Source organism: Pungitius pungitius, chromosome 14, assembly GCF_949316345.1.
Source record: "Pungitius pungitius chromosome 14, fPunPun2.1, whole genome shotgun sequence".
Classification (NCBI taxonomy): Eukaryota; Metazoa; Chordata; class Actinopteri; order Perciformes; family Gasterosteidae; genus Pungitius; species Pungitius pungitius.
The window spans coordinates 14,978,912-15,123,090 of record NC_084913.1 but is presented as its reverse complement, the minus strand read 5'-3'; the positions used below and the strand labels follow the sequence as shown (position 1 = coordinate 15,123,090).

At 41.2% G+C, this 144,179-nt stretch overlaps 1 protein-coding gene across 1 annotated transcript; it reads left to right on the top strand.

Annotated features, from left to right (window-relative positions):
- Window positions 1-25,558: 25,558 nt before the first annotated feature.
- Window positions 25,559-109,818, top strand: LOC119227825 (leucine-rich repeat and fibronectin type-III domain-containing protein 2). Its single transcript, XM_037486942.2, has 5 exons — window positions 25,559-26,524; window positions 75,208-75,341; window positions 85,416-85,503; window positions 102,382-103,778; window positions 105,863-109,818. The coding sequence occupies exons 4-5, from the start codon at window positions 102,403-102,405 to the stop codon at window positions 106,848-106,850; spliced, it is 2,364 nt and encodes a 787-aa protein (XP_037342839.2). The 5' UTR covers window positions 25,559-26,524; window positions 75,208-75,341; window positions 85,416-85,503; window positions 102,382-102,402; the 3' UTR covers window positions 106,851-109,818.
- Window positions 109,819-144,179: the final 34,361 nt, after the last annotated feature.

Genomic DNA, 144,179 nt, shown 5'->3' with positions numbered 1-144,179 from the left:
TATTATATTATTTAGTTGGTTTATGTTCTTTGCTCTTCTTACACAAAAAAATTCACAGTGAAAGGCCCAATTTGAAGAAAATGGCTAGACTTCCTTGTACACATAAAGCTAATCTATGCCAAATAATAATGTAATGCAAAGAGCTGCTGACCCCAGTATATTTATCTGTCACAATGTTCAATGTTCTGAACACAATGTTCAACATATTTGATATTACTTTTTACTTCCTGCTCCTAAACGGGATCTTATGTGACAGTCAACAAACAGGGCTATGCTGACACAGTACCTTCATCACATTAATATAAGTTATCTATTTTGCCAGTGGAGATCATGAAAATTGAATTATTTGCTGTCCACTATGTTATTGCAGAAATAAACTCCACTGCACAAATAATATATTTGTCTACAATATTTTCCTTAATTAAATTTAAATATACCATTTAACCAAAAATGAATTACTATACAGATTATGTAGTTCTCATGCACTATGTTCAGCAGTTTTACATAACACTAAAAGCCATCTGGCACTGTAGCAGAATAAAAAAAAACATTTTTCTTTCCAATTTACTCATACCATTCACTCTTGACGGACAATAAAAAATTGTATTTGTCGTCTAATTCTGCATTCTCCAGGCGATCACAATGTTCTTGTTTTTCCCCTGACGTCAGAAACATAATGGAACATCCATCAGCACTTTACCTGGTCATTCAGGCTCATATCATGCTGCTGCAGCTTTATCTTCTGCAAAATTCCTATTTCTCTTAAAATGTCTTGTCATAGATGGACGCAGTAGGGCTTTTTTAAAATTTGAAATGCTCCATACTCCATTAAAGAATTTAACAAGGCCTTGCTTTTACGCCCTTCATCCTTGCCTGTGTTCTGCATAGTAGCTCAAAAGATCTGGGAATATTGAAATAACTTCTGCTCTAATACTTAGATACCGCACATGAAATTTGAAGAAGCCAGGCTGTTCTCTCAAATAGATGGTGACATTTATCTACAATGGTAAAATGAAAGAAAGTTGTAAATTAGGATATAAGGATTTCCCCCCCCCTTGGTTATTTATCTTACTACAGGAAATTCTTAATTTCTGTGGCACAATTTGTGCTATGTTTACTCCCTTTTAACAGCCAGTGTGCAGTCGAAAAAAATGAAATAAACACAGCTTATTTTTTAAAGTACACATGACTGCTTGTGGTGGCGGGCGTGGTTTGGCTCGGCTGTAGAAGGGACAGAGGGGGAGGGGCTCAGGGAATGGTGCCAGGTGGAGGCGTAATTGGCCTCAGCTGCAGGGAATGAAGGTTTTGTTTGTCTCCCTGTATTTAAAACACAGTAGTGGCGATCTGGCAGGAGGAGAGAGGCAGCCAGATGAGGGACCTGGATGATGGGAGCCCACAGACTACAAAAAAAGTGTGTAAAATTAAAAGTTCAAACCGACCTGCTTTGTAGATCCTCATTCCGGGACCCCCCCCAAGGATCAACCCTGTTACACTGCTATCGTCTACATTGTTTAGCTACTTTGCTAACGTTTTCCAGTGGCAAAAGAGGGTTCTGAGTGCCATTAATTCCAAAACCCAACAATCTAAAAAGCTGTCCAACAACCTGATGTCGCAATAGAAACTGTCCATGTGAGGGTCAATTTTTCTACCATGGCTGAGGTATTACCCTTGCTCCCCTGCCTCATGTTGTCTTACCCTCACACCCACAACATGTACTACTAACTCAATACACAAAATCAAAGCCCTCTAATATCTTTATATGTATATAATTCCTTCACTTATCTACTTTATTGACTTTTGTCATGTTGTCCAACTGTCTGCTGTTATGCTCTCTCCGCCATGTTAAATTCCTTGTATGTCTAACATGTTTTGGTAATAAATGTTTCCTGATAAAATATCTGCGGGAAAGTGTTGTAGGAATGCAAAGCTCTATACATAAACACCGACCAACTGCTTTTAGGGAAAAGCATATTCTTTTCGCAGATATCCTATTTTACAAATATTACTGGGGACTATTCCATGTTTTAAGCACACAAATGCCCAGTAAAATGCATTAATATAAAATATATTTACATATTTTTTGTGGTGTACTGGAAGTATTGGTCAACACACGTCACACGTGTTGTTATTCTAAATAATTCCTTATCCGTGATCTTTCTTGCAACACTTTTGTGTCAGTCATGTGGAATGGGATACAGGTACCTAATCAGGGTGGTACTTACACCTGGGGCGACCCGTGTAAAAGCAATTACATTGGTGGTAGGAGAGAAAATCAAAAGCAGTCTAGATCCAAAGGATTAAGAATCCCTGCCTTGAGGACCTTTATGCTTGATGTCTTTAAAACACGACATTTTGACATGTTGCAGTTACACAGAGGATTAAATGAATGATGACATTGTTGAAACATATTGTTATATTTAAATCTGAAACTTAACAAAACTTTTGCTCTTATTTTTTTCTCTCATTTATCTCATGAACGTCAAACACTGCTTATCCTAGAATGTAAATTTGGTAGATTGAAGCATTGCTCTTGCTGGCCTTAATTTGACATTTCATTCTAGACATAGGTTTCTTTCAAAATGTCAAACTTGTATGTGAATGAATGCCACATTTAGCTTTTCTTCATTTAAGCTAACCTTTTTAACCGTTTTTTAATTATCTATGTAGATCATTGAGTTTTAAATACATTTTTTAAAATTCATCAAAACAGGAGGACATGAATGCACTAATCATATTGTTGCTCTGACTGTGCTTCTTGAAGTTGTACCTTTCATTAAATGTGTATTTCCAGCTGATTAATTTTCTTGAATTGTCAAACACAAGAACAAACACGAGCCACACCTCAATCTGAGATGAAATAAAAAACGGACCGTGTTAGAGCTGCTAGTGCATCCCCTTGAATTTTCACTGGGGGGGTTGCCTTGACAACCACTTACTGTGCCAAGGAATTGTAACATCCCCTCCACCGCCCATCAATGTTTTTCTGCATTCTCACCTCCTGGCTCATCAGAGATCTTAGGTAGTCCTGGAATAGTTTCATCTTCATGCGTGACACTTGGCACCGGAGCCAAGCACTCTCGAAGAGGAGTGGACCCTTTTTTACGACTGGGATGCTGGTTTGTGATTCAAGTTCCCTCTCCATCTCTAGTGCCTCGGTTATTTCACTTCTGGGTCTCTATAAAAGCAGCAAATCACCCCTGCATGCATTTTTGGCTTCATCTGACAAGTTAAACTTGCGTAATGACTCAAGTTAAAGAGCTCATCTTTAAAATATAGGGATACGGGTGAGTGCTCTAAATATACCCTTCAGGGGCACCGTTCCCTGCACTACATCTGGAACACAGCATTTCATATTATCTTTCTGTTGAAGAGTGGTGAAACATGTTTACCCTGGAGCTTGTTTTGTATCCCCGGTTCAATTGGGGGAAGGAGGCTTCTATGAGACCAAACATTGTGATAGGGTTGAATTTTAGGGTGGAAAATTTGACTGGGCTGAGTTCGGAAATAACTCATCAGGTCTCAGCTGGGTTGTAGCATTAATTCTGGCCGATGTTCTCCGGACTTGACAGTTAATGAGTGCTGTCATGATTGGATGACAAAAGTCAGTGTAACCACCACCTGTCTTAGAATCCACAATGAGCTTATTGGGTTTTCCCTGTGTGCATGAGATGTACAGGGATAATCGTGAACCTAACAATGCAGGCTGTCTTTTGTGCATGAAAGTGTGAGTGTTTCTGGAGTCCAGGAACATTATGGAGAAAAAAATCTTGCAAGACACCTCAGTATCTCTGCTTTCAGTGATCAGGTTAGGCTACACCCAAACATTGTTTGGTAATGTTGCTGCCGGCTGGATTAGGTGGGGGGGGGGGGGAATAAAGGTAGAATATAACTGGATAAAACCATGCTATTATTCCTGCGGATTTTTTTCAAAATCCACAAGAAGGCCTCATATCAACATATTGTCAGTCCACTATTCACATCTTACGTTAAACTGACAGTATTTCCTTAGTAAACAGGAAACAAATCAGTTGGGTTAAGGCAGTAGTTCCCAAACTAGGGCTCACAGGTAAAAAATGAAATGCTAAATCAGGTTAGGGCAATAAAACTATATAGTTTTAGATTTTTATTTAGGTTAAAATGTGGGTTTTGTCTACCAACCTCAGACATAAAACGTAAGTCATATTTTATTTCACATTAGAAATGCACGCTAGCTGAAAATTGTTTTAGACCTAAATACCAGCCCTACTTATGTGAAGAAATGACTTCTGAACGCATTCCAAAGAGTCAAACTGCTTTTCAGTGTCAGCTGGCTACTGGGGGGGACGGGCACTACTCTATTTAATTAAATTTAGTTGGGAATGAACATGCTTTGATTTTAATTAAACAACGGTTTTGTTGACAGACCTTGTTCCAGCGTAGGGCCTTCCAATACGCAACACAAATCTTGTGTGATTTTTCGGTTCGTAATTATGTCGATAATATAAGTAAATTGTGAACAGTGTTGTTGTCACGTGGTAGCAAACAGTGCATATGGTCAAAGCATTCCGGCCATGAATAGATCTTAACTACCATTGCATTTGCAATCACTTTACATCATTGGTTCTGACAGCCAATATTTTGTGAAATTCTACGCTTATTACATCCAGATTCATTATCACTTTCCATGCCTCTTCTATTTGGTTGACAGGTATGGCATACTACACAGGCAGGAGAAAACAGTTATTTTTGGCACATCAGCAGCTCGCAGGTAACCTTTAAATCTGCGGAGCAGCTGAGAGTGATTGTCAACACAGCTGATTTATATTATCTCGCTCTGCTTTGTTTTCCTCTGTTCCTGTCAGTGGCATACATCAATGTCATCCAGGTTGTACCCCGATGTTGGCTGGTATCGACTCCAGCTGTCCCGTGACCCTGTAAAATGGGTACGCAGCGTAGTAGATAATTGACGGACATCCATGTAATTATTTGTGAAAATATAGCTTCATGTCACATTAGTCCATTCATGGATAATCCCTTTAACTTAGTAAATACATTAGAAATGGGAAAGGGAAAGTATTTAAAACATGCAAATTTCCAAGGTATTTATGTAGTGTGATTATCTAAAAGAAAAATATACTTTCAGGTGGAAGACACCATCACCAGAGCAGTGGGTGAATCCTGAACAATAGCTACTTTGTAAGATATAAAAAAAAAAAAAGTTCTAATCTTTTGTTTTTAAATACCCATGATTGTAAAGGAGGAGTGTTTTTTTGTATACATGCTCAACTAATGTCCCTTTAATGAACACACTTCCAGCTTTAAGGTGGTACTGAATGCAGCCATTTACAAACAGTTGGACAGATATTTCCTTTGTGAACATTATTCAGTAAACATGAAGATGTTGAGTCTTCTGTGGTCGTCGGTAAAATCAGACCTGACCGCGCTTCCCTCATTACGGCTCTATCTGGTCTTACCAGAACAAATCCTCAGGTGCATCTAATCCCCTTATCGACACACCATCTCAGAGCTTTTTAATCCTGCCAATTAATCAAAGTTGTCTTGTGGTTTCTGGTCACTGCTCTCAGGACTCTGAAGTCTTCTGCTAGTTCCCAGTTAAGTCTGCAATCTTTGTTTTTAACCTTTTTTTGTTCAGGGAAGTTTCACTGAGTTGCTGGACAGTTACCTTCTTTTAGTTTTTCATCAAAGGATTTTTTTTTTAGGTGCTAATTAAATAAATGATTAATAAATGATTAATATTCTCTCCTTCAAGCTGCCCAGTACAACCACTGTCTGATCCGCTGGTTACAGAGCTGCTCCACTGGAGCAGTTGGTGTTAATGCCTTGCTCCAGGGGCAGCTCTGTTTATTTCCTTTCCCCAACCTACCGACTTCCTCTTGGTCAGTCTCCAGTGAATTTCCTCATTAAACCACTGAATGTGGCTCCTTCCCCTGTTGCCACTGTAACTTACTGCGGTATAAAAACCACAGGCTTGATGCCAGTGGCATAAGGTGTTCTGTACCATTGTACAAAGGATGACACAGTATAAACCATGCAGCAAACACTGATCTGGTTGACGCTGTTGCCCGTATACCAATTTTGCTCTCCACATTTAGCTGCATGATATGATATCCTCATTCATCCACGACTCTGACCCTCTGCATAAGTTACCTACCCTTTTTATTCAACGGTGTGACACATTAGTCCACTGTATAAATATGCATAACCCCTGAACGTTTTGAAATTGGATGCAATGATTGCCTGTTGTTGAGCTCTCACTCATTACAGGTTCTCGTGGTGCTTTAACGCTCGAGGTAATTCATCGTTCAAACTAGACTGGGGGAGCACTTGACAAAGTCGTGTTCCGGGACAATCAGTGTCTAATTTGACTGCGACATGCTGACTCACACCTACAGTGATAACAAATAGCAGAGCGCATTTGCAGAATGTTGAATAACACAGATTCTATTTCAATCGCATCCAACACCTGCAACTTACCTTCATTTTACTGAGTGAGACTTCCCCTTGTGTGTTTACTCACCACGGGAAAGTTACTGGAGCTCTCCCGCGTACTCGCTCTCTTTGTCTCACATCTCTGTTGCGCCTTTCAGCCTCATCCATCGCCCCCTGTCTCCCGCGTGCAAGAATAGCCCCCCTCCCCCAACCCAACGCGCCACAACACGCAGCTTCCAAGTTTAACTGTGCCAGGCTCATTTAAAAGTCAAATGTGCGCCTTCACTTTTCCCAACACACTTCTACCGCGTCACGTCGGCTGAAAAACACTTCATCAAGTCACTGGCACAGAGCTGCAATCAGAGATAACAGGCAGGAATATGGGTCACCCTGTCCTCCGTACTGAGCTCACTGAGTGCCGCCAGACACACAATAATGAGATGGACCCCACCAGCACTGTTGTTGTCATGGCTATGTGGTATGTTGCCCAACTGATGGTTGGCCGCCATGATATCACATGGAATCCATGGTGAAATGTATGATTTGTTCAGGCTCAATCTAAAAAGCCAACTGTTTGAATCACATGCATATCCTGCTGTAACTGTGTCTCGAATTTCTTAATCACATGAAAATTGATGGATGAACGCTCCCAGTCTTGTGTGGGGGCACCGCTCACGTCTCCATTACGGCTCACGGATCTTCCACTGTTGTGGTTAAGTGAGGATATATTACTTTTAGTTTGTGTATGAATTTCTATGCAAACAGGACACTAATGCCTGGTAAAAAGAATGTATCCGTGTTTGTATTGTTCAAATTATAAATAAACAATATCAATGCTCATCCCGCTAAAATATAAATTGAACAATTAATGAGTCTTTGATTAATCCCAAAACAAGAACGCATTTTTATACAATGTTGCCACGGTGCCACTGTGTCGATTCTGTGTCAAATCAGACCAAATACATTAGCTGAGACTCCAGCGGGGCCTTGGGCACTGTTGCAAAAGCAGGAAATAGAAAGGTTAAATGTATTTTCAAACAGAGTTGGAGCAAGTCTTCTACGTTCAGTAAGTATCGGATGTACTTTCCGGTAAGAACGGCTGTACAAATGACGAGGACAATGGCGCTATGCCTCGAACATGTCAACGAGTCCCTGAGATTTCTCTTTCCGCGGTGGTTCAGGGAGGAACGGTTCTCGGCTAGCCCTTCCCCCCCATACTTCATTCTGTGCTTAAAACACTGTGTCCCATCCGTTCAGGTGTGCAAGCCTGCAGCGACACTTTGGATCTGAATACCAGGTCCGCGCCAGCAAAAATATCTGCTCAGTGAGGAGCAGCAATGTCCCCTGCTTTGCCTTGCAGGACGTGTCCCGGGGGAACAAAGGAGACAAGAATAATCACAAAGCATTACACAAACAGTGTCATCTTTGACATTTTTTCTTTTTCATTTGAATTAGTTTAGATTTTTCCCTATCCAAAAATTCTCCACATCTCTAAATGAATTTAATTCAACACTGGATGGATTCCTCTATTTTTATTTCATATGTAAATACCCTACACACGAAACAATTGCAGGTGTGGGACTGCAGAAAGTGAATAAAAACAGAATTTCTCCTCTGCTTTACTCGTTTTGATAAGGAGACATTCATTCCATAATTGTGCACTTTCGATTCCAATTCTAAACCTGGGGGCAAAGGATAACAAAGAAATACTCCTGTATTCACTACAACTTACATAGATTTAAAAAAATGAATGCACGGTTTCTGTAATAGATGACAAAAATACACACACACTGTTGAGCTCATGTCTGCGTTACATAGCGTCTAGCTTGCTAAGTGACTCACTGCACAATAAACACAGATGGCCATGAAAGCCTGTTGGTGAGAGCGTAAAAGTGGGAGAAGGTAACCAGGTTAATTTCAGTTTGCAAATAAGCCCCTGTAGGGATAAAACATAAATTAGGGGAAACAGGCAAGCCTAAAAAGCAAGTTTACCTTTTTTAGGTGTTTACTTTATAAAATCATATACATTAAAAAGACACAAGGCATGTTAAGACATTGGAGGGAAACCATGGTTACAATTTGAAACAGGGCCACTGAGCAGTCTTTGATGTTTCGCTGGAAGTGAGAACATGTTGACGCAGTTGATCCAGCTTCCCCCTTGTCGTTTTTGGAAGACTTTGTCATAGCCACAATAGAAATTGGTCTATTTCTTTTGCTATTGGAAAACGTCAATTGTTTGTAGAATTTGCCACTACTTGTCTCAGCAGGGGGTAGTGAAGCTGTGGTGCCAGGGTGACGGCTGGAATGGCCTGGGTCACACAGCTCTCGAGATAACTTGGAGGGAGTTATAAGCCGTATCTTGTCAGCTTGACCTTTCAATTTGCCCACTCATCGTAGCGTCTAGAAAGTCCATTGTACTCAGCAATTGCTGCTGTTCACAAGTGAGCAGGCCGCCGAAACGTGGCTCCCGCCAGCACGACGCGATTGAGATAGTCGTGGAGGAAAAGAAATGGTCCAGCGATACAGCCAGGGCGAAAGGAACCTGCTGTGGGTTGGTTTGCTGGTTTGTGTTGCACCTGATTCGGCTCAATGGGTATCACCAGCATAGTGTTCTCACCAGTAAACGGACCAAAGCTTTTGTCCTCGTTACAGAAAGGCAATTAAAATGTTGGACATTTTCAATCTCTGCCAGCTTTTTGTGTGTGACTGTATTTCTCGTCCACGTATAAAGTTGCCGTCTACACAGACCTATCAGTTCTGTTGCTCATTCATGATTATATTCTTACCTTCACAAGATTCACACTTTTTTAGTGTCCTGACTTTTCTTAACCGTTTTTTTGTATTATTAAATAGAAATAAGAGCAATGGTCTTCTCTCTTCCATAAGGGGGGGGGGGTAGCATGGTAGCATCCAACAAAACTGACCCTACATTTCATTCACCCGTGAACACACATCTTTGGTTTTGTTGCACTACACTTTCATTATGTCACTTTGTACTACCATACAAAGAATATTCCAAACAGAGAGAGAAATTATCTCATTGTTATTTAGTGAATTTTGAATCAGCACAAAGTTGAAAATGGAAAAGGTTCACATTATTTAAATGGCCTAATGAAAAGACAAAAAAACAAGAAGGCAAGCAAATCATCACATGCGATACAGAAATTTATTATACTTTTTTCGTGCTTCTCGTCTGTAAAAGGTTGAGATTTGCATATATTTTGACTATTTCAGTTCTCCCACTGCTTTTTGCAGCCTTTACATTAGTATGTTAGATTAATAATAAAAATACATTTTATTACCGTATTTTCGCGACTATAAGGCACACTTAAAATCCTTTTTTTTCTAAAAAAATGACGCGTGCGCCTTGTAATCCGGAGCGCCATATATATGGATCAATTGGTTGATCCATACTGGTTAACAAGGATCCATTGGAGGGAAAGTCTGGTGCCAGCAGCCGCGGTAATTCCAGCTCCAACAGCGTATTGTAACGGACTGTGTTTTCATGTTCTGGAGCGGCGTTGCACTTTACAGAGTTTTGGGATGTTCAGTGAAGGGCGCACAATGTTACTTCACTCATCTTAGTGCCACCTATGGGGACGCGGGAATTGTTGTTGTTTTGGAGAGCGATGCTGTGTTTTTGTTCGGCGTAGGCTACGGCCGACAGTAGCCTGTTTCTCGACAATAAAACCAGAAGTTAAGCTCATTGTCCAGAGATTCATTAGCGAGAGTCGCTACAGTATATTAAAGCTGGTAGTTGGATGTCGGGATCGCGCTGACGGTCCGCCGTCTGTTCCAGCGCTGCCTCTCGGTGCAAGATGCACCAAAGCATTTGCCAAGAATGTTTTCATTAATCAAGAACGAAAGTTGGAGGTTCAGAGATATTGTTAATATCCACATTAACGTTTGAACAACGTTACCATGGGAGTGAAGAGTTTTCAGAACGCTTAATAACGTTTGAATTAGCACAGCCCGATCTAGTGGATGCATAACGCAGCCCCAGTCAAACCTTTTACTGCAGTATCTTCTATGCGCCTTATAATCCGGTGCGCCGTATAGTCGCGAAAATACGGTACTTTTAATCATTTATGTTGTTTAATTACTGTACACATAAGATCCTGTCATAATGTAAAGCTAAAGTAGGAAGAACGCTAGAGCCTTCATGTTGAATTTTGCCCAATTATCTCCCTAATAGGGTTTTTTAGTAGTTTTTTTCTCCTGTCAAATCGTTTATGAGCAAAAAGATGTAGGATATTTTAGATTTCATAAACTAAATTTAATGGTTGAACTGTGATCGTTATAGGTCATAGGTGTGATCATTGAATGTATTTTAATATTAAGTAAATAGGGATTGGTCCGGGTAAGTGAGGGATTTCAGATTCGACCAGGAGAGAGTCAGGGCTTGAATGTGCAGCTAATCGCGTACAACAGGAGCATAAGGTACACCCCCCCCCCCCCCACACACACACGTGCAAATGAAAAAGCAGAGCAGGCCGAAGCCTCATATGAGACTGGATGAGGGGACTCTATTTTGTGCAATATTATATTGTTCATATTGTTTTTCACTTAATTGTATTGCTTCTGCTTTTTTTCATCATTTTTAAACTCGATCAAGTTGATTTTATTGACTCTTCACCTCCAGCCGGGGCAAAGGATAAAAGGAGCTGAGCCATAATACCTCCTTCCAAACATAGCAGGTAAACATAGATATGAAGTGTACCATTTACACTGTTACTTTGAAGCAGATTAACTGAAGACCGTTAGGACGCGGATTTCCACAGTAACATGAATCCCTTGCTAAACAATCAACAAAGTGGCAAGGATTTGGGATGTGAAGATTTCATTGATTAATGAATGACAAAATGAACTGCTCAGAAATAAAACAGTTAATTAAAATAGAGGCACTCAAAAACAGCTTAAACAACAGACTGATCTATTCCACAAAAACAAAAGGAAAGGTTGTTGTTTTTTTGTCAGTGACTAATGGAATGAAAGCCAGTAAACCTTTGATCCATGTCCAAAAAACTACAATCAAAGGAAAGAACACAGTGGACACAAAATCAGCTGAAAAAAATAGAAATAGAAATCCGATCCAAAAATATCTGCCCATGGTTTTTCTATGGACACACCAAGAGCAGCAACGTACAGAATGCTGCTCTCCGCACTATAATGTTTGTATAACAAGCAATAGGTAGTTTACTCTCAGTGTAAACACTCCCAACCCTGAGTGAAAGTGAAGGCTTCTGGGACACCGAATGGAACAAAATGAGCCGGTGCATTAAGAGTGGTTGGCAAAGAAATGCTGTTGGGCCTGTGCAATTATTGTCTTCGGTGGCTGTCACGGTCCTCCTCAGTTCAGCGAAAAGCACCAGCCCCTCTTTGATAAAGTATAATTACGTTGCATTCATTCACGCTGTTAACATTAATCATGAAGCGCTCGGGATCGGCGGTCAAACACAAAGGCGGGTTTAGATGGTGGAGAAAAGCCAAAGCTCTTAAGTACACATCATGACTTGTGATGACCGAGGGGCACCAGTTGGTTTACAGAGTGCTTTATTAAAAAAATTGTTCATTCGAATCACCGGCACAACATGATTATACTCACAAATGTGTTTGTGAGGAAAGACAATACAAGACCCATCCTTTGTAACGGAATGAATCAGCGCATCACAGTGCCTGCGTGTTACATGCATCATTTTTAAAATCAAATTTACAGGCTTCATAGTCTCCTCTCATTGCACATTTTTCAAACTAAACTTAACTATGATCAAAGGAAACACATTTTGTTTAATAGTTTATGATTGGATAAATGTACAACATGCTAGACGTTGTAGGCTTAGATAGTAATGCAACAAATAGATCCCCCCTCACCCTCCTACTGGCTTTGGGCCATGGTAACAGGGGTTCAGAACAAAACATTTGAAAGTAAAGAGAAATAATATGTATGAACCTCTTTGTGTTGTCAAAGGGAAACATGATCTGCTGCCACCACAAAAAACAATATGACATTGGATTTAGGGAACATGGCCTCTTTGGGTTTGTTTTTGTTCGACTTATCTGCCTTTAAGCAACGCTCAACCCAAGAGGTTGTGGTCGCTTCACATATTTCTATGAGAGCAGGCTGGTTACCAGCCCATGCTAAATAGACCTCTCAATACTAGAATACTACTACACTACTACTATATATGTACATATTTTATTTGTTCAACGTACATTCAACTATGTGTGTGAATGGATTTAGAAATACATACGTTTATGCAGTAATTGTCTTTTTTGCTTTAGGCCATCTCAATGTGTTACACTGAGAAAGTGAGATTTACGAGCAATTTCTATATTTTCCATTCTATACTTATGGTCAGGAGTAAGTGGTGCTCCATTGATGATTATCCCTGAAAAGAAGAGTTATCTTTCCAAATGCAGCTAATAAAAAAAACATTACTCAACAATGCATCTGTTAAATTTGTTTATTTTTGGTGTTAATTTAACTCCGAAAGGAATCTAGAGGATCCTTGAAACTTTGTGGAGACAAACAAAGTGTTGAAGTGACGGTTTATCCTTCTTTAATCAAGCTACAGCTCCCAAGGTTCTGTGTTTGCCTCGACTCAAATCCTTTACCGTAGTATCAGCACATCCTAAAAAAAGCTTGTTATCAATACGGAGTTTCATTGCAAAGGGTTTTATGAGGTTTTGACGTCCTTGGTTATTTCATTTCAACAAAACATCTTACCACAAGTCAGAGCAATTTAAATGCTAACGTGATTTATAATCTTATATTAATAATTTTTACATCATCAGTTGGCCGTTATTTTGTCATTGAATGTCTTCATTGTTGATTTCCATACAAACTTACAGAGTCAGAGTTAGATATGCATGATCCATTAGAACAACAAAACGTCAAAGAAAAAGGGAACTTAAACTTAAATCACAATAAAATGTGTCAGTAAGATAATTGGATTGTGAAAGATCCTTAACACAAAGTATATGGACAGCTTAAATAACAAAATATACATGAAAATGTGATTATTCTAACTGCTTTATTTAAAATGACAGACAACCACAACCAAACAGATGCAAATGAATTGTATGATTACTTTGTGATTGTTGGCTATAATTAAACAAATTATAGTGTAATTTATGACATTTTTTATATATATTTCAAAACCATCTTTCTGATGAGAATTCAAAAGAAATAATCAAATCTAACCCGTATGGTGGTAAAGAAGGTAAAGAAATATACACAGCTTAAAAATAAATAATACACCGAAAGAAGCATAATAATAAGTTTGAAAAGGGCTCTGAATTGATCAAATTCATCCTAGATTGCGGTCATTTGAAAAATACTGTAACAGATGATCAGCATTCTTCAAAACAAAAAATCCTTGCGGTGGGTCACATGTGTGATTACACAGGATTCAAAATTGGTTTGTTCTGTACATTAAAGATCTGTGATGTCAAATATTTTCCAAAGAAAATAGCCAGCATCACTTATTACAAACGTCACTAAAAGGGAAAAGCCGTTCGGCATCACTTTCTATGGCCCATTTACACACTTGCAGGGTATCATTGTTATTAATGCATAATGACCGTAATCTGCATTTACAATTACATTATTAAGATTCATTTTTTAACACCACCAAGATGTAAATAGGTACGGTGGATTGGCTGTGTTGCTTTGTTGGTAGGCAGCAACCTGTGAACATCACACGGCAGTGGCTTTATGGCATGATGCTGTTGGCAGGGTATTCCAGTGATTAGAAGATTCAGCCCTGATTGCTCATTAAGTGACAACTGTTCTGTTGTGAGTGTGGTTTGACGAGACACAAATCTCAAAGCATCGAACACAACGGCTGTGAGAAATCAATTCCAGGAATGACTTAATTATGGGACTAATTGTACTAATAAAGAAAAACTACCTTATTCGATTGACTCAGCCAATATGCTTCCAGTACTCAGGGGGCCAATCAATGATGTTTGCAGCTAATGAAAATGAACCGAATGCATTATAAAAAGGCCTCTTTTTCTTCTTTGTGGGTTTCTTATTTAACACAAGCAGTAGTTGCAATTCCAGCATAATTGTGATTGCATGTAATTGAAACCCGACAGCTGTTATGTGTTTCTGTGTAAAAACCAACAGGAGTTTGTTCTTGACTCATAACTTTTTCAGTTAAGCCTCTGCTAGATAAAGGAAACCCTCAGTCTTTAACTTTAACATTTTTTTTTCATTTTTTAATGTAACAAGACATGGTATATTTTCAATAATGCTATAAAGCTGTGGCAATGTGCACAGTTGCGCTCTCCAAGGTTCTGATGGTGCTGCAGCGAGGAAATCATCCAGATTAATCTGCAGCTTTCAGCCAAATATCTTGAGACCTGTGTTGTGCTTTTCATCTGTACTTGTGTCCTGGCTTCAGTCCGACTTAAACATCTCCTTTCAAACTATTAGTATTGCTGATTAATTGGGTGTGGACGAGGGGGTTGGAACAAATGCAACAGTTATGGGACATGTCTTTTGAATGCTCACAGCCACCACCAATTTTGAGCGTGCCCTTGTCACAATGAAACCTTTTTTTGCATGTTAGGAAGAGGGAGGCGGATGCTTTAAGGTAAACAAATAAACACTTTTCAAGCTTAGAAAAGGTAGTGCACGAGGGATGAGATGTAAGCGACGTGCTGTTTCTATCACTGGAGGGTGTTCACACCTTGGACACAGTCAGAATGACCCGGATCCACTTTACACAACAAAACAACCAGACACAGCGAACTGCTTCTTGTATTGTGTATTAAGATACACACGTCTTAATAATAGTTTTGGAATCCTTTGTAACCAATGGATTACAAACCGCTTATCTTTAAATCCTGCAGACAGTGCGTCATTTCATAGTCAACAAAGTCTGGGCCGACAATGGCTTCGAACTAGAACACAGTATTCTGCTGAACACAATTTGAATATAATTCGTAAGTATTATATTCTTCTCCTGTCTATGGTTAGAGGGTTAATACGTGAATTGAAAAAGGCTAGTACTAAAAACTAGTGATGCGTTTATAAGCCTCAATATCCTTCCTCCCCACAGACCATTCTCATCATCACACCATCATAAAGCAATTTCTCGGCCCAGGCAAAGTTATTCTCAAGAGCATCTCAAGGTTGGAGGGAAACCAATAGAAGATGTTGCTGACAGGTGAGACTTGTTTGAGTATTATGTAGGTATGAGTTGAGTGAAATAAAAGAAACAGATGACTGTGACATTAGGACCCTACTTGTGGGAGTGTAGTGCCTGTAAAGTATCCTGAAAAACAACACATGTTCAAAAAAATTTGAAATCAAACGATTGTTTGCTGTAAGTAAAGTGCAGCAGGAGCGAGACATACCGAAATGGGTACTGTGCAGTACCCGCTGGCTGTCATCATGCCCCCACCTGCACCACTCGGCTAATGCCATCAAAATTGCCTCTGAATGCTCTTTCCCAGCCACAATAGACATAAAGCATGCTTAATGCTTGTTGCCTTTTCTTGTAAGAACAGCCCATCCACAGTGTGGATAGGTAATTAGATTGCTGGTGATTACGTATTGATCTTGAGCTTAAATGCTGTCGACGTTTGGGCGTTTAATCAGCTGGGGCTGTCAGTCACTCAAGCTGTTTATGAGGGGAAATAGAAGAGGCTATGGGGAGAAAATCACAGTACTGTCCTTGTTACGCATGTACAGCACCCCGTTCCGCTGGGGGACTTCTGTTTGTGTCCAGTAAGGAACATAAAGTAATCCTTCAATGGATACTTTTTCACATAAAAAAACTGCCAATAGCAATTTTTGTTAATTTAGGACACTTACATTTTTGCAGTTACATTATTATTTTAAACTGGGACCGTGATCTTTTTTAAAACCTTCAACAAGTAGTTTTAATTTCTAATAATTATCTACATTAGGTACCAGACAGAGAAGGACCTGGGCTAATGTTGCATAGTAGTACCTATCAGCGTAATCTGTGTTTTTTAAATTCAAAGACCTCCAGTATCACATTTTGGGAAATAAAAATATTGTATTGATTAAATATGCCATTATCTAAATGGGATAATGCTTAATGTGTGGGTCTAGCGACTGTGTGAGAAGGAATGTGATAGTGGCCACACTCAGGCCAGACCAGTGTTGTCAATTAGAGCACTGGGAAAGATTAGTAGTGCCAATTGTCTCATTACAGTAACTGCACAAGTTCTGGAATGTTCTTCATCGGCGGTAATGATTCCCTGTCTCTTGATTCCCAGTATTTGGAGAAAAGTGAAGGCATTTGTCAGTGGAGACTCACAAGGCTTTAATACACAAGGGAGGTGCAGGTGATTGGGCAGAGCTGGAAACAATCAGGCACAGCAGACAATCACAGGGGAAGACAGGACAAGGCAGGAAGTGAAGTTACCCAGGAACACAATCAAACTATGAAACTACAAAATAAAACAAGACAAACCGTGACACCTTCTGATCGGGCAGGAACCTTGCATTCTAGTTTATTTTACTGTGGCTCCAGATGTCATGGTATTATATCCTTATATTTTTATTCATCTGGTTCATGGATTTGGGGATAAGCTAATGAATGTTAATAAATAATGGTCACCATGTGTATGACTATGCAATAATAGGAGAATGTCTTCCTTAGAGGTGTTTCTATTTAAGGGACCTCTTGTGGGCCCTATGATTGTGGCTGTTGTCTGTCAAAGCCATTGATGCTGCAAAATCTTTTGAAGATGAGTTCAGCATGGATGGGTCAAAGAAGCAATAAAGAAAGGAGACCACAATTCATTTGTTCCCTGCCAACGATCAAGCTTTATTTCTTTCCCCTATTTTGAAGAGATGCATTTATGAATATTGTTAATGACCGAATTTTAGTTTTAGGTGCTAGCTGAAAAAAGTATATGAAATTGAAAATACAATGCACAGCATTTTTACAGTAGGTCTGTAACAATGTCCGGACAAGCCCATATACCCATGTGTAAGTTTTGTAAATGACACACAACCAGGATGACGGAGGGAAAATCCAAACAAGAAGTTGGTGTGATGGGTGTAAAACTTATTTGCCTTTAGCACAGAGGGCAATGACCGGTGTATATAATAGCATGTGGAGATCTGGTCCCTGGATTTAATGAAGTGGTGGATAGAATTTTATGTGTAGTAGATAGTGCTTATGAATGTTTAAAGATTGGCTAAATACAACCAATGCTTTGATGTGTCAATTTCCACTTACATGGTCTTTTGAAATACGCGGTTTTGACAACACATCTACTTAATCAGGGTATAAGAAGATATTGTAGTTTGGGCTAAAATACCTATAATTTGTGACATCATTATTCTAGCAGATTTCCAATAACTCAACTGAATCTGGAATCTATCGTCATGGAGAATGTTCTGAGAGTATTTTTCATTTCATGAAGCTCAGTGAAGAGGTGAATCCGGGTAAAAGCTACCATCTTGTATTGATTTCCCTTATTAAATCCGAAGCAATTACAAAGGAGAGCCACGGATAATACACGTCAGCTCTTCACTGGCATGCCATACTGGATCTCTGTCACCACAAAGAACATTTTGCAAACAAATTTTCCTTGGATTGTGAACAGTAAATAAATCAAACATCATGGGAAGATGACGGATACCTATATGAGTGGCATATCCACTGATTTTGCCACTGACTGTCATTTGGTCCAATAATTCATCATTTTGTGTCAATGACACTGGCTGCTTTGCTTCAATAATTGCTCTTACAGATGAAAGAGCATGTCTGAGGCATTAATCATAACAGGATAAAACTGCTAAGGTGACTTCCCCATGACCTGTAAAAGGGATTAATGGTGAAATATTAAAAAAAAACATATGCTGAGAACCCTGTGATATTCTATTTCTTCATCAAGCACCATCAGTAGTTACATTTTATCATTTTACCACTTGCCATCGAAACTCACAAAATTCCTTTTAGTTCATACTAATTAGCAGCTATTATCACAATAAATTGCTATTGCAAGGATGACAATTAATGACATTATAAATGCCAAATCTTGGCATGTTGGTGATGTCATTGACGGTCAGGGTAGTGACAATGTAAGAAGATCCCCTGTTATGTGTGTCATGTGTGCTGCTGAGGTCACTCCTGCAGCTGATCAGCTGATCGGGAAGGGGGTTAAATGGCTATGCCAAGCCATAGTGAGGAGGTTGCTTCAGTGGAAGCCAGAGAGTGACAGAGACGTGATGGATGCTGCTGTGAGGAGTTGTGAGACCAGAACTGAGCCAGTGAGAAAGGAGCCAGAATCGTCTTCCTTTGCTTTATGTTGAGTTTTATTTACCGTGTGTCCAGATCTCCCAGGTTAATTATTTTACCTTCTTTGCGTCCTCCACCCCTAGACAATTTAGGGACAAAACACCCGCCAAAAAAGCAATAAGCACATTAGATGGATGGGACAGACGAGCACAGTCCACAGTTTGGTTCTTTTGCAGAAAACAAAAGTTACAATTTTCTAATTGTAATTTACATCCCCAACTTAGCTGTGAAAATCTGCTTCTTACATGTTAATTCCATTTTTTTAATGTAATCATGTTGAAAATATGTTTCCATTGAATTATATAGAAGAATGTAGTTCAATTGTAAAGAACTTCCTTTTTAGCAAACAGGGTTCATAAATGTGGTTGATGCCTTGTAGCAGGTTTGTAATTAGAAAATGTGAAAATTAGCTAGTTTTTTTGACAAATGTAATCATTTAACTTGTACAGCATTTGGTTGGGATGTTTGTTAGTATTTCCATGGACTCAAGTGTCTTTCATCCATACTGTTCTGGATGAACAGAACAGGTCTTCCGAGATGTGGGTCCCCGGGAACTTGAATCTGGAGACACGCTCAACATCTCTTCTCCTTCCTGAAGTCCACGATGAGCGCCTTGGTATTGGTGGTGTTTAGGAGCAGGTTATTTTCAGCGCACCATGTGGCCAGCTGCTGTACATCTTCCCTGTAGGCAATCTCATCGTTGTTAGATGATGAGGCCAATCACCGTGGTGTCGTCCGCAAACTTGATGATGGAGTTGGAACCATGCACAGGTTTGCAGTCACACAGCCCTGTGGCACACCAGTGCTGAGTGAGACAGTGGTGGAGCAGGTGGGGCCTGACTGACATGTTATGGTCTGTTAGTCAGATAGTCCAAAATCCAGTTGCAGAGGGAGGTGTTGGTGCCCAAGTCTCCAAGTTTAGTGATTAGCTTGGAGGGAATGACCGTGTTGAAAGCTGAGCTGAAGTCAGCAAACAGCAGTCGCGCGTTGATGTTGTCCAGGTGTGTGAGCACTGAGTGCAGTGCTGTGGAGACTGTATTGTCTATGCTCCTATTGCTGCGGTAGGCAAACTGGTAGGGGTCTAGTGTGGGTGGGAGGGAGTCCATCAGGTGTACCAGGACCAGCCGCTCAAAGCACTTCATGATGATGGGTGTGAGTGCTACAGGGCGATAGTCATTGAGGCACGTCGGCTTGGAATGTTTCGGCACTGACACGATGGATGTAGCTTTAAAGCATGTTGGCACAGCTGCTTGGGCAAGGGACAGGTTGAAAATGTCCGTGAAGATCGCAGTGAGCTGCTCCGCACATGCCCTGAGCCCAGGAATGCCGTCAGGTCCGGCGGCCTTGCGTGCATTGATTGGGCTCAGTGCAGTGTGGACAACCGTGGAGGAGAGTGTGGTGGGCTGGTGGTCCCATGGGAGTGAAGTCTTGGTGGCGGTGTCTCTGTTTTCCCTCTCAAAACGAGCATAGAAGTTGTTAAGCTCGTTCAGGAAGGAGATATCTGTGGCTGTGGGGGGGGGGGGATTGCTGGGTTTGTAGTCGCTGATGGCATGGATGCCCTGCCACATGCGTCTGGGGTCGGAGTTGGAAAAGTATATAATCGTAATTGCTGCATAGGATATGGGATGCATTTTGAAAATGTTCAGCAATATGTTTGCAAATGTGACAAGACAACATCTGTCGCTGTTCGAAAACAAACGCACGCGGAGGCAAACCAGTGTTGTGCCAGATCCTCAATAAAGTTTACCCATGGTCATGAAGACTCATTTAACGTTACGTGGACTTTGCATGCCGCTTAATACCCAACTGAGATCGGCTTGTGCCGCTCAGAAAAAGGATCCTTTCACCGGCCAATTTCCGCACTTGGTGCTAACTCAGCGTTATTCCTGCTTGTCCTGTCGGGGTTATGAGTCTCCACACTCCGCTAAAGCCGCTGCCCCCCTCCCCACTACGCTACGGCGGCTCATGTGCTTCATCAAGTGCGTTCCTGTTTTCAAAACTCCGCCAATCACTCCTAACAGCTTGTCGAAGGATCTCAGCATCATTAAATTAATTAAAAACTAGAAGAAGTGGCGTATTCTGCCCGGCTGTACGCTCTCGTTTAACTTTTACGTATTGGACATGAACGTTTAGTTCATGTCCAATACAGTCTATTAATGTACAAATGTCAGCTGTCTATTACGGAATCTTAATGACACAAACCACACTGATGGCATAAAGAACAGTTAAAGCCCCGTTATTGATATGATCTTGAATCTAGAATCGATTGCTCTTCCTTGAGGTCCCGGATGTTGTGGTTTAATATGTTGAATTTCGCTGTCTCTCTGCTCCTCTGAGCTCGTTAGCGACTGCAGGGGCTCCGTTGTCACGGTTACTCACAGACGCGCACTGCTCAGTTTGTGACTCACAGCTGATCTGTATTAGCTGATTAGTGCAGTCTGACAGAACCTGAAGGTATTCAGGTCTTACAGAGGACATTTCAGAACCTCATTTCTTCTCCACTCCCCAATTCTTACTGTAATGTCTTCCAGTGTCTCAGCAGGTCACTGACACTGATTCCCCGACAGCCAATCAACTCTGTCCCGAAGACGACAGCTCGATAAAAACGGAATGACAAACTGAACTCGATCCCCGTCGCCTATGATGGATTGCAACGGAGTCCGAGAGGATCAGCGCCATGTATCTTCACCATAACATTGACAGGTCGCCGTAAAAGACAACAACTGTTGTTGTCACAATAGTGAAACTAGGAAATCTTTCTTCCATCTTCCGCTAACAAGCTGTGGTAACCAAAATGCAAATCATCCAATGTTGTAACTGACAAAAAAAAGGTTATCTTGTATTTTTTCCCTGAGAGAGAAGCTGATGGTTTTGTGAGCTTCCACCATTTTTATATTGACCTTTTTTCCATCAATGACTAAATAATAATTGCATGTTGTACAGGGAAGTCTATAAAAGTTTAAAAAGGTTACAATTGAGAGACTTAGTTATTCTTCTCTTGCACCAAATTCAAAAAGTTCAAGAGTGTGGGAAAGGTCGCCGTCCTGTAATTCCTGCACACATTGTATCTGAAAAATACATACGTACAAGGAACAGGAGGCACAAAATAAACACGATCATGTTCCGGTGTTGAATCAATGTAGACATTGAATGCATTTCAACAAATTATGCATTCTAACCTCATTAAAAAATAATCCAGTCTTATTTGCATCTTCCTAAATGTCCTTAAAACCAGCAACATTTATGTACCTTTATATGTATATATGTTTATACACATACACACAGTTTTTTGCAGATTATGCAATGTTCAGGCATTTGTGGTTTGTGTTCAAATAATAACATCACAACTGAAACAGTCATGTGACTAGTCACTTTTGATTCATTCAAAAAGATGCAGGTAATACATTTTAGGGAACATTTTCAGTTGAAAATGAATGATCATTTGATGTTCCTAATAACAGGGTTAAGACGCCTCCGAGAGATAACTTCGTCTGTTAAGCTGTTGAATAATGACCACTCTTCTTCCAATTGTCTTCCACTCATCCAACTGAAACCTGATCATGGCTGTCTCAGTGACCCTCCTACTGCTTCTGCATTAGTCTCTCTTTTATTTCTGTTGTGTTTGTTGTTGAATTGCTATTGTGTACATACAAGGTCATTATTTGTGTGTTTACTTCCTGGTTTTATCAGAACTTGTTTTTGTGCCCCATAACATTTTTTTCCATGACACTTTTATGCTTGTTTTAATCCCCTATCTCTCTGGGAAAATTGCACTTTGACGCTTTGAGTAAATGAAAACAGCCCTTGTCGCCAGTTCTATCTAAACAGGGACACTAACTGCCTACTTGTTTTACTGTAATTTAATCATGGCTGAAAGCCTTGTTTGGAGGCTGTTCATAAGAGACACAACTTTGAAATCTTGCCAATAAGCGGCAAAAAACTGGGTCCATATTTTCTGTGGTCTAAGCTTTAGGTTTAACCCTGAATAGTTGGGTTATTTGAGCTGCGTAGCAAATTCATCAGAGGTCACTTGATTCCCACCTTTGGCTTAGTTCGAAGTTCACTTTATATGTCACTGCGTCCAATATTAAGCTTAAACTTGATTCAGTGAGGTTTAAATTAAAGCTGCTGTAGCCCTGTTTAAATGAATCCTGCTACAGAGTTTAAAGGGTTAATTTTATTGTATGTTTGTATGAGCTAATTTGCAGCATCAATAGTTTAACTGACAGGTGTATACAAGTCAGAACAGATACCTGACTTTTAAAAGATCTCACCTTTTACCATGTTTGTCTCTTTGAAAAGAACACTACAATCTCTCTGAACATGTGATAACTTTTCCAGCAAAGTTGTCTGTTGGTGTCAGTAGTATTAAAAGAGGATCCAAATACAGATCAATGGCACAGTGGGAGCTGCCCTGCCTCCCGTGTCTGCATCGATAACAAACCACCAGCGAAAGGAAGGAGAAGTTGGGAGGTGGGCAAAAAAAGCTTCACCTGCAGAGTTCAAACACTACAAGACAGCTGCAAGGAATCCTTTTTTGCTCCAAAACACTACAGTATAAATAAAACACTGCGTGTCGCTGTTAAGCAACGAAAGACACGCCGTTGGATTCACTTGTGACCTGAAGTATTGCACTCAGTAGAAAATAGTTTGATTTCAGGAGCTTTCAAAAAATAGCCAAGCCAATGCCAAGACTAAACTACTTTTTACCAGAAGAAGGAGAAAAAAAAGCTGAAAGCAAAACTGCTGATTTTTTTTGCAGGAAACAACTCGTGAAAGAACACTGGCAGTAAATTGTCAGAAGACACTTCAAACTTTCCTTAAAAGTTATTGTTTACATCTGTACTAAATGATCACCTCCATAACAAACAAACTGGCTAAATGAGGCCTTACTTCATTTCAAGAGGTCATATGGTAATGTGAGATTAAAGCCATACAAACCCATCTTCTCAAATTGTTTATTATAGGCAATGGGACACTGCAATAAGAATTGTTTGACGGTAGGGATTCATGTTGGGCTCCATTGGATGGAATCAATCAAAGGGCTTAATTTTCAATTGACAACTCAAAAATTAGAGTGAAAAAATGCTGTGGCAGCCTACTCCATTCTGCCAAAATTCTATTTCTGCATTTGTATGCTTCTCAATATCTTGTGTGGCCCAGTCACATGCTTGACAACATTGCAGCAAGGGCATCAGTGAGTTCCTGTAAAAGCTGAGGAACAACCTGGCTTGACGGCGATTCAATTGTATCAATTCCTTCATCCTCCAGGTACTGCACTCATACTCTTGCCACATGAGTAAGGGCATTGTCATACATCAGGAGGGTTATTTTGATCACCATAGTATCCAAAATGTCACAAGGCTCTTTAAAACAACAAAGGTGAGGATTCATCTATTGTGTGAAGTGATTGCACAACAGCTTGGAATGGGAAGGTTCCCTCTTTCATTTATTCATTATTTATCCAATGCACCCACGTCCATTCCTTTGGTCTTGTACTGCAAATCCAACTCATCAAAGTGAATATGCAAGTTTTCTGTGCGTAAAAATTTATTTCATAAAAAAATACGAATTATATAAATACTAAAACACCCAGGGGTGCCATCTTCAGAGGGTATGTAGGAGCTTAGTCAGTGTTTCTGCAGAGGTCAAGAATCCTTCAATACAGCAATTTTTACGTTGGTCTAAATGTTTTTAACGCACTTTTGACCAGAACATGGTATAACTGTGCATCAGCAGTACTGAATCCATTTAAACCTTAATCCCTTATTGTGTTTGGGGTTCTGAAAACCCTGAGCTTCAAAAAAGCAAATAATTAACAGTTCATCCGCTTGGTATTGTGTTTGTTTTTTGGATTCTCAGAATGCTTGTAAACACAATTTGAGAACCTGACACGCTACTTTACTGCGGGTCATTTAGCCACAACAATTTCTGTTGTTGGAACTTGTACATAAGAGATTTAACAGCAAAACACAACATACTACACATTCATCGATCCATGATTTGACAAATAAATATACAGTACCAGTCAAGTTTGTCCAAACCTTTGACTAGTACTTAAGCAGAAATTAAACTGATGTTCTGTTAAATAAACAAAGTGAGAATTAGATTTTCTTAAGTGTCACTACTGGCATTACAGTAAATGATAAGCATGTAATGTCGCGTCCGGACGATGGCCCTGAACCCAAATGACGAGCTGACCAACACAGTTTCTTGGATTTGACACCTAACAGGCGCATGTTTCTCTGTTCAAAAGCTGAATGCACACATCCAAGGGTTTCATCTTCTTTAAGTGGGACCAATAAGATTTCTTTGACCCCTAGAAAACAAGAGCATACAATATTTTTGAATTACTCTGAAATATATGTCTTATGACATTATATTCATTAATCTTTTTGTCCTCAAAATTAAAAATAGTATTTTCTTTGCATTGGGGAATTTGAAAACAAAATGTTTCTCTTACCCTGCGAATGTTATAATCATTCAAAACATTTTAGGTGAATCCCAGGAATGAAATTTAAACAAAGTTTGCATATGAAAAAACAGCAAGGGAATTTTCCTTCCTCAGCTGTAAACAATTAGACTGAAGAATAATCGGATAAATATTTGTCCACATTTCCATTGTGTAGACCGTTGGTGTCATTTATCAGTGTATTATTTAGGGATTATTAATCAGATTACCATAAATATCTGGAAATGAAATTGCTTCAACTTCAGTACCATATGGAGTAAATCTCCTTGAACTACTGCTTAACAGTTGATCATGCAAACGCCCACGTGTTCCTGCTTTCTGAAGGTCAAAACATGACGCAAATCCGCGGTTATCCGGACAGAACCAGAGCGCACACCTCATGTCCACTTGCCGCATGCATAACTTCATTCCCCCTCCCCGCCCCGACAGGCTATATTTTGTTTACCGCTAACGCTGAACGCGGCTAAACCTGACGCACTAATCCGCGCCTGGTCCGTAATACCCTGCAGACGCTGCACCCGCTGCGGAAAGTGCCCAAAGTGGCTCTCAGCCGCGTAAACACCGGCGCGAGACCGCTTGCGTGAGGGCGATGCAGTTGTAGCTGAACCGCACGCCTCTCTCTCTCTCCTCCCCCGAGGAGCTTTGTGGCACCCATAGGGTTATCCGCCGCTTTGTGGTCTTTCCCTGCGCGCCCACTTCGCACCTCTCCTTCACCGGCTCCCAGTCGGACAAACACATAACTCACGAATTTAAAACAAGCAGAAAAAATACTTTTGGATGCACTGGTTATTATTTGTAACTTTCGGCTCGGACGAGTGTTCTAGGAGCCCATAGGAATTACGCCACAAGGACATACGGCACCGCGCGGAGAAACCGGGAAACCAAAACGCCTGCACCATGTAGCAAATCTCCTTATGAATTAGAAAAGTTGCCTGGAAATACATAGTCGATCACACGCACACACCGGCGAGCTAGTTATTTTTACTTGAAGAAGGGGCGGGTTGGGGTGGGAGGTTGGGGGCTGTGGACTGCTGAATGTGATGTGAAGCTCTTCGTCGCAGCGTGGCTCCCGGCAAAAAAAAGCGCTGGTTTCTACAGCATCTGCTGGTGGGTGAAGGAAACAAAAATACCAAGAAAACGTCAAGGAGAGAAGTGCCAGAGAAGAAGCGATATGCGGGCGGCTCGGTAGGCAGCTGGTTTTGCGGGTTGTCTCCTGGAATTAGTGGATGAATGGGAAGGGAGCGGCTGTAGCCTCGAACCGGGGGAAACAGAAGACGCCGTGCAGAGTCTACGGTGGCGCACAATGGATACATATCCGTCTCTCAAGGTAAGCATTAACCCATTTTAACTGTGTGATACATGGATGAGTTCCGGCTGCTCTGACATCAAATGTTGTGGTTTATTTTGATTATTTTTCATATTTTTCTCTGGGAGATATTCTGCATAGTTCACCTTCAAATCGGTTCGAACGGACTCCCGTTCCCGGCGGGCGGTGTGTGCCTGTTCGGCTTCGTTACTCTCCTGGTCAATTACAGGTATCCACAGAAAGTAACCCGAGCCGGTGGGATTCGATTCTGCGCAGTGCAGCTGGGTGCAAATGCTGTTTAAATATAGTTTAATCATATATATATATATATATATATATATATATATATATATATATATCTTTATATCTATCTTTCATGCGCTCAGCATTGCACGGGGGATCAAAAAAGGGACGCTGGGTGCTTGGATAGGTGTGCCTGACGCATACTAATTCCGGGAGTGCGCCCTTTTTTTGGGGTGTTGTGGGCTGACAATGTGTGCGTGTTGTCTTGTGTGTGCATGTGTGTGACAGAGAGAGAGAGAGAGAGAGAGAGGGGGAGAGAGAAAGCCGGAGAGGGGCGGGTTCGATTAGCCTTGCCTTCAATAAATGACCCCTTGTGATTAGAGAAACTACGACATTTAATAAACTCCCTTAAGTTGCACAAATGGAATGCTGTGCGAGTGCACGTGAGTGCGATTATAATATCACCCCCCGTGTGCTTATTATTTATATCAAAACCTGCAGTCCCTTAAAGTCTTAAGAAAATAATAATTTGTGTGCATGAGCTTGGCGCGTGCGTGTCTGTTTGAGGGATTGGTGGAAGCCACGAGGCACGGCGGGGAAGCAGTGTAACGCCATCATCCACTGTAATCAGCAGCCTCTCGGTGGATTACAAGTGGTGGCGTGGCACCTGCACGGATCACAATATAAGAGAATCCGCGCGTGGGGGAGGAGGGAGCGCCACCGAAGCTTGTTTCAGGACCACGGACAGCGCAAAGAAGAAGGGGCAACTCTGACTCCCACACTGGGGCATTTATCGACATTTGTACGGCTGGTGTTCTCAAAAAAAATCCCCACTGTGAAATGATTTATCTGAAGAGTACGGAATGTGGAGTTTAAATTTATTTTTTTAACCAAGCGAAGCCTTTTAGTTTGATGTGGAGATATGACTGTCCATAAAAGAAGAGTGAGGCTAAATGACTCACTGACAAGTGCACCCTCTATCGCTATTTATTTGAGTCAGTGGAATTGATGTCAATGGAATTCACTGTCCAGGTGAACAGAAATCTGTGGATGAACCAAAAATAGCTGATCTGAAAAAAGAGCCTCTTTGTCTTTTTTTACTGTTTGCTGAATCAACCTCAATGCAAAATTCCTTTCAAGCTAAATTCGTCAAGTGTAGTTTAAAGTATTAGTAGTAGTAGGACTGCAGAGCCCAACACTGACATTATCTTCAGTTGATCCAGAAAACACTATAGCTTATTTACACATTCAGCAGTTCTAGAGCAACACAATTCTTCATATGGAGTGTCTGTCTGATGTAAGTCCAACATTACGTCTTCTTTAAGCTTTGAAACTTGACTTGTTTTAAGCCAACAATTAAGTTCAGCAAAATTCTGCTGTTATTTATGTAGGTTCTGTATAAAATACTGGGGAAAACCAGCCTAACAAGGCATTTTTAACCCAAACCACAATCTCATCCAAAACCTAACCATGAAGGTTTGTTGCCCTCACCTAACTAAGTTGTTCCTAGTGGGATGTTTATTTCATAAAAGTGGTTTACATAAAAAGCAGAAATTAACACATGCGAAATTGGAGTTTGGAGTGAGAAGGTGATGGATGCTCTTGCTAACAGCAGAAGCAGAGACTGTTTAAATGATTTCCATCCACTTTGTATTCATCATTATTCAGGTCTTTAGTTTCTCATCGCCATCGGTCACAGCAGAGCTATCAACAGTGCTCATCTGATATGTTGAAATCACCAGCAGTTATTGTCAACGCTTGATGCCAGAATGACGCCGCGGGGTTAATGCCTTCTGTTCCCAGACTGCTCGCTGAAATCGATAGGCCCGCCTTGACGGACGAGCTTAACCTGCGTTTGCAGGCAAGTCTAATTTACGGGTGCAGCAGATGGATGCTGAGGATGCACTCCAAAGTAGGCCGCTCTTACCTTGGGGAGAAGCCTCAACACATGCATAGGGCGCAGAACTTTATCATTATTTTTGCAGGGAGAAAACCAGGAGAGAGGTGTTGAATGGGACCTCTGAGAACTGCATTAAGAACCTTGAGCTGGGAAATAATGAATAGCAGGAGAGGGGATTTCTGCTAAAACAGAAAAGCTTAGACAGGAGGAAATCAAAGTTAAAAAATAATAAGTTGATGATTGGCCTTAAATCCTCTGCGAGTTTCTCACCATGGCGCCATCTCCAAATCGCCTCTGAGGAGAAAAAAAAAAGAGCCCGGTTGATTTTTCAGGAAACTCTGTTCGACACCGTTCACTTCCACCTTCTCAACGGCTACGAAGGAGCCACAGGCGGGGACAGGTCAGCACACACATCCGTTTTTAAAAAGAAAAAGCTCCTGGAACACTTGAAACTCGCTAGCTAACTGAATTTTTTCTTAAGCCTAAATGGGATTATTATTGCATGGCAATGCTTTTGGGAAAATAAGTAATTTGATGCCTTCATTTGCTGTTGCTGATTTATTAATTAAAATCTGTATTTGGTCTGAAATGGGTTTAGTAAATCAAACTGTACCAGATGATGTGAAAAGTGATAGTTAGTTTTCAGCGTAAAGAAAAGGCTGCTGTTCTTTGCCAACTACCTCTTTGGTCTCATGTGTGAGACCCGAGCTTCCCACCAACTGAGCCTAGATGGAGTTCCCCTGAAGCATTTTGACAGCACTGTTGGCGCTAACTGCATAAGCATTACACAAAACAATACTACCTGCCTACCTACCTACGCAGCAGCTATTTATCTACAGACCTACCTACCTTTACCTACTATCCACTACTTATGTCCAAAGTTTAAATCTATTTACAGTGAAATATTCTTAAAGTTTATGTAGTCTTTCATTATACTAACAGTTTGGATGTGACCTTTTGGCCGATTAGTCAACTAATTGGTTGTCTCAGTCAACTTTCCTAAGTCGATTAGTTGAGGTTTATGTAGTTTTCATGCTCAATTAATTTTTTCATTTTTGTGCTTTTGTGTAATTCTTTTGACATTATTGTTGAGATTTGTTTGAGCATTATTATTTATGACTGAAGAATTAATGAACAATTCTCTTAATGTGTCATCATTTAAAGGTAGACTGGAATAACTATTCATTGTCAACCCAGTGGCCCTCTTTTCCACTCTCTGCCCTTCAGATAGCTCACAGTCTGAATGAGGTCTGTGGCTGCTGCTCCAAAGCAATGCAGGACATAACATTTATGACAATGGGGAACGTACAGGTTCTCTGGTCCTCGGCCTTTGGGGTAGAAGCGTAACTTGCTCACAAAAGGCCCTTTTTTGGGACATAAGATCATGCGCCTGCGCCATGTCCTCTCGTTCACAGTGATGTGATGTGGATTCTCCCAATTTGAGTCAGCGGAAAGTGTTTTTGGAGCTTGGCTAAGCCTCCCTGCCTGTTGTCAAACCCAATTCTGACATTTTTTCAGGACCAGTTTATAAAGGCTAAACTTGTCTTGTTTCCCAACCTTCATATTCTATTTTTCCGGAATCAAAAGGTCTGTGACGTCCGATAGTTTAGCCATTCTAATTTTGTCGTCGACCCGCTCTTCACTCCCACATGAATTCTCTCTTGTGGTTGTTGTTTTTGTTGCACTTTAGAAATACAGTGCCCGCCTTTGTTTAATGGCAGGTTCATTCACCAGAGTCAGCAGTTCCAGCCCACTCAAGCTACTGTGTTTTATACTAACTTTTTAAAAGCCTGGGCTCGTGGAACTCTCGCAGCATTCAGCGCATCTAATGTGCAATCATGAGATGCTCCATGTCTCTCACAGGACTCAAGTATTTGGTTGATGGTAAAACTTTACTTTACAAAATACTTTTAATTGATATAAATAATGTTTTTTTCATGGTTCAGAGCCTTTGATGGGAAAGGTAGCAAGGTAGAAAAGAAAGACGTCAGACGTCGATTGGGCATCGCTACTTTTTGAAAGGTTTTGGTTCCAAATGAGTCGCTTGAGAGTACAGCAGTTTTGATATTGCTGTATCGATCCACGCGTCCCAACCTCCCAACTATCCTCTCCACCTTCTGCCGAGGGAGCACAGAGAGAGAGACGTTTCATCCATGTCTGGTACGGCCACTGCAACAACTTGGACACAAAATCTCTGATGATAGTGAAGTCCATGTTGGGGACCCTCCTCCTTTCCGTCCATGACACTAAAGGCCTCGGGGATCCTAACAGTTCTTACCACAGCAATCCGAAGGACAAGGTACAAATGCATTTGGGCAAGATCCCACATCATCTTCATCCTGCAAGCTGTCAAACTCGCCAGCACCTCCGCTGCCCTCGAGCTCATCATAACAAGCAAAAGACCTAACCCCCAGTACAGTCCCGTCTTCAGGCCTTCGGCGCTGGTGGCTTGATGTACTTTATGCTTTTACTTCTGCCTGTTCATTCTTGTGCAGGTGGTATCTCAACACTTTGAGGGAATTCTGTCAAATATAAGGATGAGCTCATCAGGGGTCACTTTAACTTAATTGTTTTTGCCCAAACTAAAAAACGTATACGTTAATTTGGACATTTTCACACTGATGTCTAACAGGATGAAAATATAACTGCACTACACGTTTGTTTTGCACCATGTGTAGTATAAATGTTGGTTTAACTTCCACTCGATGTGGGGTGAAACAAAATCCCGCCCCACTGTGTCCTGCACTGTCACTGTGTGGGTTTGTTTCCCGTTTCATTTTCCTGCCTCTTGTGTCCCAGGGTTGACTCCACTTCCTGCCCTGGTGTGTATTTTCCGCCCTCTGTGATTAATTGTTTCCTGCTGTCTCCAATCACCTGCACCTACCCACTGAAATTAAACCATGTGTGTCCCTTGTCTCCTGGTGGGTTTGTTAATCATTGATGGTTAGTCTGTGTGAACTGTGTATCCCTCTCCGCCTGTGCTAAATAAAGTGCTTATGACTGCTTGGATCTGCATTTGAGTCCTGAAGCCGGGCTGATGCACCTGACGTGCGCTGATTGTGGACAATAAAGTCTCTTACCAATATAGAATTGGCCCAACAGTGAGGCAAAAATATACAAATACACAGTGATCTGTTAATTATGTAATGTTTCATATTTAATTTTAGTATGACATACAATGTACATTGTTATACCTTGAGTAAAGTGAAGATGCTGCAAAAGTGCCAAAACATCTCAATCTCTATTTGGTAGGTTATAATTCTCTATATAATAAAAGAGTAACACTGACGATAAACTAGAGTATAGTTTTGTCAGACCCTTACTAAAATGAGCCCTTAAATCCATCGACGTATGTGCCTTTGGGTTTTAATATACTGCGAAGGCCATGAAAACCATAGGCCAGTCTGAGGAAAAAATACTAGAATGTGTTGCAGTGGATCCCAAACTTTTTCTGTCGAGGCCCCCTGATGATACAGGAACATTGAAGCACTTGTGTTCACCTTGTCCATTAGTGCGCTTCGCGCTGCTGCCAGTATAGCACTCGCATACTGGGTGGTCTCTTCTTGGCCGACCGTTGTGCTTGTAAATCCCAGGGATGGATATGCCTCGTTATATTTTCATACCTTTTTTGTGCCGTGGTTGTGGTGGTCACGTCGCCTGTTACAGCCGGGACGGACGAGCATTCGCACATCTGTCCATCTTGGCACAATCCCTAAACTTTTTATCTCTCTTAACGTGTCACTCTGTGTCTTTCTGGCTCTCCTTGTGTGGGTTTCTCTCTCTTCTCCTCGGTAACATGAGCTGCTCTGGGCGTGCGGCTCCAACACAAATCCTGTCACATTGGTTGCGCTTGATTTATTTTTCTTTCATTTGTATTTCTTCTATGGTTTAGTGCCCTATCTTTACAGCTTTATTTCAGATTGTTTTACCAAGGTGTGGGTTCTTGAAGAATATGTGCCCTGCCCCCAAGTTTTTGCAACCACTGACAGTATAACACAGCTTGAGGGTCAACGCGTTTCTTGTATTCGGAGGTTTTCACACATAACCGCCCCTTGCTTTATGTTCCACTATGTTGTCAAAATTATCACCGAGAGCAGGGCGACAGCTCCGTTACGCCGGTTCAGCTCGCTTGCCGATGTGTGGCGAGCACCGAGGTTGGCGACAAGAAGACAAACTGAAGCTGCAGAGAGGTAAATGGAGGGCTCCTCGTGCCGCTGTGCAGAGATAACATTCAGGCTCTGTTGGGGATGACGACAGTGTGATGAAGCTGTTCAGAGAGGAGTTGGTAAAAGCTTATCCTCCTAAGCCCCAGAGCAAAATGAAGAAATACTGAAGGAAGAAGAAAGAAAAAAAAAAGACACAAGCAAGCATCCACTGTTAATAGCGAACGGTAGTAACACAAGACAACAAATAACACTGTTTGGGTGGAGATGCCCCACTTGTTATTCATGGGACTGCTGTTAAGACTGGAAGCCACCTACACTGGGTCCAAAAGGTCCACAATAAATGAGATCGGCTTGCATTGCTGTGACAAAGCTTTTGGGCTAACCGGATGCTTAGACAACCCGACGTTGTTGGAATAATAAGCAATGTTATTCCCTTTGCACTCTGGTTGGATTTGATGTTTCTTCAAATCCACTTGAATCCCCATTGTGAAATGAACTCACGCAGGTATTAACTTTTTCTGGTTTACAATTGCCGTCCCTGTAACCAAGTGCAAAAATCACAAGGGCACAACTTGAAGTGCTCATTACATTTGGCACTAAAGATGAAAGTTTCTGAGTTCTCCATGCTCTCTTATAAATTTCAGTCATTAAAGAAGGAAGCGTCCCCAATTCTTTAAAAGTCGAAGTTCCCCCTCTGCAACGTCTTTGATAAATTGATGGCGGGTCTTTTAATCTTGCAGTGCTCCTTCGGGGTCCTCCCCTATGATTGCTCTGTTGTTGTGTTCTTTGCAAAGAGCCGTCCTTGTCTCACAGCAGTGAGTTTACATCACTTAGTCAGCACACAGTGTTCCCTCGCCGCTGCCTTTTTGAACACAGTCATTCTTTCCTCGATTTATTAGGGATTCATTTAAAAAAATTAGGATTAGACATAAGTTTTTTTTTACCCTGTATGTTTTATTCATTCATAACATTATTAAAGCTGCTTCTTCAATTTGACCAGGTCAGCCAGGTCTTTCCTATCTATACACTTAAAATATATCCTTTGTTTCCAAACTTGGACCTGACACAGGAAAAAAGATCTCCCCAAAAAACAAGGAATAAACAGAAATCCTCCATCAGGGTAAACATTACATAATGGATGCCATGTGTACTGTACTAAATGTGTTTATTTCATAATACAGAAATGAATATACTATGTAATAACCCACAAACTGTAATTCTACCACTAATCAGGATCACACAGATCATTTCTACCGCTGCTTGAATTCCTAACAACTGCAGGGGGGATATGCCTCATCTGATTTCAGCATCCTTGCCCCTGGGCTGTCCTACAGCGGGATGGAGTTCAAGCTCCAAAGACTTGCAAATTCAAAGAATTCTCTTCAGATTGAAATGGAATTGGCTTAAAACTCTACAGCATTGGCATACATATATACCGTATCATTATCTCTAAATCCAATGTTCACACTAAATATTGGGAAATTTGATAATACAATGTAATGCTTACAATTGACGATTTCTTTGATGTTGTTGTTTGATACACGTTTGGATTCCACGTGTAATGTTTGATTTCCGTCCCGTACGAGGCACTTCATATTGCTCATAAGAGTAAGTAAATTGCTATTTTTGTAAACTGTAATAAGCAGCATATGGGTATGATTAATTTGTAGTCAATATTGTATTGTTTACATTTATTTCTAGTTTGAAATCTCAAAGGTTAGTTGTTTTCGGAACGAAGTCTGTTTCTATCTCATAATGCAATCAATTATGAATGGATAAGGCCATGTATGATGTTAAATAGACTAGAATTTACGCTAAAATTGTGTTTGTTGACGCTGTCGTTTGGATCACTTCAAGAGTGTCATTGTGTTTAATTATTTGTTTCTAATGTCAATAATTAAGTGAATAACACCATCTGCCTTTGGCTGGAGACTGTAGAATTTCCTGGAAAAGCTTGCAATGTCTTTGCTGAGCGATGCAATGCGTCTCTGGGATTGGCTCAGCTGATTCAGAGGGGTAGAAAGAGCTGCCTGATTGGCCGACTCTGCATTCAATCTATTTCCCACCCCACAAAGCCATTTTGCACTGAGATATGCTGCCCATACATGAACCGAAAAGAGCACGGGCCAAATTTAGAAATGCAATTTGTAAGCACTATTTTCGCTAATGATGCCTGTCTCCCATTTCACAAATGACTGCCAAAGCCTCAAATTGCAGATACATTTGAGAGTCGTGTGCTCATGCATGGCGTTTCTATTGATTGGTCAAAATGTTTGCGAGAGGAAATGATATGCTTCATATTTTGTGAAACAAGCATCCAATCTACCCCTAAACACTGGTTGCAACACTTGCCCCTTTAAATTGTAGCCCATAGTCCTGCGTTAGGTATGTTGGACGAGATTGTGGGCAGCTGTGACAGTTTAGTTTGTTTGTATCAAATGCTGAACAACAGCTTGATTTTAGAAATATTAAACGTTACAAAAGAACCAATACCAAGCAATGCCAACTCAACTGCAGAACATCATGTACTGACAATCAAGTCACGTCAAATCAAAAATCTGTTTGTCCCATTTGAAAATGCACTGGATAATGTTGAACAATGTGAACAACACATCTGTGTTGAATTTAGCTGAAAGAGAGCTAGTTAGTTATCAGCAAGTGAAAAGCAAGCAACAGAGCTAACAGGCAACGGACGACGTGTTCAAGCACTATCCATTAGAGATTATTATTATATTCATTTTTTATTGATACAAATACCAGCAAGTGGCTACTTAAGGTCTGTATACATGAATTAGAAGGTTACAATTACAAAGAAAGTTATCCTTGCTGTGCTGCGCCTTAGGTTTGTGAAATGTGTGACTTATTGTTGTGCCTTGATTGTTAGTTATGTTCCATTTCAAATGTGTATCAGCAATTATAAACAGAGATGTGTCGACCAAAGTGTACGATTATACAGATTCCAGTGAGATATTATTCTTTATTGTTCCTATGGCGTACACACAGTTGGCATTCTTCCCTTGAATTGTAACAAAGATGTGTTACACTGCATGACCCATGTGCCAAGTCATTACATAATGTGGTGTAATGTTGTATAATTAGCTCTAATATGCTGCTGGCAAGCACATCATTGGATGCAAGAAAAACTGCCAAAAAGAGAAAACATAAATAGAATTAGACAAGCTAAAAGATGGAGCACCATGGTGCCTCTGATGATCACTGTGTGCAACCTTAAAGAAACCAAATCAAACCCAGAAGCCAACACTCGTGAGGTGCCACGCTGATCCCATCTGATCAATCGACACTTACAGTGTGTAAGGAAGGCTGTGGATTGTTATTGTCAATTGAGACGTTGAGTTTTTGCTCCCCAATAGGCAATGTGTGACGGGAAAAACACGACAGCAAAAGCCCAACAATATCTTAGTTCGCTTCACCAGCAAAAAGAAAAAACTAAGAAAAAGAAAAAAAGCCACAGAGCCTAAAGCGTTGAGCCCGTATAATCCCACAGCAGGCTCTCCTTTAGACGTCAACAGTGGCAACAAAGCCTCAATTTGTTGCTTGGATGAAGTGGCTGCTGAATGGAAGCAAGTAGACGCAGACGCTGCCTCTCACACACTTGTGGGAAAAATAATGTGAAGCAATTTTTGTGATGAACAGTCGCCATGATAATACTAAATAATGCTATTAAAAATACTTCTCCACAATGTATCTTTGTTTTTATTGCTGCTAGTGGTCAGGATCCCAGTCGTATCAGAATTGTATCTCTTTAGTAACAGTTTGGTTCTTTGTAGTCCTAAAACTGTGGTCTAAACCGAGGCCGTACCACTGGGAGGCCATTCGTTTTATCACGTGTAAAAAAGTCATCGTTGCATTTTACTTTTGTTTTGTACCTTCCTCACTTTACCAGCGCCAGCTACGCAACAAGCATACGTTTTTTTAAAAAACATACTTACTTTGACCCAACTTTGATACCTCCACAAATTAGCAATGCGGACCCGTTCCTTGTGATTCACTGAGGCGTCCAGTATGTCCTCAGCCCAAAGACGGGGGCCCGCCTTGACTCCCAGCAGTCAGTTATTTAGCTGCTGGTTAAGAAATGAGGACAAAGCTTCTTCGGAAAAAAATCCTGGAAGCATTGTCGAACCGTGTCTGACGTCACACACACCTATGTTGTAAGAAAGTGGCCTGCATGTGTCCTTGGCATCCGTCATGCTGCACCTTTGTAATAACTGTCATCTCGCTGCCTCTGATCCATTCTGTATGTTTTTCAAGCACAGTAAAGTATCGAGCTGTAACCCTGTGAACAATGTCCTGCCTGGCTTAGTTTAGCTCCCCTTTGTCCGCATCATTCAGCCTTGCTGAAAGGGAAATTATCCCAGAAACCTTTGCTTGATTATTCAGCTCGAGTAAATTGCCTCCCCCTCCCTGCAGCAATAGCTGTCTCATTGACTTGGCTTGCTTGACCAAAAGAACCCTTCTCTCTCAATGTTTCATTGGAGTCTATCGTGAAGCTTTTTTACTAAATGGCCGAATAGTAATGATGCCTCATTACAGAGAGAACCGCCTTTACTTATGTTGATGTTATAGCAATCAACCTATTAAAACGTCAGCGGTGTAAAGTGTCTCATTGTCCTCTTGAGTAGAGTTTTTAAGTCAAAGTACCTCCAATACTGTCCTTGGGAATATTATCACAATATCTATAGAAAATGGAGAAACATTAATGATAAATAATGCCATACGTTAAATTCACTTTGATTATTGTGCATTCTTTCTTGCAAATGGGTAACACATTTGAAATACAAGACTTAAAAGTTGTTGCAATATTCCTCAAAATGATGTCTTTAGTCTTAACATAATATTATATAAATAAATGTTTTTTTTTTTCATATGATTTTGTTATCAATTCCAGTCTATAGCGACACTACCAGAGATGAGGGCTTTGTAATGACACAGTCTACTGAAACTCCCCCCCAGGTAAACTTTTACATAAGTAAAACTGTGATGCAAAACATTACTTCCAGCTGCTGTTAAGTTACAGCTCATTATTTTGTCTGTCGCGGGAGTTTGAAAAATGTTTGTTCACCGTGGCAAGGTGGGATTTAACCAAACCTAAAATCTAGTTGAAAATGGGACGTAAAATATCCAGTATTTTTGGAGATAGATACCATTTGTCTTTCAAAGTTTTGGTTATTCCACTGAAGACATTTCTGTCACAATTTCTTTATTTTTCACACAGTGTTTAAAAGCGCGGCCTCGGATGGAAAGACACTGCTGATATTTGCATGCATCTAACACATGGGGCAGAATGTGATGTCAGGGGCTGGTGATTCAAATTGAATATTCGGTATGTCTTCGAGTTTAAAACCTAATAATCGGATCCGCGTTCAGTTTCTGTAGTGGAGACACTTTCAACTAGGAATGTAGTGGATCCTTTGATGGCCAAAGCATGTCACTTTTAACTGTTAAACACAAGTCGCTCCAGCAAATGTTTCAGCGGTGGGATAAATTCACGAGTAGTGTTTTTTCTGACACTCCGGACTGAAGACAACCTCTGCGAAGACGGCTACGGCCCCAAAGCTTGCTGGCGATAGAGCTGTGCACGTCTCTCAAGCCCCCGACGGAATTGCAAAGAGAGCGCTGGGTCGGACTCATAAACACCCCCGAGTGCCAGGTCCGGCGTGGACTGGACCACTGAAACACACGGCGTCTTTGTGCCGACGCCTGAATCAATAGCTGTGGTAGTTTGGCTTCCGACAAGTCTGCTGTCTGTCTTTCTGAATGGTGCCCTTCACTCGCTCACTCCCCCCCCCAGCGGCTGCTCCAACACCCTTAAACGTGCTTCATGCCACTGCGATTTATCTATGGCTACAATGGCCTTATAGACTGGGATGCAAATGTTTCATGTTCTTCATTTATTCGTATTTGCTAGTTATTAGCCTGCTAACTTAGAGCAGACTTCAAACTGATCTTAACTACCATTCACGCTCTTTTGGTTTTGTTTCTCAGCATTCCAAGCGGCGAGACACACTCGAAACCATTTGTCGCGACCCGGACCTGCTGCATGGCCTTGTCAACAAAGAGGGGATACCACAAGCATGTAGTCAGCGGAAATGTTTTTATTTAACTTTGGTAGTCGGTTGCGTGCTTGCCTAATGGCAGGACAACAAGCCAACCAGGTGTCTCAGGGCGGATAGAGGCCTCTTAACAGAGTCCACTGGCACACAAAGCCCATGTGTTATGTGTTGATGGTGTTTCCACTCTCCTGATGACCCTCTGCCAGGGACACCAGCCAGAGGGGAGGGGGGGGGGGTGTGTTGTCACACATCACATAAATATCAACCACTTGTCTCAACTGTCATCATTACAGCTTTTACAGCTTCACATAACTGTGAACGCCAAAGAAGCAGCCAACAGATGTTATATCAACGGGCCAGATGTGTCTCAGTAAGTCCAAAGTGCTCGTGTAAACATCGCCCCTGGATGATATTTGTAAGACAAACAGGCCCAGTGTGTACTTTACAATGGCTGTGATAGCTTGTGATAAAAAGCGGTTAGTTTTGTATATGTAAAGTGCTCTTCTCACATTCAAGTGAACACATCCAGTGAAACAAATAGAGGCAGTGCGATTTTAATAAGAAGTCAAATGATTTTTCACAAAGGCAGAATGAGCTCAACTTATCTGCAATGATGGAACTTCCTGCTGACAATACAAATGGAAAGGAGATGGATTAAACATGGCCTTTGGCAGGTGCACGGCTAAGGATTTATCACTTTTGAAGTCGACATTATCATTCAGTCGAAGTCTGTTGTGACTTCAGCTTTGAGCTGAAACCCTCTACAAAAGGGATCTGCAGACTCAGGTTTTACCACTGAAAGCCAGATTGTTACATTGTTGCATTGGTTTCCTGTGGTCATTTGTTCATATGAAAACATCAATAAGAAATTTTAAGCTTAACAAGTATTCCCAGAGTTTTAATGCCTCTTCAACACAGGCTGTAGGTAAACACACAGGACATTTCTATTCACACCGTTGTTAAGTGAGCTACCAACCAGCGTGTAAAATGCCATAGAATAGCACGTGGCAAAGTATTCCATGTGAACATAGATTTGAAATGAACACATATTAGCAATTTGGTAAGCCATGTAGAGTAATGACCAGCTGTATGGACTCAGCGAATGATGGAATCAGTGGGGGACAGTAAACTTGTTCCCTACTGATTTCACCCTTCTACAAAGTAGTGTAGTGTAAGAATTCCGTAGTGGTTTTGCATAGAAACAGACGCTTTGTGCACTAGCACGCTTTTTTAAATTATTTTATTTGAAGACATCCAAACTTTACTTCAGCTGCTGATATATTCATCAACTGTCGATATAATTTATCTTGCAATATTAATATCTACCAAACTAACGTTTGATTGGCTTTCGTATCTTCAGGGAGTACATTTGATTGCTAGTTTATATTTTTAATGTATGAGTCCCAATTGCCTCCGAAGAGGAGGGATTAACGTGACGCGGACTAAAGCAGCACTAATCCGGGATATCCTCATACACCAGGTGACAGTGTATGTATTTGGGTCCGTTTTCACGCTCCATCAATATGGATGAATGCCAATGGTTTTTTTTACCCAAAATAATTTTTCTTATTGAATTTCCTTGATTAAATCTTAGTGAAGTAGAAGCATGCTTAAGCAATCATCCTTAAGTACATCATCAAGAAAGCAAAACTGCTTCACCAGCATAATTGGGTCCTTAAAAGACAAATCCCATTCACATTTCCTGGTCCAGGAATCTTTGATAAAACAGGTTTTCCTGTTTTATTGTTGAGTGTATTTTTCCACACTGTCTGAATATAACTGTATTCACCCCCCGTTTTAGCACCTGTCTCTATGAGACAACCTCACAAAAAAGCCCAGTCTGCTCGGATTCTTCACAGCGTTACTGCAGCCTTGAACTACACACACACTTCTGCAGCATTTCTTCTGGTTACTGTGTCGTCGTGACAGCACAACCACACCAAAATCGATTTAAAGGCACTGTTTCTAAATTTGGTCCATCTCCATTTCATGGTGGATTAAGCATTTAAAAACTTACCTTGTGTATATACAGTACTAAGACCTGCTTTACAATCCTCAAAGGCAAAGAAAAACCTTTGTATGTATATTAACTAAATGTACAGTCATCAATCTGACTGTATATACCTTTTAAACTTCGGTCTTAATACTATGATGGCATGGTAATGTGTCATGCAATAGTGATATGAACTTGATATGAACTTATGAACAATGTACAGTAGAATTAACTGTTAAAGTAAACAATGCCAGCCAGCCTTCTTCTGAGGCTGCTGCAGTGTGAGTATTTGCAGAGCAGCATGCTCACTCAGGAGGGAGATCATTGATTTTTCTTTTCTTTTCTTGGATAACGAGGCTTGACCGACTTGGGTGCTTGCCGGAGTTCGATTGCTTCCCTTTTCTACTGGTTGTCAATACAAATCTCAGACGAATGCGTCACGACTACAAATATCTTCACGCAGCTGTGGATGTCTTTGTAGACTCTTCATACAGGTTGAGAAGTAAAGCGTCTGATGTCCAATCAGTGGGGCTGGAAGTGAGAGTAACAATAGGGAGATATTTCAGCTGAAGCAATCAACAGGAGCTTTGAATCATTAAATGCAGCCCTTTTGCACCAAAACTGAATTTTTGGAAGTTCATGACACACATCAGTGCTTGAGTGTTCACTTCATCATTGATGGTTTTAATTTCTGCATGGAAAAAACAAAGAAACAAAAAACAGGGCCTTTTGCTGACAAAATTCATCATTCATCATATAAATGAGTCGGAATATTACCATGATGATGGCATCTTGTTTTCCCAGCATTATAGAACAACTGTTATCAGCTAGGGTGTGGACTGTATGTTAAGGATATTCACTCAAGCAAGGTCCTTTTTTGTGCAAATATTTAAGAAGCCGCTGTTGATCCATCAGGGCGCCCAATAAAATGCAATATAGTTGATCGTCATGAAAGAAAAATGGGAGAAGAAATGAATTAAATTGTGGGTAATTGTGTTGATAAGATTCTAATCAATATCTTCAAAGAGTGAAGTGGAGGAATGCAATAGTTATGTTTCATTGGTAGGAGAAGACAAATACGTTTCTCTCTCGAGGGCCAGTTTTTGAAGGAAAGATGGTGGGAACAGAAGGAGAAAAAACATGCATGTTGATATTCAGGCACACAGAGCTAAAACTCTGATGGCTGTCACATGAAGATGCAGCAGCTGGTTGGGCTACACTTTCGTGTTGTCTTATTTGTGTTTAGAGCCATAGTGAACCACCCTTTTTAAAAGACTGGATACAAGGCACAGAAATGTACACATTGTTGATGTTTTTTTTTGAAAAACGCATAAAAAAGGGTCAACTTTTTTTTATCAGAAATCATTCTAATAACCATTTCATGAGGATGAGTTCAATGTGGAAAAAAGCAAAACGTCTTTACAGAGAAGACTGAAAACAGAGCTATAATAAGTGTTTGTGAGTACAGTGGTGGTCAGTCCAACACACATTAAACCTAAACATAGTGTTTGGACCAGACTGATGGCTCTCAGCACTCACGCTCCCCAAGTACAATGACCAAGCATGTTAACCCTATACTGAACAGAAGATGGCTTGACACCAACAACAACAGCAGCAGCAGTAGAGTGCTGTCATCTGTCCTTTTTCCCAGCATGCCTAGCACTCAAACTCCACTGCCAGTTGCTGCACGTAGGCTGTTATGAATAATAGAGAGCTCTGTGGATTGGGAATACGTGTACCAAAAACAATTCAGGCGCCTCATTGTTTTGGTCTTGCCAAGTTTACATCAAGCCCCATTACACATTAATGAGGTGCACGGCTCATAACCTGCTTTTATTCTTTGAAAGCGATTTGGATTTGTTTTCATGGTAGAGTTTTTGACATCCACTGTGATAAGATTTTATTATTTTATTGACTGAAAGCCGCCTGGTATCACAAAGCAAAGGTTCAGCTTACAGCTGTGCAACTTTAATGGCCTGGGTCTGTATAGAAAAGATATACTTTACAGTCACAACGAGGCCTCCTGCCCGGATCATGTGGTTAAGGGCGTTGCTCCAAACTGAGCTCACCCAGACTCCCTGATTACACCCTACCTCACCTGCTCAGGCAACCAAGCTGCTTTCAGTCAACAAATCACCTTGCAGTATATATATCAGAGGTGTCAAATAACAAAGTACAAGTACTTTGTTACCTTACTTAAGTAGAAAGTTGGTGTATCTATATAATATTCATTTTCAGATGACTTTTTACTTTTCATGCAAATATCTGTACTTTCTACTTTTAAAAACAGCCTTGTTACTATTTTTTCATTTTGGCTTGTTTTCAAGTTTCCGTTTAAAAACACACACAAAAAACAAAAAAAATCCAGATAATTTGCGCCATCCGGATAGAGTGAATTTGATTGTGGTTGGATGAGAAGTATAAACATATTCCATTCTGACACCCTATTGGTTTTCTCCGTGATCAGACCTGTAGATGACGCAAATCACAGTGACGCCGAAGAGTGGACGATGGAAAGTTTCTTTTCAGAACGGCACAAGCCGATCTCAGTTGTGTATTTAACTACATGAACCCCCCCTTCCTCCTTCTCATGCAAATTCCATGTAACGTTAGATGAGTATCTTCATGTTTTTTTGTTAATTGCCATGAAGTAGTGAACCATGGGGAGACACTGCAGTCTACCTAATCAACGTGTGTGTACGTGTCATTTAGCTGGAAAATGGGTTTGGGTAATATTTGTTTAAGTCATATAGCATGTGGGTCTATACATGTGATCCTCTGTTGTTTTATTGTTGCCTCTGAATTTCGCCATGTTTCCATCATCTGAACGGCAGGTCACATGATCTGAAGGCACCTTCCAATCATATTGTACCTCGCTCACAGAACACTCTCATTATCTGTGAGCAAGGACAGAGTTTGTCCTTAATAGATTTTTTTTTCTCCCTTAGATTACTTTTACTGTTATACTTTAAGTAATTTTGAAACCATTACTTTTATACTTTCACTTAAGTAAAAAGTTTGAGTTGTTACTTTTCCAAAAGTATTTTTAAACCCTAGTACCTACGGTGGCCGAGAAGGTTCAGACAATTACAAAAGTCACAACACAACCGCATATGCCACAACACAACACAACACGAACGCCACAACACAACACGAACGCCACAACACGAAAGCGAAAACGGAAGTAGCTAAGTAACTGCCCACGGGAGCGAGCGTATTTTGGAGGAACGCCCACGGCCGTCCGTGAGCGCCGGTCAGCGGGGAAGCTGGAGCGGTTGTCAGCGGTGTCCTTGACGCTACACTGATACGCTCGTTCCCGTGGGCGTTCCTCCAAAATACTGTAACATTCTGTGCCAATAAAGAGCCAGTTTATCATTACCCGGGTTTATTGTTGACTGTTATCGGCCACAGCTACGCCACCCAAAAACTTTCTTTCACACACCAGTAAGAACTACAACTTCCCACAACTCCCCGCAATTCCCACTTCCTCTGTTCCCCCAAAACTACATACATTACCCCGGAAGTGGAGGTACCCCAACCCTGGCCCAAGTAACAGAGTAAGTAATCAGAACCATATACACATTTAGGAACTAAATGTAGATACTATAATACGCTACAATACGCTCGCTCCTGTGGGCAGTTACTTAGCTACTACCGTTTTCGCTTTCGTGTTGTGTTGCGGCGTTCGGTTGTGTTGCGGCATTTGCGGTTGTGTTGCGGCTTTTGTATTTAGTGTTGTGGCGTTCGCGTTGTGTTGTGGCTATTGTATTTGTCTGAACCTTCTCGGCCACCGTAAGTATCTGTACTTCTACTTGAGTAATAAATGTGAATACTTATGACACCTCTGCAGTATATCTACTCCGGATCTTCATCCACTCGTCGTTTCAACTAACCTGGTAGTGATGGCACTTGGCTGCTCTGTATAAGTTATTTCAGAGATATTGGTTTATTGCTTTTCCCCTGTCTGCTGCCATTGCCTGCCATTCCCCGACTGTCTCCATAGTTGTTTCCTGGCCATAAATGAGTTCCCCTGGACGGTCGGTGTGCTCAATATGTTAGTAGATGTAGGCCTCTTCACAAACCTTCTGTGCTTATACAAGAGGCGCTTAACACTTTTAAGTGCTCCTTGCATTACATTGAGTTTTGCTTCTTTGTACAAGGAGGCACACAACAATTGAATGAACACCAGCATAGAAATAACCACCTCTGCTTTTTTCCCCTTCACTTCTTTCTCATTAAAAGCCCAACTGTCCAGCATTGACCGTCTCAGCTCTGACTGGTTTTTGCAAACGTTGGAAGAGCCGGGAATCAAAATAGTGGCTGCAATATATTCAGGAGATATTTTTTATATAGTAATTCCATGTATTTTTTTTGCTCTTGAAACTTCATTATTGACCTTCATAATGTGTACAGCAAGGTTCACTTCCCTGCAATCACCCCAGGTCTCCCAGCCCAGCTATTAACTGCACATCATAATCTTTGCTTACTTTGATTAGGGGATTTGTTCATGTTTTGTCTCCATTTTTAAGTTTACATATTATAAACAGTCATAGTTGGGGGCATAGTTTTTCACACTGACCTGAGTCATGTGTGATAATATGCTTCCACTAGCTCATATATATGACTATGGAAAGAAACAAAGAATTCTATCATAATTTAGACGGCTTACAAATCTACATAATTATATCGCTAGGGGACTAGAAACCCATAAAAGAGTTGGGTAAAAATATCAAACAAATCCCAAACTGGTTAAACTACGATTTGGAAAAACATGTCCATGTATTCATCTTAAGCAGACTAGACTATTGTAAAGATGTGTTCACAGGTAACTGCAGGTCGTGACCTCACTAAGACCAAGAAAGTGGATCACACCTCCTCAGTTCTGAGGTCTTTGCACTGGCTTACGGCCCAACAAAGAATTGACTTAAAAGTCCTGCTGTTGGTTTATTAAGCACTTAAGGGTTTACGGCCAAAATACACCTCTGACCCGCTGCGACCCCTCAGGGCGTCTGGGACCGGTCTCCTTTCTGTTCCTCGAGTCAGAACCAAACAAGGAGAACGTTCAGCTTTTCAGTGTAGCAGCTAGGACTCTTATGCAACCTCGATTCACTAAAATCAACCTTTTTCTGCTCCCCTGGTTTTATTTTAATTCTGTTATTTAAAACACTCCATGCTGGAAACCGGAGTGCTGATCTGGTAAACAAATGTGTTTAAATTATTTTCTTTTTTGAGCCATACGGATATTATGGAATCCATTAAGGACAAAGGACATTTTCTCTCAATAGAACAAAATGTAAAATAAAACAAGGTATTTGCCGGATTGAATGATCTCTCAGGCATATCTGCATTACCTCTTGATGGCCCATGATAATGCACTGTCACTGCCCAAATAGAACTTCTGGCCCCAAACGGGAGAGTTGATGAAGCATGGAGACAAGGCAGTTATATGAAAGCATTGCAGCATGCCGTATTTCCCATGAATAAAGCACAAATTTAATCAACCTGATGAGAGAGCATACCAATGTGTGGCAGTAGATGAGCACTATGCATCTACCAGTGATGGGATTTAATCCAAGTCAAAATATATCAACTAGATCAGTTCCAATTAGCTACATATAGATCTCTCAAATGAGAAGGCTTGCTGCTGCCTTGTGGATTTTTTGGTTTTGTATTAGTGTTTTTTAATATTTTCTTGTGGGGTGGTTCCACAAAGTAATTTAGCATAACTGCTCTTCTTATCATACCTTTTTGTCTAGATTTTTTTTGGTACATATTGGTTTAAATGTTTTCAACCTCTACTCCATCAAAATAAGCATTGAACCTGCAAGTAGCGCAGCGATCTTGAATTAAGTGATGTGTGTCTCCACGGATTACCACCCCCCGCCCCCCCATGAAGTAGTGAACCATGGGGAGACACTGCAGTCTACCTAATCAACGTGTGTGTACGGGTTTCCATCATCAGAACGGCAGGTCACATGATCTGAAGGCACCTTCCGATCATATTGTATCTCGCCTCACAGAACATGGGAGTGTTTTCTCCCTTAGATTACTTTTACTTTTATACTTAGTAAGTAATTTTGAAACCAGTACTTTTATACCAGTACTTTTATACTTTTACTTAAGTCAAAAGCTTGAGTTGATACTTCAACTTTTACAAAAGTATTGGGCCAGAACACTACGATGTAGTTGTAGTTTTGGGCTATAAACTGACACAAGCTATGAGTAGCTTTTTTACTACTGAATTCCACATACCGTACAAATACGCTAGCCCAAAAGAATACATCACTGTGGTAGTAAAACTAACATATGAAAGGAGGTTTACAGTGTCTTATGGTCCACAGAGCACAGAAAGCAACCAACTTTCCGCCATCTTTTTTTCCCTACGCATCAACCATGGAAGACATACCGACTGTGTACCTGTTGTGGACGTCCAATCGGTAACCAGACTTCACATCATACTTCTCTGCCAAAGCAAAAGGGAGACCTCAGAGACAGATGTGTGGCATTCCTTAAACTATTTCAGACAATCTGGCTCATTTACAGCCGTTTATGTGCTTCTCTTACAGTCAGCAGATGTCTAATTGAGGTTAAAGGAATTATGGATGAATATGCTAAGCCTTGAGGGAAAACACACATCTCTTGACTGGGATTTGTCTGCTAGGCGCAGCCAGTTAGATCTCTGCAAGAGCTCGCTCCGTGTATGTTTTATTCAAGAGCGATCACATGTGTTTGCGAACTGCAAGTGAGGGAGCAAACTGAAAGAAAGGCTTTCAACTTTTCATCTGCCAGTTTATTTCACTGTGAAGGTCAAGTCTAGGATAGGTAGTAGTAGGCTGTGCAGGAATAAAGAGGTGTTGCTTTTGCAACTAAGGAACGTGTTACTGAGTGATTGTGTACCAGACTCAGGAGCAATAGTTATGAACCAAGTTGACAGTTTTCCCAGTTTGCATTCAGGGTCCTTGTTGTCCTAGTTTGCACGTTTTCGGGTGAAACAGTGAAAAGTCCCAGGGGAACCTGCCATCAGAACATTGCTTTACAGAGCCGCCTGTTGTTCAACTGAAATTTCCTTCTGGTGTCTTTGTGTATAGAAAATCTACAGAATGATTTACACGGGGGCTAATCATGTGGAGGAGGACTTTCTAGAAGCATTTGACACACAACCCGTCAAACACTGCAGCTTTGTCAGTAGCCCTTGGGTTCTGGTATAGAAGAACCAAAGCAGTGTTCAGCGTCTTTATGAGATCAATGTAGACCCATCTCCACCAGTATGAAACCCAGACCAAATGTATAGATAGAGGGGTATAGATGGGAGGAGAAACTGGACGGATCAAATAAGCATAACTATCTTCGCTCAGTTGATTGCTGTTGACTATGTTAAGTGACCTTTAACTTCGTCGACCTTACTTGTTGTAAAAATGCCATTTACATAACGAGTATACATATGGTTACACAAGTCTTTTCAGTCCCAACCATAACGAAGTACTTTGTTGCGAAAGTCAACCTAAAAAGAGTTACTGTCTGAAAAGTGATGTACTGCCTACCAATATTTAGGCCCTTTCTGATGTGACCAAATTCTACAAAAATGTGTGGAAGAACCATAGCACAGACTGGTTCCATTAGGATAACTGGGATTACTTCCTCTGCCAGACTGGAAGCTAGTTGCCGAGTCACTGTGCAGGCAAAGGCAGGGTTCTGGTTAGCCTGAGCCAGGATAGCAGACGAATGACCAGACTTTCACAGCAGGCAGCTGAAGACAGAACTGCAACATCGGGGATGCTGTCAATTAAAATATGAACTCTAAATGATTGAAAAGAGTTGGATGTATGGTGTTAAGTTCTTTTTTTATTTTATGTTAAAGGTAGATAACTAATTGGCAAATAACACTAGAAAGAGGAACTGAGAATCTAATGTTTTAATAGCCACGTTGTGACACTAAGCTTGCCTTTCCTTTAATTTGGTCCGACAGCTAACAAGGAGCCGCCGTGTCACTGAGACTCAGCTAATGAGATCAAGCCTGACATTTGACAGTCGTATCCGGAATGCTCCGGAAGAGCTACCAAAGTCAAATCTTCAAAGGTTTTTATTTTAACACTTTGACTATTCAAATGCGTGAATATGGACGCATCTACATTCTGCAGCAGTATGTCCTCTCTTATGTCCTATTGCACATTGCAATTACTTATCCAGATATAATAGCAGGTCTGAACATCTCTGGTAAAAGTGCACATTTCTGCTGAGAGGATAGGAGTACATATGTAGGTATGTACAGGCAATGAGAGGTTGAAGCTAAGTGAGCTGACAGATGAAATGGCTGGACACTAATGACCTCTGCAGCTCCACTCTGCTGTAAAGGTCGCTCTCCCTGCTGCTGAAACCCCATTCCACACAGACAACACTGTTAGCTGAAACAAAGAAAGTACATCTATTGGGTTGTCTGTATTAGAAGTATTAGAAGAATTTGAAGTATTCATTATTTTATTATTGCTGATTGTTTGCAATGTGTAAAAGTTTTTTTTTCCCATTTTAGGAAAATGTCTGACAAAGATGCTGGTAAAATTGTTTTCAGCCCTTGTGCCCATATGAGAGTCCCCTTGTGATTATACTACAACAACATGATCTAAAACATTGACATTATATCATGTTCAACATTCATCACATTGCTTTATGTCACATTAAGTTTCTGTCCACTTGATGTGTCAATATGTCAACAAGAGAGAGAGAGCTGTAGCTTGAGCCCGCTAGAGCTGGAAACTAAGTTGCTCTACATTGTCAAAATCTGCTAAATATTCTAGCCTTGACTTTTTTTCAACCAGGCAAAATCAATTGAGAACCAATTCTCATTTGCAATGATGACCTGGCCAAGAGGCAGGAGGACGGTCCACACAAGTGACACAAACATGGGAAAATGACATAAAACAGCAATGCTATAATCTACAAAAAAGGCAGATTACTGGACTTTACCTTTTGGAGAACATGAAGCAAACGTTTGCTGTACTCCAACACAACACTCTGCAAACATTGATCTTCCTCTTTGCGACAATTGCATTTCCAACAATGTCTTCCGGCAACAACAAGACTCCTTGAGGGGGTCTTGGTTATGCATGAAGACTTGTTTTGTCTGCAGGCTCAACTACAAAAACAATCAGCCTGGTAGTGGCACAAACAAGAACTTTCATTGGATGTACATTCACGGTGGGAATTGCTTGATGGAAATACATTGCATACAGCGCCCTCACCATCATCTCATCAGACACAAGAACACAGTAAAATAGATTCCATGTGAAACATACTGAAATTACCCTTTAGGCAATTGAGGAGCAAAATAAGCCTGTGCCTATTTTTCCGTGAATGTCTTTGCATCTTTCCCCTAAAAGAATTTGAAGATATAATAAGATGCATGAAAATATTCATTTAAAGTTATGGAGAGTGTGGATAATGGATTTTACATCTTCAACAGCTCGTTAAGAGGTTCTTAAGTGCAACTGCAAAGGGTTACCAGGCAAGTTTAAGGCCATTAAAGCAAACTATTCATATGTTTACTATGGAAATTGCCAGGCTCAAAAATAAAGCTTTCTCTATAGATTTTGAAATAACAATATTCAGAGGGAGATCCATTTCTTCAACCGTAAGACTCTTTTTATTCAGAGCAAAGCTACCATTAAAGTATCGAGTCTGCCGAGCAAATGCATACGCAATGGCTTCACTACTGACAAAAGGTCAGAAGATACAAGAAGCATTCTGATTTGAAGGGCACTCACTGCTGCACTGCCCACTGGACTTTGGCTGCTGGGAAAAACAAATTGTCAAAGTAAAATGCCAGACAATACAGCAGAAGGCAACTGAGCTAAAGGGGTAAAGTCATTACTTGTTCATAAATATGTATGTAGTCAGGTATTCTTTTGTATTATGGGGGCCACATTTATCTCTCAATATGTGTTAAGAAATGAGTAAACTGCAATACAATTTTTTTAAAAGCAACATGAATGAATGCCCGCAAGGCCTTCTGTCACGAGGATGTAAAAGCACACCATTCATCTGACGAAGCCTGACTCACATCAACTCATACTCCTCAGCCAGCCAGTATTTTCCTTAAATTATGTTGTTTGATTGGGAAACTTGTTGAGGGAGAATTTGTTGAACTGCAAATTGTGAGTCTCTCAATAATTCAATGTGTGACCTTTCTCGTGACCTAGCTTAGTTCCTGAGGACGCCCTGACACCCACAGATGTCTTGACTGATCCGTATCTTGTTTGTCATCTGTTTTGGGTTAGTGATTGATTGGGCGCTATTAAAAAGGGTCAGGGGTGTTGCCTTACAACCTCTGGGGCTTTTCCTGTTGCTCTGCCCTGGGAGTTTGGGGCGGAAGCAATAGTAATAAATACGTAATCTTAAAGCGAGTTTAAGACACTTTTGATTTCTCACAAGGCTTAAATCCACAAATTTCTACCACAAAACTCATAGAAGCCATTTATTGCCACAAATCTCACAGTTATATAGGAATTTGACTTAAAGAATTGGTGCAATATCAGAATAAAATGAGATGAGATAGGATGAAATCTTTCTTGCCCGCCTCAGAGTCCTGGAAGCAAACAAGTTTTGGAGGGACGACCAGCCGATCACCTTCTCTGCAGAGCGGATGACAGCCTGGTTGAGAGGGGCTGCGTTCATCCGGAAATCCACAACCATCTCCACTGTCTTCAGAGCACTGACTCTTGTCTTGTCACCAGTTGGTAATGTCCTACCTGTAGGTGGACTGAGGGTGGTGTCACCCACAAACTTCAAAAGCTTGACGGGCTGTTGGTGTACAGGGAGAACAGCAGAGGGGAACCGGTGCTGATGGCCTGAGAGGCTGGGACATGTTTCCCCGGCTTCATATGCTCCTTCCTGTCAGACAGGAAGTCTCTGATCCACTTGCAGGTGGAGTCGGGCACCTGCAGTTAGACAAGTTTGTCCTGCAGCAGAGTGGGTTGATGGTGTTGAATGCAGGAGGCCTAGTAAGGGATCGGTAAAGGTTTTGAGTTGGGACAGGACAAGGCACCCAAAGGACTTTCATGACCACTACACTGCTTTATTGATAACGATGGATCAGCTCCCCACTGGTCACTTCCACATCAAAGAAAGAAATTGTATTGTCATCCATGATTGTAGAAGAGATGAGAGTGTAAATACCTACAACTAGATAATACAATTTACAACATACATTCCTGGAATATGTGTCTCAGTTTGAGAGGTCACAAACTGTTCGGTCCACTAACTACATTATTGACAGGATCTCTGTTGATCGTATCAGAGGAATTCTTGGTAGAGCCTTTTACAAATCACAATACAAAACAATTTAAGGTACTAGGTCTAATCTTTATCAGAAATAACTACATTTTTTTTTTTTAAGGGAACAAGCCTGAGGACCCAACATGGTTTTAACCAACATTTAACTTTGAAGGTGTAAGATTAAACATGCAGTGCATTACTTCCGAATGAGAGAACCCTTTATTAGTCATCCCAAATACCTTGAATGAGTTTAACTGTGTTGCATACACTAAACAAGTGCTGTTTGAATGATTTATGTGAAAATAATATGTTGTCCTACCAAAAAATGTATTATGCAGAAAAGTGTTTCTCCTCAATATCTTAGAGTTACATGATGTAACATGACTGAACATGAAACTGCATGCGAGCGGTTGGCAACGAATAAACTGTGGATCTGATATCTATCTGCTCCTTTGGGATACTAGTTTGCCTCAGGCCTTATTGTAGCTTTTTATGTATCTATTTCTTTCCATTTTTGCTGAAGAAAACTAGGAAACACCACTACCCCTTGACTTCACGTGTTATGAGGGCAAAACCAGCTTCCACTGTCTTCCTATGCTTATGGCTCTGCCTTAAAGGGAGAAGCCAAGCAGTGCAAGGAAGACGGCAGGCGGCCAATTCCAACCTTTAACTTAATTGGCACATGTAGTGTGGCACGCTGTTGAAAAACATGAATGCATACTTGCTTGCTAGGGGTGAAGCGCAGCCTGGTGATTTCCGTTAGCCCCATCAAAGATGGTGTCATTCTAATGGAAACATGAAGTTATTCACATCGACAAATATTTGGAGCCCCTCTCTCTGTTTGTGTGTGTGTGACAGAAGGTGAGAGCATAGTGGTGTACGCACGTGGAAATAAATGAGCTTCTTCGCACAAGGAGCCTTATAACAACCGTGAAAATAATTGCTTGCAGCAGAACATTGATGTGTGAAACAACAAAGACGAGCATGCTGTGTATCTGGTGTCAGCTATCAGCTCCTCTAATTATCCGCGTTAGCCCCTACTGGACAACCGGAAAGACCGCAGTGTCACAGTGCTCAACAGGCTCAGTAATACATTCTCAATCTCAGATTACAAACGGACATCAAGTCCCCGCCTCTCAAAAATCCCAGTGCCGCCCGTAAGAGGCTTTACCACCAACTCGAAGTAGGGATAATTGAATGAAACATCAGGAGAGAGCACTCCATAGTCCTTAAACAAATGGTTTTCTCAATGACAGGATTGGCTCCATTCGGGTAGCCTGAAAGGAGAGGGAAGAAAAAGCTTATGCACAGACGCGAATGGTTGCAGAAAACGTGAAGTTTCAATGGGCAACGCGGAGGACGTGAAAGACACGTTGTGAAAGACGCAAAAAAAGCAAAGTGAACGCTGTCTTGCGAAAGCCAATCAGTGTTGAGATACTCCACTCGCCAATATCTCCGTCCTGCTTCCCAAGCATGAACATACTTTATCAAGCTTCCACTCAGGGGAGACAGACAGGTGCTCCACAGCAGAGATTTTACGCCTGTAAGTTAGTTGGTCTAAACACGACATCCTGGCAACGATTCGACACAACTGTGTACAGAGAAGAAAGTGCGGAAATTCATATGGCCGATGCAATTGATAACTGTCTTTATAGAGACAAGCCACGCCCCCTTTTCAGGCGCCAATGAAGGAAGAGGAGAGTGAACTTGCGGTAGTGCAACAACACTCGCTTTTGTTGTGAACGCAGCATAAATGATTAAAGATCAAGATACCGGCAGGGGCCAGGGGGGATGTTTTTGTGAAATTGCAAAGGAGATCCACCGCTCATTACCTCTTTGTGCTATAAAGTGTTCTTAAGCTTGGGATTTGAAGTAGGCCCCTGAATAAAGCCTCAAATTAGCTTAATGAGAGGAGCCGGGGACACGACTTAAACCTTCCGTGGAGAGAGTCGCTGGCAGGCACCCGGGGCCGATATGACTATCGTGGATTGTCCGCTGGTCGAAGAGCGACAACATGCCAGTGACCGCCGACGGTGTCCGTGTCTGTTTCTGCTGGATGTACATTTGTGTGCTAACGAGACTATAATTGGGACTCAGGAATATGGATTCTTCAAGGTGCCTCGATAATGAGGCAAGGCAGCGGCAAACAACCGTAAGTCGTCCGTCTTTATTGCACTCTGTTGGCTTTACCTGGACCCATTTGGCGTATGACAGAAATGTGGCATGTAGCAAAATACCATCCCACGTTCATCAATCTATGGAACGATTAGCAATGGTAACCTCTCACCAAAAAATAAAGAAATAGCCTGTTCATTAAAATTGATACATTTGTTATTAGCCTATTTGAATGACAAACAAAACAGAAGGTAGCTATTTAGCTAATTGTATTGCTGAGTGTTCAGTGTTTTTCTGCACGTAGTTTCGAAAGCTTCATAACCACAGATGTTTTGTTTCAGTGTTTTTGACCCTTGGGGTATGCTCCTCTGTTGTGCACTGCACATTATTGGTTGGACTGACGGCAGAGGAGATATTTTGCCCTGTCACATAGAAATACGAGCCCTCACTGCTCATTACCAGTTGGGAGCAGCGGGGCATGTGTATGTTTGTGTGCGCACGTATGCAAGAGTGTCTGTATCACAGCGAAGCAATTTTAAATAATTATTTGACCTCAGCTCTTGATCAAACAGACCAAAAAAAAAGTGTTTTCTCTCCTCATTATTTTCCTACCATTCCCTCCGTGCATTGCCACCAGGGCGCTAAGAAAAAGATGTCAGAGTATCCTGTGGCCTGACACTCCATTGCAGGTTTTTCAGACTGCTGAAGGAAATGAGGAATTGAGCTGAGGCTCATTGAAGCGGTCAAATGTATTGCTTCATGACAGTAGAATAAGCATTTCTTGAGACAGTTATTTATTGAATTCATTAAGATGATCTGAAAATGACTTTCAGAGTTGTATTATTTATGAATGTTATTATCAACTATCAACTTCATTTGGTGTGCATTAGTTTGCTTTCATTTTTAGAGCAACTGCATTGTTTGTAAGGTGCATTATGAATACAATTTGGTTTAATGATTGAACTAGAAGTTCTACTTCACACCTCCTCTGGGCTGATACACATCTCGTGTATCAAGAGGAGCAAATCTTGCACTTTTTAAGCAATGTGACATAACCTCTCAGTTTAAGAATACGTCTATATTAACATAGCTGCAAATGCTGGTGCAGGCTGGTGATCCATCTGCTCACACATGCACACCCTTCACAGATCTGCTATGTGCATGATCTAAATGAGTCCACAGGCTTTTTTTGTCAGGTAACACTGACAAGCAGAACATGGAAATCATATTAAACCTTGCATGTGTCATTTTCGATCTGCATTTCTGGCTGTGTAGACAATCTAAAGCCTAAATGGCAGCAGTCATGAGGAGGCATACCTTTGATCAAGAAATGCACACAGTAAATCCATGAGTGCAGCCAAAAAACAGATTGCGGTAGTATTTTTGGATAGCCTTTCAGGGGCAAGACACAGGTAATTAATGTTGGATAATCTGAAAGGCCAGTGGAACTGCAACGCCAATGGGTGTCTATTTTGTATTCACTTTCGTTCGCAAATTATTGTATGCAGTCGTTGGGTTGGCATCTCCACAACACATGCTGGATTGCTTTAGTTCATTCACAGATGTTTTTATTGATACTGGATTAAGAGGGAGTGAAAAGTGTGGCTGAGATGACTGTGTCTACGCCTGAGGGCCGACCGAGACAATATGGCATCTGAAAACGGCTGTGAATAACTCACAGTGTAATATATCATTTGAATAGCTGCCGCTGCCACTGAGTCCATACATCAGTCTTCACCAACCTTTTTAAGCCCACGATCCCGGTGACCAGTAAGAGCTAATTGAGGTGGTGAAAGAAAAAGACTGTCAACACTCTATTTTTAACTTTTTATCTGGCCTAATTCTAATTCAATGAAATGAAACATCTGGTCCAGCTTTCAAATTAATGTGTGAGCTGTGATCTGTCAGTAAGCCAGCTCATGTAGTTGTTTTGATGATTTTTTTCAGAGAGGTACATTGATCCAAAGTAGGCACTCACTTTTAGTGCATGCGCTGAGGAGAGGAAAAATATTTTTCCCCCAAAAGTCTCTCCATCTGGCAAAGAAAATGGTTTCTGGAAGTTGTCTGCAACCTCCTCTGTATCAATAGGACGGAATGGGTTTGAAACGTTGGTGATTATGTTCACATCGACTCTAAAGACATTAATTATTTATGAAAGACACGTGAATTTGCATCATCAAAAATTACGTTTCACAATTATAGTGCTGATTCCTCTAGGCATTGAGATATTATACAATAAAAACACAAACACTAAATGAACAGCGCAAATGCGTGGATATGGACAAATCTACATTCTGCAGGAGTATGTCCCCTGAGGGTAGGTCTCAGTTTACTCGACCGGTCCTCGCTTCCCAGTTTGACATGATTTGAATCAGTCTGAAGTCACTTTCACATCCCCTGTGGAGTCTGTCGATTGTGCACATGTCTCTTTAGACGCATGCCCTTAAAAGGAGCTGGCGGGACACTTCTGTATGCAAACCCAGTTGCACGAGAAGGCACATTGAAGTTGAGAACACTTTGGCTTCATAAGGACGCATTTTCAGCCGTTCATGATTCAGATCTTTCTTATTTTGGTCTTCGAAAGTCTGTAAGAAAACATTGCAGAAGACACTTTAGAGAATGTTAGAGAGTGAGTCCCAATCATCAGGGAAAGTCTCCAAGATCAAGATGGTTGGAAACCACTGCAATACATAAATGTTTCCCACATTTTTGCAACTTAGAAAACTATTTTATTCCATATTATTGCCTAAAAAGTAAAATGGCATGTTGAAATCTTAACGGCAAGGGCTTGCCTGACTGTATTTGTAGGTACTGTTGGACATTAGTGTCAATATGGACGCTGCTTCATTGGGCTATTAACAAATATACAGACTGGATTACTGGTTTTTAAATTCATATATTAGCACAGAATACACCAAGCCATTTCTCCTGGAAGGACATGCTTCAGGGTGTTAGTACACTTTCTTTCTTAAACCTACTGAACCTTCTCCTACCTGATTGCACACAGTCTTGAAACGGTCAGTAATTCAGAACAATAGTTAGTGTTCTCCAAGAGACAAGTCTTCCGAAAATGATTGTATACGACAGCAAAGCTTTCTTCTAAATATAGTACCTCAATGGGTTGGAGGCAAAGGGTGTATGGCAACCCCATGAGAGTGACTAGTAGGTCGCAAGTCCCTGAGAGAAGGCGCAGTACAGCAGACATCTCAGCCAGCCATGTTCATAGTAGAACTGCAGTTGAACCATTTCCTGCCATGGATAATTTTGGTGGACAGATTATACATGTTCTGTACACAAAATGGAGAAGAGGGAGAGTGGACCTCAGCCGCGGTTTCCGTCTTGAGAGGATACTCAGTGTTGATCTGCATCACTGTCCTGCTGGATGACGCCACACCACAGTAACTACACAGGGCCACTTGAATAGATTACTTCAAAAGAAGCAACTGAGATAGCAGCTGCCAAATCAGATCTCACTTTAGTGGGATAATAGCAGTTAGGTCCCTGGAGGCAGGGAACGAGGAGAAAGGAGGTGTTATAAATTATGAATTTCCATGAGAACAGATATGGATGGCGGTGTCATGCAATAATTGGCACAGCACTTATCTCCAAGTGAAACCGGCCAGAGGCTGAGTGACGCTTGCTGCAGGCGGCCAAACCCCGTCGTAGTGATTTGCAAAGTCAGCATGACACAAAGAGGCGCCCCCAATTATCACGTCGACACGATGATGTATGATGTGGGGACCTCATTTCACAAACTGCAGGGAGGCCCGATAGTTCTGAGGTGAGAGGAACTTCCTGAGACGATGGAAGGGACGCTCAAAAAAATTTGAATGCCAAAAGATGTCAAGCTCCAGACTGGTGGTGAAAATGTTCTCATCCAAAGGCATATTACGTGCATAATATAGTAGAAAATAAAACGTTCAGAAATGAGCAATGTTTTGCTGCAAAAAACATCTTTTGTACCAAAAAGGATGAACAAATACTTTCTTCAGCTTTTCAGATTATTGGGCTTTCATTATGTAATTCTCAAATGCATTTTTTAAAGACAGTTTCCAGTTAATTACGAAATGAAGCAAACGCCTTGCAGTGACTTTAAGGGATATCTAAAAAAGTCAGATAATAAGATCTGCTAGCTTCTTTTGATCCAATCAATGACAAACAAAACACATCAGCTCATTAAATAACTCTACCCACTCAAATTTAACTTATTGGTAATCTGTACACAAATAAAAACTTTACATCGTGTAACCTAATTGAAAAAAACGCCACCACTTTTTGCATTATAATGCAAGAACCGGCCCTCTCTGTGATATAGTAACTCAATTCATTAAAGCGCTTCCCAGCCCAGCTGAATTAAAATCCAGGAAACTGAGAATGGGTCCCCTGGGCTTTGAACACACCCCGTTTTCCTACTTCTCTGAAATGGAAATGGATCAGATGCCACACATCGCCGGCATTCCTCATCTCCCTGGCCCTGTTTTCCTGTTTTGTCACCCACCATAGGTGAAAGAGTGAACGGAAGAGATGGAGGACCTCTTCCTCGGCGCACACACACACACACACACACAGAGACGCCTCCTTGAGGTTGCTTGTTTCCCGTAGGAGGAATTCAAGGTCAGAACACACAGTACGCACAAACACACGAGTCGAAGGAGGGAGCGTCTTCTTCTCCACTGCCTGTGTTTGTATTAAGAGGAGTTGATGAGATTGCACGCATGAGTTGCTTTGCTTTCAAGAACAAATAATTGGAGAATACATGAAGAATCTGTTTAATATCTAACAGAATCCTAGACTAACTAAATCATATGCAGAGGAAAGAAAAGCGTCACTGACCAAGACGTCCTTTTGCTCCCCAAGCCAATCCTTTGCTTATATCTAGTTCAATTTTTTTCAAAGAAAATCACCAATCAACAAATTGAAAACAAATATTGCGCTGTCCAAAGTCCCCCCCTCCCGCTCTGAAGTCCTCACACTGGGTAGAATATAGATTTTAATTGCTTCCCCACAGATTGCCGCCTCACTGAGAAACTGGGTTAATTGCATAAGCACAGAGAGCCAGTCGCGACCTTCGCTGAAAGCAACTAGAGTGACTGCAGCGCGCCGAGCCATGAGGAGAGGGGGGGAAAAAGCAATGTCTGCTGGTTTTATATGAATGTTGACATCTGTATTAAGACGTCTTTTTTTCAATTGTCAGGCCCTCAAACTCGTCTTGACAGGACGCTGTGTTTCCATGTGATTCCTTGACGTATGCGTGTCGGCGTCGGGGCTGTTTGGAGTTTCTCAGTGCTGCAATCTCACCACATTGATTTGATTGGTCAAAGCGGCTCGAAGGCAGAGCTTGAATGGAAAGTTTACTTAGAATGTCAAAAATAATGAATCAGCCAGTTCATTGCTTACTTCTTCTAGCTGTCCTCTTTAACTCTGTGTGTTCGTGCAGTGGAAGGATGTAAGGATTAACTCCCTGGTTAGTTTTTACAATCCCCTTTAATTGCAATGTTTTCAGACATGCGTGCATCCACAATAGCTCGCTTGAGTGTCCTTTGGGAAAACAACACAAGCACATATCGGGTATTCTTTGACTAGAGAAGCTTTTAATTACTACTACGATTGTCCAGTCATCCTGAATTTACGCCTAAGCTTCAGTTAGAAAAAAAAGGAAACACAGGTTTGGTGAGAGACTTAATAAATACAACACAGGTTTTCTTTTTTCAGAATATTTTCTACCTTTTAGTAAAAGGAAAACATTTAGATTTTAAGTCAATTTATTTTGGACAAATGTTATCGGGAGCGTTGCCTTTGTGCCCTTTTTTAAAACGGGAATCAATAGACAATTGGAGGAATCAATAATGGAGTCATCTCTATGAAATTGGGTCAGGTCCATCTCTCTATCTGACTGATGAGGCCCCTTCATTTCTGCTTCAGCTCTCACCGAGCCAATGATAGCCAGAGATGAGGTCAGGGCCTCGACGTTCCCAGAAAGCCATGCCTGGCCCACAGTGATTGTAGAATTTTGCCCCATTGCATCACTAGCTGAGGATAATAACACCAGTTTGGAGAATCCCAAGGCACTGGGAAGGACAAGCAGGGGTCAGGCTGTTCCTCTCGTTTCACTGGCAGGGAAGTTGTTTGAATATGGGAGAAAGGATACTGCTCTCGTGGAGGATTTGATGTCATCACACTTGATGATTTCCTGCGAATAATCAAAACAGATTATTGCTCTTGGAACTGAAGTCGATTCAAAATGTGAGCAAATCTGGATAGAAAAGACAAAGAATAAGCAAACTTCGCAGAATATATAAAGTGTGAATGTCCTCATCAGTAGATTTTAGTTGCATCAAACTGCGGCTTCGAGTTTGTCAACAAACTATTTGTCAACAAATGCTTGGTTGAGTTTAGGGAAAGGTCTTGGTTTGAGTATGTGTGTATGGGCGCACCGCCACACATACTCCATCTTCCATAACATGAATATTAATAGTAGACAATGGAGTATTGATGTGATCTCAATATGTCACTCAGCATATCAAGAGTGAAGTCTAACTCTGATTGTATTACATTGTAATAAGATGGAGCGAAATAATCACCGGGGGGTTTGGACTTTTTCATGAGCAATCTTTAAGTAAAGCTTTCTCCATAACTGAACACATAAATTGTCCATTACAGCATTTTGGTATTCCAATACTTTTAAATTGAAGTCTCCCATTTAACAGCCAGCCATTTTGTTGATTCCCAGTTAAATTAAAGAGATGTCTTTTCAGCTAATTCAAGGAGCATCAATGATTTGATTGCTACTGCGAGGCTGATGTGTTGTTTTTTAAAGTGGGTTTGAGGATGAGTGAGGGATGGGGAATGATAGGCGCCCTGACATCCAATCCGGTGTGATCATTATTTGCACGGCTGTTCTTCATTCTGTTTCTCTTTGAAATGAGCCTGAGCGCCTCACATGACCTCTTTGGATAGCCTGGTCACCTCAAAGTTTCATCCATGAAATGACAATTACGTTCTAAAACACACTGGTTTGTCTGTGACATATCATATTATTGTTCCGAATCAAACATGCTGCCCCATGGGTCCGCTTAGGCAGGAGCGTGGTGTGATGGACAGGCCTAACAAACGCAGGACTTTCACCCAGGAGGCCGCTGTTTGTGTCGATGAAGCGAAGCCTGCAGGATGGTTTTATCCGGATACTTCCGCTACACCGGGATGGAAAGCCCCTCGTACGGCGACATGACTCCAACACAGTTGCTGTTAGTATTCTACTCTTTTTCTCCCACACTGCTCACTTCCTCCTGCTGCTGGTACTGCTGTCACATCATACCTCCCCCCTCGTACCCACATGTAGAACCTCCTAGGCGGCAGAGTTAGTATCATGAATCAATACGCCCTGATATGCCAAGCTAGTTTCCTTTTGGAAAGTGACAGGGTCAAAGCCTCACCATTAAACATGTTATGGTCACATAATGGGAACGTATCGTAATTTACTGGACATGACAGTATTAACGCGACCTCAGACATCGTTGCCCAGTATTTTCTTTCTGTCAACTTTGTATCTGTCATGTAAAACATCTGTGGGACACATAGAGAGTGGAATCTTGCTCGAATGCAATGCTGAACAAAGCATTTTCAGAGAGGCAAAAGGCAGAAGCAAAGATAAATAGCACTGCTGGGCACATGACACGCTGCAATGGAAGTGATGTGCCATTGTTTTTTACATCTTTTTTTGGGGAAAGCCCACACGTATTGTTGCCTTTGCAGTTCTATTTTGACTGTGGGCGTGCTTGGAAGCCTTTGGTGAAGAAGGGGGAGCAATGTCTTATGCTTTAAACATTACTCAAACAAATTCAATTCAAAGAACTAAAGCAAACTTGACAGTCAAACAAAATCTGTTTCATCCCACAAGTTGTGCAGATTATATTTGAAACTGGCTGATGAAACAGTGGCAGAAAAGCTTCTGCGTTGAAAAATTAATGTGTTTTTTTGGCCTCTTCTGAGTGAGCTTTGATCAGAAAATATCTGAATGGTGAGATATTCTGAACAGCTCGGCCTCCTACAGCAGTTGTCCCAAAACTGTCAACCTGGATGATGAACAGACGGACATGTCCTTCATGAATGCAGTATGCAGGATCGCGTCGGACCCTTGGCCTAAGTGCTCATCGTGTGTGAGTCGTGCTCACCTGCCTCATTAGCGCGAATGAATTGCAGTCTGGCTTGTGATCAGGAGCGTTGTTTCTAGCGCTTTCGTCATTTTTGCCTGGGTAAGCAAAGGTGGCTTTAATAGCCCCTGGATTTTCACAACATGCTGCCACCAATAAATACTTGTATTTTTACAGCGACAGGCTGTAATAAGGTTCTTTTTCCTTGTAGAAATGCAGTATGGCCAGATGTCTCGGGTGACCAGCGGTGTTTGGATGAGGTAAGCATCCAACCCGTTAGCTGGGAGCAAGAACTTGTCACGAACAAACAAGAGCTTCAAAAGCTTCGGATGGCCCGTGATAATACAATATTACGCTCATATACTGATTCATTGCGTTAACTGTAGTTACACACATGGTTGGAAATGGAAATGAGATCAGAACCACCAGAGGACATATTGAAATAAGGAAACCCAAGAAGAATGCAGTTTGGGCTCCCATTAACTTCAATTCATGTCAGCGAGCAAAGCAGCTCTCCGTAACCCCGACATAACCAACCCAAACAACATTTGTTTCAAAAACCGGCGGGCCACAAGATATCTGATAACATTTGAAATGTATGCCATATGGTTGGTCAGGTTAAGTAGGTTGCCAATGAAGTAGAAATTGTATCAAATCATATTTAAATGATCTCTACGATAATATGCAAGATATCCAACAGTCATACTTTTAATCTGCAATTTCAGTCAGTTGAGCAATGTCAATTTTAATGTAATTCCCCTCAAAAAGCAAAGTGATTAGATGAACATGAGAAAACTCTCACAGTTATGCCGGCATAATTAGTCAAACTTTTTAGTAATTACCACCCAACACTTGTTTTGTCAGGCTCCTAAATTGTTCGCCGCTGACATTTCACATTTTAGAGAGCAGGGAAGTAATTTCACTGCAAAGTCCTGGTGGCTCCCCGATTAGGTTCAGTGTCACGGTTAATGCCCTTGCACAAAAGCTTTGTGTTGTCATGGAGAAGTGGTATTCAATCTCATTTCAATTCATGAATGCCCTTTACACATATTTCATTTATGATTTTTTTTTTAGTTTTAACAGAATGTCTTGCCATAAGGAAACACACAAAGCCACAAGGGGAGATGTGTGGAAGGGTACAAAAACAGAGCCAGTTATTAGATATTGTAAAACTGGTAGTGCGCTAGAGCTAACAGTATCTCTGACAAGCAAGTTTAACATGAGTCACAATACCCACACACACCACTCATGGATGCATTTCAGTTGGTGATCACTCAAGCCGTCATCCTATCAAAGAGTCTAACAGAATGTGAAATTGGGTCTGAAAAATCAGACAACTGGAAGTTAAACCTTTTTTTTCAACACATAGTCACGATGAAAAAGTAAGAAAAAGCCGCGCCGGCTTGCCTGCCTTAATTAAAAAGTATTGATTGAGAACAAGAGGGGGGCAAACCCTTGAGGACCCCCCCCCCCCCATTTCTGTTATGGAAAGAAAAAATGCATTCTGAAATTTTAAAAGAAATAAAAAAATTGGGAAATAAAATGTGAAGACAAAGTAATACCTAAAACACATTCTAAATAAAAAAGACATTACAGGGGAACCATTTTCAGCATCAAAGATTAAGATGAAAGCTCGTACTGGCTAATACACAAGCAACATTTACAGCACTGCTCACATGAAATCTAATTTTTGTACACAGGAAAACTCCACTTGGCCCCTTTAAATGTAGATTTGAATAACTGCTTTTCAGATCTCTTCTCTTTCAGCTTCCATTTCAATATTCAAATGCCAAATCTGATATTAGTCAAACTCAAGTTTACGCTTTGGCAATAATCTGCTTGTTGTGTCAGAAATTCATAAATTCCTCTTTACCTGAATTAAGCTCTTTATGGGTTCAGCAAGGAGAAGCGCAATTAATCCAAAGTGTGGGCGTACCCTGACATTTCATGCTGTCATTTTCAGCCAAATAGCTTCATGGGGATTTTATAATGAGAATAACATTCATTTGGTCTAATTACACTGCATGTAAAGATTGTGTTATCAGAAAGGGAGTCACAAACTGTTACAGCAATGATGCACAATAATTACCAACAGCTTAAGATCAGAAACTACAGGTGACAATCTGCAGAAGGGAGACTCCGTACTAATCTCAAGCAATGTCAGAGATCTCAGTGGAAGTGAAACGACTAACTCGTATTGGGTTGAAGACTAAATGCTGATGTGACGGGGCTTTAGGGGAAAATGTCAACAATGCCACCTGGGAACTAATACCCAAGACATGCAAACAAGTCAATGGATAAGGTAGAGACATGTTTCTTATCATTAATAAAAGGTTTTTATTAGAGAAAACAATAAAACCAAGGTAAGCACAAATCACTATATAAACGGGATTACGATTATAAAAACAGGCAAGTTGGTTTAACACAGAAACGCAACAACAACAGAAAGTAAACTAAAGAAAACATAAGATAAAACAGCAAAACAGCAGCAGGACTCTACAGGACAGGACCAAAATGGAATGAGGCCATGACGGCAGGCGCTCTTTAAGTGATCCCACTAATTGGCTGTTTGGTTGCGAAGGAGCCAACTTGAAGGCTGCCTTCCCAACCCCACCACACTCTACCCCCTAGTGTTTCGACCGTCGGCCCGACGATTGTATCCTAACACCATGGCCAGAAAATATCAGAAAGCCTAGACACAGGTAAATACGATACAGACATACTGGTCACATTGAATTTCAGTATTATACTGCACAAATTGGCATATGAACGGCTATAAGAACACAATGACTCAAAAAAGTGAAACAAAATGAAAAATAATAAGCAAACACATTCTTTGAGAAAAAAAAAACCACAAATCTCTTTTTGGAACGAGACTGATGACCAAGTCCACTAATGGACAAATGTGCTTGCCTCCATCTGATCAACTCATGACATATATTGTTCTGCCAGACAACAACACACACATCATGCAAATGTAGTGCAGTTTTTCATTTGCCGCATCACAGCACCGTATAGTCAGCCCCTCCACGTCTCTCTGGGGACCAGCTGCTTGTTGTCGTCAGCAGCTGGTTTCCAGCGGCCCCGCACAGTGTTGTCAGGAAACAAATCAGTATTTCATCAAAAGGGAAACAAGAGCCATTCAGTCATACCTTTCTGACTGACAGCATTGCGAAAATTACATTAAATATTTAATGCATGTTTAGAGAAGTTTAACAGATAGTGAAACACAGAGCAGCAGTGCCCCTCAACTGTTTTTCAAAGTTGTGCAGGTCCAACTCCTGTTTTCACTTCTTCTTTTGATAGTAGCATCGTAGCTTCTTGAACTCTTGTTCTCCCTTTATTAAAAAACACATTGACCAGTCTTTGTCTAGTCCCAGGTTGAAAGCCCACTGTTGGGCATTTGATTTCAAATAGATTTTTGGATATTTAATTGCTGCCTTTCAAAACAATATTTTATTGTTTTGAAAGGCTTCTAGAACCCCAAAACCTTCTCCTTAAACCACCTGTATAAAAACAATTTCCCATCTGCTACACAATTACACACCCGGTGTCTCAATGTGCGGCTGTGTTCTGTGGCCGGTCCCATCGCACCAGAGTTAATGGCCGAGAGAACAGGTGGACAGCTGGTACAGGACTTTAGAGCCTGAACAGGGCGTTCTGTGTTGTTAGACGTGGCTGATGGGATCGTCATGGGGTAAACCTGAATGCCTACTCTTCTTAAACTAAGAGATGCCAATTTGAGCAGCTGAGTTATTGAATCTTTTGACATACTGTATATGAGAACCGTAGATTATTAATTAAGGGGCAGTGCATAGAAAGGCTTAGTCTTATCTCTTAAGTCTCCAGGTTTATGGGACAATTTTAGACAGTATTCTAAATGTATTAATAGTTGAGTGCTGTACTTACATACGTCCATTCCAGGAGAAGTTGGCAAGCGGAGAATAGACGCTTGTGTTTGTTGGGGTTTAGGCCTGGCACACACAGAGCCCAGCAAAGACAACACAATTAGTAGGAATTACAATCAGAGATACGGCCACTACACCTAACATCCTAAAACCCCTCATTGTGTTTCCTGAATTATGTACCTTCTGTTCTGTGAGCAGTCTGATGTGCTCAGGAGTCTGCCTATGTATTTCTGTGTGTTGTGTGTCGGTAGAGAAAGCACAAAGGCTTCTCTGGTCTTGAGTTCACTTGCCATTTTAAGATCGCTGCACAATTTACATCTCGTTGTCACAAGGACTTAATGTGTCGGCCTAAAGAACCGCTTCAGGGCTATAACTTTGCCATATATCATTAACATATTTTTACCTCTACACTAATCCAAGGTTGTGACATGTAAAAGGTTATCAATGTAAAGCAAGGCACACAGACCAGCTCTAACCTGTGAGTGGTTACAAATCCCTTAACTTCATAGGCCTGGTCCTAAATATTAGCATCCCATGAGCAGCTGAAGTGAGTTTTAACAGCACCAGACCCATGATTTAAATGTTTTACTTTGACTAGATGTGGGAGAGGATTTTTTAAATCAGTATTTTCTATTCAGAGCTCACAAATTCAGAATGAAAATTGATTTTTCTATTATTCACCCCAAAATATATTCAAGTCTTTGAACTTTTATCGCAATTTGAAAACTCAGAAGCCAAGTTATTTAAATAGTTTAATTTCAAATATGCTAAACATTCTGAGAAAGGGAAATCTGATTACATGAATTCTGACGAATCAATAACATAACAATAACAATAAAAATTTAACAGAGCTTGATATAAATAAGCATATTTTGCCTAGGTCAAAATCAGCCTGAAAATGCCCCTGCACATAATATTGACAATGAATTGAGGTGAGTCATGTCTTATTTATTAAATTAGATAAATAAGAGATTTGGAAGAATTTCTGCTGACTCTTTTTTGCTCTCACTCAGGTAAACATCCTATAAACATCTTACACATCACCTCATTTCTTACAGCCATACTATTGTTGCTAAAGTTGAGGACAGCACCTCTAACACCCAAATCAAACCTCTGAATGCCTTTTTACGTTCCTTTCGAGCATGGTTTTGTGTTTAATAGGCCACGCCCAACATTGATGCCACGGTGCACTGAAGCCAGTACACCTCAACAGATGCAAAATTTCCCAGTTGGTATAAACACTTTCAACATGTTCAGCCGCCAGTAAAACAAAGAAAAAGCTGAAGTTGGGAATAGGTATGGGCAAGTCCTGTAAACCTCTGTAGTACCAATGAGGTGTTTCTTGGATCTCTTACAGGAAGCAGAGTCTGGTGGCTGGCTGTCAATCTTTTAGCAACCGACATCAGGCGTAGTAAGGATTAATTGCCGTGGCCGTTGAATGGCTTTAGAGTTACTGGGCCTTAGAAATAATCTTGATAATTTCTTAATCAGCTCTTCATGTGCAGAACGTCTGAATGTTGTGAACATTAAAAGTCAAGCTGTTCTTTTATGTAATAATTAATCAAATATTGTTTTTGACATGTGCTTATCACACACCTGCTCATGCAGTTTCCACCCAGTGTTCATCTGTTGGCGAAAACTAAGCTGAGTGTGTGCCATGAGTGGAACTGATAAGAAAAATGGGTTACAGTGTTTTTATCCATTGTCATTAAGGACCAACCCTTTTCCCTGGGAGAGTGGTGTCACTGCAGCAACGCCCCCCACGTATTGTCCTCCGCTGAGATCAATGTACTTGAGGGTCCTGGTTCAACGAAACAAAATCCTTGTTTTTGATGTTTTGACGAGGAATGATATTAAGGTAATTCACAGTCTTCTGCAGCATGCAAGTATTGCTTTGTGTATTTGGGAGAAGTTATTAAAATCAGTGAGCTTAGCGCAAGATAAACTGACGTGCATTTTTTGCAAACGTCTTTTTTTTAATGTAATGTATCGGACAGTACTTTTTACACCGGAGGGCTCAACAAAAATACTGTTTGCAGCTTCATCATATACCTTGAATGCAAATTAGACTATAAATACCCCTGACTCATCTCTTAGATGCATCACCATGTCTCTGGTGTTAAACAGTGTGCTGGTCACACAGCAGGTCTCTCACCGTGTCACGGCTCTTTGATATGTCCCACGTGTATGCTGCTGGGACAACCTTCATTTTCTTTTATGCAGTGTCTGGACTTCAGCCCTGTATAGCTACTGGCTATGGATTTTATTTTTGCAAGACGTGGTACAGATAAAGGAAAAAGTGGACATACGAAGACATACGAAGACATACATTACCAGAAAACATATTTAACACGAAAATCTGTAAGATTAGTTTGCTTTGAAATTTCCCCAAATGTGTAATCTTTGTGGTTTTTGCCCCGTCTACTTCACAATATTACTTGAACACAGATAAAGCCGTAAAGTTTGCTCTATTGAAATTTGAAATGTAGACACCAAGAAATGATAGATATTCACATTTGTCGGTCCAAAATCTTTTCAATTCACAGATTGATAGTATTGAATAGGTATACAACTGTAATAGGTACTATCAGATATCAAGTAGTTGACCTTGTGGCATCATCTGGCCTATCAGCAATTTACTGGTCTGGCGGGAGGCCTTTTGGTGAGACTGCTTTCAACTTTGAAAGCACCATGAAAACAATTCATTGAATGGTGATTTGAGCCTGTGTGCTCACTAATTCCTCTCAAAGCAGATTTCACACAGATGAATAATGAAGCAGAAGCCTACCAAACCCTTTTACAAGCTGTGGCTGTCGATGATGCTGCAGAACTAAAGATAGAGCCGGCAACAGGTCAGGTTTGCCTCCCCTGCACAAAGCCCAGCGTGGTGAAAAAACACAGTAGGTTTTCCAAAGAGGAGTCAGCCCATGTCGCAGAACGTTATATCTATACACAAAACGAGTCTCGGCTACCTATTCCACTCTGTTTGTAAATGTTCCAAACACAACTCCAAAAAGTTATCAAATCGGTTTTGCAGGTTAGTCCAGTAATTTGCACACTTGTACACTTTTTTTCATCAAGGTAGAAGCTAAAAACAAGGCACTGTATCGTTATCTACTATCCCACGATGCTGAATAGGGTGGTATCTCTCAGACAAACCCTGCCAAGGTCAAAGTAAAATGACCACCAAGCAGCCAAGGGTATAAATGGAATGCCCCTTACCTTACTTAACGCTTTGAAAAATATATAAATTGAATCTTTTTTTTGCATGGATATACGGCCAGCCATTGTAAGCGCCTCACAGAAAATGTCACTGCCTTCCACACAGGTTTTGGGGGGGGGGGGGTTCTAAGACAATTGGCACTTGCTTCACTTTACACTCAAATCATTTTGGCTTTTGAGTGGTTTTTGCGCCTGGTTTTATCCAACCCAATAGGATCAGACGATTAAAATAAGTGGTTGACACATGCGAATCAGCCTACCAGAGCAGGGATTAGGAAAGATTTTCACTCCTGCCACTTCTAGGCCGTGAGGTCTGCACAAAAGCCTCCTCTAGAGTAGAAACTTTCCATGATTACTGTCCACACACTGGGCTAGCATGTAGATGTGGTTTTTGCCAGGTATATATATGTTTTATAGGGCTGTTAGCAATTTTCATTCAGGCAACTATCAAATTCAAAGGGTTTTTTTGTATGTCTTATTGATTTATTTCTTCACCAGTAACATATGAACTTATTCCTACACATGCGAACATTAAGGAGTTGCTCAATATCTTGACAAAAAATTGTCCAGAAAAAGTAGTAGAGTTATTACACTTTTATTTCACCGGCCAAACCGTTGCCATGTTGAGAGCCGTTGAGAAGCAATAGAAATGCTCTCAATCTAGTACATAGCACTTTTGCATCAACAGAGAAGGATGAAGTCCTGCGTTCCTGCATCAATATATTTCTTATTCCTGGCATGAGGCAGCATCTCTCACAATGACTTTGCAAACAATGAGAAAAGCCACTAGTGTGATGTCCACACAGGCTGTTTACACATGTCGCAAAAGTATTAGGTGACTTTAGGGATCGCTGCTCCTTTTGAAGGTATCATTCATTAGCATTCAAAAAGAGACAACCCCAGTGTGACCACACAATGCTGGGATCAAAACATCGTCCAAAGCGGAGTAGGGAGGTGTGCATAGCCATCCTTCTGACCTTGAGTCTTTGAAGTGCCTCATTTGCAGCACAGGTTTCAGGTGCAAATCCCCCCGGATAGATAATGTCAGAGGTACACTGAGCAAGCTGTCATGTTATTATGACAGGTCTGTTTGCAGAGAGATTCGAAAGGACAATACTGCAACTCTTTGAAGACCCAGATCATGGTGTTAATGATGGCAGGAAATGTGTGTGTGTGTGTGTGGTGTGTTTAGGCTGTGCAAAGGCTTGTGAAAGACAAAGTCAATGAACACTCTTAGGATTTCCTCACCCTTTGCTGCCCAATGCAAGCGTACCTCTGACTAATAAGGCCCTTATGACTCTTCTTGTGATTTTTATTTCTACTGCGTTAAATATAGAGGCACTTCTGAAGATTTTCAAAGTCTAATTCAATTCATTAAACATGTTAATACTTCTTATCTTATTTTTTGGGGATTTTTATGGATTTTTATTATTGTTCAACCAATTCCAGCAGACAAGTGTAGAGATAGCATATTTAGAAATATAGTACTTTTAGAAATTCAGGTAGCCTATAGGTAAGTAGACCTTCTGTAAACTATGTTTTTTTAAGTAGACCAATACTTTCAAGTACATTCAGAACATTGGTTATTTTTTCAGACGTGGACTTAGTTACCCTGGTCCTTAAACCAGTCATCTGGTGCAGTGTGGGTTGGGTGTGGGTCCTTGTACGTCCACGCTAGCTGCTAATTGTGTTGCGTTGAGGTGATACTTGAGGCTCGATGTTCCTTGTTGCACAGCTTGCACACAACCACGCTCTTATCGACGCTTCCATCCGTGTGTTTATTATAATAAGATTTCCCATTCACGGGGCCACCCGACACGGTCTCGTCAGCTTCTTCGTTCATGTTCACTGTGGTTTGTTGTTGTCTGAAGTCATGAACGCTAGTTGGTGCTCCAGTATAATCGGTCCCCCCGAAACTCATCCAGTGAGAAACGTTCCGCGGTGCAAAAAATAAGTGTAAAAATGCGTAAAAAATGTTGAATGTGTTCTTTTTTGTGTAATTAATTAGTCTTAATTAACGCGCTAAAGTCCCGGCCCTAATTATATTCCATAGATGAATTGCCCTTAACGGTAAAATTGCCCTCCCTTTCAGCAAAAAATAATTTAACCCTCATTCATGCATAAAAATACAGAAATCTTCCTTTTGTTGTTTTGATTTTCTTTTCTTTGGAAAATGTTTTTGCAACAACATTCTATGTGAATAATTGGTTACTGAAGACTGATGATGAAAATTGTCATTTTTTTGTATCAGTCAAATTATGACGTCAAGCATGTTTACAAAAACATTTTTTCTTTATTGACTACTCCCTTCCTATTTTGAATGTTGTTGTACATGTTGTACTCATTTATGCAAGAAGTAAATACAATGTCATTCCAGAGTAACACAATTTCAGGCTTTGGTTTGGAATCAGATACATTATAAGATTTAGTTCTATCATCATCTGAAGCATCAGTGTGTGTGTATTGGCTCTGCATCATCACACAGCCACCTAATGAATGCATGAACATCTCGGTTTTTATCTGCAGTTTGCATTGTATTGGCACGGAGAACTGCTATTCACAGTGTCCCGGCTGATATTCCCATACAGACTCTGTTTTTTTGTGAACAGATCCCTGACTCGCTCCTGACTGGGTTGTTGGTGTGAGTCTTCTCATAATAAACTTACTGTAACCACACACCTAAATCATTTATTGGCTTTGATTGACCTCTAAAAGACTACATAAATGACAGTGTGCATTCCTGATGTATTACTCTTATGCAGCTTCCTTTGAACGTAGCGTTCAAAGAGCTTAAGCGTCCACGCAGCTTAATTAATGACCTATTAGGCCCCCGGTAACTTGCCTCTTATTTGAGGTATTTGACATTCATTAGCATGCAGACACAGCTTGTTCTACATAAAGAAACTGACAGCAACGACAGAAGCATTGTAGCATTTGGAGCGGGAAATGTAAGAGATGAAATTATGTTTCGTCAACACCAAGATACAGAATCCTTGATTTCCATGTTCGAGGTCTCCCTTCGCCAGGTGCAACGTTCCCCGTCACGCACTTAGTAAAATCCTTTCCCTGCTGTTTTGCTCCGTTACGTCAAACATAATATATAGTGGCAGCTACTTGACGACCTCCAGGACACGGAGTAGCAGTCACGTCTCAACTACAGGGCCGTGAAATTGAATGTCGGAATTCTGGTTGGACCTTTTGACAGCTTGAGCCCGTTTGCACTCAAACAATCGGAAGCCCACCATAAGGCCGAGTGGGCGCGCTGAGCTGCTGTAGGTGGCGGCTCTGCATGCAGGCATCCGGAATCTCGTTAAGCACATTGTGTTACCGGAATCAAAAGCAGAGGTGTTCTTGGCAAAGGACAACCGACACAGCCGAGGAAGTCGGGGGAATCTCCGTGGCTTAGTTACACCCCGCATTGCAGAGAGAGCTTGTCAATGGGATTTTGGAAGCACATTCTGCAGCTTGTCACATACAGAGGCAGAATTAACATGACAAGAAAACTGTAAGGGTTTGTAAGGGAGGACAACATGTTGTTTTAAGTGTATTCTAACAGAATACAACCTCAGGAAATGTCAAATATTGCGCCAGTTTTTGTCTTACACCTGTTACTCTTCACTCGTCAAATGCCATTGGTCGGCCAGTGGCTCTTTAAACTAGGGCGCTCTAGGTGGTCCTAATATCAGTTTTGTACTTGGCAAGGATGGCGTTTTGATATCCACTTGTTACATGAACATAGTCTCAAAATAAAAAGTATTGGCCATGGACCAGATTTGTTGAGGCTTAGCAAAGGATTTGTGTATGACTTAACCATGTGGGTTAAAGTAAGTCTGTTTAATATTTAGCCTTTCAGTCAGGAATAGAATACTTTTGAATGATTAGACCCATCTGTTTATTTCTCATATCCTGCCACACACCCCTCTCAATAATACTCACATATTGCTTTCATTGTTTGGGGCTGTCAATCATGATAACAGCTGTTCTGATTAGATGGCCTCTTATATGCAATAATAAGATGACATAATTGCATTATGTTTATTATATTACTGCACCCCACTGCAAACTCTATGCATATGCAGATCACTGTGTTTTCTTTTCATCCTTCATGTCGCTTACTGACCTGTAAGGAAATGCTTCTTTGTTATTCCAGAAACAATGTCCATTTACTATATAAACTACATACATTTATGCAAAACATTTTCATTTGAAATACCAAAGAAACCGTCCCAATGGAATTTTGGATTTAAAATATTTTCTATTTCCTTACCTATTGTGTCCCAGGTTTTACTTCATTTCCTGGAGCGAGTGTGTGTTTCCAACCTTTGAGATTGTCTGCCTCGCCCCTGATTGTTTCCTCCTGTGTCCAATCACAAGCACCTCCCCAGTGTGTTTGAGCCATGTGTGTGCCTCGTCTGGTTGACGGTTTGTCTGGTTTGCTTTGTCTGGCACTCGGAAACAGCAGATTCATTTCAGAATTGATACACTTTGATGGTTTGATGGGTTTTGACCTGAAATGTTAAAGATATCTCTGGATTCAGAGATCTCGGCTAGTGGTTTCCTCTGTTGTCTTCAGTGTTAGCTTTTAGCTTTCAAGAATTGTTCAACTTTTGCTCTGCCGAGAGCACAATTTGTGGACTAATTGGATAGGATGTTTTAGAACTTCTGTAATACTTGTTTGAGTTGTGTTTGGATCATTGTCAAACGGATTGATGCGGATTGTAGCCGAGACGCCAACGCTTTAAAAGGGGGTGAAGCATTTATATATTTGTTAGTGATCAGTACACAATGTATCTGTTGAAAGTTGGATTTAGCTGAGTTTGGAGGTCTTTAGTGCACCCCTCGAATGGAACTGAAAAGTTAAGAAAAAAATAAGATTTCTGAAGGAAGCTGCGTCAACATATTAAAAAGTCTCTGACTTCTTTTGGGAAACCACCAACTTGTAAATGTGTTGCTTTGTTATGCACTGTCAACATTCCTACACACACCTACAATCATATACCAAGCATGCAACACTATTGATACAACTGATGTTGACACCTCATCGTATCTTCTGTTCTGTTCTTTTTTGTCTCTTCTTTCTCTGTTGACATTTCTTTCTTACGGCTCTGTAGATATACTTATAACCATCTGATAATAGCCCAGAGAGAAGCATATACACCTTTTGAATGTTATAATAGCCAGTATCATTTTACTTCATCATCCAGGCACATTGGTGGATCTAAATGTAATAAAAATGGGCTGGCCCCCTTTGTTCCGCTAGTCCACCCCTGTTTATGTACACAGTGAAATCAAAGACTCAGAGGGGTATAATCATCAAAGCAACAGCTACCTCCCCCTGCTTTTCCTTTTCCCTCAACTAAAATGCATTCTAAATGATTGATGTTTTAATTCAACGTTGGTCAAAGTCAGGCGTGTGTTCCCAGCAACGGATAATTAAAGACCAAATCCTGATGGGCCCTTTTTGTAATTTAAATGTCCTGTTGTTCTCTCTACAATGCTGTAAAACCCTGAGTTGAGTTGGAATGTTGCAGTGTTTCCTATTGGGATTATTAAAGTAATCCTTTGTTTTCTTTTCCCATAACTTCATAACATAACTAATGTGATTGAGAATTCAACAGGCATCACTTCCTTTTACAAACTTGTCTCATTACGCCTCATTTTCTTTCAGGTGACCTGAGTGATCCGACTGAGACAAATGTAACTGACTATCAAGACAAGGCATTGATTTGGACCCCACCATCTTGACATGACTCGCTTTGTGTTATGTTGGATACCTGACCAGGCCAAACTGATCTGATCACTGTGAGTACCGGTACACAATGTGATCCTGTTCTCCAATGTATTTCTTTCGTGAACTAAACATGTTGAATTCACACCACATCTAAGCATTTTAAAAGAACATTTGTGGTTGAGCGCCACATTACATTTTAGCTATTTGATGGTTGCACTCGTCGCGCAGTGTCTTTACATCCACTTAACTGAGTTACAGTCAGCATTGAGCTCAATCCCATTGACATGAAACATCACCGATGTAATGTATTTTTAAGTATTCTCCTCTGGGAGCGAGTAACTGGTGGTGGTGGTGGTGAAGAGTTGATCTGAGATCTGAATGATGATCTGTGGGCACTAATGAAATTGAGAACGTAGGCGAGGGGGGTGGAGCAACAACTAGACGTGAAAGTCTGGGTCAGTGCCTCTTCAAAAAGGGGGGACCCAACCGGCACCACTATGGGCTTTAAACTTAGGGGAAACTTAGATTTTTCCGTCATTGCTTTTTATCCCCTTAAGACAAAACATGGCTCACTTTCTTTAAAAAAAATGTGACATTCTTCACTAAATTGTGCTAAACCCATTCTCTCACATATCTTACCTCATCATTTGAACCGCCACAATTTATTTATTTATTTATTTTCAACACTTCTACAGGTACAAACACAGTAAAACCCTGAATGTTGTGACTGATTTAGATTAGATTTGATTAGAGTCTTAATCTCCCCAAATTATCCTCTTCTGATCATTCTCCCTTTCACTTGGAAAACTGTCATCATTTACGGCTGTTATTGCTTATTGTCGCCCATTATCTCAGGGACAAAGTTGCCATGACATTAACTTAATCCGCTCTGCTTTCAAATTTGGTTTTACGGGTAGAAAAACTGATGAAGAGGTCCGGTAAGGGAGCCAGGGAGGTGCCATACACCAGGCAAAAATTATAAAAACAAACTACGGTGATCAAAGTACTATATGCCTGGCATTTTACCCTCCAAAAAAATGCTTGCCAGAATATTAGGTACACAAAAGGCAAACACTTACTGTAATATTATGAAATCTAGGGCCAGGAAACTAGACCTCCTCTCTCATCATCCTGTGAGATAAAACGCTGCCGTAAGACTTCACCCAGATTCCTTTTAAAGGTGAACTGGATGCAAACTATATCAATATTGGACATATATCAGTAATCAGTATATACTGTCTGTGTGTGCGCTAGTATGCTCATTCACTGACAAGGAGATGTCATCTGTAAAATTCATGAATTCTCTCTTTCCAGGAGTATAATTATGTTTTTTCAACCACAGACAAGGCTTAGTTAATTACATCTACACACAAAAGCTAAAATATCTGAATGAGGTAAGAGAAAGCAAGATGGAAAGTTGAACAAAATATGGCTGCAAAGTAAAGCCATATTTCAAGTCACTCACACACTAAAAAAAGAGTTAAGAATATTTAAAAGAGTGTCAGAATAATATGAATAAATAATATTATTAATAATACCAATAATAAAATGCAATATTTTAAGTACTGTTAACTCAACATTATTTTTTAGACCTACTAATATACTTAAGTTTGACAAACTTAGGAGACTTGAGAAGTTATTTATCCCTTATCCATTAGTTGAGTATACTCAAAAAGCTTTGCAGCTGGTTGCTTAACTATTTTAAGTTTTTTAGTGTACCAGTCCAAAATGGATGGTTCACACAATGCAGTTTTTATCCAAAGATTTTTGGAGCCTGACCCATACTTTGGACTGGAAATTTAGACATTTCATACCATGGCTGTATTTGTTAGGGTGTGTAGTCGGTGGACCCAAAAGCATGCACACAACAGCACTATGTCCAGCCAATACTTTTATTTTGCGCAGTGCAAAGGAGGGGAACAAAAACAAAACGATCGCAGAAGGCAGATCTTTCAAAAGGTAAAACAAAGTGCGCCTCGGGCTCAACAGGGGTCGGGAGGGCAACTCCACCGACTTCTTGTAGTCCGACAGGGGGCAGGGTTCTGGTGTGGAAGCCCGAGGTCCGACACCACAATCAAAAGGCTCGTACCGCTGTGTACTCCGTGGTACTATGTGGCTCTGCAGGACCCCCAAAAACAAAAACATGCAAACCAGTGAACAAACTCCGAGAGATATGTGGACGCACCTGAGACCAGCCTGGGAACTGGGACGAACTGACGACGGGCCTGGGAACGCTGAAGGCCTTATATACCCGCCACAGGTGATCACTGCAATGAGCCACAGCTGAGCTCTCGAGAGGGGCGGGGCTGAAGGTGGGGCACAGAGGTGGAAACTATATGGAAAAAAAACAGACAGGGCAAAAAACAACAGATATGCAGAACGGGTTCCTAACAGTACCCCCCCCCCCCCTCAACGGGAGCCTCTTGGCGAACCGCTTAGACGATCTGGGTTCCGACGTCGGAAATCTGTAATGAGCTCCGGGTCCATGATCCGGGAACGGGGCACCCAACATCGCTCCTCTGGTCCGTAACCCACCCAGTCCACCAAGTACTGATGCCCCCTGCCCCGACGGCGCACATCCAGGAGTCTATTAACAGTGTAGACGGGCCCCCCCTCAATGAGACGGGGGGGTGGAGGGGGTTCTGGAGGGGGGTTCAGAGGGCTGGAGACCACTGGCTTAAGGAGAGAGACATGGAATACTGGGTGAATCCTCATGGAGCGTGGCAACTGTAATTTGACAGAGACTGAGTTGATGATTGAGATGATGGGGAAGGGACCGATATATCTGGCGGAGCTTTCTAGACTCAGTGCGCAGGGGGATGTCCTTGGACGAGAGCCACACAGACTGGCCGATCCGGTAGGTGGGGGCGGGTGAATGCTTTCTGTCCGCCACCCTCCTGCTCTGCTCTGCTCTGCTGTGCGAAGCAACCTTCCAGACTCTCCTACAACGACGGGTATTGCTCAGGACTGATGTAACAGCAACCTCAAATTCCTGGCTGTGGAACAGGGGGGGCTGATATCCCAAGGAGGCCTCAAATGGGGACAGCCCAGTGACCGTTGACGTGTAGGAATTGTGGGCGTACTCAATCCATGGGAGGTGACGGCTCCATGAGCAGGGATCGGTAGTGGTCGCACACCTGAGGAAGACCTCAAGCTCCTGGTTCAGCCTCTCTGTCTGACCATTAGTCTGTGGGTGGAATCCCGAGGAAAAGCTGGCCGTGGCTCAGAGGGTGTGACAGAATGCCTTCCAAAGCTGGGAGGAGAACTGCGGGCCATGGTCCGAAACTATGTCTGCAGGGATACCATGAAGCCGAAAGACATGCTGAACCAGCAAATCGGCGGTCTCACGAGCTGATGGGAGCTTGGGCAAGGGAACGAAATGAGCCGCCTTTGAAAAACGGTCCACCACCGTCAGAATGACAGTGTGGCCGTCAGATGGAGGAAAACCACTTACAAAGTCCACTGCGATGTGTGACCGTGGACGTTGGGGTACCGGGAGTGGTCGCAGCAAACCCATCGGGGTGCCGTGTGATGCCTTGTTGCGGGCACATGTAGTGCAGGCCAGCACATACAAACGAGCGTCCTCCTCAAGGGATGACCACCAGAAACTGCGGCGAAGCCAATGTATGGTTCGTCGGATACCAGGATGACCAGAGAGGCGGGACTCATTGGCCCACCTTAGGACCTTGGAACGGACGGACACCGGAACAAACAGGCGATTCTACGGGCCCCCCCCCGGGGTCAGGTTGGGTGTTCTGGGCCTCACGTACCACCCTCTCGATCTCCCAGGTAACCGCTCCAAGCACGCACGAGGCAGGAAAGATGGTGTCCAGAGTTGAGTCACCCTCCTCGGGGCCAAACTGACGGGAGAGGGCGTCCGGCTTTGTGTTCTTGTGTCCCGGCCGATAGGTGATCGTAAAATTAAAACGTGCAAAAAATAAAGCCCAGCGGGCCTGGCGTGAGTTGAGACGTCGGGCCGTATGAATATATTCCAAATTGCGGTGGTCGGTCCAGACAACAAAGGGGTGTGTCGCTCCCTCCAACCAGTGCCTCCACTCTTCTAAGGCTAACTTGACTGCCAACAGTTCTCTGTTGCCCACGTCGTAGTTCCTGTCTGCCGGGAAAGTCTGAGAGAGAAGAAAGCACAAGGGTGGAGTTTAGAGTCGGCAGCTGACCGTTGGGATAGTACGGCTCCGACGCCGGTGTCTGAGGCGTCCACTTCGACAACAAACTGGCGGGTCTCGTCTGGGTGGACCAGGATTAGGGCCGTGGTGAAGCGGCCCTTGAGGGCGCAAATTAGCCTCCCTGCTCATTAGCTGTGTTCCTTCAGCTTTTACTTAACCCTTCTCTGTCAAAGTTCAAAATTCTTCCCACAAGGTATGTAAATATTAATGAGACAGGAGCCCATGGTACAGAAGTGAGAACACATTCTTAGTATAAGAAAAATAACGCCTTTTAACATTTCAAAATTACACCCTGTACAGGTCAAGAATGTTATTTTTCTGCTCCAGCATTGTCCCGTTTTGACCGATAGCTTCATGTGGATGTTTGCTAACTTCAGATATAGTTGTGCAACGTATTAAAGAGTAATTTAAGTATCTATCAATCTTCTCTCTACTGTTAGACAACATTTTTGAGTTCATTGTATTTCTGGGTAAATTTATTTTATTTAAATTAAACATATTGTCGTGTCAATGAGCTAACGAGCTTGCCTGCAGCAGCTAGCCTGTGCAGCTAGTTTAAATATAAATATCAAAGAATATTCCTTACCTTTTAGCTGTTACTGTGGCAGCTACAGCAAATTACCAACTATCACCATAGGATCAACCTCTAGCACGGGCTATTTTGTGATGAAACTTGGATGACATCTGTGAATCATTCTCCGGCGTCCAAAGGCATACAGCACATGCAACGCACCACGTGTTTTAGCATCAGCTCTCCGTCCGATTGAAATCCGAGATATGCAGTAGAAAAAAAAAAGTGTTCCCCAGACGAGAAAAAGGCCAATCAGCACTCAAAACAGTAAACACACCTAAATGAACAAAAAAAGATACCACCATTGCTGGTCATTAGTACGAATGTCTGACTCCCAAATATGTCTATGCCCTTGATGATGGAAACAGCAAAGTAGTAAAAGGCCTCGTGGTAAGGATATCATTTGCAAATTTAGCAATTAACTAGAAATAGATTCAGTCACATAATGCTAGTCCATTGACCATTTGCAGGGCTTAGAAGACATGTCACAATCCCTGAAGTGGAGATTTGCCTTCCTGTCCCAAATCAAGAGAATAGCAAGTTCTCGAAATACTAAGGTCTATTGATTTCGCTTGTCAGCTTTTACAATCTGGCTTCATCTCTCGGTCTGCACTCCGTCTGTCTCGTTTAAGATTTTCCTGGGAGCCGAGGTGATCCCGTCCTCTACCTGACAATCCGTCGGCCATCCAGCTGGTCGCTGCGCCAAGACATTGGCACCTCTCATGGATCCCCGTCACAGTTCACTAATTTCCCTCATTAAGAAGGGCCCCCACAGCTCTCATTACTGTACATCTATTCCCACATGACTTGTACCATCTTAAAGCCAGGCTTTAATCTTTGGCAGTATGCGCATGCAGCATCATGAATTTGCCATGTGCATAAGAGTATGCATGTCAGGTATTTGATGTCTCTGTCAGCAGCGACACCGGAGAGCACGTGGAAAGGCAGATGTTCTCACTTCCTGTTGGAGGTGGAGGGTATATTTTAAACAACTTTGCACTTGTTGTAAACTTTAACACGGATCTCTATCTTATTGTTATGCCTCCAGGCTGGGTTGCCACAGTGTCTGTCCTTTCACATCTCCGTACCTCCGTAACGGCAACAGGACTGGTTGGTGGAGGCACACAAATACGTACAATCCATGTATTCACCTTGTGCCTTTCGCTTGCACTATTGTCTAATTTCCACATTTGGGGATATTTACATATGTGTCTGATATTTACATGTTCAGTTTTGGCGCAGGATGCATCTCTGCATCATTGGATAGTCACTTACTTTTTTGTCCCCATATTGCAGTATTGTTATACCAAAGTTGTGGCAAGATTTGAGTTTGAATGAAAACAATGAATTTTATATTTTATATTCTGAAAAGACGAATAATACTTCCATCCCCAGCTTGGCTGGTTTTTGGCAGTGCGGAAAATTCTCAGAGGTTCTATATTAACTTGGCTTTGAAGCTTCTTGAATTTCCTTTTTATAGCCTTCAGATAAATCCCAGAAACAACTGATTGGAGGATGTCATCAGGGGCGGCACCTCCATCTGTCATAACCTCAGCCAACCTCAGCTAAAACTGATTTTGGGGCGAGGGCTTTCAAAGCTTCTGCCCAGCCGTTACTGTGACCAACACCGTATCTCCTAAACCCCAAAGAGATCTTTGTCAGAGACACGGAAACGCAAAGAGGATCGCTTCAAAGCTTTAAAGCCATCTGACAAACATTGTTAAAGCTCCACTGATGGACGGCAGAGAAGATGAGGTTTTGAAGGATGTGAATCATCCACAGGGAGACTGAATCAAATGTTGAGCAGCTTGGGCTCTCCATCATTTTTTTATAATCCAAAATGGGGAAAGTGGGGGGTGTTTAACACTGTATCAGAAAGAGCTGTTCAATGTGTAAAAGAAAAGATATTAAACTAAAAAACGGTAGCCTCGTTGTGAGAAGCCAGATTTATCTCAACTTTTCTTTTCCTAGATCAAATGCAGCATTGTGCGCGAAACATTGTTACTCCAACCTTTCATCTGAGCGCTCAGCACACTCATCAACATTGCACCATCAGTGGGACCCATAATGTGTCTGTTTGTGTATTCAAAGCCACCGTACAACAATAAAAAAAGAAAAAGAATTGAATGTGTTAACGCGCCATAAAATAATTGTCAACGTTATTGAATTAATGTGATAACGTGTTAATGGGCCCGGCACTAATTTTTAATCTTAATAGTTAATATTCCTGTATAAATAATTATTATAGACATTAAAATAGATGTGCACTCATCCAAAGACAGAAAGAGACACACTTCCATCCCACAGATGCCCATGTGTAAGTAGAATTTGGAAGGTGATTTTACATGGATCAGTGGAACCCAATCAAGTGTTTTAACTACTGGAAAGATATGTTTGGCTTTGCATGCGCAGAATGAACCTGTTTGAATTAGAAAGGGCGACTAACATCCACCAGCCTCAAATAAATACCCATTCTGTGCTACATTGACTCTGACTTTTTGTGAGAATTCAAGCCTGCATGATGTGAGAAGCTGGAGCTGTTCTGCGGTGCAGAAAATTTGTCAACGACAGCATATCAATCCATCCATCCATGCATCCATTCCTTATCTGTGACTTCTTTTCCTTCTATGGATTGTGGGGGTGCTAGAGCCGGCAACATAGCATATGCCTCACTTAAATAAGCAATGAAATTTAGGCTGTGATCCACATGAAACAGAGGACAAATTTCTCGAGTAAGTCAGGCAGACCTATCGCACATTTGCAACCGAACAGATGCCTAATAGCCACATCCACCAAGACAATTACAATAATGGCAATATATCAAAGCTGTGTTCTCTATGGAATGAGAACATTTTAACATTAATGCTGGTCATTTTTTAACTATTATTTTTTTATTTGCATCTTAGGTTACTAATTGTGTGTAGTGAAAAAATGGTAAGTAATGAACAGTGATGCCATTAACGCATTACTCTAATCTTAGCACTTTTTTCAGTAACGAGTAATCTAAAGCGTTAGTATATCCAAACCAGTAATCAGATTACATGTCCAAGTCACTGTGCATTACTATTTCGTCATTAATAGTAAAATATATATTTGATTTCTTGGTCTCTGGGAATGAAGCTACGTAGCCTATGCGACCATTAACGTCACGTTTTCAGCATGAGGGTCACGTCACGTGTAAATACATAGACCTACGACGCAGGGACACAAACCACAATGGAGGAGAAAGAGAGATGTGCTTTTTCGAGTTCGAGGAAATACAATCACTATTTGGAGTGCGTACGCACCGCTGGGTGACGGCCGAGCCGCCAACGCCCCATCAGCTGTACCGTTAGCCAGTCAGATTGTCAGCATTTTTCAATAATGCTGAACCTATAAAGGTTTATTTAAAATATGCCCCTTAATAATACAGATGTCTGTGACCTCTTTTGGCATTGGTATTAAAAAAATTGCCTGTTTGAGCTTGGAAAGTAACCACTGCGTGTGCATTGCTTTTGTTCCCAGAAAAGCTCACATCCACCCTAATGATTTCAGTCACCTCCTCTCAAAAACTCAATGTTACTAAAGTTATGGGCTGCAGGACCCTTTATATCTTCTTTTTGAGCTCTTGCGCCTATGATCCTTTTTTGAAGGACACTTGAATGCATGCCCTGTTTTCATATTTCCTAGCTGATGGTCAATGCCATACCTATTTCTTCTGTTGAGATAACATATTCCAAAGGTGCTTGAAGGCAGGAGAAGAGAGATGCTGTGATGACAATTGGCAGCTGCACATCAATGTAGGCAAAGATAAACATGTATGCCGTCCTGCTACATAAATGAATGAATTTGTGGTGTTAGGCCACTTCTATTTTTTTCAAAGATTATTTATTTAAATTCTAACCCAGACCTTTGTATTGTCAAACACTAGTTAAACATGGTAACATTACCTGGGGGTAGAGAGAGGAGTGGGCTTTCACAGCCACTAGCCACACTCACAATTAACCCTTGCTCAGTTTGCTGCTGGCCCACACATCCAACATCCTCCTTGTGGACTCCAGATGGCCAGTTTGTCTGTTTCATCCTAACTTCAGTAATCACTCTTTTACACCTCTATGCTTAGACGTCAGGGATGACATAGTTTTTCTTAACAGGCCAGAAAACTTATTTGCCTATTTTTTCTTTCTTTGTTTCATAGTTCAAGATGAAAAAAACAGAAACAGTGGAGTTTCAGTCTGTTATCCAAGTGAGGTTTCTTTAAGATTTTACTAAAAAAGAAAGAAGGAAATAGTATCTTAGTTGAGTTGCTGTTCCCCCGAAAAAGATCATGTACATTATGTTTCCCTATGGCTTCATAATAGAAAACAAAAAAGAGATATCTGCAGAACTATTGATGTCTCTGCCAACAAGGTCACTTGATGTAAACACAGAGTACCGCCGGGTGCACTTGTGGTCTGGCAGGTGTGACTAGGTGGTCGGCCGCCACTGGCGATTGGCCTTTAAAAAGAAAATTGCAAACCATTTATATAATGAACTAAGATATCGAGGTACAAACAGCCAAGCCAACTGTTGTTTGCTAAATAAAAAACAGCTATTTCTTTTGAGACGCTTGTTTACGAGATGACGCTTGACATCTTTGAGTGTAAATTCCCTCAGTTTGTGAATGTGCAGCGTGGGAGGTGACTACTCCAAGCAGTGGCTTTTAATGGTGTGTGAAATAAAACAGCTGATGACAGTGTTTAATAATGTGATTCATTTCTTCCTCTTTTGTTCTCATTCTGCTCCAACTTTAAAAGCTTGTAATGATTTCAAGGACTCGGATGGTGAGCATGAACCACCTTCCCCGATTGTTTTGGCTTCAATATTTCCAGTCGGGAGAGGGTTTGAGTGCTTCACTTTCTTGCAGGGATGTAAAAACTACTATTTGCAGCCTAAACCAAGCTGGGGACCCTCTATAAAAAAAAAGGCTGGACTGTTTAATTTTTCTCTAGGGACCCCGCTTTGCAAAACCTCCCCAATGTGCCCAACCTAATCTCTTCTGTTTGAGAAGCAGATGCCTCATGAGTCATAATACCACTGCCGCAGTTGTAAAAGGTTTCTTGCGGCATTTTTTGACCCACACGGTTTAATTTATGCACCAGGTCGCCAAAATTGAATCGCAGTGGAGAGGTTGTTATACGTTAATAAATAAATAAATACACACATCCGTGGGAATGATTCTACATGAAACGCCTCTTGAATGACTGTAGCATTAATTGGTTCAATATTAATCACTGAGCGTGCATGACCTCTCATCAGCTCATCATTTGAATTCTCTCTTACGCCCTACCTCCAACATGGCAAAGGGAAGGTAACCTTTCAATAAAGAACTGGCCTTTTCAAACAGTCCTTTTCTCTTTTACCTTCTCTAGGTTGCTCCCTCACCGTGCTTGTTGGGGGTGAATGTGTGGCCTCCAGGTGTTTCTGAGGGACCGTATGGCCCAATACTGCACATTATAGGTAATGTTTACTTTTTTTCACTCGGTTTGTGTTGAATAGAGGGATGGTTTGAGGGCTGAACATAACCCATTTAATGTCCTCGACGTTTCTTATCCGAGCACATACAACGAATCCTCAGGCTTTATTTTTTTTGTATTACAGAGGCCAACATGATAAGTGACCTAAAACCTCAGGGGCGGTTGAGATGAACCTCTGATACGTGAATTGTGGATTTGGTTGGTGAATTCTTCTCACTCTCCTCTTCATCTTTTACCCATTATTCTGAGTACTAAGTATTTGGGGAAAAAAATGTTGTGTAGTGTTACCATGAATAAATTGTTTCTCAAGAAAAGAAAATTGCCACAAGGCTTAAATGAACCCGTCAGGTTCATGCCTGCCTCTTCAGCATGCACCCTTTTCAACACAAACAAATCCAAAAAGCTATTAGAACCTCCCACATTATGAGCTTGCTTATTGAACTTCACACATTGTATTTATTGTACTGTCATGCTCGCATAACGCCTCTGTGCTCCCAGCACCGACCTGCATGCGTCTAAATTAAACACAGTTAATGTGCTGCCTTCCTGACCAGCTATGATAATGGGGAAATGTTTTATTACAACTTCAAATGCTAGCCTACACTTTTTCTCGATTGCTTAAGCATGGTGGTTTAGTTGATGGTTTTGTTTTGCTTTTTAAGACAGTAAACACCAACTCACTTTAGCGCACCCACAAACTCAATTTGCAAAACACCTCAGATCTATTGCAAAATGAAACACTATACCACACGTCAGACACCACACAAGACCAATGCTGCAGACTGATGAAACTAATAGTTAATTTTTCTCCATACACTCAAATTAGTCAACATGGAAACAAGTCCCTGTTTATATGCATCAAACCAACATAACATTGTATCCAGTACAAAAAAATATCAGAAAAAAGCAGATATTACAATACAGAATATGCTGCAGTCTGTGTTTAGCTGGCTCCGGTCTCCTATTCTGGGATTCCCCCTCTCACCCTCACTCACCTGCTGCATTTCATAGTGCTTATAACTGATTGGTGTGTCTACAATTGAGCAATCTTGTGTTGGCGCACCTGATGGCTGTGTTCAACCCTGGCACATGGGTGAGGTTATTTGACAATCAGTGCTTTGCAACTGCAAGGAAGTGACATCTTGATATACTTTGGTGTGTAATGTATGGTGTGTAGTGTTTTGCAAATCATTGTGTGTATTGTTTTGCAAACAGTATGAGGCTGACATTGTGCTGATGGTACACTCCTTGAGTGTACGGTTTGGATAATTGTGTGATACTTTTGATTTTAGGGTATATTCAATCGTAAAAAACAGCTTAGCAGAGGTAACAAACGTGACTTTAAAGCTACAAGGACGTTGCATTTTGTGACAATTGTGGCGCTCCCCGTGGACTGAAGCAGTACTGTTTCTGAAAACCAGATTCCCTTTGAAAAACCATGTTTTACTGAACCATGTCTGGTCTGGTTGCTCCACTCAGCTAGAGAAGGGGGGGCTCACCTGTCTCAAATCAAATGGGGGTCACAATGGGTTTTTCTAGGCAACTGAGCCATTAACACACACACACACACGCACGTATCCTCAGCCGGGGAGGCTGCAGGTGCGGCAGCTTGTGAGGTCGATGGCGGCTTGTGACACTGCGATCACAGCTGTTTAACTGCCCCAGAATAAGACTGTAACTGTCATCGATGCCGTCACTACTATGACGCATAAAGTCATGCGTCCGTGTAAAATCTTTCCAACTCAGGGGATTTTATGAAAGGTTTTATGGAAGCTATCTGCCTTCCAACTTAAGTGGTTAATAAAGGTCACTAGCCAGGATGATGCTACCTGCAGAATAAATGTACCTTGCTAGATTGTGGCCTTGGACACAAGATAATCGCCTCTACACTTTTGTGTGTACTGCTTTCATATGCTTGGTGTTGTTAACCCCTCTAACAAAGCGAAACAATACTAAAGCTCAGGTAATGAAAGCAGGAAAGGTTCTTTAATGTGATCACCTTGAGTGAATAAGAAATGAAGTCCAGCAGTTTTAATGCAGAATGTCTCTCGTGAGTGATGCATCAAGGCATCTTACACATATTTCCCATCAATATCTTGACTGCGGTGAAAGGCTAAGAGTATGAAACACTGTTGGATGAAGATATGTTTTTATAACAAAATGACTGAGAGCTTGACAAATATATTCTGACCCGCGCCAAGAAGATCTGACAGGCTGAGACTTAATAAAGAAGTCGCCTTCCTCTTAAGAATGTCTCGGGAAATCCATCATGCATCGTTTCAATTAGTTCCCCCTTCATCCCATGATTCTGGCTGTCTGGTATCTTAATGAAAACACTTTGCAGATGCACTGTAGATCTTAACCTGCAAATTACAGATTAGTCTGACAGGTCCTGTGTCGGATCACAATATCAGCAATATAAAGGGATATTTCACCAGCTTGTATATCGACTATGCCAATAACTTTTGGACATGGTATGCCGATGCTGTGATCAAAATCAAAAGGCAATTAGCAGTAAGCATTTTAAGTGCATTTGACCCTAGTTGGGCGGCACTCCTGGAAAGATTCACTCCAGATCAATCGTCAGATCAATTCAGGAAAGCGTCTTTAACACGCCTTCGCTGATTGTGTTTCACAGATGTGCTGCCACGTGCACACAGAGGAAGCACAAGGCAAGTAGGTTGAAAAGAGGGAAGACTGGTGGTCGGGGGGGGCTGATCAGCATTTGGAAAGTTAATTAGTTTTTCATACGATGCTGAGATAGAAACTCATATATTACGCCATGCAGCAATGTGCCGCTGTGTATCAAGCTCACAAAAGATACAAAGGAGGGAAGATAGCTGCTGACGTTGCTGTTGGATCTGCTTTTACTGTGAACCACATACACTGTGTTGACACAGTCATCCAGTATCATGTTAATATTTGTTTCCAGTGTGGGAGAAGTCACTTCAAACATTTTACACAAGAGGGAAATGGAAATAAATGTGGACTTGTCTATAGTCATCTACTGTTTACACTCTTGGACGAGAGGTTAGAGAAACTGATTTAAGACTGGATGGATGGAGTTTGATCTGCTGGACCAGGAAACCATAGAATCCCATAACATGCAGTATAAATAACTGTAAAAGACATAAGGATATACGTAGTTGTATAACTATATATATATGAACAATATATGAACAATATAGACGACGGAAAGAAATAACCGTGCCGTAAAGCATCCATCATGCACCAATACACGCTGAGAGCGTTCTCTTTCGATCTCAATTTCTTAATTCACAGTCATGTATTTTCTGCACCAACATGGTGTCTTTCCAACCATTTCTTTGTTTCTGCTTCAACCAGCTGAGAGCAACCAATTAAAGTATCTATTTTGGGTGTTGAAGCTCTTTCCCCCTCAGTGGCTCATGAAAAATGTGTTCTTTGCGTTTTCCTTATTCCCTTGTATAATTTGCTAGTGGGCGTGGGTCATTATCTTCTAAAAGAGAAATGGATTTGCATCGTTGATGAGCAATGTCGCGCTGCACTGGAAGCCATACTTTATCTACAGAAGTTTTTATAATGGTCACTTTTGGATTAATAGATGAACAGGGTTTTTTTGCAGTACACTATGCGATTGTTTAATTAGTTTTCAAGATCTCACACTCAGCAAACCCACACGGCACTTGAGGATGGATCATAACCTTAACCTTGGTGAGGACTGTGGGCAGGTGTTTCTGCTCTTACAATCACGTTCATTTGATATATTATATAGTCTGTGTGCTACACAACCAGTGACAACCAGTGTCCTGCAGCAAAGGTGAACTTTAGAGGTGTTGATTTGAAAGACAAGATTACTTAGAATGTAAAAAACAGCGAATCAGTGGTTAACTGGTAAGGACATGTCTAATATATATAATATTATGTGTTATGGTTGATAAGGGATAATCAATAATTGGGGCTGTTGACCAGTTTTAGAAAAATAAGGCAGAACAATGTGGTGAACATCTAGTTAAATTCTGTTCACCAGATTTTATCTATTTTATTGGTAAATTACACAACACATAGAAAATTGCTTCCTCTCTTCCGGTATTAACATATCATCTCCTTATTATGTTAATTTAAACCTGAGCAGCGAGGGAACCACCTCAGTATTCATTTGACGTTGTGCTTCATGCCACTTTTAACTTGTGTTCTGGTTCTTCACCAACCTGTGAGTTTAATATCTGTCCCTTCAGCTCCTAAAAGCACTTAATGCACTCTGATAAACCAACTCAACGCTACTTGCCCAGCAGCAGACACACAGCTTTTAAGTTCCTGCCGCGGACCACAAAACCAAAACGACGAGCCAGGAGAATAGTAAAGTCATAAGTCAAGGTCATTTGTTTCCTGTGGACAAGCTTTCCACCCTTTTAAAAACCACGTTATCATGTGAGACATCAATGAAACAAAAACATTGATTAGTGCAGCTCTAAGCTACACAGTCGCATTTGTGAAATCTCAGCACCAGGTCGTATCTGTAACAATGCGGCTACTTATCATATTAACGAACCTATAATTTAGGGAGGAAGGATATCTATGATGAGCTGATGATAGTTTGGCATTAGCGGGGAACACATTCCTGGGAACACATATTTGAAATCATGCCCACTCGTTTTAATATCGGTGAGTGCGTTGTTCTCAACAAGATGCAGGTGTCTTGTACACACTCCCACACCACGGTTGTATGGATATTGTGACTTCTGAAGGCTGAGGGTGGGAAGCAGGCAGTGCATTGCATCAGCGCATTGTGAGCATGAATCCAATAGGCTTTTTTTTTGTAAAATGATTTCACTTTATAATGAATAAGTCCCAGTCTACAAATGCAACTCCTCCTCAGCGAAGCTCATTTAGCTGATGGGCTTTGTTAGCTTCCCTTAATATCTTTTACACACAAATTCCTGAGCAAAGGGGAGCGCTAATCTGCAGTGAAAGAGACAAACTAATGTTGTTAAACCGGATGTTTTTTTTTTTCTTGCTGCAGTCTTTTTTTGGGGGGCGGGGGAGGAGTGGGAATCTCTCCGATTGATTTCCAATGTTTGGAATGTTAACAACTTTTGTCTTTCATCCCCATATTGTTTCTCCCCCGTTGTCTTCACTCCGTGGACAGTGGCAAATCCCCTTTGAATCCAGCGAGGGTGAAGCTGTGAGAGTAGAGAAGGATTCCTTCAGTCGAGCACATGTCATTGGATCATGACGTGAAAGTGTTTTCGAGAGAGATTCATCAGGAAGACCCACACCTGTACTGCAGCTGAAGGACAGTGTTCTTATCAAAATCATATCCCGATCTGATTTACTGTACATTATCCTGCGGCTAGGGATGTAATGGATATGAGAACATAGTTGTCGGGATATAAACGTATAAATCACTCTGAACTGCTACATCTCATATATATCCGATTCTGACTTGTCCTTTTGAAACAGTCCCTGTGACCTGAATATGGGGAACTTTTTAATGTGCTGATCTGAGGGAAAATATAATAAGAAAAATGTATGTGAAGTTGAGTATAGGATAAAGCTTGACAAACGTTTTGCAGATGTTGTTTTAAGGGGTAATGAAGGTTATGAAGAAAAAAGCCCAAATAAAAAAAGATCTTCTGCTGAGGAGTATTATATAGGACCAAAACTAATGTGAACCACGTTGGAGTTATATATTATTATTAAAATAGTTATATACTATGACTATTGCCATGGACCAGCAGTGAAATTAAGCAGAGTAGCTGCAGTGGACGGGGGCAACAAAAAGATAGGCCATGCTTTAGTTGGTGGACCTAAGCTATAGCTACATAAGCATATTTCAATAGAGACACGTTGTTAGTGTAAGTCTCAATAATCTATAAAATGCTGAATGTCTTTATATCACGACTCATTGCTGACAGGTTGACTGGGAACAACAACAGGGAAACAAAGGAAAACTGTGGAGACTCTCCACTGAGCAGCATCCCCACAGCGGCTCCGGTGGCCTGAGCGCGCTCTAAAGGGCTTCACTATGCACCATAAATAACTTGCTCCCTTTGTGGTAGGGGATGGGGGATCTTTGTTCTTTTCTTGTCCTGGGGACCAGTTTGTATGATGACAGAGAGATGACATCTGCTCTATGCCAGGGATGCTTACCGCACCCAACAGTGCATCCCACTTCAAAGGGAAACGGACAGTATCTCCACATCGCAGCCCGCTTCCATCACACATCGCTCTGGGTTCATTTTCATGAGTGACATTGTCTGAAACTAATTTTAAAAAAAGGCACCCTTATCAGGGCTCTGAAAGAAAATCACATATTGAGATGGAACAAAATCTAATAAAAAATTTCACAGGAATACTGGCTGACTGAATCGAATGCAGATTATTATTATTTCATTATTTTATTATTTAAATTTTCCCCGCGAGGGAGGGCCGACATCAGTTGTTGCTGTTTGACAAACGAAGGCTGGTGGCGTGGCCTCGCTGATTTTGTGCCCTTCATGTTCTCATTCCCGGTGCCGGGGATATTTATCTGTCCTGAATTACTTCTTCCTGTCAGACATTTTGTGAACACGCAGGCGGGCTGTATACGAGGGGGGCCTATTTCAAAAGCAGCTTGTGTCCCAATTCAGGAAGCTTAAGCTCTTGAAACACCTGCAGTATGAATCATATAGCATTGTGTGATATGGACAGTCCTCTGCATGTGCACACAAATACACACATAGACATCTGGCTGGGGCCCGCATTCGCAAATGGAGACAAATTCCTCCGTATTGTGAAGAAATGCCTTTCAGCAGGTGTTGCGCAATAGTGAAAATCAGTTAGCCAGGTAGGTATTTGTGTAAACCGCACCCCCTACCTGATTTCTCAAACTGCAGTAAATAGTTTTTTACTTAGGTGGAATTTATCAAAACCAAAAACCCTCCAGACAGACACAGCACCTCTGCTGGGCACAAGTTGTGTTGGTGCATCTCTGGTCTCTCGTTGTTCCTCCTGTATCGCTCTTTTACGTGTTTTCATGTGGTTTCTTCTTGTTGGGATAGCGTGCAAGCTGTACCCAGCATGCAGTTGTTGCGTGGTGTAGTTTAATAAATGTAAAATTCTTAATGTTACAAATGATTTATGTGTTGTGGTGTTTTTCCCTGTTAAAGAGCATTAGTCTGGTGTTATTGATTGTTTTTATAGTTATAACCAGGACTCAATCTCAATACACTTAAGAGTAGCTCCAACTAATGTGTCCATCAAATTACTTCACATTCGAACGTCACCGCAAATAATGGTTGTTGATCAAAGACAGTAAAAAAAATTAATTTTGGATCTGTTAACCGGTTCACTTTTAGCCGCCTGTCATAATCAAACACAGATGGCTTGGTCTTTCGTTGGTAAAAGGTTCTCTGCCTTCTGCGTATACCACTTTGGAAGGCTTTACACCCACTGAAAAAGACTGCTGCTAGGCTTTCGCATACAGTGCATGCATGATTGGCTTCACCGCCATGGACCCCCGCTCTGTACTTCCTAAACCGTAAAAAGGGTGACAAATGGAGCCTGTGATTTGGATCATAACTGTTGCCACTAAGCCGCCATCGCATTTTTTTTTTCAAATCCTCAATATGGTCCAAACTCATCTAAAAGGTTGTTTCACCTTTCTTTTCGTATTCAGCATCTGGGCCATTGTGGGAGGGGTGGGTTGGTCTTTGACAAACAGCCTATCCGCAGGTTCCCCAGCCTCCCTTGGTGCCGGTCGACCCTCCTCCGTGCGGCGTTCCCTTTCTCCCTCTGAATGTTTCCAGGCTATACGTCTCCTCTTCGCTATTGCTCTCGCTCTACCGTATCTGCCTCGTCCTTCCTTCCCCAATGCGGAGGCTTTGGTGTTGCAGTGCACCTTCAGGCTGTGCGTGGGATGGTGTTGTGGGCTGGCGTCTGGCAGCCTCTGATAAGAGAGCGAGTGAGCTGGTGCTACTCCTTTTGAGAGTTTTTTTTTATTTTTATTCAGAAAGTATCTGAAGGGCCTTGTCAGATAAGCATAATATATGATATTTCTTTTGTGGTAACTGCTTTGTAGTCTAAGTCTAATTTGAGTTTTTAGGTGTGATGATTTCCTCACACGCTGCAACAACAAATAAAGCTGCAATAATTGATTTACAGAGGGTGAAATAAGTATTGAACACGTCACCATTTTTTCTCAGTAAGTATATTTTCAAAGGAGCTATTGACATGACATTTTCACCAGATGTTGGTAACAAGACAAGTAATACATACAAAGAAACCAAAACAAAGAAATAAAGTTATGTGCGATAATGTGAAATGACACAGGGAAAAAGTATTACACATGTGAACAAAGGGAGGTGCAAAAAGGGCTGGAAAGCCAAGATAACAGCTGAAAACTATCAGTAATTAAAAAGCAATCCAGACCCTAGTCAGTGTAAATTAATATCAGCTGGTTCAGTCCCAGCTGATGGCCTACAAAAAGGTCTCATTGCCAAGGTGTCACACGAGACACATCACATGATGGGTAGAAGCAAAGAGCTGACTCAAGACCTTTGCAACCAAATGGTTGCAAAACCCAATGATGGCATTGGTTAAAGGTGCATTTCAAAGCTTCTGAATGTTCCAGTGAGCACATGTGTTCAATACGTATTTCACCTGCTGTATATATAATAAACACTACCAATAACGTACCACCCCATATATTTTGCTAGCATGTTAGCAAACAATCACCAGTTTGCATTTCCAGCAGGCACAGAGCAATATTTGCATTTAGTCCTGCGTCTTTCAATGACAAAATGACTATTGTTTACTCTCCTTTGGTCTCTACTAACTTCAGAGACACTTTGAGAGGGATCTACTGTTGGCCATCCAGTGTTTAAACAGGAGCTCGGTCGGCATGCTGAGCGCTGAAATGATTGTTCCCCATCCTGATGAAAACATACAGTAAACAAACATAAAACAAAGTTTGGATTTTGAGTGCCACAGGAAGGTCTAGATCTCAGACATGTCTAATTGCTATAATCATATCTGTGGTACCCCCCGCATGGGAATGCAAGGCATCATGGGCCACAGACTGTGGTTTATCTGGTAGATGAGTGCCGGAGTGGCTGGCTGCATCTTTTTCATTGTGTGGTTTCATCGACCTATCACATGCCAAAATCCCAATTCATAAAGGTTTGTAGTATGTCATAAGCTTGCCACGAATGGAGTCTGGAGTCAGTGGTTTTGGAAGTTGAAACTTATTTTGGAAGGAAAAGATAGCACCCCATCCCAAAGACGCTCAATTTGTGTGTATAGATTTCAGTGCCTTTTACATCTGTTGTCTGCTTGTGTTTATTGAAATATAATTAATCTGAGTTTAGGTCCATGTCAAAGTGATTTGGTGTCATAGTCATGAATAAAATATATTTTGTGTCTTGAAAATGATGCACTGCGCTCTGAAAGAATATGTATTCATGACCCTAAATCACCCAAATCAAGCTTTCTATAGTTCAAAGATGCACCAATGTGGGGATTTATTTTATTGAGTTTTAGGCCTTGCTTTAGATCTATTCCTTGAAAAGAAGACAATTTTGTGTGTTGCATTGTTCAAGTGCTCACCTAAGTCAGTAGGTTGCAGAATGTAATAGATATACTAGTCATTGGAATTTTACCTTAAGCTTTCTATTCATTTACTCGATTCACCATAAAATGGATCACTTTCTTAAAATATGGCCAGTGTTTGTCCATCCCTACTCAGGGCTCTTCTGTTTCACAGTCTTGATAGAAATGATCTCAAAGAAATCAAGGAGCATAAAAGAATACATCGTTAGAAAAAACACACACACCCACACAATCTAGGCTTGGCTTTCACCCCTTTCTCCATCTCATGCTTGAAAGGTTTGGAGTCTCTGGCCATAAGGTTCAGCAGTCAGGGCTGATATGATGTGCCGGGCATGCCGCCAACCAGATATGAAATGAAGAGGAAACACAAGTGAAATGCTTTGACTGGATAAAGGGAACCAAAAAGCAGGAGTGCTACGCAATAACTTGTCAATTGCCTTTTTCCGTCCGACCTAGCACATCAACCTTGACTTGGGGAAGTTATGTGTTTGATACACATCCACCGCTGCATTTATGTATATGGCCAGCTTTGTGTGGGACCTTAATGGAAGGGCACTGCAAACTAGCAAGCAGTTAAGGGGTTTTAAGTCATGTAGTCACGACTTGTGTGTTTATAAAGAGGAACTATGTTCAAAACAGGGAGCCTAGAAACAGGGCATTTTTCAGGCCTTTTTTAATAGGGATTCATTAATTGGACATGCACTGGATAAGGACTGAATTAGGAGAAGCACTATATATTCAAGCGTAATCTGTTGGCATCATCACACTTAGGTATTGGACCGAGTCCTAGTTTCCATCCCTAGTGCATTTCGAAGGATCAGTATTTGATGCCCGGGGAATGAGAACAGGCTGTCTACTGACAAATGTTAGCGGTTAAACATTTAGTCAACTCAAACATAGTGTTATTTTACTAAAATGCCGATGACAAATAGTGGAAGGTAAAGTGATGCCAAGCTTTCACTAAGTTTTGCAACATACATCAATCTGGCGTATGAAACAATATATATATATATATATATATATATATATATATACACAATAAGATTTGCATCTTAATCATGCACAATATCCATTGCATTTTAATGCAACCTGCTCTGCTCTGATGATTCAGTTTAAATGCATTGGCACATTGGCTGTTTGATGTGAATTGAGCTCACTGCCAGTACAATATTGTAATATCATCCTAATGAACGTTCTAATTGCTTTGTCATTAACCTTTAGATTTTGACATGTCATATTGGATCATTTCTCTTCATTTTGTAACTCTTTATTTTTCATTTGAATGCTGCTAGCACTTCTCTGACCTTAACACTTCCATTCCATGTCCTTCCTGTAGGGAATTGATAAGAAGCCTTGGAAACATTTAGTAAAAAGGTGCATTCAGGGGCATAACAGCCCCAACAAGCTAAATATTATGAAAGAGCAAACAGAAGATAAATTGACTCAGTCTAATCCGATGAGGGTTAATTAGGACGCCAATAGTTATGGTAAAAGAAATGTATAGAAAAACATTTTAATTCATTCACTTTTGGCCTCCAGCAACATCAATTAATTTGATCCTGATTTGGGCTGTGGAGACCTCCCCCCTGAGCTGGCATTCATTATTGTGCGCCGGGGGTTTTAAGCAAATACCAAGCAGTGTTGTTGAAGCCTCTTCATTAATCAACGTAAAACAAGCGTTTGTGACAGTGTGTGTGTTTGAAGTCAGAGAAATGTATGTAATTAGCAGCAAACAATGGTAAACAAGAGGAATAAAGTGGTTCACGGTTTAGATATGTCTGACCTTCCCCGACCTGGCAGCTGAACAGTGAATCAAAAGTGTTCCTCATTGGCTATCCTGTAATTCTTACATATTCCCTTTCATGCCAAGCAAATGTAATATTATTGACGAGCTGTTGTCATGGCAGCCTGTGCCGATGAACATGGACCATCTCATCTCAAAATATGGAGCTTGGATGTCGTTGTAAACATCGGCAAAAAAATACTTTCTGTAACCCCCTATTTCAGCTGAGATTTCAAACATTTTTCATGTTTTTCTTGTCTTTGCCTCTCCTTGACACTTCTTAAAAAATCTGAAATTTCTTAATTTCTGCTATTATGATGCATAACTAACTAGTCTAATCTTCTATTGATATTAACTTTAAAAACAGACAAACAGCTTCTTCACAACCATATACTTTGCTTGCACAAAGGATGTAGGCTGTGGCCTCGGTTTCATTGAATTCTCTTGTTGAAAAACACACAAACAAATACAGAGCCCCACTGAACATATCACGACTCTGGCCACTTGGCTGCAGAGGCTTTGAGATTGTAAAAGAAAAAGTGTATTTAGCTGATTATATAATTCAAAAGCTACATACATGCAACAAGTTAATGTACAGCAATAATGTATGCCGTGTTCCCCACGTGAGGTTGCCGTGTTCCCCACGTGAGGTTGCCACGTTCCCCACGTGAGGTTGCCACGTTCCCCATGTGAGGTTGTCGTGTTCCCCATGTGAAGTTGACCGGTGTTAACAGGCGAGCAGGCGAGAAGCCGCGAATTCCTCTCCAAATTAATAAAAAAATAATAATCTCAATGATGCAGTAAAAACTGCCCTGCTCCTGGCACGACATACAGTATACCAGTCTGTTTTGAAGAAGACACCAATCAAATGCAGCAATTAAAGAAGCAGGGAATTAGTTACTATCAACTTCTTACTCCCAGCTCATCCAATGCAGACACTTGTTCAGGGGGGCACTTTGTCAGTTTTCAATCTCTACATCCATGCAGTTGTTGTTTTTTTGGCTTACTCACTTCATTAGGTTCAGGCATCAAAGAAGATTTTTTGTGCAAACACAATCAGGCGGGAGATGACCAGTGGTCTCTGTGAACACGGGAATACTGATAAAAGTATTATAGAGCCTATTCCCAGGAAGCTTGTCAGAAAAAGTGTCGGGAAGTCGAGCTCACAGCTATTTGATGAAATCCTGTCGCTCTTGTTGAGAGGGAGGCCCTTACAGGTCGCCCTTTCCCATCCAGCAGACACAGACGGTTCTTTACAATGCGCATGTGGGTAAAACGGGATTGAACGTACAGATTACTTTTGGTTATCAGCCAAAGACGCGTCAGGTCTCTGCCACGATGTGCTGTTTCTATTTTCCACTCCGATAAATCTGAATCCTTTGTCAACATTTCCCACGTTGCGCAGGAATCATCTTCTAAACCATACAATTTCCTCAGAAAACATGTATTTTCCCCAAATAACCACGATAGCTCAGATTGTAGAGTAATCATACGGATGAAAAAAAGAAACAGGTAGTTGTCAATTCAAAGTCTCAGGGGGTAAGTTTGCTCAGTTGCAGCCTCATTTTTTGATTTTGGACATTATACAAGGGGTTTTGTGGAATATGTTGACACCTTACCTTGTCATTTGGGTCCACAGTATGAAACCTTCTCATGAACACATGCAGTTGTGGATGGTTGCTTTTTAAGTAAAAAAGCCATTAGAGCGGGCGTGGCTACAACAACCATTGGACACGTTTTATTTAACAGATGGCATCACAGCTGTGCACTGATGTTTATGCAAACCTTGTACAACACAGTCCCCCTCGCAAAGAACATCTTGTTTTAGAGAACTCAGCATCTCCCTGTGTGTTATCCAGTTTTTTTTTAATCTTGTGGGACGTTCCAAAGCATCCTCAGGAGCAGCGGAGAGGATTCTCATGAGCGTAAAAATACTGTGAAACTACAAACTGGTCGAGGTTAGGCACCCATTGTGCCCATGGTTTTTGAATAATGCTGTAGCCTGTCATGTCACCCGCTGTCTGTAGAAACATAAAAATATCTCACTTCTTCTAATAGACAAATACACACAATATAATGATTAATAACTAACATTGATATTTCTGTTTGAGTCATTTGAACAAATGAGAAGATTACAAGATTGATACTTCTCAAGTCTGGCAGTTAAATATATGAAGTTACAGCCTGGAGAAAGTTAGCTTAGCATCAAGATTTGAGGCAGCTGGACAACAGTTGTCTGTAACCAGCAAAACATCAATCTCCGGACCCATCTGCTATCGATCTGTTTACGAGTTATGGGTAATGCCAGTATGTCAGTGGTTCTGTTGTCGATAATACAGTTACTCATATCACAGCCAAGATGTTCTTTTCCCCGTTGCAGTCGTTCATATTTATAAGAAACTTTTGACCCGGTATTGGGAGTTACTTTTGTATATTTCAGTCCAAAAGAGACAATCTGTCCTCTTGGTTAATCACTATAAATATACACTGCCAAGAATAAAAATGCTTAGGACATTTTTAAAAAGCTGAATCATCTTTGGAGGATGCTTGTTGGTTTTCAAATTTGCATTCCTGCAAATGCAATCTGCCTGCCGTCAACGGGATTCTTCACATTTGGATCATGCGTAAACTGGTCCACCAGCTGACAGACTAGTCAATTAATATTGGTCAAGAGCCACGAGCAGATGTCTGTTCTTTTCCTTCTGACAGGAAATCGATTCCATTAATACATATTCCCTGTCAGGAAATGGGCATATTGATCAGGGTAATCTGGAGTGTCTCTATGTGACTGTATGAATTATGTATTCATCCTACATGAATAAGTGATCATGTAAAGATCGTTCTCTCCACTATCCAACAGTCAAAGTTCTGGAATACTGCACATGTGTAAAGTCCCAATTAATGTAAGGCTTCATTACTTTGATAGCAAACTTTTCATGTCTATTCATTATGTTTGAAAGAAGATTGGGTTACAATAATCCTATACGTGATAGTACTTGTAAAATTAGATTCAGCAGCAGCTGTATAGGATGGTTTCTGACATGAACCAGACGTGTCCAATTACTCCAACACTAGAAAGTTCCAAAGTCAAAACGTGTTGAAAAAACAAGATCATTTTCAATAGTGTGGGTTTATTTATTTTTTTAAACTCTAACTGCTTGAGTATTCCATCTTGACGACACCAATCATACAGCCAGGAAATGGATAAAAAAATGGTAAAACCACAAGCCTCTTTTTGTTTAAAAATACAAACAACGACACTTACATTTATTATTTTGCTTGAGTACCTTAAATTAGCTGTTTACTATTGTTTACCCTTGATTGCCATGTGAGGAAAGTTTTAATCAGTACCTATTGCAGCTAGCTTTCCAGGATTGACTTGTTTAAACAGAGCCATGGGGAAGTGTCACTGCAGGGCTGCGTGCACCGTGCAAAGTCCTCATCATGAGGTAGCCTTTTAAGAAAAAGGTAACTTTTAGGACGTTAGGAATGCTGGTTGAACATTTGCTGTGAGGACGTTAGCAAACTGTTTTGACATTTAGTATAGACAGCATTCTAGAAACAAGTTGCGCAGGGAGTAGCCCTACTTGGAAATTGAAATACCACAAATGTAATGAAAAGTAGCCTTCCAGTATTTTATCACAGAGGAAGAATGCAAAGCAAACCAGGAAGCCGCAGGGGTTCCAAGTAGTCGAACAGGTTAATAATTAATTAATTAATTTCAGTTCTGAATGTCATCGGCGATGCTCTTTGAAACTGAACGTGTGCCTGTTGGTACAGCAGCAGTATCTTTCTCCCCTTGCATCGAATCCTAGATGGTGATAAAGACTCTGTAAAGCATATAAGTTGTGCCGTTAAACATCCTCAGTGGTTTCATTTATATATTTTCCACCTAGTTTCTTTGAAAACCCTCACGCACAATTGTCCATTTTCATCATGCGAGAAAAATCAGAAGAGAGCAAGAGAAAGGCAGCTTCCAAGGATCTGCAGGGCTTTTCAGTTGCTGTTTATAGATGTTGTCTATACAAATACAGTCTGTCTACATTGCCACTTCTCACTGTGAGGCTGTATGGGGATTAGCTTCAAAGTTCTGAGAAGTACCGAACAATATGAATCCAGTCTGCAACTATTTGGTTACAAGAAAAGAAACTTTTCCACAGACTAAGATTTCTATAGTGTTGATCAATTTTGAATATGATAGGCTGCTCAGAATGTAGCAGCCAAGAGAAACTTTATTTTAGTAGTTTGAATGAAAAAAAGGAAGATTTCTGTCTTCAAACTGAATATTTGTGTAAATTGTAATAATCAAAGAGTTTTATAAAGTGTTAATTCCTCCACAACTATCTGTTTTGTTTGTCATTTTGTACTAATTAACTAATTAACACACAGTCCAGATGCAGTTGCACTTGAAGACACAATTAGGAACTGTTATATTTATTTATATATCCTCTTCTAATTACGAGTTATTGCAAAGTGGAGTGTACACGTGAAGGGCCATTCTCAGCATCTCTTACACTGAGTCATTTTGAACAATGGCCACAATGTGTAGTTCCTCTCTTTGCATCTAATCAGAACCACGCAGACCAGAAGACAAATTTCATTAAATAATAATTAAATAGATTGAAATAGATTTTTTGGCATTGAGTTTATTATGAATGGATGAATCTGGGGGATTTAAAAACTTGTTGGATGAAGCATAGTGTGGGATCCACGCAGAGGAGTAAGCCAGGTGTGAGGTGACGACTTTCATAGAAGTGTGCCAATAAAGTCAGTCTGATTAGCTGCAACTCAAAAAAGACAGAATGATACAAATGAAAAACACAGGGACAGTAAATGTACGGATCGAAACTATAATCCTACTCTGTTTTTACACTTAGATTGCCTAGATGATGCATCTTTTCAACATGCATTGCTTACTGCATGTGCCCCTCTTCATCTAGTTTCCAATGCATGACAGGCAGCAGACTGTATCTGTAATGAAAGCTTATAAATATGTGCATGAATGAAAATAGCTTCTTAGCTGTTTAATGCCAGGCTTTATTCGAGGATCTTTGTGTGAATTCTCACACCTTCTTTGCATTGCAAAATGCATACATGGCAACGTTAAGATGGAGAATATTAAGGTGAAAAAATCCACAAGGATGATTATCAGACCATCTCATGAAGCCACCGTGGTCCATCTACCACAGTAGAATTTTATCTGTCTTCCACATGCACACCAACACAAACACACACAGACTAGTACACACTATTCCTGGATTCCTGGATTATAAATGGGTACTGTTACATGTATTGCATTTCTGCATCGAGCACTAAAATCATCACACATCATACTTATGTAACAATGAAAGTTTTATCAAACACCTGAAGCTCAGGGTTTACTACAGTTGATAGCTGGTTAAGCGGCACTAAGTTATCCCTTCATCTTGTGCAACAGGATTTTGTCCAACATGGGAAATGAGAGTTTGTCATCTCTAACACAATCCTTGTTGTCTTTTGTTTCTGCAGGTCCCCTTTGTATGAACTAACATGGACAAAGTGGTCATCAGTCTCCTGCTTCTGGGAACCGCAGTTGCGATGGTCCATGCATGTCCCAAATATTGTGTCTGCCAGAACCTTTCTGAGTCATTGGGGACTTTGTGCCCCTCCAAAGGCCTGCTCTTTGTCCCACTGGACATTGACCGGCGAACTGTGGAGCTCAGACTCGGCGGAAACTTCATCCTCAAAGTCACAACTCAGGACTTTGCCAACATGTCCGGTCTAGTTGATCTCACCTTGTCTAGGAACACCATCAGCGCCATCCAGCCTTTCTCTTTCCTAGACTTGGAGACCCTGAGATCACTACATCTTGACAGTAACCGGTTAACTCAGCTGGGACCGGATGACCTCCGAGGGCTGGTTAACCTGCAGCACCTGATCCTCAACAACAACCAGCTGAGTCAGATCTCTAACACAGCCTTTGACGACTTGTTAGGGACGTTAGAGGATCTGGATTTGTCCTATAACAACTTGCGCAGTGTGCCTTGGGAAGCCGTCCGCAAGATGGTCAACCTCCATCAGATGAGTTTGGATCATAACCTCATCGCCTTCATTTCCGAGGGGACTTTTACTGATCTGGATAAACTGGCCCGCTTGGACCTCACGTCAAACCGTCTACAGAAGCTCCCTCCAGACCCGATCTTTGCACGCTCCCAGAGCAATGCGGTGGTGGGCACTCCTTTTGCACCTCCTCTCTCTCTAAGCTTTGGCGGAAACCCATTACACTGCAACTGTGAAGTGCTTTGGCTTCGAAGGCTGGAGCGTGAGGATGATATGGAAACCTGCGCATCTCCCGCTAGTCTAAAAGGGCGCTACTTTTGGTTTGTTCCTGAGCCAGAGTTTGTTTGCGAGCCCCCCTTGATCACGCAGCATACCCACAAGTTACTCGTGCTGGAAGGGCAAACTGCAAGCCTGCGCTGCAAAGCAGTTGGGGATCCAATGCCGACGGTGCATTGGGCTGCACCTGATGACCGTTTGATTGGCAACTCCTCCAGAGCAACAGTATATGAAAATGGCACCTTGGATATCACAATCACAACATCCAAGGATTATGGGATCTTTACTTGCATAGCTGCCAATGCTGCTGGGGAATCTACGGCTTCCATAGAGCTGTCAATCATTCAACTCCCCCATCTGAGTAATAGTACAAATCGTACCACACAGTCTAAGTCGGGGCTTTCGGATATAACTAGCTCCACCAAAATTAGTAAAGGTGAACCCAAGCCGCTACCAGAGAAGGTGGTGTCTGTATCCGAAGTGACTGCCGTCTCTGCTCTGGTCAAGTGGACTGTTAGCAAATCATCTCCTAAGGTCAAAATGTATCAGCTTCAGTACAATTGTTCAGAGGATGAAGTCCTCATTTACAGGTAAGAATGAACTTGGTTCTTCCAGGTATGAGATGAAATCTTTCTGGTAATAGTGTTGAATCAAACCCGTTTAATTTCACTTCAAAACTCTGACTTCTCAGCTTCTTCAGTCAATTCATAATTGTTTTCTGGGTTAGTCCTTGGGACTGAGTTAGTCCAATTTCTTTTGAGAGTTACTTTTTCTTAACCCTTCTTGAGAAGAAGTGCACATTCATCAGAGGGAAATCCTTGCCCTGAGCCATTAATTAGAAATCCAAAAAGAAAAAGGATTATAGACATAGACTCATTTTAATGTATCCTTCCTAAGCTGCTAAAGTTCATAAAGTGTAAGCTTTGAGACTGCAGCTGGAGATCTTTGGGCTCTGTGAAATCAATTTCCTACGTCAAATGAGACATTGCGAGTGGTTGCATTTGGCCGAGATAATTGAGCTGGAACCATGGAATAGAGCCTACGCATTTAGCATTATATCAATCCCTGCAAGAAAGTTTAAAAAGCCAAAAGGATTTGCAATCAAATAGATGCATGTCTCTTAAATCTAAAAAATATTTACTTCATTACATTTTACAGGTCTTTACAGGTCAGATATTTCTCTGTATTTGACCCTAACTTCCTAAAATGAATGTTTCTGGCAAATCCCTTTACCAACTCCTCACTCGAAAACCTACACTACCTGTACCTGTACCATTCCAGCAAGAGCAGTTCAATGACGGACCATTGACAGAATAAGTCTGGTTATATCTGGGAATATTAGATTAGATCTGCATGCGAGATTGAAGAAAGATATTGCTTTGTTCAAAGAATGAGAATGCAATCAATAATAGAGTTGGTTATCTGATTATTTTTCTTGCACAAAGCTTGCTGTATCACATTATTACCACCCACCCCAGAAAAACCCATTACATTTCAGGACCTTTTTCTGTCAGTTGTATCATCTGCATTTCTTGCAAATGCCTCTTTTTCCACTAATGTCAACACACTGATCTGTGCCTCATAAACAGTTTTCACTATTTTCAGTTGCATAATACTTACAAAATTGATTTAACAGTTTTCATAATCAGTCATACGGTATGTCATTTGCGTACCTTAGAAAAACAACCAAAAGTAATAAATGATACATAAAATGATGGCTGCGGAGTCCCTGTTACATTTCAGAAGACAAATTAGGATTCGGCACGATAGCTTGCACAGAGAAGTACTAACTACTGTCTTTGAATTAATATTACCATTGCTTTATCGCTCCCACGTGCACACCTACAGCACTGCTAGTTTGCTGAGACCCCGGGTGCTGCTCACACTCAACCAATGGCATGATTAAAAATCTAAGCGACGTGGGGAGGACAATTAATGCATGCAGTTTTCTCATGTGAGCCAACGCAGTGTCTTTGCGGCAGAGAAAGAAAGCAATTAAGGGGCAATAACTGAGCGCAACTCCACTATTTTGGAGGCAATTCAGAGCATTGTAGATAGTTTCTGGATAGAAGATACTCCTTTGAAACTATGTTTCTTTTCCACTCCAGTAAAAGAGTAACATGGAGTCAACATTTTTGGCTAAAGGGTGCATACACCTTTTCTCTCAGACATACCCTCAATTTAGCTCAAGTACCCCTTCAGTAATGCCACCCACCCTGTCTAATATTACAACTATTCATCATATCAAAGCAGATATTAATGCAAATACTTCTTATAAAACAAGAAAAATGAATGTCAGCGTTGTTGTTAGCTATAGCAACGCTGATTTCATCACACAGGTTGGCCAACAGGTTTGCAGTTAAGTAGGGAAATGTGCGGGTGTCGAAACTAAAATTTGCCACACAGACCTCTCTATATGCAGTTTGTTTTTGAGTTTTTTAGACCAAAAAAAAAGAGTTGAGAGTTGTGTGCCAGCTGGATTGGCCGGAATTGAATTATTATTACTGCATCACAACTTCCCAATCAAACCACAAAAGCAATTTGACCACACTTTGATCAAAGCAGACTAAAAGTAGGCGCGTAAAAAAGCATCCTGACTTTGTCTAAAACTCCTATAGCAAGAAGTCATTAGAGGTTTCTAATGCTGTGTCTTCTTCTTTCTGTGTCTTGCCAGGATGATTGCTGTGACTAACCGAGCCTTCGTAGTGACGAGTCTTGTCCCGGGGATGCAGTATGACCTGTGTGTCTTGGCCATCTGGCATGACACCGCCACCACCCTGACTGCCACCAACATTGTCGGCTGTGTCCAGTTCATCACCAGGGAAGACTACCCGCAGTGCCAGTCGCTCCATAGTGGCTTCCTGGGTGGCACCATGATCCTCGTCATCGGTGGCATCATTGTGGCCACGCTGCTGGTGTTCATCATCATCCTCATGGTGCGGTACAAGGTGACCAGTGGCATACAGACTAAATTACCTGCTTTGAGCAACACATACTCACAAACCAACGGAGGATTGAGTAGGTTCAATGGTGCCCCACCTCAGGTGAAGTCCACAGTGGTGGTTATGCATGAGGAAATGGTAGAGTTCAAGTGTGGATCCCTTCAGAGCAGTTTGTCCTCGTCCTCATCGTCCGCTAACTCATTAGAAAGCCAAACAGGAAGAAGGGCTGTCGATCGCCACAGTATGCAGGGCAGTGAATGCAGCACGCTGCCCAGGAGCAAGTTCAGGAGGCAAAGGCACACTACTAAAGCACAGCCAAACCTGGACCACCTTTTAGGGGCATTCACCTCATTGGAGCTGCGAGGGGTAGGGAGGGAGCACCACGGGACGTTTGCCCCACCCAGCACTACCAATGCTGTGATGACGGTGGCTGTGGTACCCCCATCAGACAAAGAACCCCTGCTCGGGAGAGCAGAGTCCACCACCATGCTGGGACGTCTATTAGGGATGCCCCAGGAAGTTATGCCCAAGAGGAGTCACTCGTTTGACATGGGTCATGTGGGGGCAGAGCAGTGTCGCAGCAGCTACCCTCGCAGGATCAGCAACATCTGGACTAAGCGCAGTCTGTCCGTTAACGGCATGCTGCTGCAGTACGACGACAGCGAGGACGAAAAGCCTACTTTTGAGAGCTCTGAGTGGGTGATGGAAAGCACAGTTTGAATGGTTCATGGCAAACAGATCTCTACCAGGAGCTGAGAGAACTTGAGTTTTACAAGCAGGGTGTTCCAGAAGGAATCTGCCTTTGGGTATTGCATGAAGTTTACCCAAGTAAATACCGTCTAAGTAATTATGTGACAAAAAGAGACAAATTGAGAGATTCCTGGACATGATCTCAAACCTCCGACAGTGTCTGACTGTGTTAGATATTGTTCCTGTCTTAAAATCAACTCCAAACCTTAGATTGTGCGGAGAGGAATTCCAAGTGGATTGAATCATTCTTTGTCAAAAGAACTCAACAAAGACAATTTCCCCCAGCTGTGGGGAACTGGATGGGCATCACAATAACTTAGACCCTGAGTAATGCAATGGGACTGCTGCAACAGTAAAGAGAAAGACCAGAGGAGCAAACATAGAAAAGTCTACATCAGTCTTTTTTTTCTATTTTTTTTTTTATTTGAGGTTATTCATCAGCAGGCATGGCCCTTTAGTGAGGCTATAATATACACAAACAGAAATCACTCCTTCACTTACGGCCATTTCACATCCCACAAATGTATTCAGTAAAATTCCAAATTTTTGCTTTTCCCAACATTCTTCTAAATAAGGTTTCAGTGACACTTAATCACAGTACGCCGGTCTTGTATTCCTACCTCGTGTTTTTTATGACATGAGGTCACTTGAATATAAAAACAAATGGAAATACAAACAATCCCAAATGGTGATCACATAACACAAAGGAATTTCCTCGATTGAAAATGCGTCAAAGAATGATTCAGTCTCCATCGAATCAAGTTAAGTAATGTTCTCAGATCTGGTTCAATTCCTGCTGTAAGGGAAATGTATTTTTTCAAAAGGCTTTGATACGCTTCCCGTCGGCCAATGCGGTTGACAGTGGTCCCTGTAGGCTTAAATGCCATTGATGTAAACCAAGTGTTCGCCTCAGGAAACGGTTTTAGATGCTATCAACCCATATTACTGTCGCCAGACGGAAATAGCCTTTGAAACCCATAAAGCCCACTTAATTATTCACTTTTAACCATAGCAGAATGTATTATATCGCTCCAAATCTCTTTTGGTAACACAAACAAGAGGGTACAACAATTACTCATTCAGCCCTGGTTAAATGGCAATATGACTCCCAATTGACTTTTAACGGCTTCATAAAGGTCGTTGCTGCTCAGGAGAGGACGTTAGGTAGAGAAAACGGAAGAAAGGGGAGAAGCTTTTTAAGGGCCAAACAGCTAAAACTCTCTGGAAATCCATTTCAACGGATTGCATGATACAGGACCAAATGTATCATTTGAAGTGATTCATAGAACGGAGCCATTTTATTTTCATTGACCCTCTTACGGAGATGTACATTGCAGTAAGATACTTTAAAATAGTGGCTATTCTGGTTACTGCCTACGATGAGCACATACATCCTGATAAATGTGGATGCCTTTATCAATATATTGTGGGATTTTGCTATATTTTGAAGATGTTGGGTGTTCATATCTTTTTTCTTTTTCTCTAATCGTTTTCATCCCTAGGTGTACCGTTCTGTATATTGGAATTTTTTTGTACAATAACTGGGTAAGAATGTAAAGGGGGGGAATCGTGCAGTAGTACTTTTGTTTTCATGTGAAGCAAACAGTGAGAAGGTCCTTTACTGTGCTGTACCAACTTGGTCATTGTTAATTAGCTCACTGAGATGGGATTTTACATGATACTACTTGTAAAACACATGGCTGTTTTCAAAGATTCAGTTCATCAAAAGTACTATCATACATATTTTACCTTGATTTTATTACCAGTGGGTGGTTTTCCATGTTTGGTCAATTTATCAAATCAATGAGCAGGACTGTGCTATAGTACTATTGGATTTCATCTGATTGAAGACATTCTATTTTTCCTTAATCTCAACAAATTCTCATCGCTATTCCTCTTGTCCGAGGATAACGTGTAGACAATGACATTATCATGAACACCAGATCTATAGGGTACTTTTGCAGATCGCAGACTGTTAAATGGCAGCTGGACTCTTGGGATATGAAGCAAGAGCCATTGGATCACACATCAAACGAAAAACCAACCTGACAGGCATGAAGTAATGTGTTTGTGTCTGTTAACCAGAGCCCATTTTTAGAATTTAATTAGGCATTTGAGTGGCGTTGTGGAGAATCACAAACAGGGTAGAGAGCTCAAAAATGACTTACACAATGTTGGTTTTGGACTTTGGATGACACACTGGTGTATTAACTATTGCCCACTCTTGCAATGGAAGGTTGGATGGATTGAGGCATTCATGAAACATGAAACGTTTTTGCATCACTTTAAATAATTTAAAAAGAGAGCTGGGAATTCCACTGAGAACGCATAACTCATTCTAAACTTACCTCAACAAATTTGAATATTTAACTCTTTGAACTTATTTTTCCCCTTTGAGGTTAGTGTCACATATCCAGGAAAGTATATTTCTGAATAAAAAGTGTTATTAAAGCTTTTTATATATTAAATTGCCAGTGAAAATTGCATTCCCCTCCGTTGTAGTGGCTGCAAGAAGAAATCTCAAAGATATCAATGAAACATGGATAAATGTTATGTTTCATGTCATTTTGGTGAACTGAGCCTTTGACCTGCTTTCTCTACCTGTGACATCATGTAACATCCTCTTTCATTCTGCTTACTGACAATACAATTTAATTGTGTATTTGACTCAACATAGTCATGACAAAAACAAGAAGAAAAAAAACTCTGTGTGAAAACATTTTGCTACAAAAGATAAAATATTGATGAATTACTATGAACCAAACTGGCTCTTTTGTGTTTCCTCTTCTTGTGACATCTCACAGATACACTAATTATGTTGCCTTCCTTTGATTATATTACCAATTGTATTTTTGTGTTTTTTTTTTTCTGCCTTCATCCCTCGGAGCCTGAAGTGTTACCTTACAGTTCTGTCCACTATAAAGTACACAGAAGCCAATCGAGTTTCCTTCCTGCCTCGTCTTTGTTTACTGAAGCATGACCCAAGGGTTTTTCTCCTGTGGTCCAGCTGCTGCTATCAGGCTAGTCGCTGCTGACTCACCTCAGTGCTGCCCTTAATACAAATCACTGGTACATGCAGCTCCTGGCCAGGTCCCATAAAAAGGCCTGAATTCATATAATCTGTCAGGAAAGGTGCTTAGGGCAGCACAGAGTAAATATAATCTCCACAGGGGCCGTGCATGAGTAGAAAGTTTTGTGCACCAACTGAGGACTCAGGAACAACAAGGATTTTGAAAAGACTGTATGCATTGCCTCATGTATGAAATTGTTAGTAACATTCTGTTGTGTTTCCCACCAACTTTTACCGCTAAACGACAAACTCTATAACTCTGCCATGCCTCCTCTCCCCATACAGCCCCGGACCCAGGCTGTCCCCCTGACCTGAATACCCCAGGGTCCATGCACGGCTTCTTATCAACAGAAATGTACCAACATATATTAATAACAAATAGCTTATGTGAACAGCTCACTTTACCGGGAACGCTGTTAACGGCATTAGTGAAACGTCTGTTAATTAATGCCTTAGCTTTCAAAAAAATTTAAGATGTTGTGAAAACATGTTTTGAATGTATCAAAGTGAGCAGTTATGAAGATGAAATATCACTTCTAGAGTCCAGTAACCTTACATAGCCAGGGGGAAGCTAAAGAGAACGATGTGTGAGGTGACATTCAGCTGTAGCTTGGACATGTTCTGTAATATAGTAGTTACAGTAAAAATAGCTCATATCCTATGTAAGAATATACATGTTTTAGATGCTGTTCACTCATCTATTGATAGATTTCTTCTGCCTCAAGATTGTAATATTACTTTTAGTTAAAAGTACATGACTTGACTGATTTGAATTGAATTTTAATCTATTGGGAGATGTTCTTCTCACAGCCCAAAATATATTCTGCTCCTAAGGTGAAGCATATCTTTCTAATTTAAACCAAATAATAAGATGATAATCTGCCCAATTGGCCGTCTGTATCTGCATGCAAGTCTGCAAGTTTTTGGGGTTGTAAGGTTTTCACTGTTAAGCACAGCAGGTTGCTAGGCAACAGGAGCGACAAAGAAAAAGCTGATGAAGCAAGCAGGAAATCCCCCATAGGCCAGACCGCAGCATTTCCGCGACCGCTCAGTTCAGCCTATGCGGTCTTTGAAGGACCCAGCCCGGGTGGACCGCTAAGGCTGGGTCCTCATGAGGATGCAGCAGACGAAATGAGGCTCAGCCAGAGCAGCAGGAGAGAGGGGAAGCTCCATTGTGAACCTCAGTCTAAGATGAAAGCACAAGTTCCATCAGTACAAGCAAGTCAACAGCTAAAGCTGCTTGCTACCATGGTGCTATTAAGAAAGTTAGAAAATATAGATTAGAAAATATGTATTCACATGACAATTTTTAAGACCTCCTGTTTCTATAGCACTGCAAGGGTACATATCTGTCGGTTTATTTGGATCTATTATTATTCCACATCAAAAGACAACTGCAGAAAGACAACCTTGGAGAAGAACAGAAGTTTGATGCATACAGAGAGGGAACAGCAGATCTGATGACTATCATTGTTCATTTGACTGTGCTGCCTGCAGAGGACCTTAACACTCGTAATTGTCCTCCTCTCTGATCTCCGACCTTCAGTTTTATTCCAACAACTACAACAAAGTTTTTCTTTGCGGGGCAACGACCCCTTTTAGGCTTTGCAAAGTTATTTTTCTTCATTTCCTTTTATGCAGCATTTGCTGCCACAGCACACGCCGGGCATCTTTTGTCCCTGAGCTTGCCCTGCAGCTCTGTGTTTTGTCTAGACGGAAAGCTGTAATATTATACAACTATATTGAAGTTCATTTCTAAAAACTTTGCAGTGGCTGACTGTCAATTTCCTCAAAAAGTTGGAGTCGATTACAGGGGGCTCTCTGAAAGCAACCCTTACTGGTCCCCTACTAATGCAGACTCATCGCCACGTCCATGCAAGACTCACAGAATCCAATATTAATAACTTTCATTGTTAATAATGCCAGAGGGAACGCTTACGCCGCTTATTTCCCAGACAAAGCTGTCTGGCTGCAGGAAAGTTTGACAGCTTGATCAGAGATCGAGAATTTGATTCTGGCAGAGTTTATTTTGTCTTGTCTGGTATTCCCTGGCCCAGCCTTAATAAGTATCTTGTCACTCTTTCGCTCTCTCCAAAACAAGCAATTAAGTAATGTGTCAGAATGCAATGAAGTGGATGGCTATGAAATGCAATCACATTGCCACATTATGACATTATGGTATTTCTTAATAAAGGTGCCACTTAGGATTGGATTTATATTTCAAGTCATAACATAAAATGTGCAAATAAAAACATTTTAGATGATTATTTTTCACACTTTACCAGTGGATCATTTCCACTTGTTACAAGAATAGCCTCTCAAACAAAAACTTGATAAGTGTTCAAAGGATTTGGGGAAGGTACCCAATAGTCTGGATTAAAATAAGAAAAAAAAGTATATTTCTTAAGTAAGCATGCCTGCGATGTAATCTACAGTGACATTTTGACTTTTGTTTGATAAGTACATGAACAACGGCCTCCAAGGTGAGAGTCACTTTTTGTTTGACCCCAACGTTTAACGTTACGGAGTTTGTGTTAGTGTTTTAATCCTGATGTGTATTTTGCTATGAGACAGGCAAGGCCAAGTGTCTGTAATTTGGAGGGCTAATTTCTACTCACTACTTCCTCAGCATTGAATTGCAGACCCAAGTGTCACTTGCAAGTAAATATTATTGGGCATTTAGCAGCCAGGTGTTAGGTGGTGAATGAATTGTATAAATATGTAATATTTGATGTGCACAACCCGAAACAACCCCTTGAGCTATGGAGGAGTGAGAACCAGACGCCTTCCAAACGAGCCTCGGGGTAAGAGGCCCGCGGCCTGCCTTCTGGATTGCTGAAGAGGAGTAATTGCTGTCGCTCTCTCTTGCCTCAGGAAGAGCCCGGCGGAGCCCCGACGCAAACGGACAGTCCGGGGGAAGCTTTTGACTTACCTTTTTTGCCCCCCCCCCTCGCTTCTCCATCCATCCATCCATCCATGTTCAAACCGCTTATCCTGCACTCAGGGTCGCGGGGGGGCTGGAGTCTATCCCAGCCAACGGGCGATAGACAGGGTACACCCTGGATCGGTCGCCAGCCAATCTCAGGGCAACACAGAGACAAACAACCATTCACACTCACATCCACACACCTACGGGCAATTTAGAGTACCCAATCAAGCTGATCCCCAGAGCATGTCTTTGGACTGTGGGAGGAAGCCGGAGTACCAGAGAGAACCCACACAGACACAGGGAGAACATGCAGACTCCACACAGGAAGGCCACCGGGTGGAGATGAACCCAGGACCTTCTTGCTGTGAGGCAACAGGGCTAAGCACCACACCACTGTGCCTCCCCTCCCTCCCTTCTCCCCCTTAGATTATTTATTCTGAGCTGAAGGACTTCCTGTTGGCCATCAAGCCTTTTGTTGAATTTTCAAAATAAGACATCAGTATTAAGTTGAGAAATTGCTTTTACTTGAGTAACAACTGTCTGCTGTGATGTCTCTTGGCGGTTCAACTCAGCTGACGCCTGCCTCCCACCAACCCCGACATGATACGACATCCGCCTCTGTGTCATCCAGCTGGTCAGCATGATGAATGAATGGGACGCATTCAACTGTAGCAGGTACAGAATGTGTGATAAACTTGTTTGAATATCATGCATAACCTCCCACCCCTGTAATTGAGGAGGGAGATTTTCCCTCTCAACAACAAGCATTATGAATATTTTATGGCACACTTTCAATTCCGAAATGCTCCAGGACATAAACTCCATTCACGGGTATTAACACCCAAATTCTATTTTCTCAGGCCTATCTGCTAGGTAACCCCTCATTCTGTTTTTTTTGGCTTCATCAGAAGGGGAGGGGGAAATAGGACTGAAGACCAGCGCCAATTATGATTTATTCTAGAGTTTTCTCCCCTCATTTTCCCAGAGAGGAAAATTACCAGGACGACTGATTTAAAACAGCGTGTCTTGTCTGCTGAAGCGACATGGGATAAATGCATATTGTGCAGCCTTTTCTCATATTCTCAATTTTCCTCTCTTTCACCGTACCATTGACAATAAGGCAGTCACAATGCCATAAAATATACATATAGTCATAAAAATGTATTGCTGGTTTGGAAACACAGCATCTGAAATGTGCATTTGGGGAACGACTGCTCCTCGTTCCTGCAAGCACATATCTTCGGCCGTGTCTGGACTACTACTAAAGCATGAGATGGAGAAGAAGGACATGACCTGGAGCTGGCCAGGTTGAATAACAGGTCTTCAGAAAATCTACCACAATTTTAAGCCCATTTGCTGTTTTCTAATAAAACTTCACTTATTCCATTTGGCCCAGATGCTGCTATGATACCCCCTAAAATTTTGCGGAATTTTAGGCTGGTCTGTATGCTGTTTTTTTAACACTTTCCAAGCTTAAGTGTTTTTATTTTCAAATGTATATTAACAGTCTTGTTAATAGGATGTTACTCTCACCAAATTCCCAATAATGCAGTAAGCCAATACAGCTTGACCCGTCACTGTGGCAATTTCACTGTGAGATTGCCCGGTTGAACAAGGCACTCCATGTGCACATAATGTGTTAAATTGCACTGAGATGCCCTTGATATGCTTATGCTTCTTGATTGGGTACGATCCTCTCCAATAAACTCACTGGAGGATAGTTTCATCTTGCTTTTAAAAACACCCAACTTCACCATCATTTGTTTGTTTGTCAGTAGTTTGGTCTGTGAGAGCTGACGGGCACTGAGGTGTTGATTTAACATTGTTAAAGGTAACCAGAGTATCTTTTAATGACACCTCCTGCAGACTACGGGGAAATGAGGACAACGGCAATTGGCAGATAACCAATCGCAACGTGGCAACAGGCAGTCAGGCTCATTGGCATTAAACTCGAGTTGGATGTGAATTAAAACCACCGCAGAGGGGCCTCCAAAATGATTTAACTAGTGGTCCATGCAACAGCTCCATATGGCTGAGATCTTTTTTTTTCATTAACCGGCATTGTTTAGCTTCAGTATCCATACAGTCTATGTATGTCACTAATTGCGGCACCGATGCTGTCTTAGACAAACTATGAGTACGTCAACACTGGCATTTTGCAGGATGAATTGATATCCGTTTTTGTTTTTCTCTGCATTATAGCGAGTCTGCATGAAGCACAAGCATTAGCCAAGGTGGTAACAGTCAAAAAACTGAACACCACATTAAACATATCTTGCAACAACTCCAAGTTTTACATAAAAATGACTTGCCAAAAGAAAAGGACCGGATCCTAAATGTGCCAGTGTTTGTTCAGTGACAACCTACCAGCAGCCGTCGGAACCAACATTCCCTGGTCTTAGAGACTAAGTAAAGCTGCCTGTGCCTCCTGTGTCCTGGAGCCTTTATGTTTGGAGTCCCTGTGGACTACCTGTGCTGACAAACACAAAGGATCAGACCGAGACAGTGGAAAGTTAACAGCATTTTAGTTGCCTGATCATCGACGTCAAGGGGCGCATAATTGCACTTTTATCAAAAGAATTGCCCCCCCCTTACGTGCCCATTCAGTCGTTCTCTATACCTTCTAATTGGAGTCCAGGGTCACCACTGGAGTTTATTCAAGCAAGCTTCTGGACTGGAGACAGCGAGCCATCCTGGGCATGTCCTTTTCTAGGCGCCCTTCCTTTGTCTCTTTAACAAGGAGCGATAATCACCGTCAGGGTCTCGGCCTGCTGACGGATGAGCCCCTGATGAAAGACCCTAATGAGAATCGTCAGAGCTGTGTCGTTAGACTTAAGAGTAGCATTTCATAAGATTGCTATTAAATAAATGACCATCTGCGTGAATTCCAATTTTCACTGTGGAATTTCTTCACATGAACTAACTAGAAATAGCAACTCCGATATTGTTTAGGAAAATATTGTTGTTGTGGAAATATACATTTTTACTGGGCTTTATTTATGTAGGGGAATTTGGGTGGAGAAGTGGAATGTATGTCCATAACTATACTTTGATTAAAATAAAATCACCTGAAACTGTCTTTTTTGACAGACAACACATCTTTCATAACAGAGGGCCCTTTTCACAGAGCCCACCCCCCCCCCCTATATTGTATTTGTAAAAAAGATTAATCATAGATGTTACATTTCCCTTCTTTATTTGTCACCAATGTGTGGGTGTGATTAAGAGTTCACTTGCCTGTGGTTGCTATGCACTTATGTCTGTTTATTTGCATCAAGAAAAGCTCATCCATCCAATTACAGCACCCACGATTACAATTTACTTTACAGCGCTTTACAGCGGTCAAAACTGTTTGTTCTTCGTCCCATCAGAAACACCTGTCGAGCCCCCAAAGGTTCCTACCCTATATAGTGTGACACGCTGATGAGCGGATCATAACCTATACAAAATCTGCTCTTACACACCCTTTCAAATTTGTTAAAATAAAATAAAAACTTTGCTACTTGTTAAAAGCAAAATATTTTTATGTGATTTACATTCGCTCACATAAACACATCATCCATTTGTTCCTGGCCCCTCTGTTAAATTTTAGCACCCATTGTGGTTCACGAGTCAAAAGGTTTGCCCACTCCTGCTATACACCTAACCTAGGAGGGATATCTAATGGATAAGTACTGCAAGCTAGACTATTATGCAGTTGTTGACACAACACAGGGAGTCCCTGGGCCTGAGAAGGGAAGACATGGAGTTTAATATGGCTATAACATGAAACTAAAACTAGACTAAAACTAAGAAAGATTCAAATGACTAAATGTGACTAAAACATGCATTTTTGTCTAAAAGACTATATCAAAAATAGCTGCCAAAATTAAAACTGCTTCTCCATTTGCTCTGTCTCCCCAAACGACCCAATTAGCTTTCTATGCTCGAAGCCACAAACCTGTAATTTGTCACCCCACTCCGCCCCATTCCGTTGGTTTCAGGCCATGTGTTTGTTGCAGTGCCTAATCCGCTTCCCCCTGTGCTTTATCGGCCTGCTCTTACCCTGCAATCAGACCCAGCTCAGCAAACCTCGCCTTTCCCTCTTCATTCCCCTCGCCATCCTCCGCCCTAGCTCAACACTTCGACCTGTGCATCTGCCAGCCACCCACTTTGAGGTCATCCTTCATTCCCCCTGCCCATTACAATAAATCCCCTTTGTTATGATCTACAACTATCGGTATACATGTGCTTCTGTGAAAAATTTGTGTTGACATAGACCTATGCACGTTTTCTTTTCCAGTCAAACAGTAAACAGTCCCAGTTAAACAGTAGTCGGAGCAATGGCTTCAACAGACCTGTCCTGCCCACTTTTGCAAAGGATCGCCTTTAGGTCTCCCTGGTAACTGTACACCAATCCAAACCTCCATTTTACCATAAAAAGACAATACAAACACAAGCTCCAAAAAGACAATATTGTGATTAACATCCATCACTGTCCTTTAACTCAACACAACTAATCAATACTTTCCTGGACGAGAGGTCAATCCTCTCTCTCTCTCTCTCTCTTAAAGTAGTAGGACACAATTTTCATCAATGGTAAAAATATCTAATTGCCAATGTTTGTCTCAAGTTTGAAAGATCTGTAGCAAAGATATGCGTGAGGAAAAACCTGTGCATTCTCCTCGAGTCTTTCATCAACTTCACTTGATCGCTGGAATTAAGCTGTTCATAATATTCTCTCTCAAGTGTGGCAGTAAAAGATTGATTGACAGCTCTAATGGTATTGCACATCTGCCTTTATTCTCCTTTTCCTTCAGAAACCAGCGGACAACCAGGGGATTAATTGTGCATGCTGGGAGGAACTGTGTAAGGATAAAACCGCAGGGGGGGAGCGGTGCGTTGAGTGCCTTTAATATGAACCGTTATCTCAAAGCAGTCTACGGAGTATAGGTCAGCAATGTGAATGTTCTTGCTGTGTCTTTATATTCAACAAAGCAACTTTTCCCTCCACTAGTTCTGTGAAGCATGAAATAGTGGGGTATTGGAATCAACTTTTCTTGGGTCGGATTTTAGAGGCATAATACGCTCAAGTAAAAAGTTCAGCATTTCCTGGCAGAACTGCGACGAATAAAAAGGAATGTATTATTTTGCTTCATTGTGAGCAACCCTAAGAAATTAGAATTTTGCATCTGTGACTGTGCTATTTTCAAACATCACAGGGGGACTGAAAAAACGATGGCGAAAAGGGCCCGAAAGTTAGCTAGTTATCTCTGTCAGCAAAGTGCCTTATCCAAGGGTCAAGCCAGACACTCATCTAAGGGCTGTTTAAGCCAAACAGTGATGCACATGATGCATCTTAGCTTGACGAAGAAAACAAACGATTCCTCAAGAAAGTATTTTGTGAGGTCTCAAAATGCCAAATAAGAAGCGCGAACTAGCAAAGCGTTTTGAAGTTGAAGACTTTTCACTGGCGTTGACTCTTAATATTACAGAATGGACTGCTCACCAAACCCTGGGCCTGTGATGCTTTCAATTCCTCCACATGTCAAAGCAGATGAATGTGGCTCCAGTAGACTAATGCTCTTTGAGTTGTAGACTTTGGAGGCTTGTGTCTTTTTTTCCTTCCAGTCCTGTATCTGGATTAGATTTGGGAGTTTACACTCTAGCAATCCCTCCCCAATTGGTCACCTGAGACAGGGCTTCTCCTGACGGACGTGTCCACACAGCTCATCTAGCTCGAGCAACACATTCATTCCGTTTATTTGGGCACATGATTTGTGTTGTCGCACAAAATCTTGAAGACTAGAGACGACTTATCAGCGCATTATGTGCTGGAGGCCCCCCTAAAAAGCCAATTGATAGTTGAAGTCAGCCCTTATGGTGCCAAGTGGTTTTGTTGCCTAAACCCTACCATTTAATGGTTCCCCTGGTGACAGGACTTTCAGCAAGGAGACAGGTGTTTGTGCATCTTGAATTGTTGGCGAGATGTTATGTTAGTGACATTTCTAATTAACGTAATTTACATTGTTTACATGCTTATTTTAAGCCCAACCATTCCATTGGTATTTACCCGAGTGGTTTTGATGCCTAACCAGAAGAAAAAAAACATCTTCAGACACATATTTTTAACTAACTACAGTACTGCATAATGTATTGACAAGAGGGCCTATCATATACTTAGTTAGTAAAGAGTTACGTTAGTGGGTAGATCTTACATTTTGCATTCATAGAAGACTGCACAACAGCAACCTGCAAATTGGGAGGTAAGAGGATTTGTAATATATATATATATATTCATATTTACGGAATGTCAGCAACTGACCTATCGGCTTCTGAATTAGAAGGGGGGAACCTTCCCTGCTCTGAGTGTTGATCCCCCCGGCGCTCAGCCCCACAGATCAAGCAGTGTGCATGTAAATCCACCCGCGAAAGCTCTTCCCCACCACAGTGCATTCTGATGACTCTCTAATACACACATATTAATGGTGTAGAAATTATTCCCTTATTGGGCTGCCAAAGATATAGCGTCCTGATGCTTATGTTTATTTATTTATCGGCTGAATGATAAGTGTACACATCGTCTCTTAATGAGGAGACACTCTCAATTTTGTCGCGGTGGGATCACTGCAGGTATCAAATAAACAACGTTTAAAGAAAAACTCTTGAGATAAGAGAATGTGAAGGATATTTTACAAATGAATGTGTGTAATTTAAGCCAACCGCATGAAACAATGGGAACAACTGAGCATTTGCGGGGCTTCTGGCTTAGGCCGCTGCTCACGCTACAACTCTTGACTCTTGGTCAATGCGTTTAGCTCCTGTGGAACTTCGGGTTGCTAAAACACGACAACACGATTTCTACAGCCAAAAACAAGCTAAAATGTCAAATTCAGATGTCAAACACACAAAGCAAAGAAATTAAAAGTCCAACAGTAAACAAGGTGAGAAACATTGGAGGAGAATCTTTGATGAATCATGTGGGGCAAAAAGGCTTCATCCCCCCCTTTCCCTCCCATTGGCTCTCACCTTGCTTTTTGGATCCCACCTTACTCCTTTTTCACACGCCGTGGGCAGTGGAGGCCCTTTATTTCCAGGGATGTGGAGAAGCTTTGAGGGGGCTTTTTTCTTTTTGTTCTTTTATTAAAGAAGACCCCTGCTGGATTGGATCCATGCCGGGTCTTGCACATCACAGACAGTCCTATGATTTTCCCTTGAGTTATGATATCACAGCTTAACGTTTTGGAGAGCCACTCCATTCGTCAGCTATTGCAAGAACAGAGAGACAGCAGTTCAGCTGGTCCTCCTGCATTGTATCGAAACAGCAAGAGAACAGCTTTCTAAATAAAAAAAATCAATCTAGTTTTTTTTTCTTCCTTTGTCCACATTAAGCCTCCGATCCAATCGTTTTGCAGAGCAGGCAGAATGTCATTTGACTTAAAAGATAACAATTCTGCAGTGTCAAAACTCATTTTCCCACTGCACCGCTTGCAGAGACACCCTGAATGACAAGCCATCCATGTGACAATCAAATCGGCAAGGTGACATGTTGTGAGGTGTTATTTTCTCTGTGACACTTCCATGTCTCCCTTTCTTTGTCACTCTGATTGACAGGGAACAAGTAGCTCAGCACAGCACTGATGAATAAAAAACAACCCGACAAGACATAACTCTGTTTATTCTGTTTGAAATGAGAAAGCCCTAGATTCATTAGAGGTAGAAATATTGTTGGGAACAGATTTTTTTATGCAAATTATTTTTTGGTAAATTGTTGTTTCCCACAGCAAGACGTTGTAGATAAAAGGGGTCCTTTTGTAGACAGTGAAAGCGATGAAATATGGCAGAAATTGTCGGGGAGCTGCTGACTATGTACCAAAGCGCTTTACATCTATCTTATTTTTTAATCAGATCATCAACTGTTTAACTTAGTGAGGTCACTGATCACCCAATCAGCAGTGTCCTGGTTAAAAGGCAATACTAAACTATGTATTCAGAAAGCTAATAGTAGTTTGCTGCTGTGTGAGTTCTCTGATGTCAAACAGAGTACCTCTTGAATTTCTTCTAAAGTAAAGGAGACTTGTCGCCGATGTCTCGCTCTAATGCCACGGACTCACCTCCTCTAGATCTGTTTAGTTCTCGTGTTTTCCTTTTCTCTTGTTTCTCCTATTGTGGACGTGGCGTCTCTCTCACTCGCCCAGCTGGTGCCGGCTGCACACCTGGAACCACTCCTCTCATCAACGCTGCTGCGTATGAACCACGTTTCCTTCTTATTTCGTCTCCGTTCAACATCATCCCCCCCATCCGACGTCATTCTCTGGATGAAAGTCAGTAAAACGTCCCTGATCCCGGTTAAGAGGAGTCCCTTGGACGTTGGCAGTCTGCCACCAACACTGAGCCCGGTCGCCAAAAGGAATTGACTTCAAATTGACTATATAGCCATTTGTTGTTCCCTGTGGGAATTTGCCACAGAAACCTAAAAATCCTCGACAATTCTTCCAGATGAATGTTATTCTTTGGTAGAAGCACCTAGTTTCCAATTTTCGAAAAGGAAAGCCACTTGAGACACTTTTCTTTAAATCATTTAGGTTTATATTCTCAACAACGCAATGAAAGCAGATGTCGGTAATTAAATGGAACCTGGCTTATAGTGCAAAGTAAAAAGCATTCATATTATGTACATATATTTAGAATCTGTAGGCAATATTCATGAAATGAATGTACTTAAGTAAATAAAATAGCATATGAGAAGACTTGTTGTTGTGGGCACTTTGTGTTAATGGTTTGTGTGGTGTGTTTTACGGTAGCTATCATTGTTTATGCATCATGTTAGGAATTTAAGTAGAAGTGCACCCCTAGCGGTGAGAAGTATGTTACATGTAACAATGTTTAGTGTAGAATTGTAGTTTGTGTGATGTTGGATAGTAGATATTACATTTATATGTTAAATGAAGTGAATGTATTATAGTCAATAACAATTTATAGTCATGTAAATCATATAAATACTGTGTACATTAACATCCTGTCATGATGTAATGTTAAAACCTGGGGACGGAAGCTAATTTCCGTCCTATATGGATTTCTCCTATCTTTCCCCAAGAGAGGGTTTTTGTAGGAGTTTTTTCTCCTGTCAGGTATATAGCAATTGGATGCAAGACAGCTGAATGAGGCAATGTGTTGCACCAGATAAACTGTGATAAACCATTAAGTACTGTGATCTTATATGTTGTGTTGTAATTGAAGTGTACTAGTTATAAGATGACGAACTATGTATATGATGTTATTTTCACCCTTTGAGGCATAAAGCAGAGATGTGTTTAAATAGAATGCATTGGACTGTGAGGGAGAGATGAGACCGAGAGGGGGTTCCAGAGTCACACGTGGCAGTTCACATATCTCTCTTATATTACTATTCACATTGTTTTTCACTTTGTAATTGTAGGCCTTACTCTTTGTTTAGTTATTAAATACTTTTTGATTTTACAAGCCGAGGTAGTTGACTTTTGATTCACCGTATCCTGCCTGGACGAGAACAAAGGGAAGCTGGTCTCCCCTTCGGCCTTCAGAACCCAACAATCAGTGCAACATGCAACCAACTCAACAATACCCATCCTCTTTGGTAGGCAAACTAATAAAAAACAATGAACAGTTATTTACATTACATTATAATCATCCTCACAAGCATTTCATGAACCTGCACCAATAGTGATGCTATGCAGGCAGTGAACATCAGCTTTTAGAATGCAGTGTTACTTTCTTTGCATTGCTTCAGTCCGACCTCTCCCACGATCACATCCGAAAACAGCATCCCCCCCGAGCACCTGCATCTCACTGGTGTTTGTGGATTCCATCAGCATCAATACATCCTTGCCTCCCCTTTGTCTTCTCATGTCACACTGTCCTGCTCTGACCATGCCCCCCGCCCCCTTCTACTTGCACTAAACCAACTCTCCCTGCTTCATAGTCAGTCGTAGACATATAATCAATGTGGCTCGGCATCCCAAATCTTATTGACTTTTGTGTTATTTCAGGAAGGCTATAAAGAGTCGTCTGGGAGATGGTCTGTCACTGCTCCATCCCGTGGTATTAAAACCTCCTTCGCTACCCGCCAGAAGACAAGAGGTTGCAGACGATCGGGCTGCCCGCGATATACCAAATGCCGGGGGAATGGGTCTGCAGTGCCACTTTTGTATTGCAGGAGAGAACAGGTTCACCACTGTGTGTGATGAGAATACAAACACCAACCCAGGTCCTTCACAAATTGAGAAAACACTCCCGTGGGTGATTGTCGGATGGGACACAGCAGGATATTGAGAGGATGTCACATGAGCAAAGGGGCATAGAGTTCTTTTTTTTTCTCCCAAATTACTTTCTCTTTATCGACGCTCTGGACTGTCATAGCTTGCTAAATCTGTTTGCCATGGGTTCCAGTAGGGTTAGTTCATAAAGGACAACATTTCCCTTCAAATGGTTAGATGTTCATAAGTCTGGTCCTTAATAATAACAAATGGGTTTTGGAGTGGTGAATTCAATAAAATGTGATGGCTCACATGGTAAATTCACCCTACGTTATACTTCCACAAAACTAATTCCATCAGCCTACTCGGACAGGAAGGGAGCAACTACAAATCTTTTAATGTGGAACACATAAGCGCAGCTTAGTGGAAGCTTTCAGTTACAATGATGGCATTTTAACAGCAAAAGAAGAAGAAAAAGGCCAATGTGGAAATGCCTCAGACATGTATGCCCATAAAGCCATAAAGCCTGGTCTCTTTTACAGTCAAAAATCAACAAATATTGAAACCATAATTGTAAAAAACGGAAGTTTACACAATTTTGACATTTTGCTATCCCACGTCACTGTAGAAAAATGCCACATGAGAACATTGTTTACCGATATGAACAGCTGTGACAGGAGAAAAGAAACGTGGCAGGTTGTGTTCGCACTCTGTTCCTGTGGATGAAAGTACAACAAGATGACAGCAATCTCGTTAAACATATATATGTTTCATTAAAGTAAACTAACAAAAAAATGCGTAATTGAAAATGTTTTTTTTTAAACGAGAACACTTCTTACTAAATTATGAGAAAATATACTTCAGGAATAAAGGCAATGTTATGCAAACATTCTCTAGTCTAGTCCTCTCTGTTGTGTATGATATCGTATCACAGCAGGAATCTTATTAAGCCACTTACCATAAGCAGGAGCCTATGCAGTGATGATGTGGCCAGATGTGGTGACAGGGTACTCCGATGACATAATTCCCAGCAGGCCACTCATTCTCACGGTGTGGGGTAATCGCATTAAAAGAAAAGGCCACGTCTCATAGCTGTCATGCTGACAACAAGCAGACCCTGTGACAAAGCTTTGGGCCTCAGTGGGGATCATCATAATTCGCTGTGGTGCAAAAGCCAAAGGCGCCATTGAGGTTTTTTCCTTTGAGGATTCTCCAGTGCGGCGGGCGAAAAGACGTCGCAGTAGCAAAGCGTAACACCTCGGTGATCTGTTTCGACCAGGTGTCGCGTTTCAGTACAGGCTACATATGTTTGATTTAATAACCTGTGAATATATGATCACCTCTGCAAACTGGGCAATTGGAGTTGGGCTTTTCTTTTCTGGACCTTGATTGACCTCGTTTCAATCGGCCTGCCTCCATGAAATCAATAACTTTGAAATTAAGATGTGTGAGGGCTAGTGAGAAAATAAAAAATGACTTACTATATTGCTCGCAACCTATACGAGACTCATCCGTCTAGTTATGAGCTTCCATGAGCCCTCATGGTATTAGTAAATACCTTTATTTTTTGTGAGCAAGCAGCAGGATAAGATTACTGTGTACAATCGGGACAGTAATCTATGCGGTTATATCTTGTTATTGACGGCCCCAACAGAATCTTGTTAATGCTGAATCTTGCCCTAATTGGAGAACGCGATCAGCTCGACAGGGAGTTGAGTTAAGCTTCACCACGGAGCGTGTCTCTCTTTTTGTCAGATAAAAATGGATCAGCGTCCATCAATAGCTTGTTATTGCAGGAATAGAACTGCAAATAATCATCAAGTCTCCACATGCATCGACGTGTAAAGTCAGGTGATCTCGAGTCAAGTCAAGTAAAAAAGGCAGATTACAAGCATCATACCTGAGGAAGAGGTATTACTTACTTACTTTTACTTGCATATTTACTTTTGCTTTTGTGCTTCAGACCAGAATCTTTGTAAACCATTTATATATAGAAATTGTTTTTCCATGGAATTATTGTTAATCTGTTTTTAATATTTTTTTCTTCTTATGTTACTGTACTCATTCATTTAGTTGGCCAACTTACTGAATATTCTCAGTATCTATGAATAAATAACAAATTGGTAAACACAATAAATACAACATGTTTCAAAAATATAGAAAGTGTGTGTTTTCAGGTATGCTTACAACATGCATTGCATTTTATAAAGGTTTTGCTCAGTCCCCTCTCTCCTTTCTCATGACTAAGTGATTTCCTTTTAATGTGTTTGTGACAGATGAGTGATGTGTTTTTGGGGCCCTCCCTACCTGTTGTTGTTGTTCCAATCTTGTAATATCATGCAAATGGTTCAATTCATTTGATAAAGGGATTTGATTTTATAACTTGCTCCCATGAGGAAAAGATTCAGGTTTCTTATTTAGTCTGCATTGCTCATCTCTTCAGGCAAGCTTTGTGCTTTGAGTAGATGGAATCCGAGAGAAGAGACAAAGAGCGAAAAAAGCACTGAATCTGGACTAGTAACATCAATTGAAAGTATTGTCCGTCACATGCATGACAGATTGGAGATATCTGTTCAAACTCTCAGTTATAGTGTTTAAATGTGTATACGGCAAAGGGACAGTAAGAATAGTTTTAGCAGACAACGTCCTGTTACATGTTCTGATGCCGAAAACTTAGTGTCTGACCTTGTTTTCTGGGTTATGAGGAATTAGAGCAGTTATTAGCAGCAAAGCCAAGCACACAGACACACTCTGGAACACATGGAATATGTGTCCGGGTAAGTTATGAGGGGACCAAACAACCGAGAGCCGACTTTTTGCGACTCCATCAGAAGAAAGAAAAGAAATGCAAAAAGTGACCCTGAGCGTGCAAAGACAGTCTGAATTGGAAAAAATGCAATTTGTCAAGGGTAAACCCTTCTCACTATGTGACTGTTCGCACATTGTCATTATAAAAACATGTGTGTTAAATCTTTTTCTTTTCCACATTGTCAGCAAAGGAAATACCTGTTTGACCACCCCCCCCATCATTAGCTGTCTAATCTCGTCCTCCGCTGGCGATTGTTTACCTAATCTCGTACTACAATGCAGAGCGAAAAACTGGAAAAGACTTTGGCAATTGCATTTGCATCTCACACTTGAGTAATAGCTCTGTTGTGCTGAATAAGCAAGGAATCAGGATGATGCTCGTTCAGCAACAACACAGGGATTATTGTCAATGTTGAACAGGGATTTCATTGAAAGTAGGAACCTACATCAGCATAAAATAGCATTACAAGACTACTAGAACCAGCACAGAAACATGCTGTGTATAACACTTTGTTTGTTACTGTTTATGATGGATTCCAGATTACTATATTAAAATGTACATATATTATCAAATAAAGTTTAATTCAAATTGGCCAAAGAATATTAAATGAAATAGAAATCCTTACAAACGTGATCACATGGTAATGACAAAAACAACTTTTATATCAAGACTTCAGGGCCATTCCCCAAAAAACAATGGATCTAATCATGTGACATAACATTTACCATTGACATATATGCTAATGTGGATTAACTGGGTCGGGCCAGAATTGTTGTTGTGACTATTAAAAGCCCTAGCTTGTCGGTAAAAACCTTTAGCATAAAGGTTCAGATTAGAAAACTACGTTGGTGAATTGTTTTATAAACAATCACGCTATAACAAGCTGTTTTGTCCTTTAGATTTTAGGAAAAGAACAATTCCGTGACTCTGTGACAGTTCTTGGATCCCTTTTCATTACATGTCATTAAGCTGACTCTTTTATCCAAAACGACATACTATGATTCCATCAAATAAGCCGATTTACAACTTGTTATAGATAAGAGCCGTTATAAGTACAATTTAAGTGCTTTGTTAGTGTTTTCAGCCCAGGTATAGTCCGAAGAGGTGTGTCTTTAGTTTTGATGTAAAGACTCTCTGCAGTCCTGATGTCATCTGAGAGCTCATTCCACCATCTGGGAGCCAGGACAGCAAAGAGTTGTGAACTTGCCGAGTGCCGAGTGGAACAAGCAGCTTGGCAGATGCAGAGTGGAGAGTGAGGGTTGGGATGTAGGGTTTCATCATGTCCTGGATTAGTGTTGTGCCTGAACGCGTTCATTGAACGATAGTTCATGAACTCGTTCATATATTGGGCGAACGTGAACTGAACGTACTGCATTAATGCCCGATGAACGTTACTGTGAACTCGTTCATTCTGGTGTCTATGAACGGCACGTTCTTTCAGGTTAACATCCGTCAATGGGGTGCCAGATTTCTATAGAAAACACACCGTAAACGCGTCTTGAAGTAGCGGAAAAAACACCCAATCTGGCAACACCAGCCTCCAGTGTCGCACCGCGCATGCGTCATCAAAAAAAAAAAATGCATGGAGGCGACAGCTGCGTGTAGCAAAGAGGCGGCGTATAATCATTTAAATGAGTTTTATGAAGTTACTGACAAGGGCGGTGAGGATGGGAGGAATCTGACCTTTCTTTGCAAACATTTGCACCTTAATGATAACTGCCGTGTTTTTATTCCTTATTTAAAAAAGACCATTCAAGCAGCATGTGTTTGAGAATGTACTGTAGGGGTGAACGCTGCAGCTGCTGCTAGTGTGGAGTGAATGGACAGCAACATTAAAGCAACAATGTCCCCTCAATGCTAATGTAAACCCTGGTTGGATAAGGATTCAAAATTGGATATGAAAATTAAATCTGATGCATAGCTTCAGTGTTAAAACTGATAAAATAATTGCTGTCTGTGGTTCTATATGGTCTGTGGCAATAATTTTGAAAAATAATAGCTTGCAGCAAAGTATGGAAAAAAAGAACTGAACTAGTTGGAACTGTGAACTTAGTTCAAATATTTTGAAGTTTGAACTATGAACTGAACTAGTTCATTTTAAAATTTGTGAACTGAACTTTGAACTAGTTCATGTAGAAAGTGAACTTTCCCCACACTGTCCTGGATGTAGACTGGACCTGATCAGCATGGTTCATTCACGTAAGCACCAATGTTTTGAACTGGATGCGGGCAGCCACTGGTAACCAGTCAAGAGAACGGAGAAGTGGTGTGGTGTGGGAGTATTTCGGAAGGTTGAAGACCAGTCGAGCTGCTGCATTCTGGATGAGCTGCAGTGGTCGAATGGCGGTAGCAGGGAGACCTGCCAGGAGAGAGTTACAGTAGTCAAGGCGGGAGATGACAAGCGCCTGAATCAGTATCTGTGCCGCCTTCTGAGTCAGAAGGGGTCGTATTCTCCTGATGTTGTTGAGCGTGTATCTACAGGATCGTGTTGTCGCTGTGATGTTGGCAGTCAGGGAGAGTTGGGAGTCAAGTGTCACGCCGAGGTTCCTAGCAGTCAGAGTGGGCGTTAACACGGAGTCGCTGAAGTTAACAGTCCAGTCCTGGGTGGGAGGGTCTGTTCCGGGGAAGGGAAGTTCAGTCTTGTCGGGGTTGATCTACAGATGGTGGACGGACATCCACTGAGAGATGTCAATTAGACAGGCAGAGATCCGTGCCGCCACCTGAGTGTGCGAGTGAGGGAAGGAGAGAATTAGTTGGGTGTCATCGGCATGGCTGTGTCAGGAGAAACCCTGCGAGCGAATGAAAGATCCGAGAGAGTTGGTTTAGAAAGAGAAGAGGAGGGGACCCAGGACGGAGCCCTGATGAACTCCAGTAGTAAGAGGACATGGTTCTGACATAGATCCTCTTCATGTTACCCCATAGGTGTGGCCATCAAGGTAGGACGAGAGAAGAGTGAGAGCAGAGTTTGTTTTCTTTTTCTCAATTCAGGTCTTATAAGGATTCAGAAAATCTAGATTTGACAAAATAAACTGTCCTTCTTTTAATAAATAAGCCACACTAGTATTTGAAGCAAACACGAAGTTACACCGATCATAACCATTGAGTAAATGTGAGGTTTTTTAAAACTGGGATGTAACACACTTAAACTGAATAATTAACTAATTCATTAAAAATATAAATTATTACAATGATTGACAGCCCAAGATAATTACAGTGCTTTCTGAAGGGAAGGTACAGCCCCTCGAGGTAGAGAAAATGTTAATGAATTTCCTCAATTTTCATAATTATTTCTCAGCACTTTGGGGATAGAAACACTGGTGTGTATACTTTTAGAGAGAAATTAAGGAAATAAAGGCAGGTTTCCAAAAATGTCAATATTGTTTTTAGAATAACCCGGTTACGTCATTCTCTCTCAAACTTTTAGTTACTTTTAACTTGTCTTATACTGTGTTTCTATGTTGCTTCCGGTCTTGTCCATGTCTACTTTCCTGGTTAAATAAAGGTTTTAATAAAAAGTATATATAAGACATATTTTTTCACTGGACAGGGGGAGAAATATCTGCTGCTATTGTCTCAGCTGCTCTAATAGAAATAAGGGGATGGGATAAATTGAGGGAGGAAACAGCGCACACAGCACTGTGATGGAAACTAATTGGAGGCGGCATCGAGCAGATGGACTGACATGATCCTGTGTCACAAGAATCTTCCATCATTCGCCACCATCCACCACTGTTGGTAAAACGGAGCACGTTTCTGGCTTTCTAATTGGTAATTTGTAATTATTCAGATTGTGATGTAAATTGTCTACTTCTTCTATATATTTCAAGAAAAATTAGTCTCACATCTAGCAGTTTGTGTTGTTCAAAGTGAGAAGTTGTTGGAAAATGTTTCACCTTAGAAGAAGTCTCTGTTCTTTCTCACACAGAGGTACAAAGACCCCCCCCCTTGCTTCAGCATGTCTATCTTCCTTCTTAATATTCCCGCTACAAAGAAGAAGACCTTCGAGTAGCCTTGACTGACTCCATAGGTTGTCTATTCTGTCTGCTTTTTGCAAACAATATTTAATAAATGTCCTGTTTAAACCAGTGTTGAGTAAGAATTGACAGGGATCAATATCAGAAATCCAACTTTATTGGCAAAAAGTTTTGTAACAAACTCTGTTATGTAATATTTGTAAAAAGGAATAAAAAGTAATGAAAGGGAGGCATGGTCATGCAGCTCAAAAAATACAACGTCGTAGTTGTTGAATTTCTTACTACTTGTTAACAACAATTAATGAATAGAAATGCTATGGCAGAAAATAATCAATAAAAGGTAGCTGGTTGTTGAGTTGTGAGTTACTTGTTGCTCATCCCACTCTCCTCTGTCCACGGAGACCACGCTGTGATCCGGTCATCCTTCCAGTGTCGGACCACGGGACACCGTTGGTCAGCGCGGTCCCTTAAATTGAACTCTGAGCATATTGAATAAAGCCCCAACCAAAACTCCTCCTCCGAGTGTTTTTGGGTCCTGCTCCCCACTGCATTGTGACACCCAGGTTCTATAATCCTAGGGTGCGATTGTTCCCGTGGTCCTATGTTACCAGGGTCATACGGCCCTTACAACTTTTGAGAAAATCTGTTGATTGAAGCAGAAAGCTAGCTACTGTAGTATCCCTAAACAAGCCTGGTTCTTCCATCAAAATGCACAACTAAATCTATATTCATCTTGCACAATGAAGACATTTAATATCTCCGTAGTACAACCATTGAAACATTGGAGTCATGGCTACAATCGGCAGTTATTTGTTTGAAGTAGTCCAAATACAAGTAGGAAATTAGTCAAGATACTCTGAGGCCAGTGATTCTCAAATTAAAAATGTTTGTTACATTAATTTATTTCTTAACCAGTAACATATAAACTGTTTGTACACATCAAAACACTGACAGGGTTTCCCCTTTATATCACGGTATGCCATTTTTGGAGCATAGGCCAAAAAATCAGCTCATATTTGAGAACCTTGGAAGACGGGAAAAAAAAAGACTACATTCAATAAGTCTCCTTGTGTATCCCCGGTGAGCTGGTTATTAGTACTCCCCTCTCCTCCTTTCGACACATCTATCTCAATCGTGTGGTTGCGCTGTGATCTATTGAATTGCAGGACAGAAATAGATTTGCAAACTTTTACAAGGCAAGATGGAGAAGGGTGCAAAGAGGATGTCGCTGTGTGATTAACATGACGGGGCTGGAGGTGCGGAGCCGATTAATGCCGCACTCACTCTACTGTTCATTAGCAATTTCTGAATTGTGGGCTTTTAGATCTAGTTGAGATAAGAGAGGAAAGTCATCAATCATTCGCAGACCCGCGCTGTGCAATTATTCTATACCACTTGACTCAACTGCATTTCTTTGCTTTATCGGTTGGAAAGCCTTTTAGCTCAACCGCAAAAGGACTCACAGAGTGGGCTTGCATGTGTCTATGTTAAAAAGGATCTCAAAGATGGTCCATGGCAGCACAATGGGCCGTCACATATTTCCTCATTCCTCACCCCTTGAATCATGTAAATCAATTCACCAGTGAAAAACACAGGAGAGGAGTTGCGTAGGGAGATGTGAAGGGTTAAATCTACCACTCAGACCCATGTGGTGTGGGTAAAACAACATGAGAAACAAATGCCGCCAACCCCATGAGTAAGGCATCTTTTTTTGTGTCCAGCCGCTCAGAGTGGCCGCCGTGGGCTCAAGTGGTGGCTAACAGGCAACAGATTCAGGGAGCTAATTAAAGGGCAATCTGGTGAAGTCTTGTGATTTCTAATTGCCTCCCTTGGGGCCTTAAGGCTATGAACTCAAAGAGGAGAGTGGGACATTTTAATTGGAGTTATGTTCCGTATAAAGAGAGACAGTAATAAAAAAAAAAAGTAGTACTTAATAGGTACAGTTTGATTCTTAAAGGAACAGTGGTCAAAGTTGTTTTCTCACTATAACTTGAATATGGAAAAACTAAATCAACATTTAACCTCTGATAAGAATTTACAAAGTTTGATTAATAAACCAAAAATTGTTTCTTAATGCAACTGGCCATGTGCATGTAATTAAATACTAATATATATTAGGAAAACCATGTTTAAAAACTTGGACCATTTTAAGAAGCGGTGTGCTAGTTTGAGTTGGTTGCATCCAGTTAACATAAATATGATGTAATAACTGACTCTGATATTCCTTTAAACACAAAGTATTGGTCAGCGTGCGCAGCCATCATATATTTTCAATCTGGCTATCTTAATTGAACCTCTCATCAACTATTTAATTGTATATGACCAAAAATGTACTGTTGCTTGTTACTTTACGTAGAAAAGACCCATCGGCTTGACGGCTAACTGTTAGCCTGCACACAAGATCCGTCAGAAAGAGTGGCAAGCGTCAGAGCATGATGGATTAACCCACAAACAGAGAGGTCTGTTGAATTAAAAACATGCTGTGCATTGCTTATCCTTATATATTGGATTAAGGGCCAAACGGAACATGAACACTTTATATACGTGCTTTCACATGCATGCTTCCAGCACAAGGATGAGACATCTAGTACTGTCACTCTGGCAATGGGGCAATTGTTCTGGGCAATCCATCTTTCCTGCCATACTTGAAGAGAGGACCACAGACCCTATCAAGGGAAACTGAGATGGTATGATGTCCTGGTAGAAATGGCTGGTCGGCAACCAAAACAAAAAGTTCCTGTTGCTAAAATGTACTCCTAATTGTTTATGCGTGTCTGTTTGCTCTGTTTTGACAATGCATTCATTTGACTGTGGCTTTGTTTGAGGTGAAATCGATGCGTGTGTGTCTCTGCCTCATTATTGACTCACCTTTCGCCGAGCATTTTTCAATTTCAAACGGGCTTAAGCTTTGATTTAAGCCAGCCAGCCCCTGTAAACACATATGGAGCAGCAGTATAACGCCACAAGATGTCGGTGGCTTTGGCCATGCACCAGGGTTGAAGAAATAACAATAGAATCAGCTCTAGAGGCAAAGGGCACAGAAAGAAAGAGAGGTGGAAAGAATAAGAAAAAAGTATCTTTTCTTATGGTAGAATTGTGCTATTGGAGGAAATAAGGTACGTTTGTAAGTCGGCATATTCCACAGCCATGTGCATTTCTTTTGTCATCAGCCCTTTTGTTGCTTTGCATATACAACACGGGCAGAAGCAATTTGCAGAAACCTCTTTGCTCTCGTAAAAAAAGAGTGTGAGCACTGCAGAATATCATCAGCAGAGCATTCATTTCCAGGCGCTCCCTGGGACCCTGAGCCCTCGGCATTGAGTGGTTACTCTGTGGTTTCTTAGACAATGCCCGGCAGCCAGACAGCCTCAACATCTCCCTTATCTCCTGCATCTCTTATGGGCCCACTTCCAATGATGCAGACTTATTAGTTTTCCTCCAGCGGAGGATATTGTTTACCAAGGTGACGCTGGCGGTCTGATCAGGGTGGGTTTTTTTTTCACACTGGTAAGTGGTGAAAATGCAAACATTTGCATAATGCATTTAATAATAATAATAATAAATCGAACTTGTATAGCGCTTTTTTGGACACTCAAAGACGCTTTACATGGAGGAAAAAAACAAAAAAAGGGGGTTTACGAAAAAGCTAGTTTGAACAGGTGGGTTTTGAGCACTGATTTGAAGGAAGGTAGTGAGTCAGAGTTTCTAATGAGCTGTGGGAGTGAGTTCCAAAGGGTGGGGGCGGCGATGGCAAAGGCTCGGTCCCCCAGGGTTCGGCGGTTAGTGCGAATGATAGGGGTGAGGCGGTTGGTGCCTGCTGAGCGGAGGTGGCGGGTGGGCTGGTGTTGTTGCAGGAGCTCAGAGAGGTAGGGCGGAGCCAGGTTATGGAGGGACTTATAAGTGAGGAGGAGGAGCTTGTATTGAATCCGATATTGAACAGGGAGCCAGTGGAGCTGTTCGAGGACCGGGGTGATGTGTTCTCTGGACCGGGTATGGGTGAGTAGGCGGGCAGCAGAGTTCTGGATGTATTGCAGTTTTTGGAGATGAGTGGTGGGAAGTCCATAGAGGAGGCTATTGCAGTAGTCGAGTCTGGAAGAGATGAATGCGTGGATGAGGATTTCTGCTGTTGACTGGGTAAGGGAGGGGCGGAGGCGGGCAATGTTGCGGAGGTGGAAGAAGGATGTTTTAGTGATGTGGTTAATGTTGATGTTAATGTTAATGTTAATTTCTACTTTTCCTTGTGCTATCATCACCAGCTTTGGTTTCCTGAAGCTATTTCACAAAAGTACATTAGTCCAGCTAAACCTTTTGTCATCCTGCACTTTGACTCCCCTACTTCTGCCACAGGAAAGAATGGTTATTAAAACACACATCAGAAATATATAAATGAGTGTTCTTTCAGTTTCTCAATCGGCAACACTGCTACTTCTGTGATGAACCTGGTGAAGAGATTCAATATAATATGCGGTCACTGCTTTGCTATGCCTAGGATCATTTACATTCTGACAAATCACATAGTCTCCCAATTTATCAAATTCTGATGCTTTGACACCAAACATGATGCTTGAGGTTCCTCTGTAGCGTCAGTTTTGGACGTGTTTTTTGGCTCCTTACATGCAGAGTTTCATTTAGAAACGAACATGTACAAATTGCACATGGAACATTTTTGCACCTTTTCTGAGCCGCAGCATCCTCAAAACAACATCCTGGATGTGTGCTGGCATGTCGCTGTTGCCACAGCAGTTGTTATCTGAGAAGCTACTTTCTTTACCGCTTCAGGGCAGAGAATCTCATTACACAGTGATTTCACAGAGGAAGGCGTTCCCACGGCTACCAAAAGAGTCATACAAATTTGTACATCGCTTGACCAAGACTTCTTAAACAGTTTGTGGGTGGATTTATTAGGAGTTTCAATTTCGAATTATTTCTAAAAATCTCAATCAAAAGATTGAGGCATGGCCCTGATCTACACTCACAGCAGCGTTTTTTGAACAAAAAATCAGAATGTTTTGTTTTTTCAGATCTTCCTCTGTGCCCTCCTTGCATAGACACTTTAGCATTTGAAGCGTTTATTTCAAGAAGCAGGGTCATGTTCAAGTGTGTTAACATGCAAGTTAAGTGTAGTGTTGGTGAGAAGGTTACATTTCACACATTTTATTTCAATGTTAAACATGAAAGGACAATGTGCAAGCACTTCATTTCAGGAAATTGCAACATGGGTACAGTGTAGTGTTGCAATGTAATACAGTTTCTCTCCCAGCATCTTGAACCAATAAAATGATTATTTTATTAGAATATTTTCTAATCGTACTGTGAGCGCAGTCTTTGCTTGATATGACTACGCCTAGTGTCATTTAATTTATTTGAGGAATAGAGCTAAGCTCTATTTACTTGATGACCGTTTTTATGTGCATTGGAACCAATGCAAACCCCTCAAAGCACAGCGCATAATTAGTGATATGTCTAAGCCTACAGTCCTTACAGTGGACCTCAATGTGTGTGAAGCTTTACTGTTACCACAGGCCATCAACCTGTCTCCTCTGATTTGGTGCAGCTGTTGAAGAAAGAAAAAGACACCAAGTTAAGATAAATGACACTTGGGCTTGATACAGGTTATAGTACTGCTATTGTTTTTGCTTATCAGTGTTAGTGTTTCTATCCAGTTTTAGGTAAATGTAGTAGAGCTGACAATGAGAAATATGGGCCACCGTTTGTAAAATGTCGCACGTTCTAAAATCCTGTGCATTTTTGGTACATTTTTTAAAAAGCACGACAATATTCATGTCACATTTTGAAACATTTAGAGAGAAATTTGTGTAAATACATGCAATAACTTTTCCAAGAATAATGTTTGGCAGTAACACAAAGTAAAATAAATATTTTATCTAAATGTAAATGTTAAATGCTATGTATAAATGTTAAATGTTCAGTCTAAATGTCAGACATGGCCGAGAAGGTTCAGACAAATACAAAAGCCACAACACAAATGCGTTCAAACGTTCAAATTTGACCACCCAATTGAAAAGCTGAAATGATCCGTAGACATGCATTTAGTCATATATTGATCACAGCATGACGTCCTGCACTGCTTTCGATAAAGCAAATGTGATTATTTCGCCCTCTGCAAAAATGTCAGTAAATTCAAAAAAGGTGTGTTATAGTAATGTACCTCACGGAAATTGGACTTACCTTCTTTGCTCAACACCCTTTTTTTCATGACTGATTGTACTCTTAATGGCTTTTTAGCCGCCACACCTGCACAAAAAAGACAAAGAGGAACTGTAGTTCTCAAAATAGTTCCAAAAAGTGCAGCCAGATGTAAAATAAAGGTTTGGGAAGAATAGTAATAATTAATAATATTATGATTATTTATCATTTGCGAATCAGAGCAGAATTTAGTAGTTTGTTGCGGTCAAACAAAGAATAAATAAATAAATGTACTTCTGTTAGGATCTAACACTTTTGCTTTTTTAGCCTTGCAAAATATATCAAAATTTTGACAAGTTCTGACAGTTTCCCCAAACGATTTATGTGAAGATGACTTATTGTAGGTGTCAAAATAGTTAATGAGGAAAGAATGCCGAATATAATGCATTTTTGAGATGCAACAATGATAATAAATTATTGTCTGCAGCCCGTCCTCGGAGTCTGTGACAGAGCGTAAAACGCTGACCTGGGAACTGTGTGAAAGGAATAATCACCAGGTGCACTGCACAATATTTCTTGATTCATTGACGTATTGATTTTGTTACTCAATTTTTGGAATGTGGTTGTGGTGACACGTAGGCCAGCAGACAAAAGATAAATGTTCTAAAGAACAGCACACTAGCAGGAACCGTGATTTACTCGTCGGTGTAGTGTGAAGGGCTTTCTGGAGAGTCTCGTCATGGAAATGTGACTTCAAGTTCCACTTGACTCCAGTCTGGGTTTCCTCCACCCAGACTGGAGTCAAATTATATTAATGCATGTTTGTTCTGCACCCAGACTGTAATTTTTTTTATTTTGCAGTTTGTTTTTTTTCTTGTTTTTTTTCCTTGCAGCAGGCCTAGTCACTCTGTATTCACTGCACATACAGACTTAAACAGTACATTTCCCGGAATTTTGTCGTGATTTACAAACCTTATTAAAATATTCCCTTAATGTACTCCCGAGCAAAACAGGCTTATTCAGAGTAATGACTTTATAAACGAGTGAAAGCCTGTACTTAATGTTGAATAGATAGACTTTCTGTGAATATGAAGAATATTTCTGCGGAATGGTAACCTAGTGTGCAATGGTGTAGTAATTGTTTTGCAAGATCAATGAACTACCTTGCCTTTATTTATATTTGAATAAAAATGTTCTTGTCAAAGTGCAAACGTTTTTTTTTCAGGTTGAGTCTGCTGTGCTCTCCGGAGAGAGCCATGACACCTCAGTGGTGGATAACAGTCAGTGGTAAACAGAGCTTTATAAAACAATTCAAAGCTGAATGCTTTTTCTATCAACTGTCCACCTCAAGCTCATGGAAGGAATCAAAAATCATGTGCACACATTATTAAAACTGACAGAGGGTTGGAGAGATTGTTATAGTCAGCAAAAGTGACCAACTGTCCGGCGGGAGTTACTTTACGATTGTGGGAGGTAGAAACATCAGCCCATGGATGACTGCAATAAGAGAGAGCCCAATCATTTAAGATGTTCATGTTGCATATTGCAGTGTCGTGCAATAGCCATTTAAATAAAGTATGATATTGTTAGGCTGTATGCTTGCATTTAGAATAACAATCCAAATTGCAGAGTGAAATAATAATAATGATCATCAAGACGGTATGTGTTATTTCTCACCCAAATTGCTTCAAAGTAATACAATATATACATTTTATAAATGATATCTTAGGCTTCAATAACAGTAGTATCTCCTAAACCGCTGGTATGAGCTAGTTCAGAACATTAATGTTCTCATGACAAGGGAAGTTAAATGAAAACCCATTTTGTTCTGTTTTTTTTAAATCACTTTTATTTATGCATTTTCAACACAGACAGGGGTTCTGTTTCTTTATTGCTCGTATCATTCATAGTTCTTACTTTGGTGAATTCCAGAAGGAAATGGGTTTTAACAGTGCGTTTTGTTTTTGCCCATCTCTTAGGCAGAACATTTTACCAGTAGACAAAAGCAGTTTCACAAAGAAAATATTTTGTTTTCACTTTCCACAAATTGCTTTTTCTAACATGTGCAACAACAGTACATCGATTTTACTACATTGCTGACGTTCTACTCTCGTCTCTACGACTTAAGGATATGTTCCCGACTATTTGCACACATATGCCCTTGTATATAGTTTTGGAGCCAATAAATACACTAATATATAACAACTGTCTAAATGCCTCCAATTTGTGATTAAATAGAATATTGATCCGGCAGATCCTGTAAGAGCAGATTTGAACAGCTAAGGACTGTTGCCATCTCTTCTTTTCTCCTAATAGAAAATTAAGATCTATGTGAATGTTGCTGCATGAGCTTAGTTATGCTCCGAATTGCTCCTTTATGTTCTTGTATTGGATCTGTTAATCTCTTGAGGAGCAGTGTGCAATGGAGACATCTCACTATGCAAGAAGCTAAGTCCAAAAACCTTCTGGCTGTCATGCATAGATGGCATGTAGGCATTGCTATACCAATCTTCACAGAACTTTTAACACATTGCATTCCAACTCAACCTTCGGTGTTTGAAGTGGAGGTTACGTAACTGTTGGAGCAGGAATAGCTTTTCTAATTGGGCAGCCGACACAACTGCATTTGAGTGCCATGACATCAATCACTGTTTGGACTTTAAAGGAGACTCCCTTTGTCTGTTGTTCTTAGTTGCGGGGAACATTGCGGATTGTACTTTGACTTACTTCTCTCTTCGGAGTAGGGTGGTCGATTGGTTAGAATTCCAAAGTTGTAAGAAAGTATAAATACAGTTTTTAGACAACAATCTTTGAAATCCACCTTCTAAATATGTGTTTTAGAATGCCAATTTTTTGTAATGCCAAATCGAGCCAGCCTTTGTCACCCCTCTTCTGGGAACTTTGTCAACTTAGTTTCTTACAGTGTTATGTAATATATGTAATATGTATGCCTACACAATTTCTGTTAATATATAACAATGGACAAACACACACATTTTAAATGTGAAAAACAAACCAAAAGGGCCGTTAAGTCCCACTAAAAATGAAATAATTAAAAAAGTAAGTTTCATGTGGTAGTGAACTGTTGGTGCTCTATAAGGGGTTTATAGCGTTGATTGTCATCAGTAGTAGAGAACAGTGAGGCCAGGCCCAATTAAATGCATGGGCTTATTGTATTAGAACCAGACAAAGAGATTTCAATAGACATCCTCTTAAAATGGACAAGCTTAAGATTGTAGATTGCAAGGAAGGAGCCAGAACACTTAAATCCCTTCAACTACCTTTTTTGATTTCCACTTCTAAATAAGTGAAGGGGATTTAAAGGTGAAGAGAGCTCTCAAAAGCTTCCATATCTTTGATTAATGCCCCATAATGTATCCTCTATACCAGGGATTCCCAAAGTATGGTGCGGACACGCCAGGAGGTGCGCGAGAGGAAAGATGTTGGTCTAATGGTGTAATAATTCATATTAAATAATACTTTTTTAATAAGTGGGGTTTTACACAATAGCAATGATAAAAAGCTAATGTCAAGACAGCTAACTTCATTCATTCTTTAAAAATGTGTTTAACTGTTTTTGTCACGGTTTGGCTCTGCTTCCTGTTTTATTTTGTAGTTTCATGTCTCTTGTGTCTCTGGGTAACTTCACTTCCTGCCTTGTCCTGTAATTGTCCTGTTTCCACCTGTGTCCAATCACCTGCACCTCCCTAGTGTGTTTAAGCCCTGTGTGCCTGATGTCCCCTGTCGGCCCGTCGTTGGTGCACATCCTCAGTTGATTAAAGAGCACTTTACTGCATTTGAGTCCTCCCTAAACCTGCACCAGCAGCACCCTTGTGACCGGTGGACATGAAGCCAGTGGTGGCTGGTCCATAGATGGCAATGGGGTGTGGCCGAACCATGAGCGAAAAAATATATATTTTTTGTTCTTTATAATATTAAAAATACATTTTTCAAATAATCAATATATGTGTTTTTAAAATGTGGATTATGTATTCGGTAATATTTGTAAATTCGAATATATATTAATATATGCTTTTCCTGCATGTCCTCTCTGCTTGTCCGCTTGTCTCAGCTGGTCTCGGAAGGTCTAAGAAGCACTTAGCCAATCACTGAAAGTTAATTTTAGCGTCGTAAAATACATTGAAATTTGGGCTTGCCTTTCGCCGCACTACGCTGTGCTCTAGTCTAGTCTCCAACGTGCCTGTTAACAACATAACAAGACCGACCACCGGCAGCGTCCTTTCGAGAAGACCCGACCCGAACTCGCTACGAGAGAAGAACTTTGCTGGAGAGACTAGAGGTAAAACAACCTGTCCTCACGATCAGAAAACGGACCGGCATGAAAGGAACGCCACACATACGACTCTTCTATAGAGACTTGTGCACCTGGGATGTTTAGCTAGCTAAAGGGTTGCCACCTTTTGTACAAAATAATAAGGAACTCCACCCCTCAATTCAGGACATTCCCACACACTTGAGACGGATCAGGGTCTGATGACCCAAAGGGCTTTTTAAGGGTCAGAGACATAGTTAGTGGAGGTGTGTGGAGGTTGAGGGACAAGCTGCAAGTGGAGCTGTCTGCAAAGGACCAGACCGCCCCAGTAGGCTTCCCACGAGGAAGGCTGGAGATACTTACCATTGGAAATACGTAAGTGACGCTGGATTGGCCCTGGGCTGCCGCTCTGATTGTAGTAAGACAAATTATTTTTTTTTACTTACCTGAGGGAATCGGGATTATGATTTCACCACCAAGAAGAGGCATTGTTTAAGTTTGACGGTTGAAGATCAATCTGAGCCTTAGGTACACTTTTGAATTTGGACTGCTGTTTCTGTTAATTCCCAAGAACTAAAAAATCCTTGTTTATATGGGACCTTGGTGTCTTCGCACTACTTGAATTGTCCCGCTGAGAGCTCTGTCGCCTCTCATAAAGTCACAATATACATGTAGATTTTATATGAATGTATTTATATTGTAATATAGCTTTCCTTTAATATATGTATTATACAATATTGATATTGGATATTTATAATAGTTACGATATGGTAGTTATATTATATTTTGAATATTGTTTTATGTATGTATGTTATGTATATTCATCGGTATACTGAATTGTTTGAATAAGATGTCCTTATTATGTTAAACTGTTGGAATAAATGGAATATTTAATTCCAAAGTAATAATGTGTGTTTGACACACATTAAATCATACTGGGGTGTTTACTGGATCTGATTGGCTGGCCCTACCAAACAAAAACGAATCCATCAGCCGCCAGTGCGTGAAGCTCAGTCAGGAGAGAGGAGAAGAACGGACAGACAGACAGGGAGCGAGCGAGCGAGAGAGAGGGAGGAATCAGAGGATTCAGAGAAAAGGAGATTTAATTCTCTCTCTCTCATTATATTATCATACAGCTTGTACTGTATTGGGTTTCCCATTATGTCAAACTGTGACGGACCATATGGTCACATTAAAAACGTAGTAAAAAATTGTGAAATAAAACAAACACAGCTGAGATAGGTTTTATGAAAGACATCATGGTTGGGCTTAAAATAATTATATTAAATAACACAAGTACTTAATGTGCAACTTGATAAAGAGTCAGTAACCCTTTAACCCCGGCTTCCTGGTTGAACATTGTTCTTTCTTCCTTATACTGTGTGATCACACTCCTGGTGCCGTCTATGAAAGCGGATTGGTTTACATTTTGGCTACTTGACGACTCGATGCGTCTCACAAAAGGATACCTTTTGCATTTGTTTCAGATGTTTCAGAGCGAGGCATAGCTTCCTTATTACATGCTCCGATTGACCTCATTATTTGTTGCTGAGACTTAACCAAGTGGTAACTAAACCTACGTTAGAAGCCCATTTACTGCACTTGACAACATGGGAGTGAGCCTGTGCAGTTTGCTTCCCCGCCTCTCTAATCCGATCTATTTGTGTCCTTTACCAAATGAAAGTAATTAGTCTCTATCTCCGACCTTTAGCGAATGTATGTTTCCTGTCTTTTATTGATACACTTGCCTGCAGGGTAACACGCGTCAACTCCACCATTCTCCATTACCCTCCACATTTAGCATCTTTCATCCACATCTGTCTTAACAATCGGACCTTGTTGTATCATATCTTTTCAGTGCACAGCTAAATTGATGATGTGCCGAAAAGGTTTGCACAAAACTGTACTTTCATCTTTGCAAAAATCAAGAATAATGTATATGCTTAGGCCTGGCAACATAGTGAACGCATATTTCACTTTGGAAAAAAACAAAGCGTTATGATCCATCATTACGGCTGCATATATTTCCACTGATTTACATCAAAGTACCTCTATATTGGTTTTACAATGTAATATGAGGAGAGAATTTCACACGTTTAAGAGTAAACACTATGTCAGCATCATGCTGATGATCTGCTGTAGTCTGTTCCTGGCCTGTTTGGCAGCTGATCTGTACAGAACAGAGAACAGGCTGGATGATGGCGGGGTAGAACACGACCGACCAGCAGCTCCCAAGGGGGGTTGCACTTTTTGAGTACCTCTACTGGGCCTTCTTCCTGATTCAAGTACTGGGAGATTTCTTGGTCAAGAAACCTGAAGGACTCCACAGGCCGTGTTATTGAGTATGGTGAGGGTGGCAATTGTTGGCTCTTCCTAAAAATCCACTGTCATCACCTCAGTTTTGAGCTTGTTGAGCTAAGGGTAGTTCTGACCATACCAGAGGAACAGGTGGTTAACCTCCAGTCTGTACGCAGACTCATCCCCCCCCCCGATGAGGCGGACGAATATTGTGTCGTCTGCAAACATTAGGAGTTTGACAGTGAGAGATGAGAAGGATCAGAAGAGAGAGCACACATCCCTGGGGGGAACCAGTGATCATAGGTGCTGGACGTGATTTTTCCCAGCCACACCTGTCTGTCCCAAAGAGGCAGGAGGTCCGGTAGGGGCCCTGTGATGATTTCAGGTGGGTCAACACCAGTTTGACAGACGTCGGAGCAGCAGCCTGCAAGTACTACAGGAGATCTGTGAGCTTTTTTTTTAGCTCCATGTTGGCGATCTGCTAAGGCAGGTGTTGGATTTGGAACACCTCACTCTGTGCGAGGTAGGATGTAAACACTGGCCAGAATAAATGAGGAAAACTCTCAGTGAATTAAAAGGTATGCAAAGAGAGTTTCTAACTGAGGACTGCAATTCTTCTTTTAGCACTGACATCAGTACACCAACCTTTGTTAAGGTTAAAGAAGGTTCCCCCTCCCTTTTGTTTTCCCCAACAGTGCAGTTAGGCGGTCTCCTCCGAGGACTTGGAAGCTCAGCAGATGTAGTGTGCTGGCCCTGATGTGCTCACCGAGCCAGGATTCTATGACGGACCGGGCAGCAGATCTCCTGCAGACCGTGTCAGCTTTGTTGAGGAGCAGCAGTTCATCTATCTAGTTTGCCAGAGAATGGACAGTCGCCAAATGAATTGACTGGAGCTCCGGTCTGAATCCCTGCCCGGCACAACGAGGAGTCACTCACGGACGTCCATTAGAAAGAATGGAAATTAAGGTCCCTTACACATGGGATTCTCTTTTTTATGAGCTCTTAAGTGGAAAACACTGTCACAACGGGTGGCGGAAAAGTTTCTGGTCTTTCATAAAAGAAAGAAGATAAAAGAAAGAGAAGAGGGTAGTAAAATTTAGCATGGCTAATTACTGGAGAGAGGATGGCGCGCCGCCTACATTCACTCAAACCTGTCCTGGCATGTGTATCGTTAAAACATCTCAATAGTCCTGACGCACAACATTTATTAACCACTTGAAAAGTCCCATAATTTTCAAAATTGCAATGTTCTTAATTGAGGACATGAACTCAACTGCAGAGACGCTTTCTCGTTCTCTACATTATTGATTGAATTTTACTGTATGCAATGGAGACACTTTCATGTTATGTGTCGGGATTTGTTGTAGAATTATATTGACCTCATCATTTTATTCCTAAAGGAGTGTTTTATCCCAATCATAAGACTAGTGCCGTAAATCACCCCTCCTTTTTTTCTCGTGTGCTTTTGGGTTTCTGCTGACTTGCTCCAATGTGAGGTTTTGAAGGATGTTTACGGTTTAAGTTCGGAGCGACATCTCTTGGCATCTTTCATCTTTAGGGAGGCATTCATTCTGCACGGTGGCGT

Bases quoted from the DNA above. Each gene is read 5' to 3' on its own strand.
- LOC119227825 (XM_037486942.2), top strand. From the start codon at position 102,403: ATGGACAAAGTGGTCATCAGTCTCCTGCTTCTGGGAACCGCAGTTGCG. The intron at 103,779-105,862 runs GTAAGAATGAAC...GTGTCTTGCCAG, and splicing joins GATGAAGTCCTCATTTACAG to GATGATTGCTGTGACTAACC.